Below are 144,179 nucleotides of genomic sequence, written 5' to 3'. Positions count from 1 at the left end.
ACACACAACTCCTCCACGTTTTGAAGGATCAAAACCTAGGAAAAGACAATGCTATGCAAGCAGAGACGTCATCACCGGTCTAGCTCATCAGAGGAGTGAACGCATGGTCCCCCGAGCAGATACCCCACCGCCAGTGGCTACATCACATACGAATGCGTCAGCAGCACACGATGAAAAAGGCTGTCCATAGCAGCTATATAAGCTGGTCTAGGTACTTATAAACACTTTTCGATCCCGAGCGTACGTCTGTGCTCCTTGGAAGCATGGCACGCGCAATGCTCGTTCTAGCAATGTAACATCCACGAAGCCCAATATTCCTCTTGGGCACTGGAACTGCCTCAATGATCTTTACTGTTCTAATAACAACCCGAGTATTGAAGCAAAATTTAAACAGCTTTTAAACAGCTGTTTAAACAGAAAGTTTAAACAGCTTTAAAAGTACACAGCAAAGTCTTCATCTCTAATGGTGACAAGGAATTCTTGCTAGAATGCTAACCACACATCCCGGTGGTCGGTATGAGGTATAACCAATTGACAGTGACAACAAGAAGAACAATTCAACAGGCAGTACACTTTCTTCTGATTTTTAACATGCCGCGATTGCACCTGGTTGTATTGACGGATGCGGAATATTGCACGAGATAAACACCGCGAGGAGAGGCGCTAAAACGCTTTTTTTGCAAGAAGGGTCAATCAATGGATGGTCCTACATATTCATTGTAGCGAAAGGGTCCGGCAAAAATGCAAGAAACTCTACCTTGGGAGGCAGTGATGGTTTCGAGAAAAGCCTTCTCATGCTAACGAAACACCTTCGCGACCAACGAATGACTGCGGGAAAGCTGTCACTTATTCTGTGTAAAGTTAAAGGCTCCAACTCATAATAACGGCTTGAGGGGCAAGTTGGTGCAACATCGTATTCAGATATGTGGCGCAAATAAACACAAACACAGGAAGTACCTTTGCAAGACAAACAGAACCACCTTTGCAGGCTGCGAGGTTCGAAACTAGGTTTGGGCCCACTGCGGAGGAGGGGCGCGCAGCGGGGTTTACGGAGCTTGTCCCAAACGCACACCCCTGGAAAAGCCGAGCGCCAGGCCGGGGGACGCTTGTACCCATTTTTACCGGTGGGTGTCCGGCGGTGGGTTTCGAACTAACCACCTCCCGCAGCCGAGACGGGCGCTCTAACCACTAGGCCACGGCTGCGGTGTGCGGTGCGCGTGTGCTGTGTATCTTCTCCTGTGTTTGTGTTTATTTGCGCCACATATCTGAATACGATGCTCCAACTCATGAATGGCCGCTTCTCCACCTTCACTGCAAGGCCAGTACGGAAGACACTGCCCAGGCGCGTACTTGGAATATCCTGATCAGCTTTGATGGGTTGACGCAATATCGCCTACCGCCGGCAGTGTTTCTGAGTCGCAGCAGTCGCAGCAGTGCTTCCGACCTAATAGTGGCACCTTCATCTTCGAGCTTTCCGACCGTAGTTTATCAGACACCACCTGGTAATGCACCGAGTGAGTATGTACGGTTGTGCGGCTTTTGCTGTGCCCTCACACTCAGTTCAAGATCATCAAGAGAGCGTCATTGCGGTGAGCGCGCAAGGCTTTGCTGAAAAACGTATATGAGGAAGCCGCACAAATACGAATTAATCAAACGCATACACCACGTCCTAAAGGACACATCACAGTTTCTGCCACAAAATTTAACACCTGACACGTTCAGAACGCACTGCAAAATGCCACCAATAAATAAGCTAGCAGGTTTAGCATTTACCTATGGCGAACTGAAAAAATCAAATGCGAGCTAAATGACAGTATTTTGTAAAATCGCTTTTCGATAAGAAACTTTGTGATTTATACAGCCAGGTGAAGAAATAAGTATCATTTACGGCTATTTCATTGCCTAGGTCACATTTTTGTGCATTGCCACAGAACGTAAGCGGGGTTAGACAAATATGACAGGTGATTTTGCAACGGAACATTTATGGGCAATAATTATCCACTGCTTTTATATGTAAGTTTGTTGTTTAATGTTTTATGCGAGACCTTTGCGCTTATATGCGTAGTCATCTATTACTTTATGGCATTTTCTTTGATTATATACATAGCGAGTTTTTCTCAATTTCTTTTCCGAGTGCTGATGCTTATCGAAGATTGATATGTGGTAGGAATTATAAGGCCAAGCTTTGGGCTTACGTTTTGTTCAGAAGTTTCCTACATCGTTTCTGTATTACTAAATTCCATGTCTTAGGTTTATACTTTCGCCAAATGAGCTCGTTCCGCAGGCCCGGAGTGAGTTCTTGCATGTTCCTTTTTGCTGCATCTGCAATTGCACTTTATGATATTGTTTTAGTTTTGTATATTGTTGCTTTAGTTTTTCCTGTGAACCAATTGTGTATCTGTTTGTTACGTTGTTCAATTGGCTTTGTTTTATAACCCTACTGCTAGCCGCTACCAAGTGAACAAGGGCTGTGTTTTTGTGTCCAGCAGCTTTTTCTGTGCCTTCGTTGTCTGTAACTTTATAAGGAATCAATAAATAAATTTCATTTTATGTGAGTTGTACTTCATAAACGCTGCTCAAGACATTTTCGTTCCGTTGCCAGTCTTTCGGAACAGCTTGCGCACTGCCCAAACTAGCTGAGGACTTCTGAGCTACATAGAGAACTTCGTATTCAATATAGGGCGACAGTTTTACAAGCCGTTCGACGGAGATTAAAATGACGAGTTTCCGACATTGTGTCAATTTATATTGCTTGTTTTACTCTACGACTTTCTTTACTCTTTTGGTGGTATAGATTTGAGGATAAATACATAATGTAGACGCTTACGAAGTGGTTTTAATACTTGCGTTTTTGCCTGTTTCTTGGAACTGGCTCAGCAGTGTCTTTCCACGTTTAATATATTTTATTCATTGTTGTTGACTTATTAATTTTTGCAAGGTCGGAATTTAAGCGCAAATATTTATTCTACTTTGCTGGTGATTTTGCAGTAGACGCAGGATTGTGGAGAAAGTCTTTTCGGGTTTCAAAAGGTCAGTTCTTGCTTCAATCGTTGCTTTCGGCATTGCAGAATTAAAAAGGTCAGGTCAAGTGCGTTAACAGTTGCTACTTATATTTGGGGATGCATATTTAGTCATTTAGCATCGTCAGCATGACATTAGAAATTGTTGACGAAACTTGACGGCCGCTAGCTATCTTAGTATAGCACAAAATGCAGCTATAGGCAGTGAATGCCAGCTCAGTGAGGAAAAAATCTCTTTTCATCATCGGCGTGCTCTTTTGAAACAGCTAGTCAAAAATCGACGTTTTGCTTTGCTTTCCTGAAAATATGATTTCCTCATTGCCACTTTTACTCGTGAGCTGTTTGGTTGAAGTTGAATCAGTGGTTTTCATGTTTTGATTCCGGTTACCAAACCTCTATTTCCGGTGACACGTCAGATTTATTTTATTGGTGTCTGTTATAATCTTCCTAAAGTGTTATAATTAAGTTGTTTTAGGATCAAATATTTACATTAAAGGTTTAATTACGCACTTTTAAAGCCCTTGAGGCTCTAGCGTACTGTACTGACAGTATTTGGGGTGCTGTATTAGGTCATGGGTGGATCTCGTCGAAATAAGTGGTCGTCTCTATGCAGACATTTAATTCTCCGGCCAGCGTCTGCTTTGCCTCTTTTGGGCAGGTTTATGCGGCACCTAATTGTGAATATGCAATATTTGCGGTTGGCCGTCGTTTAAATAGCTTTTTCCGCAGCATGAAGTTGCATCGATTAAAGGTTAAGGAACAACCTGGGAAATCTAGTTATTCGAATGACGGCCTTCAAGATTGAAAGCGGTAGCTCGCCAAAAATATAGGCGCATGCTGGCACGTATCGTTTTAGCCCTGGAGCAGGAGCAGCTTCGTGTAGATTGGATGGCATATCTATTGCTTTTGTTTCGTCAATCATCAACCGTTCAATTTTTATACTGTCCTGTCATACTGCCTCCCCTCTATTCCCACCAATCACCCGAACTGTGCATGACAACCCTAAGTTCACCTCGTGCAAGAGAAGACCATATGTGGTCCTTTCTGCGTGACTGTTGTTCTGATGTGCATGTAATGTATAAAAATCTGGTTAACGAATACTCTTTGCAGGCTGAAAATGTTTTACGGCACTTCATTTATATAGGATCCGGCTCATTACTTCAGAAGCATCAGAGCTACGTCGTAGCCCAAAACACCTTTTTTGTCATTCGCGTATACGTACATGTTTTTTTTTACTTTTTATTATCTGTATTTATTGAGGTTTTTATAAGTGAATCAAATTGTATTTGAAAATAAGCGCTCACCAAGAGTCTCTGATAAAAGTTATTATAGAATTACAACATCAATCCATTCCTTAGTTGTTGACAACTGCCAAAGCGAAGCCTACTCATCACCGGGCCAGTTGTTTTCCGTCCAAACGCTGCGTCACACCGGTCCTTGCACAATTTTCTAGCATGAAATTGTAAAATTGGTCGGAAAGGTTTTTTTCCTGATGTGCCACTATCACTCTAGTTATCCGTGCCTTGACACCATGCGGTCAAGTTCAATTGTAAATTATTTCGCATGTATTGTTAAGTCCCATTGTTTATTTGATAGTGCACCGAAGCTTTTTTTGAACAATTCGACGTTGCGTTTCTGATTTATAATTAAAAGAACCGTGATTGTGCGTAGTTGTCCGTATGTTTCCTGCGTAGCAGCGCGACAATCATTCCACATCGCAGCGTAATATCGGCAGAATTCATTGAGACAAAGAAATTGGATGGAATTACATTTTTTCGCAGGTTACGTAAACATTGCCAGGTATAGACGTAAATATCAATTTTTGCGGTTGTATGTAATTACACAAATTTAAATCCCTTCCTTTTTGAGAAGAGCACCTATCGCTAGCTGCGTTGATGACTTCGGCGCACAATTGCTCGGTCCAGATTTCTTTTTTTTTTATTTATGTTCAAGGATGCTTTCCACCAGGGACAGTTGCACGTTTTTTGCTCTTATACTCTCTCCCTGGTTAACCACTTGCTGAACTGCTCTTCTTTTTGTAGCGAAAGCTACACTACGCTGTGTTATCACGCCCTCGGCGTAGCCCCGTGTTATCGTGGAAAACGAAGAAGATGACGAACAAGGGGAATATGAGAAAGAATAGAAAGAAAAAGAGGAAGAAGAAGAAAAAATGTAGGAAAAGAAAAAGGACAAAAAGAAGAAGAAAAATAAGAAAGAAAAGCGGAAAATGAAAAAGAGGTAATAGAAGACAGATAACTCTGTAGTTGGTAGAGGCGAACGACAACAGGGGGTTGATAGGACAGAAGGTTCGTTCGAACGTTGGGACGGCGGTGAGCCGGGAGTTCGGCGTAGAGATGATGCTATACCACTAGAAGTCTTCTACACCCGAATGAGAAGGGTCTACGACGAAAGCAAGGGTTGCTCATACGTGAAGCGGTTCCCCTTTGGCGTAAGTAAGGCTGAAGTGACGGAGTAAAATACTATGAGCAAAAGCCATGTCTTTACTTTGTAGCTGAACCTAGGTGTAGACATGCCGATTGCTTTCGCGTAACTCTATGTTTAGCCACAAGCTAAACGACACTACGTTTTTGTTCGATCAGTATTAATGCATCGCTGACCTCACGATCTGCCTTCCACCTACAAAGAGCCATCCTAACAAGTGGTTGCTTCACATAGTCACTTATCTCCATCCCTATTTCCTCATACATGAGCAGAGTTTCTATGTTTGTAGCTTTATATTCCCTGTTAATGTCGGCTACTTCAAAAACTGGAGAAAACTACCACAGCTCGAGGCGCTCGGCTAAAGTATTTAACAGTTCTACTTGCTAACGCTGAATTTTGATGGTCTATATCAGAGGGAAAGCCAAGCACTCACTACTTATTGCGCTTCGAGTCTCGAGCTGCTTTCTTTCTCGTTCAACAAGTTATTGTCACTTGTCGCCGCTTCAGGTGGAACAAATGGTCACCTGTTGTTGTGACATGCTGGCTCATATACCATCGTCAGTTACGAGTTCCCGTCGGACTGGGACTAGCTCCAAGAAAGATATATATGGACTGGCGGCGGGAACGATATTGCGCAATTAAGATAACCAAAACGCGCACATTCACCTGCCTTGTATAAATCCTGCCGCAAGTGTCGAATGATTCCATGGAAGAAGGGTAAGTACACATCAGGGTTAGTGGCACAATATATAAATCCACAAGAACACTGGGGACACACCACAAAGGGCGACATCTCTCCCAGAAAATGATTTCGGTGAGTACTGTGCACTTTTCGTACCAAACTAAAAAAACCGAAAACAAGATTTCAAACTTTTTAGAGACTGAAGTGTATTTTATTTAAAAATCACTGTTAAATGTATCAAGGAAAATTCTCGGTGCCGTATAGAAGGAGTTTGAGTTTGCAGAATTGCGCAATGATATTTTCAGTCTTGCTAGTTCTAAGCGAAAGGTGCGCAGCAATCATCGAAGTAATTTTCAATTAGAGTATCGCCACATGCGACTTGCCTCTAGTGCCCTTGTTTTGAATCAGTGGTGTATGCGGAGGTCTTTGGCATTCTCAAGCAGTGTGCGACTCCTTTTCCACGCTGAATTGCCCCGTTACGGGCACCTCAGCGGTTTGTAAAATGAAAGATTGGGAAAAGAAAGATTGCGAGTGTTCGTGGTAGCGATTTGCATTTTATATCACTCACCGCGGTGTGTACTTACTATTTTTTATGTACTGACTGACAGTAGTTATAGGTGCAGAGACTTCAGTTTGCATACTATGGAGTCCATACAGCTGAAACCCTGACGTTTTAGAATGTACCAATGAAGTTCCATAATACAACATTTTGGGCGAGTTGGTTACATACATTCCTTATTACAGCGCAAAGACGGCACGGAACAAGAGGAGGGCACGACAGCGCTGCCAACTAAGTTTTATTCGAGACCAGTAGGGTTTTTATACCGCCTGGCCTTAAACGCTGTGTACCGGCCAGATATGCGGTCCTCATGTATATGCAAGGTGTTCATGTAAGTGTTCAGGGTTTTAGGGCAGTTAGAGACGTAGCGGTTCTTTCTGGTTTCGGGAAGGAACCTCATGTCTACGGTTATTCATTACTCGGGCAGGGTCACTACGCTGCAGCAGCTCTTTATATATGGTCTGTAATTGTCAGCTCTTTTGACAGGAAATACAGCTACTGCAGTCTTCAAAAGCCACTGTGGCTGCGGCACGACGGTTAGGCATCAGGGTGACTTTATTCGGTCCATGTCGAATCCGCTTCCGTTAGCTGGGTACTCGTTGTCTCCTTAGTTTCTAGGTCTGTCAAGCGTCGTACGTTGTGCAGAGAACGATGCCGTTAACACCGCCAATAATCCTCTTTATTTTACCAACGTCCTTGAGATCATTTCTCTCAATTGCGTCGCAATGTTGCTGATCTATTCGTAACTTAAGAGGAGCTACGAGACACTCCAGTATCAATGCCAATACTGGGAGTACGCTACTTGCATTTGGTGATCTAGTAGTTGATTTTAGCTAGTGCCCATGGGAGAGTCTGACATATGTTGCGAATATCTTGCTATTTTAGTTCATGGTTTCGCCTTAGCGTTGCTTTTTACAATGTAGAATGAGACTACACCACGTACCCGAGTGATGGAGGATGCGGTTATCTGTGGTAGCTAGTGTCATTATTGCAGGTATTCATTACATAAAGCCGTTTGAAGTTACTTCTCCTTCACTGCACAATATCTGAATTATTTCTTACAGCCACAACACACGAGAATTTTTGAAACTCCTCTGGGCCACAATAGGGCATCAACGCAAGTACTGTTGTCAAGATGGACGTAACCTTGACAGATAGGGTTCGCAGTGTAGCCGCTAAATGCATTCCTGCATTAAAAAGTGCAAAAACACTGTTTGGCATAATTTTAAGTGGCGGTTTTGCATTCAAATAGTTTTGTAAATACTTCGCGTTTAGAGAATTGCATACAATTGGAGGTACATTTTGGTTCAAATCCCTACAAGAAACTAGAATTTTACTAGATGATGGCTGCTAAATATTAAGTGAATGTTTAATACATCCCTTTAAACATTTGACAAAAGACTAAACGATTGAAATTTTATTCCTAAAAACGAAACATCTGGCGCTGTATGGAGAATTAATTCAATCCATGGAGCTCTGCCACATGGGTATCTGTAATGTAAGCAGACGTCTCAATCACCGCTTCGGTGGCTTGACTTCTGGCGTCAGTGTTTCTATGGCAGTCAGTAAGGCGTAAGAAAGATTGCTGCTCGGCTGTGACGAATTTAGGAGTGCATTCACACTAAACGTGGAGGGCAGAGCCCCGGACACGATATTGCAAATACTAACGGGATTCTGCGACCCCGTGAATAAAATCTAACGTGAGAATCGCTGCCACAAGTTCACACCCTCTCAATCTGAATTCAATTGGGGGGAAATTTCACTAAGTGAGTTAAAATCCCGGATATGACGATAGTAGCTGATTTTGTCTTCTGCGTGGTACTTTCAAATACTGTGTCAAAGTTCGCCGTTCTTTGTTGATGCTAACTTGGATTGCATAGCATGTAGGCACTTGTACTGATACACTTCTTTAATTGCATTTAAATAAACTTAAGTCCTATGAGCTTTCGATTTTGAATTTATTACAAGTCAGGTGTCGTTCTTACTCGCCGAAATATTTATAGAAGGCTTAGTTTCATTCTTGCAATAAGGATTTACTTTCTGTTCCGCGGTAACGTTTTCGAGTGTTACAGTACGGCCTGTTGGTTCAGTGCCTTGATGCTTGGCTACAGTCATGGAACTTTTCTATAGTACGCATAGTTCTTCTGTAGGGTGTACTGTCTATGTAATTGTGCCAATCGGTTATGGAGTAGGTGGCGTAGGGCTAATCGGTGCAGTTTATTATTGATAGAAGCTGCAGCCAAACTGCTCTTAGAAAACTAAGCGATTTTCTGACATATTTTATGGTTCCGGATCATCAGTTCTAGAACTTTGTTGTCGAGCAAAGTTCCAATGCCTTAAATTATGGTATAACTGACAATATGTTTACCAATTTTCATGTACGGTGGCAGATCTGGTAACATTCGATTCAAAGCGTAATTTGAACGTTCACCTAGACACCTGGCTAGTTGTGGATGGTTATCTGTCTACTCTTACAACATGCTTATGAAGTTCCAGATTTGAAGGGTTTCTATTAATATGCATGCTTACAGCGGGAGCATCGTATTGCAGAAAATTCATGCCGAGAAGGAGCTTTTTTAGCACAGCTGTAAAGCGGCGAAAGTGACAGGGAAAGTAAAACCGTGGATCTCTGTGTGGCAAGTGCACACAACAATCGGCATCATCACATGGCCACCGGCATTGCGCATAATTGGTTCATACCAAGTCGTCGGAACCTCACTGATTGTATTTGCTAGCTAGCTCTTCATGACAGAAACATTGCCGCCGGTATACACTAGTGCGTTCTTGTCAAAATTTTCTGCGGTTAGAGACATTTTATCGGATACTTGAGTTCCAAGAACATCGATAAGTTCACAGGACCTGGTGGTAGTCGCTCGGGCTGTCCCGTCAAATCGTTGAGTGGAAGCTGTTCAATATAAGCAGTAGCGGAAGCCTCACCCGCAGAGGTCGGCGTGTTACGATTCCCGGCGAGAGGACGTACCTCTAAACATTTCCCACAGTAGGAGTGCAGTACACTGGGTGAAGAATAGCGCCTCGGGGATGACGATTGCGATTGCCTTGCGGTTACGTCGGGGGCGTCTCATGAACAGCCAGGTCATTCTTAATGTCATTGGGTCTTTATACAAGGCAGGCTTCATGCTTGTTCAGTGGCAATCCTCTGAAACCTATCATGCATGTATGGGCAATAGCAAAAAATATGGCCAGGCTCCCTGCAGTGACAACAGAGCGGCAGTCTTTTGGGCGTATGAGAAAAAGCTCCGGTAGCGGAGCTGATCGGGGCTGCACCGCTCGCCGCATTTCATCTTGTGTGATGTCCCCATTAGAAGAAATCAATGCAGATGGAGCATTAAAGTGGAGATGTTGCAGCTATTCACGGACAATGATGTTCCTCCCTGGCTGCTGGGACGGGAGTGGTGTGGTGTGGAGCCACTACGCTTGCTTGATGGCCGTATTAGGTACCACGTTCTTGCACTGAACGTTCTATGCTTGCAGCTTCTTTGGCGAACTCAGCGACAATTTGTGGAAATACCGCACATGAGGCTAGCCATCAGCAGTTCCTTCACCCCCCTCGTGAAGTACCGTACCTTCTTTGCCTCAGGCATAGTAGAGTCGGCCAGATTCAAAACTTCGCGTCATGCCATCGACAAACATAACCACGCTCTCATTTCACTGCTGAGACCTCGAACGAATGGGAATATCCGCGCTTCCCTTTCGCAAGCTCGAGCTGAGTGTTGCGAGTAATACACGGCGAGAAACTGCTTAGTTGGAGAAGGACGCCTCGTGGTTCTCAAACCGCATTTTGTCCTTGTCTTCCAGCACAACTTACATTTTCATCTGTCTCCGCTCGTAGTCATGTTATTTGAACGTGGCCACACGGTTAAAAATGGCCAACCAGGCTTTTATATCCTCTACCCTGCCACTGTGAAATTATGGCTGTGATCTAGGTGCGATAAGAACGAACAGGGGGGGGGGGGGGGGTGTCGCTGGAGTATTTACTTGACTGGCGGTTCGTTATGTATTTCTTGAGTCGCACCGGAGTGGTTAGTGTCTCAAAATTTGGCGGGAGGCCTCGACGTCTTCGTGGTAAATGTACAGCATCCATCAGACATACCACGAATGATGGAACGTGTGGCCTGGACTGCCGTCAGCCCCGCGAAGAGATAGTCAACGGGTGCGAGATAATGCTCTTGGTATTTGTACTGCGGCTGACGATAGCTTGTGCCCAAATCGATTCTGACTGCTTTGTCGCTTGTTGCCCATCGCCACACCGATAGCGTGCTCGTCATAGGAGCGTTTTCTGAACTTTATGCTCGCCGATCCGGCTTCCACGCCGGGCACGCTTTTCGTAGTTTTCTTATCGCAGGAACCAGAAATAGCGCGCTAAGTTGCCGCGATTCGCTCCCCTGTCGTGTTTGGCCCGAATCTTGCGGACATATTTATAAGAAGGACGTCGGTTTAAAATTATTTCCACGTAAGGTAGCTGGTATTCTGTCCTACCACGGACGTCAAAAACAACCGGCAGGGCAGAAACTAGCTATTGCAGCCAGTAAAGTTTGGCAGCGAGTAAATCCATGCATTACATTATGTCAATTATTTATTATTTACCACTCTTCCAGATCGTTTGTCATTTACTTTTGCAGAACAATTTACCTCGGTGTCCTGCTTTTTTCTATCCTGCTCTGGAAATTATACATTCAGACGTGGTGTGGCAAAAAAGTTACCGTTTCCTAAGCACGAAAACGTATGTATACAATTATTGCGAATAGTAATGCGATGCTATAATAGATAAAACCGCAAACTTAAGACTGAGAAATATAAACACGCTTTTAAAGATAACCAAGAACACATTTGCTCTCAGTGCAAAGTGCCTAGGGATAAATTCCTAAGGAGTCTACTGCCCTCTGCTACAGGCTACTGAACTTTGAAATATTCTAAGAGGTTTTTAGTTCCATCGCACCATCATTAACGGACTATCTTTATATCAAATTTAGACAATGATTTATTACCACTTTTAGAATATGAGCCGTAAAGTTCCATAGTCAAACAGGCTATTAGCGTCATCGTAGTACAGAAGTCTAGATTGATTCTGGCTACCCGTGGTTTGTAAACGAGAGCTGCGTTTGCAAATGTACGGGCTAGAAGAAAAAACGACTTGAAACGATGCCCAATTTGTATGGAATTCGCTGCGGGAGAAAAGCAAGTGTTCAGATCCGCAGAATCATACATTAAACAACCCACACAGTGATGGTGAGGAGGCGTGAAGCGAACACAAAGCATATGATGCTTCTGTTCATTCAAAAATAACAAAAAGAACCAGCATAGGAGTGTGAGCAGTAAAACCGCTTTAATTAGGGTGACAGGCAAAGAACACAATGTTAGCGGATGGGTCCTGACCTTAGTGTCGTGTAAAACCATGCGTTTAGGCATCATTTTCTGAAAATGCCTCGAAGAGTGCCCAAATATGAGCGTGCTGAAATAGTGCATATGGCTCATACGGTGAGCCAAAATGAAATAGCCGCAAGAGTGCGGCGGTCCGGTTTTACGGCCGACCGCGTGATTTTGGCGTTTAAGGACGAATGGAGGTTAGAAGACGCTCCGCGTGGCTCTCTGGAGCACGCAACAAACACTGAAGATCTTTCGATTATCGCGGCTCCATTTGATGATCCACTCCTCACGGTGCAAGAAATATGCCACGAGCTCGGCTGACACGACACTGGCAAAACTATTCTCAAAAGGCTTCATGATGTTTGAATCCAAAGCCACACAGCGTCGGCGAACCAGCGACTTCACTCGCTGTACCGCCGCCAGCGGCTGGAGTTTGGAGTTCGTAGAGGCCCTCGAAGGGTCGACACCAAAAGACTGGTGCTACGTCGCGTTCTGGGTTGAATCCACGTTCAGTAGATAGTGAGACGAGCGCCTGAGTGTTTGGCGCTCTGAAATCTGTCGGTATGCTTTTGATGTGTATGTCTATACCAGTTATTGAACGGGAAAAATGATCGCTTTCGTTTTTTTTAATAGAAGGAAAAGCATATCTTTGACCTGCGGTCGTGGATGCCGTGAGCTACCAGTGCTTGGGATACATACACACAATAATAAAGGCAGGATAACAGTGAAGGCATACATAGAGATCCTGGAGAATGTTTTCGTGCCTTATGTGCTGGATATGGGCCGTTTCGGGAAGGCTTCTGGTTTCAACTTAATCGCACTCCAATACACAAGGCTCGAGAGGCGGAAGCCGTCTTGGGCAACAGTAGCGTAAGCAGGTGCAGTGGCCAAACCACAGCTGCAACCTCAACATCATTGAAAATGTTTGGGGCATGATGAAAGCAAGGACCTCCAGACGTTTAGGCAGCTGTTCCACCATTTCGTACCTGCTCTGGTATGCCATTCAAGAGGAGTGCCAGCTTCTGGAGGCGGGCATAGAGCTGGTCAACGCGCTTTATCAATGACTGCCAAAGCGCATGAAGGCCTTGAAGTCTTCTCGTGGTGGAGGCACTTGCTTATATATAGTTTCATAAAGTGCTTGTTTCTTCCTGGTTTTATTTTCTGCTTTGTCTAGCCAGTGACAAGAGTGTCTACCCTTTTCCTTCGCATGCTAAGAAGCCGGAATAATCTCACTTTGACAAGGGGGAGAGTGCGTACGGGCGTATACGTAAACGTGTAAATAATTAAAAGAGAAAGGCTGAAGAATACGAATGTAAAAAACTATTTCCTGAAATAAAATAATCATTTGGATTATCCAAAATGACAAACCTATATTGCATAAGAATCTTTCATCTTCACTATTGTTCGAAGTTTCAGCACCAGCATTTGAACCAAACTCTCAAGAGGCGCTTGCTGCGGTAGCTTAGCGCGCATGTTTTGTTTCCCGCGATAGAAAAAGTGAAAAGAGCATTGCCGAGGTATGGGAGACTGCATCGGCGAGCAAAAAGCGCCGCAATGCCCCAGTAACGACCGCGCTGTCCACGCGACGATCAGGTATAAGGAAAAAAGCAGTCAAAGCGAGCTGCGCACAAGCTACCGTCAGCGGACGTAAATATACCAAGAACATTATCTCGCACCGATGACTACGCTTCATTGCGCTGACGGCAGTCCTGGACACGCATTCCGTCATTCGTATTCAGTATGTGGGTGCCTTTACATGGGTCTAGGAAATGTCACCGATCAATGTTGCAAGGAGCAGAACAACCCAGCTGGTATTCTAATGAGGTGAAGCTAAAGAGAGATGTAGAAGACTCACGTCCACGTGCCAATTATGATTCGGCAACATCGTGGTGCCACAAGAGGGACAGCGGTGAAGCAACATTTAATATGGTCCTTCTAAATAAGTGTCATCTTCAAAATATACTTTTTGAGCATTCTTTAATATCTCAGTTTTGCAACTCAGCTCAGAATGACCAGTGCTGCAGGACTGTAAACTCATAGGCTGATGTCTTTCTGTGCCGTCTTGCATAATAGCTCCAACGTGCGCATAGAAACTGAGAAATTCCATCTTGTGTGTTAACACCAACGTCCGCATGGCAAGTGAGGACTGATATTTTTTTTTTTTTTTATGAATCGCTAATATTTCCTGAGCAATAGCACTCTTCCCGCAAGGCATCTGAAATGCGGCCTAGATGGATGCTCATCAGCAACGCACCTTGGTAACATATATCTTTCCGTGCCTCCCAAAACGTTTGAGTTGAAAAATACCAAGCTGCCCTTTCCTTTGATTTCATTGTTGAAGTAAACAACCTCTGAGATATATCTCCAGCTTATGTAACACGAAGCGCATCCGAGCTCACAAGGCGATGTCGCTTGCTTATTTCGATTCTCGCTATGATTGGACTTAACTTTGTCCGGTCTTTCGGCTTCATAAAACGCAAAACTACTTCTAAAACTCTGAAAGAGCTTAATGTGATCAAGCTTTCAAAGACTTAGGCATGACATATGTTCAAAACTTCAATTAGAGAACTTAGAAGTTGAAATGTTTCGAAGCGGCCATGTACGATAGAATATACGCCGAGTTTACCTGCATACTTGCAGATACATCAGACAAGGACCGCTTGAATATGCATACATGCACACGTTTACCCAGAAAACTTGCTACATTCTGCGTAGAGACCCAAATTTTGTGAACTGCAGTAACAACGCAAATCGATAAATATATACTTTTCGATTTCTCTTTTCGACATCCTCAACTGTGTATTCACAAACGGGATGAATAAAGGAAGCAGCCCTAATACTTCAGCGTTTATACAACATTACTCTCTCCTAAGCCTAATAAAACAGATTAACATATATACATAGTAAATTTTGCTCTGTGTTCAAATGTTCAACTAAAAAGAGGAATTATGTTCTATATAGGTCCCTATAGGTGCAAAACCCCAAATATTTCGCCATTTTAAGACTGTAATTCGGAGTTACGGCTATACATTTTTTCTTGCCTTTCTTGACCAAAAAGCGCGAACGTAACAATAGCCACAACTATGCCGCTTACTTAAAACCACGGAGTTTACTGCTTCGATGCACACACTTATATCCCCGTACAGTAACAAACAACCACTAATATTGTGAAAAATCAAGATGAGAAAAGATATTCCAATAAGATTATCGTCTACCATGAAGCAGTATTTTTCTAAATGCCTCTGCGTGATTGCTGACCACTTCAAATTCCTCAAATTGTGGTTGACCATGAGAATATTCCTCGCAGTTGACTGCAGTATGCCACTCACACAGTTTTGAGGTCTTGCTTATGTTAGCGCAAACTGTCATTTATGCGCCTATCCGTCTGCCCAATAGAAAAAATGAACTTTTTATTATGTGAAAGAAAGCACCCTCTATTATTATGATTCAAAAATAGTTTCTTGTTACATCGAAGACGTACCCGGCTGCTTATTCCGGCAAATTGTTCGGAGCGGAAAACACTACTTTTTTTGTGCGTGGTTGTGATTATTTTAATTCATGCGATAACTTGTTTTTATACAGAAAATGCCGAACATCAGCTAATTTCCGCTCCCTTTTTTATTTGCAGGCGCACAGACTAGTTATTTTGACCGCTTTTGTACTTTTTTTTGTGATAAATAAGATCAACAATAGGAAGGGTACCTATTTTCTTTATCTATACCTCAATTTTTCGAAGCTAGATTTCACACTGTGTGAATTGCTTTTCCTGAAAGCGTTTGTAAAGCACATACTGATTATGATGTTCTTCAGCAGGTCTCAATATGCCGTAAAGTAGGAAAGAGCTTGTCCAATTTTTTTCTCCCTTAGGACTCAGGAAGTCATTCACCAAGGCCATCGTTTTGATTAGAGCAATGATGTTATGTGCTGACTGCTACTGAAAAATCGCTGAAATCATTCACGCAGAAAATATCGCAGAAAGCATCTACGCAAAAAAATCACAGAAAGCTTTTACAGACGACTGGAAAACGTCCAGTCCAGCAATGGTCTAGGCGCTCCTAGACGACGGACCGCTGTCAGCAATAATTGTGAGCATTTTTAGTGAAAAGTAGCCGCTCTAAAAGTGTCTGATTGCAGAAGGCTTGGAGATCCTACCGTTATGAGAACACTTAAACGCTGATCAGATTTCACTAACCCATGCACACAGTCATTGTCGGCGTCCATATCCGTCCTCGACTGGCGCCCGGGCCGTTTCTGGTAAGGACGTCTTCACGGCTATGTGTAGATAGCTTGTTGCGTTGCATGTCCAATATGCTGACTACGACAGTCCAGCATATTGCATCACTACTTTGATCATGACGAAAGTGTCATCATTAAACTTCTCCAGTTTACTCAAAATCTTCATCAAGTATCGCTTGTCTAACGGGCGGTCCAGTTTCCTCAACACAGCAAAGAAACTGGGGTGCATGCTCAAGTCAATCCCCTCCTTTGGCCTGTTATATGTAAACTTAACCCGTCACATCTTAAAAATGAAGGGTTGCCAATTACCTCCGGTAACTGGTTCACCAACAAGTTCATGTGCGCCCGACACAACTAGTAGTCTCATAGTCTCGTTACGTTCAAGACAGACCCTTAAATTACACACTTAAAACGAATCCACCAAAACCGGAGTAAATAGTTTGCCTCTAGCACTGCTTTATAACTACGTTCAATTTAGAGTGCAAAATGTTGATAAAATGTTACCCCAACAAAAACCAACAGATTCGGTCATTGCGAGAGTGCATTTGGTGTAGATGTTACTCTGAAAAACAAAGTAGTTACTGCCTGCAATGGGACCTGATAGGGGGCAGATTTTCACTTCGAAATATGCAAAGCGCATATGGTCGGTATTGGGAGCAGGTGCTCAATGCAAAAAATGCCCTTATTTGCGGTTAATATGAGATGCTTTTACGGCGCCCTTTACTAATGCTATTAAGTTACATTCAGAATTGAAATAATGAGCGTGCACCACCGCGTATCACGGTTTATTTCTGCCGGGTAGGAGGCACGCTGTGCATGGTAGCGGATTCGTGCAAATACAGCGCCACGATCTCGCCAGACTGAAGCCCTGAAACAGGTAAACTGGACCTAAATGGATCTACGTCTAGAGTTTTTAAAGGACTCTAAACCATATCAGTGAGGCGATAGGCACATCGCGAGGCGTGTCTTGCTGCAATATGCTCTCAGCTTAATAATTTGCCAAATAGGTCCAGTCATTTATTTGTGGCCGTTGAAAAATTGCTGACTTTCTTCGCATTGAACTGAAAGCTGAAACATATTTATGGTCATCGTTGCCACCGCGCAAACAATTTATCCATGATCACAACAGTCAGAGGATCAAAGGCCTAACTTTGCAAAGGAGAAAGAAGACAGCAGTTCAGAAAATTGGGTGATCAGCTCTTTCCGCAGTCAATCCAAAAGAATTGCAGAAAAGGACGACTTGTATTTTTCAGTGGAAAATATGTTATAACAGAACACAAGCCTGATTGCTCTAATAGGTCACCGAAGGTTAAGCTGGATCACATCATTAAATAACAGAAGTTTCAAAGCTGTGTTGCGGGGGCTGTCGGCATCTTATAATTTCTACCGGTATATATACCTTTTTTTCCACGAGAAGAAATGTTTTAAATTAGTGGTAAAATATGAAGCTCTTTGTCACTTTTCTTGACACTTTCTTTAAACATTTCTATATCAAAATTGAATATTAAACATTTGCCACTACATCATTTAGCGCATAATATCTTTACTCGTTTAAATGCAAGCTTTTACTTCACCCTACTCGTGTTAAGTATTGTCCACGCAAGGAGCCATGAATTATGAACTGATAGTGGTATTCAAATCGCAGATGGTCGCAGTGGGACCAAAACCTAATGTTTTCATTTATGCTGCTTTGCATTCTGAAGAGTACATTTGAAACTTTGGCCTCTCTATTAATAAAAAAAAAAAAAAACCTCAGTGGAGCGAGCATTTTGCTAACTGTTGAATAATTGTATTTCCAGTCAGAAATAAAGCAACAGCGATTGCTCTAGTACATACTGGAGAAACCTCCTACACTCGTATTTATGTCTGAGAACTATTGGATCCAACATTTATTACCAACTACTTGAAAGATAATTCACAGCCTGCTACTGTTTTATTCGCCTTTCAGATGCGGACGTTTGGGCGAAGACAAGGAGATTGGGCACATTGCTATAACACCAACTGCTGCAAATTTTTATTGCGTTCCAAAATCAAAGGCTGTATTATAGCCGACTGAGCCCAATGGAATGCCTTCGAAGAAGATTTTAGCTATGTATGCAGCATATTCTTGATTTTGAGGTTACAATAGGGGCGAGGTGATTCTTTTTCACATGTTTCGACATTCCCTCTAGAACGTCGGTTGGATGAAAAGGATCACGAAATTTCTGTATGCAAGCGCTGTCGATTAGGCGCTCTCAACCGCATCGCCGCGCCTCCTTATCGCCGTCTTAGCGCCCGACTCAAAGAGCTTCTAGAATGAGGGAGAAGGTATAGCCATTAGTGCATGAATCGTGCTGCACAGACTCCGTCTTTCTCACATCGTGTTAATGAGAAGGCTAAGCGTCCGGACCACGGCTTCCAACATACTCTAGGAGCGCGACTCTAGCACTCTCTAGCGGGACTGAGGAGAGCAGCATAACTTCTCTAGTGCTGCGGCGTTTTGTTTTATCCCAGTACCATTTCTTCCTTCTTGAAACATTGGACGTGGTTATTTGGGAACGCACCGCGCTGCGACCTCTCGCTCTAGATGAGGCTCCGGCGTCTATCTCTACGCCCCCGCTGCTACATCCTCCTCACTACAGTAGCAGTACGGAATGTAGGGTACGGAAGCATGCAGAGGACCACGAATATTCATCAGTAGAGCCCTTTGGTTTACAAGGCCCGTGGTAAATTGCGACTCCGTGCCATTTGAGTGCTTCTTAAGCGAGTTTGTGGTCACAGGTCGGTCATGAAGTCCCCGTTTCACCTGATCCAAGTGATGGCCAACGGTTTCCCCAGTAGCGTCATCTGCCGTTAACACCTGTGCTCCTAGTGGTTTCCCTATCGCGGTAGGATTCCCGGGCTCTCCGTGTTCAAAATTATGCGTCCATACTACATCAACCTTCTGCAAGAGGCCGGGTACATAATATAGTCTAGCTATGTTGAACAGGGGCGAGGGGTACACTAGTGTTTTGCAATCTAGTACGCGGCTGGAATCTCACCAGGTGCATTGCCAGTGTAGATTCCCATGTCAGCGGGATGTTTGTAGCTATATTAGAATTCTGAATATGCGCGTTTGCAAAGAGTGTTGCTGGTTTTTATTTAAACGTGTTTCACACTCCGAAATTGTATAGGTGCTGTTGGTACAATTCGGCGTGTATAGTCGCAGCCTTTTTCCGTCTGAGAAGGTTGACTAAAGTTATTCCGGTTAACCAAGGATCATTTTCATAAAATATGGTTTATGGTATGTCAAGGTGCTGAGCATTGCGCGCAAATCCTCGATAGTTGAAACTGCAGGTGCGGCGTTCAGTCGGTATGAGCCTCCACCGCTATAAGCAACATGCATCCTTCAGTAGGACCGGCAAAATTAACGTGAAGATTTTAACAATATCGAAAAGATCTAGGCCAGGGTACCAATTCCTGTCTGCTCGGCATAGGCGTCACCTTCAGGAAAATATGACAAAATTTACAAGCCGCTCTATGTCAAGCCAAAATACTGAACACGTTAATGCTTTTCTACACACCTATTCCCTGATGCGAGTCGTTTAAAAGGTATACCATTGCCGCTTTTGTCTGGATGGGCATCGCTACGCGGTGGCCTCAGAACACGAGCCTGTATTGGCAGTCAGCTTGTCTATTATGTTAAAGTGACTGCAATCTGTGTTTTATCTCGCCTGGTACTGTATCCTGCCCCTTCTATTTGCGCACCTGGGTAACTAGCCTTCTTAAGTCAGGATTGGAAGATATTGGGCCGGAATCAGCAAATCGTTGAGGTAATTCGTAACAGCATACTGCGAAAAGTCGACTTTTTTGTGCCTTTGGCTTTGTCGATGTTGTTACCGGAAGCCAGCTGAGCGCTTCGGCTGGTATGATCGCCTTGCTCTCCTTATGCTGGTACTGTGTATCAGGACTAAGCGCTAGATGGAACACATAGGCATCTCAGGCGCGATCTTCTTAACATTTCAGAGGCCTACGAGGCCTCCCCATACCTCATCATCTCAAAATGTAAGTACAACAATCCCCAAAGCGGCGCATTCCTTTTTTAACAGTGAAGGTCGGCTTAGCTTGTGGATGAGTATTGCACCGACAGCCGATCGCACGTAAAAACCTCCAGCACATATCATGCGACAGGGCGCCGCCTATTTCAACTGACAAATCGAAGCAACCAAAAAGCAGTAGCTTATCACCGCATAATGGCCCAGCAACTTTGATTGTTTGATTACCGCGTTTACCACAATGACATTTGGCATTCATGGGTGGAAGATTTTACAGCGCCGCAATCAGAGAGGAAGCGGTATTGAGCAGAGTTCAGCTGTGGACTTCAAAGATTAAATCAATGTTTTCTGCTTTGGCTGCACATCGTGAGTGCGTATCCGGTAAAGCAGGATGTCTACTTCAGGCTGTCACAATTTGGCCTTGGATCGGCGTGAACGCTGTGGACTCTTGATAGGCTCCAGAACGTGCATGCGGAGAAAGCACACCACGTGCATGTGTGCTGTCTAAAGGTGACTGACATGACGGGAAGAAATAAATGGTGAAAACACGCGAGTGACACTCGACAACTCAGACCGGAGTGACACATGTACACCACTCACCATTGACGACAACGAGGGGCGCAACTGCGATATTCACCACTCTCCCATTTTCCTTGAACCAATTATTATTATTATTATTAGAATCAACAGTCGTCGATGAATTTTAGCTCTTTCCCGCACGTTCCTGCGTATCGCAGTAATCAGTAACCAGTAATGTATTCCCTGGCGTCGCAGTTGTTCCTAGTAACCACCTCCTCTGCCAAAAAAAGAAGCATCAAAGAAAGGGGTGCATGACTTGATTGGCCCTGTAAAAGAGAAATTATTTGGTACATCTGAAAAAGAATGATACCATAGGATAGACCATCAAAGATAGGTGTGCAAGTGACAAAATGGTTCATGTGATTAATAAGATATAATTTAGAGCTAATAACAATTATAATTGGTTCACAGAAAAGAAAAGGCGCAAAACCTGTCATACCAGATCTGTGGACTCCTGACCCGCGCCGTAAAGGAAGGGAAGTTGATAAGAGTGTAAGTAGAATGAGTCAAAAGGTGCCATAGCGAAGGGCCCTATAGTAATTTTGACCACCTGGGGATCTTCCTCTAACGTCGCACAGCACACTGACGCCTCTTCGTTTGGCTCCATCAAAAGGTAAATAGAGCCAATAAGGTGGTTTACAGGCAAGAAAAGGTCCATTATCTGTCACTCGTGGAAGAGAAATATTTTTGAAAATAACAGTTGTCACTAATTGTACATGCATGTCCTACTCAAATTCTTTGCCTGAATCTATCGAAAAGCTGTCACAGCTGATAAGTTGCGCTCAAATTTTGCCTTAGAAAATAATGTAAGTATCGACAATTTTGTTATTTCCGTTAACAACCACGTTGTAGACGCACACAGACTATGACTTCACTCAGAACACGTACATGTCACAGCCTAATATTGTAGTTCGCATATACAATTGTGCTCTTTACAAAGTATACATCATAATGTGTCGTTTTATTGTAAATGCATTGCAAACGATATATGTTCGTCAACTTGGTACACCCAATATTGAGTTCTAGGTCTCAGCAAAGTCCCAAAAGCATTGGTGCTGGCTTTGCAGGGCCAGACATTGGCTAGATTTCCTGAAATCTCTCGACTTTGAGGCATGAATGTCTACGCCCCGTTTCACAGCCGCAATACTACACGGTGTACCCAAAGGTTTAGGATACCTCATAGCAGGTTATTGTCAACTATGATCTTAATTTTTATTACTTTTCTGTGTTGCTCCTGTTTCCTCATCAACTCAACTTAAGCTTTTTAACATTTGGGTAGTTATTGCCATGCACAGTGAAACTACCTAAGTATTCTTGTTCATTGCTTAAACTGAATTTATTTATTGCTTGAGTACTATAAGGTTTCGGCATGCAATGTGGGAATCATTGCAGGTCTGAAGTAGATTAACAGTTATGAACTATTACCGCCGTTGCAAGACATAATTTCGAAGAAGGCTTTCTTTTATGCTTCCGTTTTGGAACTTCATGGCCATATTTTTTATTCCTTTGCCTTATTACTCAATCCAGTAAAGGCATCATTTAGTGATTAATTTCCTTAAGGTTATTACTTCTATAAGCTAGCTGTTTGTGGCACACATTTCAGTGCGCCGCACACAGCGTTCAATGCCTTTCCGCCCTCTTACTTATCCTTACTTTCACAATATCAGAGGCTCAAGAAGTTATTTTCCTTCATTTATTTTGATGAAGCCTCGATGAAAAATTAATTATTTTTTACCTTAGCCAACATTTGATTCCTTAAGTCCGCGAGTATTTATCTCTGCAACGTGATGTACACACACTATACGTAAAAATTGGTTTAAAGCAGGGCAAATGTAGACGTCTCAGTATCCTTCTCTGTATTTTGCTCATAGCTTACATGATAAAACCAGTGTCACGTATGTGTTTGCAGTGACGTCCTTCTTCAGGAGCTCGCCGCTTTCGGTTATTGATGGATTAAAAAAAAGATAAGACTTTCATGTGTGTCATGAGGAAATTCGCTTTTTTTTTTATCTGGAGGGCCTTGGGTGCTAACAATGGGCTTAACAATAAAAAAAAGTCATTTTTCGCGGAACTTTAGAAAATTTATTTCTTTAACGCACTTTGTTGGCCAAGCTTGAATCGTTCTTAGCGTTTAGTACTACAGCAACCTGTAAAAGCATGCACAATATTTCAGATGAAATGTAATAAAACCTGTCCTCAAACTCCAGTATTTTTAGCACTGAAGTGGCCCATACCATATGCAAAAATTCTTATAATGTTCAATTTATGAAGTCACATTAAAGAATAACGCATGTGAAATATAACACAATATGCGTAATTACATAGTGTATTGCGAATAATTCAAAAATTTGTTTCGGCAGATCAGTGCTTGCCACTGGAAGCTTCAAATAGTCACCACAGCAACAGAAATAATTTTGTCCCCAAATGTATCTTGACAAACGCCGTTCGTATAATTGCTAGCACTCCCAATTGTTTTTCGAACGAATGAAGGTGGCCGCTATTGTAACCATGCGCGTTTCCCGCGGAATGATTCTGTGTAATTAATATTCAGAAAAATGAGAAAACAATTGAATTGTATGAAAATGATTGATTTCTGATAGTACCGAAGAGACAACCTTCGTACAGCGCGTCTTACTTGTCAAAACAATACACCGCAAGATCTACAAAATAACACATAACACAATACTCAACTGCCAATGCGACAATTTTCATGCGCTCACTACGGCGGCTTCTGAGCTGCGGACAACTGAGCTTATCTTTGCAGCTTTTGTGAGGTAAACTTGTGTGGCTGTTGACGCGCGGCTTTCCAGCGCATTTTCAACATCCGCTGGCACTTATCTCAGAGTAACCAGAAATGAAAGGTTTAGTTTCTGGTTTTTGAGGCGTAATGTGCTAAAGCGACTCAGGCTATAAGAGACAGGTTGGGGTGAACTTCGGAAATCAAGCCATCTTGGGTTCTTGTAAAGTTCACTGTCATCGCAAGAGAACACGACCGACTTGCTTTTCGGCCGCAATTGTAAAGCGGCTGCTATAGCCACTATTCGAAGCGCACCCTTGGAGACAGACATCGATCGCCTTAACAACTGCGCCACCGTAGCGGTATCAATAAAAAGCTGTCCCACTAAACCTGCTAAATAAAAGTTCCGTAGTGTGTACAAGTGAAGGGTACAAGGAGGAGGGTATGATGCATTCAACAACGCTCGCTATTTAAGACAGTATTTTCGTTGTAATTATGAATGCTGCAAAGAGAAAGATAAATTTTTTATGAAGTTGGGGGACCCTATTAGAGGCCGAAAGTGAAAGCCATCTGAGTGACTTTTGCTGAAGCATCTATCTTTAATTAGAATTGTTCGAACTATCCAAACATCAGAAACACTCAGTACAAAGTAAGTTGGCTTTTCTGCAAAACATTATTGGCAAACTTGTGTCAGTGAGCACATTACCATCGCCTTAAGCCGCTTTTCTTGGTTGCCAAATAAAATGTAATAGCATGCGGGGCATAGACGAGAGATGAAGGCTATTTTCAAAAAATATGAGCACGAAGCCTATGCGATTTCAAGGGCGTATTTTTGCCGTTCAGTGTTGCGAGCTGCTCTTTCGTGTAAAAAAAAAATATAAAACTGGCCACATCTTCGGCGTTGTCAGCTTGCTATTATAGCTATGGTTGTGGAGCTGGAAAAATAACAGTTGAGTGTTTTATTCTTGTCACCAACACCGCTCTGTTATGTGCGCATTCTACATTTTCCAGAACAACCGCAGCGATGCTATTCTTGTAGTATTTATAGGCTATATTTGTAACGGGTAAAAATCTCCCCACGTGCTTCTGCCTTCTAAAGATATACTTGTTCTTGCATTGCACCAGCTGCGCCCGCCACTTGAGCTATAGGCTAAAAATAAACCATAAAAGAGGCAATGGAAAGATGCATATTGCTGGCAGCAGCTTTTCAGAGTAGAGGAAAATTTGTTTTGAAAGTAATACAATAAAATTGTTTGCTCCAATTATAAAAGCCCACTTTAGACAATAATTGTGATTTACAAAGTCTGAGAGTATACCTACAGAAACCCCTCTTACTTTACATCTGACGTAGAAACCTTATGCACACTTTTTTTTTTATTATCTAGCGAGGAACTGACCAAAGTGTAGATTAAAAACAGTTACTCGCGCGAAGCAATTGTGCTGCTCTCAAGCACCATTTTAATGAACAAAACAAACGAAAAAACCGATTGCATGGCCCCATTTCAGCCTGAGGCTTAAATGTTGGCGATGTGCGCTTCCTGTCAGCAGTTTGTCGCTCATGAATGTCGAAGTGATAGCAAGCGCGCCGCACTTTTGTCATGAAATCGGTGCACACCTGCGTTCAATTAGCACAGTGCAAAAGAAGCGCGCGCTTGGCGTCGCGTAGAGCGTTCCAGCAGATTGAAGGAACGTCTCCTTTTCCGCACAAGGAGAACTCGTAGCCTTGCGCGCATCGGCGATAGCCCCTCCTCATCACTCGGCGGCGATGATGACTCACACGGGAGAAATAACAGCTGTTTGTCTCCGTAACGTTCGGCCGAAGATGACCAATGACGACGCGGATCTCGTCGGTAGGAAGAGTGAACGCTTATATAGTGAAAGTCGCTTGTATGTGCGTGCCTGCATTGGTGCGTTGTAACAAACTGTAGCGGCGCATCCTACTTATTGAGGTCGCCTCACATCGGCTAACTAGCCAGTGTTGGAGAGTGTTAGTGTTAGAGTTACCCATTTTTAGGCAGCGAGTGTTCCAGTGTTAAAGCAGAAAGCTGGGCTAGTTGATGCTTAGTGCTCGTCCTGTCGTTTTCTATGTTTGTGTCTTTGTTACATGCGCTTGTCCTTATAATTAATAATGTTGCAGTGTCACTGGTCGGCTCCAGGGGTCACCCTGCTGCTAGGCAAGCGCATTAATCTTCAAGGAAGCGGCCCTCAGTACAGCGGGGCGACATTATGACTCTTCAAACATCGGCGTCCAACAGTGCCTGGCGAACAATTAGGTGTTTATTTGATCAATCTGTCTTGTTATTTGTTCATTGTTTTAAAGCCTCTGAGCTCTTAATATCCTATTTAGTCCCACACTTTGCATTGTTCTTCTCTCATCCTCTTGCCTGTGTATTTTAAGTGTTATTGTGAATTCCTCTGTATCGTATCGCTGTATACAGTTCGTTTTGCTCGTTAAATTTCACTGTGACCCTTACTCCAGACTGAACCGGCAACACATGGACTTCAAACTACCACCCCCTTCTGTTACTAAATGTAGCTGACTTGCGGCTGAGCTAATCACGCAAACTGAGGGCATCTCCTTTTAGTTCTAAACAGCTACCCCAGACACTTTAAGGGTATCTGGAAGTGTGCGCAACACAAGTGGCGCACCATAAATAAACTATAATTATTAAAGAAGGACAACTTCGCAGCGGCGATCGACACCAAAACCTAATAGAAAGTATATATATATATATATATATATATATATATATATATATATATATATATATATATATATATATATATATATATATATATATATATATATATATATATATATATACACATACATACATATAGTAAGATTATTTGGCACTTGTAAGCCGAACAAGCAAATATTGTCGCGTAAAACGGTTTGGCTGACGCAGGCGAATAAACCATCGTCGAACTATACGCCTACCGCTGCACTGGCCTGCAGATTTAAGGCAGCACTTTAAATCGCCGGACAGGTTATTTTTATATTTTCTAGATTTTCATGTTTAGTAAAAGAAAACGTGCACTTGGGGGTTATGGTCATAAAAATTGTAGCCACTCCCGCAACGTAGCAACTTCCAAGTCAATATGCGTTATTAATTTAGGTAAATAATGTCAGCTAAAAATTGCGAATACAAATTTTTTCTTGGTACTCAATGCAGATGGGGGACATATAACTTGTTTCCTTCGTCTGCATTTTAAATTTTATTTTTTTAGCCCGCTGAATTAAATATGCTAGGACACAGTATATGTGTAACATAGTAGCACCATAATTAAGTCTATGTAAGATATTATCCAATGAATGCAATATTGAACTGCAGCAAAGATAACACTGACGATCCATATGGTAATCGTCCTATTGACTCTTTTATAAAGCTTTAAAATCTTTGGTTCTGAGAATACAGGATGAAAGGTGATATTTTTCGTAATTTTCTAGGAAGACTGAGAGAGCCAGCGTGTTTGTGAGCGATGTGCTGTCCGTGAATTTCCTGATGACCACAGTCAAGAGATGGCTAATAACAGCACAGAAATGCGATGACGGGTACGAAGAGTAAGGGAAAGAGACTTCTACTAAGCATAGAGGCTGAAAGCCGATGTAAATTGATTTGAAAACAGTGGCCAATAAAATAGGCACTTAAAATATGTTTTTTGAAGCGGAGCCGTTCATTTAGGCTTTTTGTATAACGGTTGCTTTTCGCCTTCCAGAACTTCGAGTATGTTTCATCAATGCTACAAAGCTAGTGCCCTTTTGAAACAAAAGGTATGGATCTAGAAATGCATTCGCAGCAGCAATGTCGGGACTACAAACGTTGCCTGGGTAAAGCACGGGCCGTGGATGTGTACACCCCAGTCAGACGTCAGACTGGCCAAGTAGGCTATATTCGTTAGTCCAAGGTCTATTGCCAAAGGTCATTCGTTTCAAGGCTATTGAAAACCCTCGTACTCAGTTCGAGCTTGAGGGCCTACGTCGGCCGGGTGAGTTTGAATTGTGCATATTGGCAAGGCCAAACTCAGGCCGACCATAGGCTTGCCACTTTTGCTTGGCTTCTCGTAAAGATTCACTAGGAAATTGAATCTCCTTGTGGGGTCATTCTATTTCTTTATTTCCAGGTAAGACCGCATCAATTGCAATTATAGCAATTGTGTTGCTTTTATAGATGCAGCGATGAAAAAAATGCAATAACAATATATATGAGCAGGCTTGATTAGGTCATATATTTCCTGTCTCTTACACAACTGAAATAGAATATTGTACCACATAAAGGTACCAATGACAATACTTGTACCAACGTTCTCTTCACATAATGTTGAAAGGTGGACATTTTAAATCAGGGATTGAGGTTGGAGGGGCGGCAGTATGAAACAAATGACAACCCAGCCAACGACTTGGGAGAACAAAGCGGCAGCGCGCATGGCTGCGCAGCCTTTTTTCGAATGCAGTAAACACTGGTTAATTCGGCCCTGAGGAAAAATGTTCGAATTATCGAATAGGAATAAAGACTCTTGAAAGCCATTCACGCGACAGCAATTTTACATAATGAACTCAAATATGGTATTGCATGCAATTCAGATGCAAGCTACAAAACAAAAATTCGTGCTAGGTTCGAAAAATGCTTTCTGTTGCGCACGCTGTCGGGAATGCACAACAAATCTCCAGCGTTACATGTACCAACCTATTATCCATTTGACAGTGCAATGCCCGAGCGGTAATGCCTCTTTACAAATTGCCCATTTTTGCTATTGGACCGACACCTAAATGGTGTATAATCCCCATACACGCACAATGCATTCCCATATTCGAGGAGCAGATGTAGCGGCATATAACAAAAAATGTATGAGTAGCCATTAGAATGATGTGACGCCAACTGGAAAGAAAGGAAAATGACCAGTAGCGCGCGCTGCAGCATGTGAAATTGTTTTACTGGTCACACTGCAGTCAACAAAATGTTCTCGCCAAATACAGTAAAATTGAAGACTGATAGGTGGGTGGTGGTGAGCGGTTAGGTGGAAAGATAGCCGATCTGCCTGAACGGTGGGCGGCAAGCCCACTTCCGCCGACCGTGGACAGAATCGCGGACCGTACGCAATCGAAATGGACACATATTTAAGCAACATAACCACAACCAACCCACGCCTGAAAGGAGGCTGAGCCAACAATTTCCATTTGTCTTTCAGCCTACCCCAATTCGCTGCATGCAGGGGCCAGCTCATGTCTACAAAACTCAGAAGAGGAAGCAAACCCAACCCCATAATGCTCTTCAAAACGGTAAAAACGCAGATCACTTCGTGATGTTATTCTTTCAGTACTTTGTAATTGTATGGCTGTAGGATTGAACAAAAAATAATTGTAGCTGTGAATGTAAGCTGGGTAAATCTAGATGGCTTTGATGATTATAAGTATTTATATATTTGATTTAAGGAAAGTAACTAGTTTTGTTTAGGTTGCATGAATAATTAGGCCAAAAATGGTTGACCTAGTATAAGCAACCAGTAAGTGAACATTGACAATAACAAAAACAGACTCTGTAGTCAGCTGTTATTAAGGGAGCGTGGAAGGAAAATAGCCCCAATGATACTAAATAGTTTCCTTGACTTCAAATTAAACATATACTTTTAACGATTTCTTTATGTGCAATATTATTCAAGTTTACTAAATATTAACTCTTAAGGAACCTTCACCTAGAACGTCGAGTGTTCTCTGAACAATTACTTTTCACGTACTACCGAACGCGCCATCGATTCTACTCCTCGAATAAAGACGCCAGCGCGGCAGTAGGTTGCAAGCTGCATCGGGTGTGACAACAGTTCAAGTATTGCAGTGCTCTACCAGTTGGACTGCTGCAGCCGACCAGCTCGCCACATAACCCATTTGAGACAATTGGCATCGCCTAGCTTGGTCCGTTTCCCATGTGAATAACCGGCCACCGCTGGATAATTGTATGCGTCGACTACTGTCCAATATATGTAGAGACAGCTGCTCACATTCCTAACAAAGCAGGAGACCTTTCCTCATTTCTTGCTGCTCTCAGCTATTTTTGCCATGGCGCCGCTCGAGTCATCATCAGTGACCGTGTGCTTCAATCCAGTGCCGATGTCGTAGAAGAGTAACTCCGATTATGTCATTGTGACCATCGGCGCTCTACGTCCTATCATCCGCAGACAAATGGTCTGACAGAGCGAATAAATGGCACCTTGAAGAACATATTGGCTATGTACAGGGTGATCCACTCTTAGCGTGAACATGCAAGTATGTGACCACACTCATCAAAGTGCAGTGCATCTGTCCTGGCCGTGAATAAAAGTTAATTGACACATGATGCAAAGCCCCCCTTCCATATCATCCTGCAAGCACACCACTTTGCTTTATTGTGCGGCCATGGTAAAAGTATGAGCGCTCTAAAGAGTGCGGCTACATACTCGTACGTTCACCTTAAAGTAGACCTTTCTGCACGTTAACGCTGACCACAAGAATTAGGACCCAGTGCTGCGTTTTGTCACTTAAGCGTACAATATCCCCCGCATGAGACAAGCGAGTTTTCACCGTTCTTTTGTATCTACGCGCTTTCGCCGTGCACTTTTCTGAACCCAATTATGCACTTTGCGTACATCCTGATACATCTGTTCTGGACACTTTATGCCGTGAAGATGAAGCGCGCTTACATGCTCGCCCAAGAACCTTCAGCATGCAAGATCGAACCAAGGCAAGCTATGATAACGGCTGAATCATGGTCACAATGACTCCGAAGAACACGTTTGGCTCTGGACCCGTTTGCGCCGGCGAGGACACTACCAGAAATTTCCCTGCATGCACTCTGGTCCCTTCATTATCATCGAGCGCATAAGTGCTAATAATTACGTTGTGTCTAAATTTACTTCGAGTTATTGCCGGAGCTGCCAGCGCCAGGTCGTCCGCGTCGCCCCCATAAAGCCTTGCCGTCGGCCTCCTGATAAATGTATTTGCTCGAGGACGAGCTTGAACTGAAGCAGCGGAAGTGACATGTGAGGTACACGCGATTAGCATACGCTACATCGTTGAGGCCAAAGGCCCCAGCCATGCCAAACAGCTGGCGGAATCGTCAAACAGAAGCCGAATTTGTCCATTGCCGAGTTTATCAAGCGCTTTAGGGAGTTAAAATAGAAGCTGCAGCAGTGACTGCGGCTAATACAAATGGCTAACCTTCATGAAACTTGGGTTAGGGTAATGTAATTGCAGATTTTTTTCACGATTTATTTTCTCTTTATCCCTCTTTTAAACTGAGCACGTGTCTTTCGTCTTTTCTACTTCCATCGAATTTCACAGTTGACATGCACCTGTCGTAAGTCATTTTCCTTTACAGTTAATAATTTTCTTCTATATAAGTAAGCATTCGCCTTTTTAAGGAGAGCACATAAGTTTGGTATGTTTGCAAAAACGTCTTGGCAAAACGTGGAAGCCCAAAGTGGAAGGAAAACATCGAAGCAAAATGGGACCAAAGTAACGGGGTATAAGATGTCGCATGAAGATGAGCCTGGCATTCATGAATGTATATGTGATAACATGTGGCATATAAATGACATTTAATGCCTCGTAATTTCTTGTAAGTCAATATAGCTTAGTAATGAGTCATATCCATTTTTCATAAGTTTTTCAGATTGGACACCCAATGTACTTGATTATGGAGTCCATTACTTGTATATGCCAATCAGTCATGACCTTGACTAATGTCTAGTCAAGGCTCTAAAGGGCTGAGTCATTAACCTGCAACGTGTTGACTCATGACACTGTAAACTGCTGAGTCAAACCTCTGAAATATGCTGGTTCATGACACTAAAAAATTGCGGAGTCATTACGCTATAGTAGATATTAATGTGCAGCCAACGACAATATTTAGCGTATTTCTCCAATCCATAACTCTGCACTGCGCCAAATGTTTTATTACTGCCATTCACCCTTTTCTTCTGAAATTCAACCCATCTTTTGTTGGATTGCATTTCTCATTATCTGAGCCTGTGGCTCTTAACTCATTATCGTCCTTGCAGCGACTTGGTTGTTTATTATTTTGGGTTTGAGGTATGGGAATTTCTGCATTTCTGAAATGAACGCCAGCTGCTATTTAGCGCCTTTGACGCGTCGTTGCTTCATCATGTGTCAGCGTGTTTTCCACCAAAGAAATGCACATGTTAATGCTCTCCCAGAAAATGAGGTCGAGGCTTATGGAAAAAAACGGCTCGAATGACGGCAACTAAAAAAAATATATTAAAATTAGGTTAGTACAAGATGACGCGAAAAATGTACCTGGGATATTGAAGGTCATTTGATAATACTTTTAGCCGTCAACGTACTGTGGGAAGGTCGAAAAACATAGCATCGCTAAAGTTCTATTCGACAGCGCCAAGGTATAAAAAAATTCTGGGTGCTACAATTTATTTGTTAGACTGGTAAAATCAGAACAAAGCTATGTTTTAAGCTGCTTTATGACATGTGGGCAAGACATCGTTGAGCGAAAATTATTTCACTCTCCCCCCATCCACCAACATCGCCTTCTGCGTTTGATACTAGTGTTCTTGTAGAGACGTTCGCAGCAGTTAGCTTTTGAAACATCTTCAGCAAACAGAGAGTAAGCAATAGGAAAGCGACAAGCTCTCCTGTTTCTCGGTCACACTGGTTCCGATCGGCGGAAATTTATTCCGAACCCCGTAGCCTGCACGATTGTTCTAAATATCGTAGATATTTGTAAAATTATAGAAGACAGAAAAAAATCCTCCGTGCATCCTAAAAATTCCGTCATGTTCTATATTCTTTTTTGAAAATATTCATTAGTAGCTGCTACCAGTATGCTTCAAGCACAGCCACATTGCTAAAAAGAAAAGTTGCACGTTTTTTATAATCGCAATGAAATTGAAGAAGTTTTCTTGTAACGTAGTTCGAGCAAGCTCAATTTGATATTTCAGAATGGCCTAACTAGTGCCGAGCTAACAGGTTCTTCTTTAAGCGCCTATTATAACTTCCAGACAAAATATGGCCTGAATGAATAACAGTGTCACAGAAATGTTTTTGCAAATGGTGTAAGGTCTCAATAAGTAGCAAAGTCTGCTTTCAAAGTTTTACGGACGCGTTCTTCATGCTGTACATGACTATATAAATGGCGGGTGGCGAATTAAAGGCAATGTTAGACAAGTTTCGAACATTGATATGCTTTTAAGATTCGGTTGATAGATTTCACCCAAGCGGAAAATTACAAGCGATGTTTTCCTTCAGAAATGTGTCCTGCGCTCTCAAGAACTCGTTTATAAATGCAATCTGTGTGTGTTTCTGAAAATAAATGTAAGACACTGATAAAGTTAAAACGTTTTGATATTTATACCGCGGATATATATTTCTCGAACATTTTTGGCATATTCTAAATGTTCTGACTATTGCAAAATTAGCAGCAGATTGCACTTTTAGCATAGAGTTGAATGACAGCTTAATCGATGCAGCTGCTTTCTTCCTAATATACTTACGAGACTGCCGCAAGATTAACTATATTTTAAGAGTGCATATGCACCCTTTAACCTTTCCATACAGAACTATACATACAAAACCGAGATGTATTCAGCTATGAGAGGTACTTCATTGTTAGAAATGTGGCTCTAGGTGATTATTACAAATAGTGCACTTTTTCCTCTAAGCAAAGGATGAAACCAACTAGCCTAAATAGGTAGGCGAGTAACTGGAACGTTACTCCGATAGCAAATATTAACAAAGTAAAAAGCGATAAAAATGTTAGTTCAATTCTAAGGCAATTATTGCATGCTCTGCGACAAGACTACGGCGAAATTCACATCAGTTGCATTAAAGAGGATAGTTACAACCTTAAGCAAAGATCTAGTAGGAAACGCGAAAACATTGCTGCGGCTGCATCATATTACAGAGGCTTGCGAAGTATTTCTATGCCTAAGCTGAGCGCATCAGTGTAATATGGGGAGGCAGTTGCTGTAGACTACCTGATAATAAGGTTGAGCAGGACCACCGAGGAAAATGAGAAATGATATTTATAGGAGAATTTTACACTCCGCAAAACCCACATCTATGCTCATTTATCCCGAACTCAAGGCAACCAACCACAAACGCAATAAAGTTGCATGCTTACAAGCAAAAGTAAAGGCTTGTAAAGAAATTCGTTCTTATTTCAGGCGATGCTAAACGTGTAGGGTCTGTGTCAAATGTCACAAAAAGCCACAGATGTGTCGCATCACGGATTCTTGCAGGGCGTACGAGGAAACAGCGAGTGAAGTCACAACTCGTTAGATCAAGCACAAGAAAACCATAGTGACCGAGGAGGCAGGTAAAACGTGAACAAAGTAAAGGAAGCACTGGAAAAAAGCTGATCAACAATGAAATTGAAAAGGTCGGAATGTAGAAGACAACAATGTTTAGCACGATGCGGTAAGTACTTGCGCGGATCGATTTCTGGGTGACACTCCTATCAGAACCCAGGTAAGATAGGCCATCGACGTCACTTGGACAAGCAGGCATGAGTGACCCAGTAGAGCGGAGGAGAGCGACTAAAGAGCTGCAGAACTACCTGTTAGAATAGAAAACCTTTGCATGATATTGTACCAGAAGCTTTTTTCCGGTACACTCCACCTTCGTCGTGGTTATTCGGCTATGCGAAGCGAACAATGTGATCGCCAAATTACAGCTCACAATCCCTGCTCTCGACCACCCAAGTAGACGATGTGGCTCGTCTTAAAGGGGCCCAAAACAGCCTTAGCGATACAGTTTCCCTATGCCTAGTATGTGAAAGAATGTCGATGTAAGATAACCTTCCCGCAAAAATTTTTTAAATGCGGCATTTGGAAGCAGAGTTATTTGCAATCAAATTTTGAATATCTGCGCCTTCGCGGCTTTCCTCCTCTTTTCATTTTTTTAGCACGCGCAAAGGCTGACCCTCCTCCAAGGCCTCGCCCACTGACACGTCACAACTGACGCATCTGCGCTTTTACTTTTTTTGCTTAGCGCCGCACGCCGCAACTTCCGTTTTGGCGCGCTTGCTTGCCGACGCGCCGCCGGGGGCCTCTTGTCGTCTGCTTCATCGTCATCGCCCTTCGGCACGAACTCGCGAAAGTTTTGTTGCCACGATATACATCCCTAGCGTTGACCTCACCTTCGATTTTGTGTTACGTCGTGTGCGCGACGGGTGCAGAACAGTTCTGGGCTAGACTGGTCACTCTCTTGAGTTCGCGAAGGCAGTTATCGAAGCGCTGAATTGTTGTTGACGGGACATGAGCGGGAGGTTGTTACAGTGTGCAGTCCCTGGCTGCGAAGGTATTGCTAGTGACGGCAGGAAAAACATTCTGCATCAAGTGCTTCAAAACGCCAACCTCCGGAAACAGTGGCTACAGATCATCGGATAGCCAGCATCGGTGATGAGAGCGTTTATCTACGTTTGCTTTACCCGGATATGTGGTTCGCGATTTGGGGATCCCAACAAGACTGAGTCTGCATGATGGAGCGGTACCAGCGCTGTTTCTTCCAACCCTGCCGGTAAGTGTAAAATGAAAAGATTGTGATAATATTAGCTTTAGACGCGTTATCACAGTACAGAGTGGATTGTTTGTTTTTTTTTTTTTAACTCAGGCGATCTTGCTCGGCGTTGTGGCATGCATATAGCAAGATTTGTCATGATCACTGTGAACTACACTGCTCAAAATAAACCAGTGGCGAGCTTACTATGAGATTTTATTATTTTTTAATGTTATGCTAGTCGACCCCACGCACCAATGCACAAATATAAGCCGTATACTATCATCGTCGGTGTTTAGCAGCGGATTCTTCAACGGCGTGTACTTGTGGGGGTCGAGTCCCATCTCGGTACTCATTCGCCGAAGTCGCTTTTCAAGCTCGGGGTCCATAATATCCGTACCGCAGCAAGGGCATGAGATGTTAGCGAAAGACTAGAAATTCAGAATCGAGATCGCAGAGAGCGGTCTTCCGGGCGTTGCGGAGGGAAACTCTCTCGTGCACCTTGCCCGAACCTTGAAACCCCCGTGTTTAGGTTCCTCTTGCTTTTGACTATATGATGCTCCTTCGTGAAAGATAACGATCGATTGTAAAGAAAAAAAAAAAAAGGAAGGGGATGAGGAGAAGGGGACTGCGTAGTTGTGCGCTGTGGTGTAGTTTGTCAGCCGCGGTTCGGCGTCAGCTGACTGCAACGGCGAACACGCGCGCCGACAGGAAGTAAACAAACTCTGTTCGGTGCCCGATTATTATCGCAGCATGACTCCCGCCCTGTAGCTTTTTTTTTTCTTTTTCTTTTTTTAACGCCGTGTGGTGTTTGTACAGAGCGCACCCTGAAATGTCGCGCGGATGGAGCCGCGTCCAAGTTTACCAACCGAGGCGGCCAGGAATTAGAAACACGTGAAAACCGAGATGGGCGTTGATAAAAAGAAAGTCAGGAATGAAGAGATGGAAACAGAAAAAAAAAGTGCCAAGAGGCTTTACCCTTCAGCAGGAGGGGGGGGGGGGGTCGCGAATGAAACGTTATCACTCGCGTGAACTGGCTTAGTCGCTCAAAGTTGTGGCTCTTTATCCCTAAGCGATCAGCTGCCGATCGGGAGTGTAAGAGTTGGTTTTGACAGGAGCATAGACAGGAGTTATATACACAACTAGATTTTTCCTGCGGAAAGGGGGGGGGGGGGGATTAACCACAACAAGGGAAGAGGCTCCTTGCTCCTTGAGCCATTTGCTCCAAATGGCTCACCGACAGCAATAAGAGCAAGAGCCTTCTCCGGTTCCTAACGGAAAATAATTTTCACGGGTTCTTATAATATGCCTTATGGCAAGCTTGCGTAATAAAAAAAGAAAAAACAGCGCGCGCATGCAGTAGTGCAACGATCGAGTGACACATTCGGCACAATGTTACAAGTGGCTCACAAATGCACATTTATTTTTGTCCCAGCTTTTCCAGGAACAGCGGGTGCAGATCATCAGCCAGCTGGATGGAATGGAAGTGGACCTCGCAGGAGATGGGCGTTGCGACTCCCCGGGCTACAGCGCCAAGTACTGCACGTACAACGTTGTTATCATTCAGACTGACCATATTCTACAATGGGAACAGGTAAGAATAGTAGAGGTAAGGCAATGCTGCGATATGAAAATTGGCAAGCTGCAATTCATATTAACTGTGTGAAGTCAGCTGCAGTGCCCAATAGTGCGAGCAGGGGGCCTGGCCTCAACTTAACGAGTCTCAGTGCAGTCTTTAACAAAAGGCGACAATTTCTGCATATTATTAGAAATTATTTTCAGCCTCACCAAGAGTGCCCTTGGCAAGTGCTGCTTGCATGTCTATACATAAAAAGAATCAAATTAATCATTATATAATACAAACAATTGAATTACAAAACGTTTTATCGTTGCAAACCATTGGTGAAGAGGTACATTTGCTGACATATATTATTATGTAATGAGTTTTTAATTTCTCCTACAGACCACCACCCAGCTATCTGGACATATTGCAAGAGCAGCAAATCGCCCATACAGCACTACTTTGATGCTTGGTGCATTACTAAAGATGCATGCAGTTGCTTGCTTTAATAATTAGGGCAAATACATGGTAATAACAATATTCTATACTGCATTTAAGAAGTTGGAAGCTGTGAGCAGGTCAAAGGGCTGTGAAGCAATAGAACCATGGATCCAGACAATCACAAGTCTATGTTGCTGCCCTGGGCCAGGGTAATGGTGACCTGATCATCAGCATGTAGCAGCCTGTTGAACCACATATGCGATAAGCGTGATGGCCATGATAGACCATACATCAAATGCCTGCATTAGCTCCTTGCAAACAGGCAATGGATGAGCAAAGGTAATCAGTTTTGCATAGTTTTTTTTTTGTAAAGTTTTCACTTTGATGTTGTTTGGAAGGTGCACGGCTCACACTTGTGGCATTTGTCAACCAATGATAAATTTAAGAGATAGGTAATGCAAATAGAACTTCACAGAAAAAACTTTGTATACATTCGCACATAACAGGAAGTTCACATATGACATAGCTGAGAAAGAAACCCCTAATGAAGTGAAGAAACAGAATAATGTAAATGTGAGTGCTGAGACTGCAAGATATTTTAATACTGAGGCAGCTTGGTTATATATGCTAGTATGGAACACAAATACAATGGGATTTTCCATACTGTCCTATACTGACAATTTTAAAGAAGACAAAGTGTAGCATGTTTGCTCGACAACATCTCTTAGATTTCTTTTCACCGTAATATAGTAGTACAAGACCTGGGGTGTTTTTAAGAATATGATGCTAAAACTGTTTTCAGCTGCAATGCAGCAGCTGTAAGCAGGTTCAGCATCTACGATTGACTAGAACACACACCAACACTGCAACTCATCAGCCAAATATTTATATATTTTTTTATGTATATATTTTTAACAGATTCAGGTGCTTTCAAGAAGCTGAACTCCATTCTGAAGAACTCCCAGTTTTTGATTGACACTCGACAACTGTCTCCCAAAGCCCAAACATCTTCCCTTGAATCTTTTCACAACTTTGTCATCAAGTTTGCTCCCAAATCAATTGCATACTCGGATGGTGGGATGCAAGTAAGGTTTGTTGAATGAAAGAGAAGACTAAGACATTATTTTTCCCTCCAGTGTGACTATGTAGTCCAACTTTTCTGCATGGCATGTGCAAACAATAAGTCCTTGCATGAAGCTTTTAATGTATGTACATAATATTGTCATTATAAAAGGAACAGAGACCATAGGAAATAGAACACAGTGCGAAAAAGAAGACCAGAAATTCATATCATTTGCTCCATTTCCTTTTGCTCGTTTTGGTTCTTCAACTTGCTAAGCAGCCCATTGGAACTTGCAACTAAGCAGATTGCTTTTAGTTCGTGCTATGGAATAGCCCTGGAGAGCTGAAAAATTGCTTTGTGACCAATTTCAAGCACCTCAAAACAGTCATTCTCATGGTCTAGTGCTGAGGTTTAGAGAAAAAAAATTCAAAGGTTTTTTTTTTGTTTTTTTTTTTAATGTGAGGAGGGGGAAGCTGCTGTGTTACTGGACGCATTTGGCGCCTTCTTTTTATGGAAGTTGGGCTTGACTTCAGTCTTCTTAGTGCAGTGCTTGATCTGGAGCTCTCATGTTATCAGGCCAGGTAAATTGAGACCCTACAATTGCGATTCACAGGAGTCGACCCTGACATCTGCCAAAAAAAGTGCCCTCCAGGTAACTCAATCCCAACTTCTGCATAAAGTAGGCACTCAATGCACCTTATGAGCCAGCTGCCACAATCCTTCCATCCTGATAGTAAATACACTGCTGTAAAATTAGCTGAACTTATCTTGTGTCTTTCTTTTCGAAACTTGGAACACTTCCATGTCAAAGGTAGTTATCATACATTTGGAGGAGACTGCAGTGCACACTTCTGACATTCAAGGATGCTTCATATAATATGGTAAAAACATATTTGGTAGAATGGTAGCACTAGCCATTCTGTAATCCCCTTCCGTGGAAAAAGTGAGACAGGAGGCTATAGACATACTGCACAGGCTACCAAGGGTCCTCATTGAAAGTCATTGCTGTTATATTAGAATAGGCAGATGGGATGAGATAAAGAACAGTGCACCAGGAATACATACAGACAAAAATGACATGAGCTGAGACACTGCAATGACACAAAGTTGGGGGCGAGCATGGAGGGCTGGCTGGAAAAACACCTCGTCTCTCTTTTGTGCTCCTCATCTTAGTGCAGTCCCAAGACAAAGGTAGTTTTTAAAGAACTGGAAGTTATCAGCGCAAGTTTCCGACCCCTCTAGAACCATCTCGAATGTCCCAAAGCTAATGTATTGAAACTGAAAGAATGCTCAAGGTTCACTTGATCACTTGGACTAATGATGATCGCTAGAATACCACAGAGGGAGAACACGGGTGATCCACGATATGAAGTTGTATAGCCCATGTCATACATTCATTTTTTTGCTTGAAGATCATTGCATCACATTTTTAATTTGATATAAAGGCGCTGGATATAGAAGCTAAAACAAAAGCAATCTCTGCTGCAGTGATTTGAATATAATGCATAATGGTTTCTTATAGTAGCCTCTACTTGGTATAATTTTGCTAGTAGGCAACAAGAAACACATTTTTTTCCAAAATATGAGAAATTCATTCATATTTACCTTCTTTTTAGGTCACATCTGGCTGTTATTCACTTCAATGAAAATTCTTCTAAGCTCCAGGCACAGAAAAAGAAAGGAGAGGACGGCTGGAAAGTGAAAATGGCAAAATCAAGAAAATGACATTTCAGTGCCGCTTCAGTGAAAATGGAGCATACTTTTTGTAAGTTAAAACTTTGTTTTACTTATATTATTACACAAAAAAACTAAGTGAACTGTTGTAATCACGATGGCTATTTCGCGCAGCGTACGTCCAGAGGCTCCTCCAGGATGCGGAGAAATGGTCTCAGGGCTCTTCACACAGAGACACAGCTGCAAGCATAGCTTCAGAGCGCCACCTTATGATTGATGCCTATGAAAGACCGTCAAAAGAAGTAATTGCTGCACACAGGCACAGATTTGTGCTTCATCATTACTATTTAATTGCAAAGCACAACTGTCAGTATACTTAACCCAAATGCTCAACAGACTGGCATCAACGAGGCACAGCATTGGCCGCTGGAGCCAAAACAATTGTTTCAATATGTTTGCTGCGACTAACAATAACTGGAGCGCAGTTTCATATGACTTTTTTTGTCATAGTGAGTGCAGTCTTGTACCCATGTCTATGTGTTTCGCTTCTGGCTGCGGCCAAGCAAACGTGCACACAAAGCATGTTGCTGTTTGCTTATCGCGGCAACTCCACATGGTGTGTGACCCGCTCGCAGGCCCTTCAAGTATTGCATCAAAGCTGCCACCTGAAACAAAAAGTAGGAAAGACAGAGCAACTGTGGGTTCAGGGTGTGTGTAAAGCTAGATAGCGAATAATTATGCCGATCAGAGTTGTTCAGCTTCTTGAGGTCAAGCTGGAAGTAAATGGAAGTAATTAAAGTGAGCCGACTTCACAAGTGACCATGTCACATCTCTCTTTTCACAGGCTCGCTGTTCCGCATCCGTTAAGGTCCACAGTTTACAAGACAACAGTGTAATTGCGCTATTATTATGTGGGCGATATAATAATGTGTTCTTAGCGATAATTTATACTGCTGAGCGACTAAGAAAGCACAACACTTCGCTGCGGAGAGAAGTTTTTTTTTTTTTTTTTTTTTTTTTAATAACGTCAATTGTTTACCCTCAGGACATAATGGAATATGCTCTAGGACTTATCTAGAGAAATTCTGTAGGCCTTCTCTCGAAATAAAGTTGTTTTCTTTGTTTCTTCGGTGCCTCCTCATCACTGCACGTCATGTGAAACCTTTCAAGGGGCAGATACAGCATGCGAATGCTAATACGTGTTTACCGCGGCGTCTTGTATCTCACCGGCCTAACCGATCAGTAGTTTGTGGTGAAACTGCACACGGAGCTTTGATATTGCGGTAACTTTTATTTACTCGCAGTAAGTTAGGTAAGGGTACTTAATTCGCTGCTGCTGCGTACAATGCGAACCCGCAATCTGCGCCAGTATCGGGGGCCGAAAGCTGCCAACGCCAGCACATGATACCACGGGTTCGCGCATCGCGCACGGCCAAGCCAGGTAGGTACAGTTGTCTTAGCTAATTTACTATAAGGCAAAGGTTTATAACCTACAAACTTACTACGAGACAAAAGGCAACCTCCGTGAGTAGTTTCACGCAATCAAGTCAACGGTTAAGACGGTAGGATTTTAATAGCCGCCACAGTAATGATGCATCACAACAATGACTAACTCATTGCACCTGTGAAACCGTCGCTTATCTGTGCGCTATGTTCAAGCTAGTAAACACATTACTTACCAGCGTATGTTGTCACCTTGACTTGATCCGAGGTGCGTATTTTGGTTTGGTGGACACAGGAACGGAGCAGCGGTTGCCTCCGAAATTTTGCTGCACTACGTAAGGCGCAGTGGATTGGGGCCCGACATTTAAAGCACCGACTTAATGTTGTAAACCTGTAAGCCGACTTCGAAGTTCATTTCGCATGGGCGACACAAGAAACGAGAACATTCACAGGCGGAAAGTGCCCCGCAAGTACACTGCAAGGAACTGAAACGAGATCGCCGCTCGCGACCGCGCCGCGATTGCCGTGGTGCCTGCGTGAAGGGCAAAGATGCGCGCGTGCTCGCGCGAGACCGGAAGTGCAGGAAAAAAAAGCTTTGAAAAAATGTTTCTGTCTACAAAACATCCTAATTTTCTTTCCTGATAATTAAATGTTAAGCGTATTTCGATTTTTCTGGCATAAGCGATAGTTTAATGGCTGTGTGACGTCGCAAAGAAGCAGACCAATAGTCATTCGAAAACGCATGCACGTAGCAGCGTTGCACAGAGAAGGAGGAGGACTGGCAAAAGTCGAAGGAAAGAACGCGCCAACTTTCGAATGGGATTGTGGGACCTGCACTGCGCGTAGACGTGTATTATTGCGTTCAAATGTGTATCGCAGCATAATCTAGCGACTGAGATAGTTTGTGAGGAGTGCTCGGGAGGTGTTTGTGGGCCCCTTTAAGCGCTGCCTGCGTCGTACAACCTGACCTGCTCGAGGACGCGGTCCGTTTGTAACACCAGATGGTGAAAGCCATCATCGGCTCTCACCATCTGTGAATAAATGCACCCTTTAGGAAACAATATCATCAAAAGAATAAGGAAGCCTCGGAAAAATTTTGCACTCTACACGAAAATACAATATAAAAATAAAATGAACCATTCATTTGTAATAATTCGCGGTATAAATGAACTTGTCCAATATAAAAATATCGAAATCCAGTTATCACTGAAATAAATAAGGTGAAACGTCATTACATAAGTAGCTATTTAAACGGGTTTCTAACAACGCAAGGAAAATGTGGAACGAAGTTAGAAGCCTAACGGGAAAGAATGTACAAGAAACAAGTGACTGTAACATGAAATGAGTGCAGTTTTGGTCTTACGGAATCAGTTGGTGCATTAAATGACCATCTTATAATCTGCGGAAGTTATTTTGTGCAGTGATCATTAAGGCCCACGTGCATCTGTTTTACAAAATACTACCGTCGCTAACACAATAATATTGTTCCCAAATTCGCCAGATGAAGTAAAGATAATAATAGATCAACTGAAACAAACTGTGCCGCTGGACTTGACGATAGTAATGCTGTTCCCATAAAGCATGTATCCGACAACATTCCACTATCTTCAGCTTACATTATCAATCGCATGGTTGAATCAGGAGTGTTCCCTGATAAACATGAAATAGCCATAGTGCGTCCAATCAATAAATGAGGAAGTGATAATTCTCTAAATAACTACAGACCCATATCTGGGTTTCCAATCTTTGCGGAAGTGTTTGAAACTATTATAAATGAATGGATAACAAGTTTTGTTCACAAATATATTATTTATTTATTTTTTTAGAATACACCTGAATTGTCCCAGGTGTACTCCATGAGAGATAGCGGCATAAAATCAAAGTTATACATTAGTTATCAAACAAAAATATTTTCTCCAAGAACGTTTTGAAAGATTGCGAATTGGAGTGGAGCACGGCTTGAGGGGGAAGAGCATTCCAGTCTTTCACAGTCTAGATGAAAAATGAAAAAAAAGATGCGCAGTAGTGTGGACAGATGGCAGGTAAACACTTTTGTTTTGGCTGACACGTTGCGAAGTCCGGTGAGAGGGCATAATGACGGAGTTGGATAGCTGTGAATGATAAACCTTATGAAGAAGCCAAAGTCGAAAATTTTTACTTCGGTTAACGAGAAGTGGTAGGTTAGCTTGAGCCTTTAGATTAAATACAGTAGTGAAGTATCTGTATTTGGAATAATCAAAGATGATGCCTAGGTTTTGTACTGATTCGAGACTGTTAGCAAGGTATTATTGGTGTGGGTCCCAAATAGCGCATGCGTATTCTAATTTTGGTCGAATAATGAATGCTGCTCAGTATGGATTTCAAAACCACATCATCTGAGCATGCACTACTAAACCATCATCATCATCAGCTTGACTATACCCACTGCAGGGCGAAGGCCTATCCCATATTTCTCCACTTAACCCGGTACTGAAATATTAGAAAATATTGAAAAGCGTTTGTATACAATAGGTCTGTATTTAGATGTCAGAAAAGCTTTCCGCTGCTTTAATCATGATGCTCTTTCTAAGGTTTACAGCTATGGAATGCGTGGCAATGCCACAACCTCTTAAAGAATTATCTGAGTAATAGATATCAGTATGTATCTTCTAATAGTCATTCGTCACCAAGATTAAAAATAGTAAACGGTGCTGCACAAGGATCAATATTCGGACCTTTATTATTTAACCTATCTATTAGTGATCTTTCCTTTATATTTTCCACACCCCAAATCATTATATATGCAGACGCTACAAACATATTCTTCTCGAATACATCATTATCAGTCTAAGAAGAAGACATCAACGATTACCGAAGCGATCTCTCTCATTAGTTTAACACAAATAGGCTGCAACTAAACGTTAATAAAACAGAATATGCTATATTTAAGCCAATACACAAGCCACTCTGTAATCATATTACAATCATGTTCAGCCGCAAAAGATTACACGAGGTAAAAGACAAAAAATTCTTAGGCGTTTGTTTTTGAAAGGCCTTGTCATGAAATTCACATGTCCAAAAACAAGTTCTAGAATTAGGTAGAGCTGTCGGATGCATATATTGAATTAGTGAACTAATTCCTCTGTGGTTGAAAAAAACATTGTAAACCACATTTGTCCTTTCTAAAGTATCATACTGTGCACTAGTATGGGGAACAACTACAGCGAGCAATTATAACCTGTTGTTAGTATTACAAAAAAGATATTAGGAATATCTGAGAACTATCATGGTAAGCGACGCGATCTTTTTACTGAGCATCTATTTATTAAACATTAAAAACTTCCAGCTACACAGATATACTACTAAAATTATTGCACCACATAAAGAACAGGAAGCTATACCTAATCACTTTAGGTCAAGCTACGTCTGAGTACTCACTGCGCAAAGAGCAAAAAAGAATACGAGTTACTAAAATTAACTACTGCCGACATACCTCAAAATTTCATCACCGCATTTATTAAACATCGTGTCTGGTAAACTCATTTTTAAAACCCCATATTTAAATAATATGCCAAATTATATTTGATAAACCACGCCATCTCTTTTTCTTAAACGTGCCATCCGCCATGAGTGTATTCAGTAATCTATACCTATAGGTATATTTAATATTTTCTGTGCAACATGAAATATCATGATGTTTATTTTTTATATGTATGTACGTATACATGTACATGTTTGTTTATTTATTATTTTTGTATGCCACTATGTACGTTTGAATGTATATGAGTAATATACATGGATCTATATGTATTTTGATAGTAATTAATCACCCTGTGCTCAAATTGTATGAAACGGGAACATTACTAATCCAAGTTTGTACACATTTACTGTAAATAACTATATTGCATTTTAGCATTACTTCGATGATGTATTTACTCCTGAAATTGCTACCAGAGGCAGGAGCCTCTGTCAGGTTTGTCCCTTTAGCTCCGGCTCCACTTTCACTTAGAAAGGAATTGAATAAAGAAAGAAACAATCGAAGCAACTCGAACGTAAACGCTTGCGTGCGGTATGTTCTGAAGTGGTTCGCAAGACTGGCATATTGATCAATTTAGTTTAGCAAAAGCGTATGCTCTGCATTTTTGATGCTATTTTCTCTCTATCTTTTATTGGTTTAAGCCTCTGATATCTATACATTTGTGCGGGCTTAGTATAGTTTACAATAGTAATTTTGTGTAAATGTAATTTTTGGTTAAGGCGCCGCTGAAAATTATATCAAAGGTTTTCGACAAGAACTGTTTAAAGCAAATTCTCGCAGATGCAAGGGTGAAAGGATGGAAAATAATCGAAAGCCACTATATCAGCATGCCGTCTTTTTAAAGCACGTAAATTTCAAAATATGTTTTGTGCGCTGTACAAATCATTGCTTCTGCCAACGTCCTGATGCACTAGAAGGCAAAGTTGGCCGCTGTCTGGTGGTTGGCTACGTCCAGTGCTCTTCTGCAGGATGCTCCTGTGCTGCTCAATCCATCTGAGCCACTCGAATGAACGCAAGACTATAGTTTGTGCATGTCCCCGTGCGCTCCAATCAACACTGGAACTACAAAGCTATACACTATCCCTGTGTCCGCCGTTCAATCCACATTCTTTTGTTCTGGCGTTTTGGGGCAGCGCAAAGCTTGCCTTTAGGGCCATGGCCGATCAAGATGCCGACGACTAGCTATCTAACAGCATTGTTGACTTCTGTAATCGCATCAACTCGGTAAAGCCGAAAGAGAATAAGATCCATCACATCCTTTAAGGCATCGGTGGCGACGCTTTTGAGGTGTTGCTAGCGAAAATGTCTACCACCGTGAATGAACTTGTAACGCTTTACCAGAACTACGACAAGCTATACGAGATACAATCCGCAGTGGCGGTGGGCAGTTCTACAGCTTCTGAAGACTGTTGAATAAACATATCGACACTTTTGTTAACTAAGAGGTGCACGACAACTGTCGCTTTTTCTCCAGTTTCAAGGCTCAGGCAGCCTCATTTCTCGAGTGGCTCCATATTCGCCCGCTATCTTAAGCCACGGCATGCAAGAGCATGTCACTGAGGTCTCGCAGTCCAACTCCGTGATTCCGTGTGTGACCGCACCTCTTAGCTACACACAGGTAACCACTAGACCGCCACTCTCATCTCATCTACAGCTGGTCCATACATGCATGCCCTGGCCTTCCATGCATCAGTGTAGGCTGAACGTTCATTCCAAGCCCGTCCCTCAAGGGTTCGTCAACACCCTACAAAACCTTTGCGTACTGCCAAGAACCATTCTATTTGCTATGGCTGTTCAACCGGAGTGAAGATTGCTGGAAAACGTATCAACAACCTTTCATATGCGCATGATACCACTTTAATGGCAGAAAGTGAAGTGGAACTCAAGAGACTTCTGATGCGCGTACAAGAAGAGAGTGAGAAGTTTGGGCTTAAACTGAACATTAAAAAGACAAAGATCATGGCGTCTTGCCCTATCAAGTCCTTGAGCATCAAGGGACAAGAAGTGGAAGCTGTGCAAGATTTTCTTTTCTTGGGCTCGAAGATTACCTCGGAAGGAGACGGCAGCCATGAAATTAGGAGACGCCTGCTTCTGAGAAAGAGAGCAATGGTTAGCCTTGACCGCCTAGTAAAGAGCAGATACATTAGTCTGCCAACCAAGATCCGTATAACTCGTGCTATGGTCTTTCCAGTTGTGATGTATGGATTTGAGAGCTGGACTATGAAAAAGGCTGACCGCCGAAGAATTGACGCGTTTGAATTGTGGTGCTGGCGAAGACTCTTGAGAGTTCCTTGGACTGCCAGAAGATCAAATCAGTCGATATTGTCGACCATAAACCCTGACTGCTCATTGGAGGGTCAAATTCTAAAGTTAAAGCTCAGCTACTTTGGTCATCTGATGAGAAGAGAGGAGTCGCTAGAGAAAGATTTGATATTGGGAAAGGTTGAGGGTCGCCGGAGAAAGGGTAGGCAGCGAACGCGATGGTAGATGGCATGCTCGAGGCACTGCAGATGAAGTTATGTGATATTAGGAAGATAGTGAGAGACCGGAAAGCGTGGCGCGACATGGTCCGTACAGTCACGAAGAGTCGGACACGACTGAACGCCTGAACTGAACTGACTCAACCGGGTCATGTTGCACAACTTTACCACCACCACTATTCTGCTTCTTGGCCTCATATGGGATCATACCAGTATGACACCAATCCACGCTCGTAGACCGGGTCATGCTGCACACCTTTGCCACCACCACCATCCTGCTTCTCTGCCTGATATGCGATCATATCCGTATGACACTGATCCACGCTCGCAGATTGAGTGAGTGAGTGCGTAAACTTTATTAAATGCTTAAGGGTTTTTTTATCTCCGCCTCTTCAGCTGATGATTCCGCCTGGTACTCACTTTGTCCCAAAATCATCACTCCACCCCAATTGCCGATAACAGTCTCCTCGTTGCCGATCTCCATCGCCTATGCTTCGCCTTCGCCAATAAGGAAAACTGACAGCCGCCGTTCCGGGACTAGAACTGATTTTTTTTTTTCGAATTCACAAGTCCGTTGATTTGTCTGTTAAAGGTGCTGCCGTTCTTGTTCTCACTGACGCTGGCGCTTGTCGTTTCTGTTATCATAGAAGCTGCCGACATCAGTGATCAGTGAAGCTGCTGACATTTCAAGGTGACTCACTCCGCTTTCCAACTTTTCACTCCGCAACGCTACATCTGACCACCTTCAAATGGCCTGACTAAACATATTAACCGTACTCTTAGTAACATCTGGCCATATATGGCAACGCCAAGATTTCGAATCTGGGCTTGGGTCTTCCCTTCGTCACCTAAGCATATAGGACCACACGCAAATCACCACTGCATTTTCCGCCTTTTTTCTCCTTTACAAGCGCGAGCCAGCCTGCACTATAGATACAGTTATTCCCCACCGGCCTGATGTTTCCTATTCGACGCCACTCTGCGACATCGCCACGTGCGAAGAGGTTTTTCAGCTCACTTGCTCGCTTAGAATGAAAAACCAGTGGCAACAATAACATCGCCGTGATACCGGTGGGGCTTCGTCATATCTCCCCAATACTGGTGTAGACTTGGCTATTTCCACAACACCTTGACTTTCAAAGAAACTGCTTGATCGGTATCACGTTCCATGCTGAATTCTTCAGCAAATATCTTCCATCAATTACCTAGTTGAATCCGTTGCGTCCTCTGGGGCCTTGCGTCGTCCTGGCCGCGAAACAGTCAATGTCAACCGACAGATGCCCTACTACGACCCCTCTGTGCATTCTGGTCTTAGTCGCCAGGGTGGTTCCTTTTCTTCTAGAGGACCAACTGTTCCGGGTTAACCGTCATCAACTCAGCCAATAACATGCACCAGCGTGTTGGTGTGTCCGAAAAAAATGAAGTTGGCTGCTGTTTCGGTCTTTGGCCATGCATAGCTCTCCGCTTGATGATTCTATTGAGCTGACCAGTTCATCTGAACTCGCTGAATAAACGCAGTACTGCATGTGCCAGCTTATGCATCTAGCTTCGTTTAGATCGGAATAACTTCGTTCTCACTTATAATTGTTGATTCATCTACAGTCGCCTATAGTTCTGACAGCTCACCGTACTGGTTAGCTCGGTTGGGGAAGGATCTATGTCGGAGAGGCGACATGCGGCTTTTAAAATGATATCACTGCTAAGTATTTTATTATCAATTCTCTGTGTAAGCTGTATAGGTTTTGTTCTTATCTACCTCGTTATGATTAAATGGATAGCGGAATGTCAATTACGTGTTAGAAATTTGTTCCACCTAGAGGCAATATAGCGAGCATTTGACGAACACAGCTGTCGTTTCGAATCAAAGATGAACAGACTCTAGACAAAAGGTGTGACTAACTGCCTGCCCCAAAAATCGGACACTTTCGAGAATTTCTACAAGAAAATTTTTCAACTTTAACTCATCTCATATGAAAGAATAAGATACTGTCTTTATTTGGACGTCTTCCAGTGTTTCGTCAGCTTATTTGCAGAAACATAAGCACCTGATTTCGCAAACAAGTTTTTTACAGAACACATTGCATCTTTTAAAGTGGAATTAGACTAGTAACCGGAAACTGAGGCGAATCAATAAATAGGTTCACAGAGGTATTAAAAATATTCGAAGCAATAATTCGGTTTGCATTAAAATGAAGCAGAACGTTTTTTTTTTGTTGTTGCATTTTCAATTATATGACGAGAGCTAAGGTAAAACTTTAAAGCAGACTCCTGCTGCTCATTGAGAGCTAATACCTTTAGCAATAATGGGCTCACTACAGTATATTCACTTTGCATATTTACTGAAAGATATAAAAGGTGAGACAAACAAGACTAGCAGGCCCAGTTGCTGGGCCAACTTGCATGAAATGTGGGGTTTCTGTGATCAAACTCCGTATCAATAGAACATATTAAAAGTTACAAACATGAAATGTGAGGTTTCTGTGATCGAACGCCGTATCGAAAGAACATATTAAAAGTTAGAAAACTTGTGAATAACATGAAAGCTTCCCTTCAAACTAAATCAAAGTGCTTGGTGGATATTGAGAATAGTTATAGTTTACCTGTTATCAAAATGGGAATAAGATCTATGTTGCTAATTTTGAAATGCAAAAACTGTTCTTTTTCTACACTCAAAGATTACTTGTAGCAGTCCAAATTGTTGTAGAGTAAAATTTATTTTAAATATATTTTTTGTCGGATGAAATCTAAGAGAGTCACAAGGAAGCTGTCATTTCATTTCCAGTACACCCTGCAGTCATTAGATGACTCAAAAGCAAATTGCTTGGAGTGCCGCGGCAAGAACATGAACCCGACATTCGAACATTACGGAGGAGAGGCGATGCTCAGTAATGTCTTGCCGGCTCATACTTATCAAGCGCTGCAAAACGATGTGCTTTCTATTCCCTTAAAGGACATCACCCAGAAAATATGTGGTAGGCGATATTCTTTTAATGGATTGTGGTTGTCGCATCAACGGTTGGGCACTCAACAACAATGGAGGCAGATTCGAATCCCTGCCGCGGCCGCAGAATTTCGGCGGAGACGAAACACTAGGCTTCATACCGAGTGTTCTGCGATATCAATGGAGGGTAATGAACCCAATGTAAAGAAAATCTCCGCAAACCTCTAGTACCGCGGCCTTCGTAGCCTGAGTCACTTAGGCACATTAAAAGACATATATCAAACCCCTTTTGAAGCTTTGCATCCGCTAACTTGTACATCTGAAAGCATTCCTGGTTTTTCAATGCCCCCGAATTATATTTATCTGATGAAATAATAATCAGATGGCCTCCAAGATTTATTTGTAACTTTAGCTTTTCTGAACTTTTTAATTATTTTTATCCATAGGTTCTCAGCGCATTGCAATGAAAGACTCGACAGAAACATTCCGGGAAGTTAGGAGTGTGAAGCCCTGTATTTTCTTCTTCTTCAGTTGTCAGAACGTGCCTATGGAGTCAGCGGCCGAATAGCTGTCATACACATAAAGGCTTGTACCCTTTTTCTTGTACTGAAGAAAAATAAATAATAATTCCCTGAAGTCGTTTTGCGCTGCTTCTTAACATGCTGGTGCAACGCGCAGTATTCGAGAACTTGTCACTTTATTTTTAACCACCATGTCGAAAATACAACACCATACCATTGTACTTGCTGGAATCTGTGTATGCGCGGCGTGTTCGCTATTTAATGGAGTGTTTAAATACGAATGTCGAAAGCCCTTCAAAACCGGTCTCTAGAAGAACCACGATGGCTGCTTTCGCGTGGCTGATTTTGTTCGCACATGCAATCAGTGCGTTTGGAGCCAAAACTGACTCTACCTGCATCAAAGATGAAACGGCTGGAGACCACATAAATGGCTACAAGGTAAGCGGTTTTCCGGCTGCATGTCTACCACTTTATGCATGCATATCATTGGTAGCCCTTATTATTTCGCACTCATTTTACTGAGCGTTTCATGTTGACAACTTGCAGTGCTCGCGTCTACATAAAGGTTAATTTTAAGAGCGACTGCAGTAGTTTACACTATAAGCCATCTACTGTAAAAAAAAAAACATTCAGCGTTTACGTGTGTTCCAAAAAAATTTGTAGACATTATATTTATCTCGCAGGTCAAATAATAATTGGGTCAGTGACAAGTCTCATCTTGTCTAGCGTTCATGTCATCTGCAATCGCACACTCGAACACGCGCCTAGGAACGCCACGCGACAGGAGCGATGGCGTAGCATCGAAACGCACACTTGTAGGAGAAAGTGTGGCAGATACTTTGCCTTTCGACCAGAAGTTTCAATTGTCTACCATTCCTGCCATTTGCAATCCCACACTCGAATGCGCACCAAGGAACGCCACGCGACAGCCGCCGCAAAAGCGGGACACACTTTGTCCACGACAGCATGAGCCATTAAAGGCTTTTTCCTCAAAAGAAATCGATAAAGGCATTCTGATCCTTACAAACAAATAGCGCGAGGCCGGTCCATGTGCTATAATCAGAGTCGTAAGGTCGCATGTGGGAAAGTTGAGAACAATAAACTTCGCCGCATTTCTTTCTCCTAGTGAAACTCGTTGCAATATTCCAAAATAAACAGAGAACCGTGAACACCACATATTAGGAAGTTTAAACATCACTTACCCTTTACAGCGCGTACGTAACACGGTTTAGAATGTAGAAATATTACGATTTCCGGGCGCGGAAATCCATATAAAGTAACAAACGGGGCGTTTGTTACTTTATAGTCTTGTTGTCCAATGTGGTACAGGCATTTATATGGCTCTAAATACAGACCAACTTTTCGTTTAGTCGGTTACAGCGAATTGGCGTCAAGTCTTAGACTTTGTCTCTCGGCTTATATTCATGGACGCGTCGTCCTTGTAAGTTGTAGCGTCGGCTGCTGGTGCGTTCCTTGGCTTTCACGCGCAGGCGAGCGAGACGTCGGTTTTCCTCTACGCACTGAAGGTAGGCAGCCACTTTGACACTGCCCTAGTGTGTAGCATGACGAAGCATTGCTTAGTGTGTGATTGCAGGTTTCCTGCGATACATAGTTGGATAGGGAGGACCGATCTGGTGCTCTCCTAGACGGCGTTCTTGTAGGCAGATCACGTACTGTAGCATAGTACCGCAGTTCTCGCGTTCAGCACCTACGTACATGGCAATCATATCGGGGAGGGTCTCGTTCAGTCAAAAGACATGACACAGAGAACAGAAGCAAATAAGACGACACTAGACAAGCAAATGAAATTTTATTGAAGGAAAGAAGATAACGAAGACTCACATTGAGAAGTTCGCTGTGAATACCCAGAGCAGTGAAAGTAGAGAAACCTAGCAAAGTCGTGGTCTTACTATCGAGTTATCTAAAAAAGCGAATTCCTTTATGATTGTTAGGAGAACGCTTAGCCACACACATGTCCTTAGCTTTGGCGATGTAAAATACCTCAAATATCTCCCGACAAACTTGTTTTCCACATCCATAAACTACAGTAGTGTCGCTGAAATGAGGGGTGCAAAGAGATGGGTCATCCTCTTATTTACGTTCCTGAGATTGCACGTACAGTGTAATATTAGAGTTCGCCTTCCCTCCTAGAGGTTTACACTGCTTCGTGAGGCGCACATTAAGACATCTGCCTGTCTGCCCGTTAGTAGCATCGCCAAAATCGCCAACCTTGTTGAATGGTAGTATTGTACTACACCAGTGGCTTGTATGACTGTAACTCAAGATGGAGTTCGTCAGTTCTACTGTAAATGTGTTTCTCCTGTCCATGATAACCACTTCTGGGGCGCCATGTCACAGAAAAATTTGTTCGGTGAAAAACTAAGCGAGTTCTGCTGCAGAACCATTAGGAGATGCTTTTTTCTTCGTTGTAGGCAGTCATCTAATCGGTGGCCACGGTGACCCACTTCTTGCGCGTTTCAGAATAAATGCGCGTTTCAGAATACCGATCATGATGAAACAAAATGCTCAAGATTGGTCCACACGCTAGAGTCACACTGGTAAGGCTGCATGCTGGCGGCTGTTAAAAACAATAAAGGCTCGCGGCAAAATGAATGCGGCAATTTTCGGCAGCCTTCAGTTTCAGCTCGGCGAAGAAAGCTCTAAAAAGTGTCCAAAAGTGACTAGAACAACCTGGTTCAACGTGTAAGAAGATCTGACTAGCTGCAATCATTCGACACATATGAATGACAGAGAAAGTGATAAAGTTCTGCCTCGGCTGAATTAAACGAGTGACACAACACACACATAATTATTTCGCACGCTGCAATTGCAATGAAAAGGATGCATTCCGGTGGGTGCTTAAGATAAGAAATGTATATTTAAATGGTTCGCAGCATTACTGCCCTCTTAAAAGCATCGCCTAATTTGTCCAAAATAATAGCAAAGAAGCATAAACAATATCAGTATTGTTGGATTGTTAAAACATTTATTTGAGACAAAACGTTTTTTGGGGGCAACAATATCAGTAGAAAATTTTATCTTGAATAGTTCGTCAGCGCGCGTAATATGGTTTAAGGCGTAACAGATGCACGATTTTAGGACGAAATAACTTCTTACACCAGGTATCCGACGCGTGGAAAGAATTCGCATGGCTGAAAGTACAGGCGTAACAACGTTTCCCTGAGGCCCCGACGGCGAATTGGTGTCTTAGTTTGCGCTATGTGTCCTAGCTTCCACTCTGGATCGCGTTATCGTAAGGTGCAGCATTGGACTTAAAAGGTTAGTGGTTTTTACTCGATAGCAAGGCAGGCCATCGAGCTTACTCTGGCGGGTGAAAGCAGGCCGGCTCATTGACGCTGTTTTCTTTCACCTGCGGCAGCTTCACTACTAGGCTTGTAGCCTAGTAGTGATGCAATGTCGCGTGTAAGACAATGTGTCGCGTGTGCAATGTCGCGTGTAAACTATTTTTTGTAAGTTTGTGTCCGCATGGGTGGGGTGAATGAAATGAGATTGCGTGTGTGTATAGCGGGCGCCTGGTGCCTTCTTTTTTCCCGAGCGTTTCCTCAGAACCGTTACAGCTCTTTAGATATTTTTATTGCGTAGCATTGATATTATAGGCAGCGGGAAAGAGAAGTTGACATCAAACATTCAGGTCGGGGTTGATATAATAGAATGCGGAACAGCATCATTGTCAAAATACTTGTGGTCCGACCGGACGATAATACTTCTCTGTTATTCTTCAAGACACTGATCAAAGCAAGCAAGGCGCTGGAGGGGTCCCTGAGTGGCGATAACGAGCACATGTCATTTGCCATGACGTCCGATTCCCCGAGGCACAAGCAATGACTAAACTAGCGAAGTGCCCACAAAATGAGCAAGGACATTTTTTCCAGTCATCGTTTACTTGTTGCCCGCTCTTGTGAAAGCTCCACCGGGGTAGGCTAAGATGTAATCATCATCACAAACTTAAGGTTCATCTAGGAGAGCGCCAAGACTGACACCATTGTGCTGCTCCGTGAAAGCGTTGGAGGAAATGGCGCATTACCGGCGGGGAGGTGAAAATGCTGGCATGCTGGTGCGAGCTTTGAGACTGTTATCAAAATCTCGAAGACTGTTATTAAATTCATTTTAAATGGCCACTCTGCATTCGTCCTCAGGTTAATAACAATTTTCTCGTTTCGGGTTTTGATGCATTCGCATGTGACAAAAGTAAGCTGGGTTTTCGATATAGCTTATATATGGGTCTGCGTGGTGCTTTGGAGGTTCGCGCAAATGGCGATTTTTAAGCGTGTGTTGCAGGTTTTTCAGCTTAGTTAGGTCCGCTTCCTGGCTCCGGCGAAAAATCTAGTTAAGTAGTATGATATAAAAAACAAGATTGCTGAATTTAGCATTTAACCCATTTGTTAATTGTAATCATACGCTCGTAGGGTGCAATCTAGGCTACGAAATCCTTATTATTGGTGCCGCCGTAGACGGTGAGGCCGTGTTGGCGTGCGCGTCTGCACATTGACAGGCCCTGAGGCTGCTAAAACGTGGCATGGCATGGGCATATCAGGGGTCCTTGTCGCTGGCAATTCAGGAGTGCGAAGTTCGAGGCTGTTCTTACGCTTATATATACCACGCTGGTCATTGAAGTCTAAGCGGAAGGGGGCATTTATTTGCAGGAGTGGAAGGCAGCAGACAATATGGGCATACAGTAATGTTCAAAGCAAGCCAAGTACTGCCGGCCAAGTACTGCTCGGCTTTCTTCCCTAATCCCACATGGCTGCCACTGTGGGTTTATTTAAAGCAAATGTTTTCTACTCCTTTTACTTTTTATGGTGATGTATCGTGAGAAAACTTTGCTCATAATTAAAATTTTTACGTACTATAGTTGTAAAATTTGAACATATTTGTTTTCCGAGATTTTTTATTTCCAGCATCGGTTTTCAATCCAATAGTTTGTTGTTTTCAACTCTAGTAATTTTTTTGACTATGGATAAGGATTCAGGTTTATCGCATTCATATAAAATGGAATTTTTGCCAGAACATTATATCGAGTCACTTAAAGTTTAGTCATGGAATTCCATAGGCATGAATAGAGGGATTCGTTCTCGGGTTTCATAATTTTTGAAATTTGGGTAAACATCGGGCGTTATTTTTAGGCTTGATAACAGGGAGAAAATCTGGTTTTTCTTAAAAACACTCAAACTTCAAGGGGTAAAGTTTAAAAATAATAATTTATGCGATTTCTGCTAGTCGGTGGGAAACTATTATGGTTAAAGTTTTAGTTGCTTTCAAGAAAGTATTTAATCATTCGGCGTTTCTGTCGTAATCATTGCTCTCAGTGATGTGCAACGGTCACTTTATGGACAAGAAACATTTTGTTCACGTGAGCTGGCAGTCATTAACAGATATAATCATCTGCATGCGCCACATTTCGGTTGCCATCTTAGACTTGTCTGGTCTCTGGAGGTATATTAGCTGGGAGAACGCTCGCTCAACGTCACAGCTGCTATTACCTTAGACACAACATTATCAATGCTGCCTTTGCAAGCCAGGACTAGTGCACAGTTGCGTCGTTCCAATCGTCTATCAGTTCAACACCCATTTGTGGGCCTTGCTTTCAGCAAGTACTGGTTAAACGCCTCGGAAAGCGAGCCCACATCGCCTATCATGAAAATAAGAGAGCTAGGTAGTCACCACACGAGTGACTCAGCAGCCGCTTTGGGAATGGATTAAGTAGAGCGCCCAGTTTATACATTATCAACTGTTTTTCTTCTTTGTCTGAGACGTTCGGTTTCGGAGTGCAGCCCCATTTTTGGGAGATCTACGCGCAAAACTCTTGAAAAGTTTTAATAATGTGGCACGCCTCTTAGTTAATGTAGACAAAACGCGCTTTGCTCTGTAACTTTTTTCTATCATTGCAGGAAATTCGTTGACAGTTTAATGTAGCGTAGCTTTTACGAGGTGTTCGAAGCTTGGCATCAGAAGATGTCAGCTTTCAAGCATTTTCTGGACATGTAAATAAGTCTCGAAAGCATCTCTCATTAGTGCTGCATTCACATAAAGAGCCTCTTTATCAGAAAGTATCGCTCGAATACCTTCTGCTTTGGTACATCTCATACGAGCTTTCAACACGTTTCTCGGGCACAGTTCCATAAACGGAAAAAATATTTTATCCGATTTTTAACAACATGTTCGGTGTGCAAACACCAGACAAAATCAGGTTTTACCCAAAAGTGAAGAAACCTACGCATAAAGGATTGGCTATAGCACAAATCCCGACAGCCATTATTTAGCGCTTGGAAATTTAAAGTTTTTCTTAAAACCTTCTGAACATGAAGCATTGTTTGGTCGGTCACTGAAGGAGAATGTAAATGTACAAGCAGCAGAGAAAAAATCTTTCTGCTCTTTGTTGCGAAAGAAAATGTACTTGATTGCTAGATGCAGTAGATCATGAAGCATGGGATGAAGCTCCAGGCCAAGCAGGAACATTTTAAATGCCCAGCGGACAAAAAAGCATTTTCCTCTACTCAACTCGAAGTCTGTTTTCCTGCTGGAAGCAATCTACTAATAATGGAGAATGTTTCGGGTCTCTGGCACTACTGCGAAAAATTACCGGTTTACAGAGGCCACTAATTTTATCTCAGACTATCATTCCAGGGTTTTGTGTCAAAGCAAAATGCAGAATAAGCTTTTCGATGGGTAAAATAATGAGTGCAACTTATTCAAAGAATATATCATCATCATCATCATCAGCCTGACTATACCCACTGCAGGGCGAGTGCCTCTTCCATATCTCTCCAATTAACCCGGTTCTGTGCTAACTGCATCCACTTGACCCCTGCGAACTTCTTAACCTCATCCGCACACCTAACTTTATGCCGCCCCTGCTACGCTTCCGTTCCCTTGGAATTCAGTTTGTTATCCAAAGCGACCATCGGTTATCCTCTGTTAGCCCTACATTTCCTGCCCATGTCCATTTCTTTTCTTGATTTCCGCTAGAATGTCAGTAACTTGAGTTACTTTAAAACAGTTGCTTGGGCAAGTTGGTAACTCATTACTTCATTGACCTATTCTGCGCGCTGCCTATCTCTTAATGTTACCCCTGACATTTTTCGTTCCGTAGCCCTCTCCATTGACCACAGCTTAAGCAGAACCTTCTTGGTTACCATAGGTGAGTACAAGTAAGATGCAACGGTTGTATACTTTCCTCTTGAGCGATACCGGTAAGCTGGTAGTCGTAATCAGCGAGTGCTTGCTGAATGCGCTGCATCCAAATCTTATTCTTCTTATCATTTCTTTTTCATGATCCGGATGTGCGGTTACTACCTCACCTAAGTAGACATATTCGCCTACTACTTCCAGTGCTTCGGTATCAATTGTAAACTGCTGTTCCTTCCCGAGGCTGTTGAACATTACCTCAGTCTTCTGCATATTTATTTTCAAGCCTACCTTTCTACTTTTCGTGTCCAGGTCACCAATCATTTTTTTGCAGTTCAGCTCCTGAATTACTGAGGAGAGCAATGTCATCAGCAAATCGCACATTACTTCATCAACCCTTATACCTAACGTCTCCCATTCCAAGTCTCTGAATACTTCCACTAAGCAAGCTGTGAATAGTACTGGGGTGATCGTGTGTCCATGCCTAACACCTTTCTTTATGGGAAATTTGTTACTTTCTTTATGCAGAACTATGGTTGCTGTGCAGCCACTATATATATCTTCCAGTACTCTCATGTATGCCTCTTCTACGCCCTGATTTCGCAATGCCAGCTTCACCGCCAAGGTTTCTACTGAATCAAATGCTTTTTCACAATCAATAAATGCTCTGTTATATATAAGGGCCGGTTAAATTCTGAACATTTTCTATCATCTGGTTTATGGTACAGATATGATCGATAGTAGAGTACCGTGTCCGATACCCTGCTTGATCCTTTGCTTGAGTGCAGTCTAAGGTTATCCTAATTCCTTCAGCGATTACCTTAGTACATACCTTATACGTAGCAGACAGTAAACTGATTGGTCTGTAATTTGTATCGTCCTTAGTGTCCCCTTTCTGTTGAATGAGGATAATGTTTGCGTTCTTCCATGGTTCCGGTACCATCGATGACACCAGGCATTGCGTATAAAGGGGAGCCAGTTTTTCCTAGCATAATAGCCTCCCCCACCCCCCCTCGGTCCTTCAGTAAATCTGTAGATTATTGATCCTCTCCTGCTGCTTTCCCCTTTTTCATAGTTTTCTTTCCTTTCTTAACCTCGTCCTTCGTCACTGGTGGAACGTCTGATTATTTTTCCCTACCGCCAATCTCGTTACGGTCCTGACTACTTCAGCTACTGTAGAGAGCAGTATAAAACTCCGCGGCTACTTCGACTATCTTGATCGTATTCGTGATGACGTGGCCCGTCCTGTCATTTAGTGCATACATCTGATTTTTGCCTGTGCCTAATTTCTCCTTCACCGCTTTAAGGCTTCCCCCGTCCTTTACATCATGCTCAATTTTCTCCTGCTATACTTCTTTGTATTGGCCACTTTGCGCTAATTAATTAGCTTTGATGGCTCTGCCAATTCTATCTGGTCTGTTTGATTGGAAGCTTTCATACTTTTGCGTTTCTTAATGAAGTCTTTCGTCTCCTTAGACAGTTTACCGGTATTCTCTCTAACTATCCTACCACCTACATCTACAGCGCACTCAGTAATGATATCTCTGAAATTATTGTTTATTGCTTCTAGGGTAATGCCGCCATCCTTGGTTAGAGCGGAGTAGCTATTCTGTAGCGAGATGCCGAACTCTTCTGCCCTTCCCCTAATTCGTTGGTGGACTTCTTTTTTAATTATCTGCACCGTCCCTTCTTCAGATTTAGGCTAATTCGGGACCTCATCATCCTGTGGTGACTGCACCGCACTTTCCCAACCACATCTACATCTTGCGTAATAGCTGGGGCTGAACACAGTACGAAGTCAATTTCATTTTTAGTTTCCCCGTCAGGACTTTTCCATGTCCATTTCCGGTTCTTCCGTTTGCTGAAAAAGGTATTTATGATTCTTAAGTTATTGCGCTCTGCAAACTCAACTAGTAACCCCCCCCCCCCCCCCCCCTGCGATTTCTAGAACCAATGCCATATTCACCTGCTACCTGGTCTCCTGCCTGCTTTTTTCCTACCTTGGCATTCAAGTCAACCATTAGTACAGTATACTGCATTTTTACTTTCCTCATTGCAGATTCTACATCTTCGTAGAAGCTTTCAATTGCCTGGTATTCGTAACTACTCTGTAGGGGAATAGGCCTGTACAACGTTCTGTTTATACGGCTTATTACGATGCCTGCCACCCTGTCTATAATACTATAGAATTCATCTATATTACCTGCTATATACTTATTGACAAGGAATCCTACTCCTAGTTGTCGCCTCTCTGGTAAACCTCGATAATACAGTACGTGCTCATCCTTCAATACAATATATGCCTCATTTGGCATCCTAACTTCACGTAGCCCTATGACATCCCATTTCATGTCCTCTAGGTCCTCTAACAGCACGGCTAAACTAGCTTCACTAGCTAGGGTTCTAGCGTTAAACGTTGCCAAAGCCAGTTTTCAATGGCGGCCTGTCCAGCGGAGCCTCAAAAAATACAATGCTGTAGCACATTACGTAATGTAGCTGTTCACGAGTCTTCTTCAGTATTCATAGAACATTTTAGAAGATGAAGGCTTATATTAGAGAAAAAAAATGACCAGAATGACACGTTGCACAAAACGAACATATATCGTTAAGCTTTCCAAAACCTATTCGCGTTGAGCAACACAGCTTCAATTATTTTTTATTCCTTTAAGCTTTTAGAAAATGGAACCACATTCCGTTTGGCCAAGACAACCTTCGCAGATCTCAGTAGCACTGCCCTTCGTTGTGTGACTGCCACAACAGTTGAGAAAGATGACAGCACTCTACAGCTTACCGAAGAGGTGCATTACCAGGTGCTGCCAGCCAATGAATGGTAAGTTGGCCTGCAATTATATTTTTCTTAATAAGCGCTTTAATGTAGAGCATTTTTTGTTAAACAAACGGAACTGCAGCGCAATTATCTGACAAGGCGTGCATTCACTGCCTAATTTACCGGAGGCATGCAAACATAACATTACTACACTCTGTTATGCTTGATAGCATTGTCTTCATGCTTAGTTGCATATTTGAATGACATGTTAAAATGCAGCAGCAGAAGAAAGAAGCGAGAACGAAATATCGTTCTTGAGTTTAAGTTTTTCCACAGCACACCCTGTCAAGCACCGTCAATCTTATTTTCTTAATAAAGAAATTTTCTGTATATATATATCGGCTCTAAAAGGTAAGAAAAAAAATTTAAGCTCCACAAACAGTTTAATAGAAAGAATAGTGTAAAAAAAAATTCCAAGCATATAATGAAAGCGAGATCCCCTTTGCCTACAGCCGCTTGGCTTTGCGTCATTCTACCCTGCACTGAGCCATGTCTTCCTGCCCGCTCGTGTTGTAACCAAAAATGCCAACTTATTTAGCCAAGTATGCCCAATAGCCCTTTATTCACACGCCCTTTGCTAGCGCATTCGTACCATACTCTTTAGTACTTAGTTACTAGGGGACCAGATGAAAAGGGATGAAACTTAAATCTAGGGGTCAGTCACCCAAATGAAACGGCCGAATCGGCTCAGACACGAAAGCGCAACAAATACATCCTCGCCCTTCTTCCTTGAGTCATCGATGTATGGCAGAATATAGATGTCATTTGTCTATTTGCCTATTTGTTCAATTTCCGGTTGTCCACAGAGAACCAGAGGGTGCCGTCGTTCTTTACAAAGATGACTGGTGAAGGCCACAAAATTTGGGAAAGTTACAAAACACAATCAAGTGTCTCCGGAACTTGCCTTTGGATTACTTCCTGTTTGATAGACAAGATAACATATGTCCGATACAGCGAGCGTCGTGATAGGTTATGATACGATGTTGGTAATCAGCGTTTGATGAACCTTCTATCAAGCATCAAATTAGTACTCGAAATCTAAAAAATGTCTTCTCAGGCTTGCTGCTTTTGCTGAGAGACGTGGCAGTGGCTGTTAACGTTGCCAAGTGTTGGTACATAAGTTTCAAATGACGCAGATGCCAAACAGACGGGACAGCTGGCTACAGCGTCAGTAGAAGTAGTAGCAGCTCCTGGGAACAAGTTCTGGAGGCCATTAGAAAAGCTGTGACCAAGAAGTGAAGCCCCGCTGTTGTGAAGCTGCAGCAGGCGGTAAACTTCATTGACCTAGCAGAAGTTAATGCTGCCCTTCTACTTCTGCGTAGCCGGCGCGCAAGTCATCACAGGTAACTGCAGCTGGGACACTACTTCCTGATTGCAAAAAGACTGTCTTCACAGTAACGTGGAATGCGGCATTGCGGAAAGTGCTTGTTCAAGGTTGCCCGATAATGTACAGTACGCCCGAAGAATATCAACGCCGAGGACAAGATCATGGAAATAGTCACCCAGAAAGACGCAACTGACGCCGAACGTGTATTAGTCACCTGCGCGCGAACTATGCTCATCCCCTTTGTGGTAATTCGATTACTGCCGAATGTTCAGAGTTGAACACAGCTTCAAGCAGTATGCAGGCAGTAAGCATTGTAGTAGCCATACGGCCACTGAAAATCGAAAACTGGGCGCTGTGTCCCCTAATTCACTGATGGTGGTTTTCGGTCTAAAGTAACATAGATTTCTAAAAACGCGGTTGCCTTTCCTAGACGATAGTACCAGCTCTTGTCGCTCGGATACTATAGCGGTGACTACGGGAGGTTTTGAACGCTGTGACTACCAGCGGCCTCACCTCACATCACTAGCCTACACCTTAACAGTATGGAACCAGCAATACAGTTTACCTGTGAAGAAGAAGTCAATGGCCGCCTCCCATTACAGGATGTACTGGTCTCCCGTGAACCGTCAGGACTAAACTTCAACGCATACTGAAACCCAACGCACACCGGCCACTACCTTCATATCACTTCTGTTCACCGTGTTTCCCAAAAGCATTCCGTGGTTGCCTCGCTCCTCCGTCGAAACGAAAGAATATGCACAGAAAGAGGAGATAGGTGTGCTGACAACTTGCGCATACGCCATGATTTTTCTGTTTGCGGCTATCCTAGACATTTTATTGACTCAGTGGAACGACAGCTTGCACGCCCTGCGCTGCATCGGACCCCAGGCACCCGAAAGCGGGCACCGATTCCATATGTCCTAGGCGTTAGTGAAACGCTGGCCCGCATACTGCGTCGCTACGACAAGCGACTGCGCATGTGCCAGCCCACAAGCTCAGGGGAGAATTGTAGCAAGTGAAGGACCTACTCATAAAGGAAACGTTCCCAGGTGTCGTATACGAAATCCCATGTGCCGACGGCGCAGCTGTGTACATTGGCGAGTCAGGTGATTTTGAAAGAAGATTGCGCGATCATCAAAACGACGTGAGGAAACAGCGGGTGGCTTCGAACGCGCTGGGCGAACATTCGGTATCTGCCAAACACAATATTGACTGAGCACAGGCACGTGTGACAGCGAAAGAAAGGAACAGAGCATCACGGCTCTATCTTGAGTCGCTGATCATTCAGACTACAGCAGATACGCTAAACCGTAATCATGGTAATCTGCCCCATGTATACGCAAGATGTCTGGGTTCTGTGATGCGCCGTATTTAAGGCAACGGTTCTCCGTTTCGCCTCATTCTGAACAAGGCTCCCGTGTGGGAGCCGAAACGTCATTCCATCTTTCTTCTTTTGGTCGGTGTCGTTTATTTTTCGTCACGTTTCGTCAATACCACGGCAGTGGCTAGACAATCAGCCCCTCTCCGCTCCCGAGGGTCCTTGAGAGATGACGAAAGGCACCTTGGCTAATGGGATTGGCACAGAGGCTCAGAAGGAGTGGAGAAAGCTGCTTCGTCAGATACATTTCAATAACTCGGGCTGTAGGCCAGACAGCGGAGGAGAGGAGTCGATGCCGGAGCCCCGAAGAAAGATGAGTTCACTCGAGCGATTACTGTAAAGATGACTATATATAACATAGTTTTCGACAGCGTAATTACGGAAAACGGTGGTCAGGGCAGTGCCAAACATCACCTTTGAATCTGGATGTGGAGCTTTCTTCGTAATACTGCACTTATTGCGCCGAGGTCAGCAGGAATATTAGCGGCGGGCAAATAGGTGGCGGTGAAGGGAGCGACGGATGCTGCAGATCTTCCACATGTATGGGATAGCTATAGGCTTTCGGCAGCGGTGGTCGGCACGTCGACTGGCGAAAAAGGGTTCATGAAGATCACCTGTTGCAGCTCACCTCACAAGTATTAGTATAAGTAGAAGCTGGAGACAGCTGCGACGGGCTACAGAGCATGCTAGGTTCTTAACGCACTATGCAGGGAGGTGGCCAGTTCGAAACCCACCGCCGGACACCCACCGGTAAATCGGGTACAAGCGTGCCCCGTCCCGGGGCCGGGCTCTCTCAGGGGTGTGCGTTTGGAAGAGGCTCTGCTAACCCTGCTGTGCTCCTTAGAGGGCTTAAAGTTTTGAACAACTAATGACCTGCAAAGGTCGCGTTCTCACAGGTCAGGTAGGGCTAAAAGAAAAAAAAAGGGGCCACATAATGGGCTGTTGCCGCGCAAGGCGGACTTATTGTTGTCCGATGGCGGAACTAATCACTGCCACATCGGCGCAGCTATTTGGGCCGTGACCCCTTTTCCCAAGCATTTCAACCCAGAAGAGCCGAGCACCAGGCCGGGGGAAAGCTTGTACCCATTTAAAAACCAGTGGGTAACCGGCGGCACCACGGATCGAACCCGGTACCTCCCGATTGCGAGGCGGAATCTCTACCACAAGGCCACCGCTTCGGTCCAAGGCTACAGGGTTACAGCGCCCATCTCGGCTGCGGGAGGTGGTTAGTTCGAAACCCACCGCCGGACACCCACCGGTAAAAATGAGTACAAGCGTCCCCCGGCCTGGCGCTCGGCTTTTCCAGGGGTGTGCGTTTGGGAGAAGCTCCGTAAACCCCGCTGCGCGCCCCTCCTACGCAGTGGGCCCAAACCCAGTTTCGAACCTCGCAGCCTGCAAAGGTGGTTCTGTTTGTCTTGCAAAGGTACTTCCTTTGACCCTCACCTGAAGTGCTCCCTTAGAGCCTCAGCTGCAGCAGTCCTAAAAAAAAAACAAAAAAGGGCCACATAATGGGTTGTTGCCGCGCAAGGCGGACTTATTGTTGTCCGATGGCGGAACGAATCACTGCCACATCGGAGCAACTATTTGGGTCGTGACCCTTTTTCCTAAGCATTTCACCCCAGAAGAGCCGTGCACCAGGCCGGGGAAAGCTTGTACCCATTTAAAAACCGGTGGGTAACCGGCGGCACCAGGGATCGAACCCGGTACCTCCCGAATGCGAGGACTGCTGCAGCTGAGGCTCTAAGGGAGCACTTCAGGTGAGGGTCAAAGGAAGTACCTTCGCAAGACAAACAGAACCGCCTTTTCAGGCTGCGAGGTTCTGAACTGGGTTTGGGCCCACTGCGGAGGAGGGGCGCGCAGCGGGGTTTACGGAGCTTCTCCCAAACGCACACCCCTGGAAAAGCCGAGCGCCAGGCCGGGGGACGCTTGTACCCATTTTTACCGGTGGGTGTCTGGTGGTGGGTTTCGAACTAACCACCTCCCGCAGCCGAGACGGGCGCTTGTTTATACCTGACGCGAACAGTCAGCATGCCGCTCAAAATACGGATGTGATCGATTGGTGAGAAGGTAGGTTGTGAATCATGGAACGTTGTTGCAGTGCCCTTTCCGCTTAGAAAATACGGATGTGATCGATTGGTGAGAAGGTAGGTTGTGAATCATGGAACGTTGTTGCAGTGCCCTTTCCGCTTAGAGACTTCGGCAAGCTATCAAAATTCCGCCCAAAATTTCCGGAAACATCTGGCAAAGGACGACGCTGAGATGCGCACAAGATTGACGGAGAGCTACCCTTTCAGGCTGGTTTCTGCGTTGGGGTATACCTCGAGTAGTGGAAAACAAAATTTTCGTCATCATTACGTGGAAATTTGCTCACGGTTCTCAAACTATGTACGAGCGACATACTTGAGACTAAAATCAACGTTTTGTAGTTTAACAGCCTCGTTTCACTGGCTAAGTGCCGCAACACGGTAAAATTGAAGGAACTAGCTCTCTACCCGATATAGTGCACGTGAAAAAACTTCAGTAATCGTGAGTTCTGCAAAGTGTAGTTATTGACCGACGCGACGTCGGCGACTTGTTGAATAGGAAAACCGGATCTCATGGTGGTAGCTAAGGACGCATTCCAGGTATCCTGTGGAGCCATTAATGCAAGTGCACTGGGGTGTCTAGTGTTACTGAGCTGGTACAACGTCTTCCAGGTGGTGCCGCTTGTTTAAACGGCCCTTTGCCCGGCGCCTCTACCAAGTGTCGACTACTCGGCGACTTGATGACCACATAGGAATGCAAGAAACTTTTATCCAGGGCCTCACCAAAGATCGAATCGCAAAAGCGGGAGAAATGTGAAGCTCTTGCAACAGTTCATGATTTGTTTTTGAGTCACGAGCTACGTGGCAATACTAGGTGGCAATATGCAGTGGCCTAGTCCTCAGGAAGGTGCACATAGCCACACATAACATAAGTAGGCGACTGGCAAGTTGAAAGATGATACCGTCTATCTTACCAGCTCTACCAGTTTGGACTATGGTATACAACGAGCAAGCGTTCTAAATTCTCAGTATTGAAACCAAAAACCTCCGCATTTGGCGCGAAACTTTCTGTACTGAAGTTGCGAAAGCCAATCGGGGTGGCGCAGTGGTAAGACGCCCGACTACTGTGCCGGAGTTCCCGGGTTCGAACCCGACCTCGGCGGCTGCGTTTCGATGGAGGCGAAACGAAGTGGAGTCCGTGTTCTGTGAGATGTCCGCGCACATTAAAGATCCCCAGGTGGTCGAAATTACTCCGTAGCCCTCCACTATGGCTCCCCTTTCTCTCTTTCTACTTCCACTCCCCCTTCCTCCCTTCTCTTACGGCGCGGTTCAGGTGTCCACAGAGCAAGTGTGACAGATACTGCGCCTTTCCCTTCCTGTGAACCAACCAACCTATTTTTGCGAGAGCGTGCGTAGCAGCAGAGGTATATTGGTGATGTGGTGACATGGTTGAGACGACGTTGTGAACCTTTCAACTGCATTAACCAGCCCTGCTCCGCGGCTCTCAAGAAACGGCACAAAATTACAGGTATTGAGCTTGGCAGGTTTCAGATATTCTATTGCAGAGATCATCACATTGTTTTCACTGTCGTCAGTCTATTGGTCGCTTGGTCTCTTTAATATCAGAGGTTCTTCACTGGTCCCACGACCCGCCTGGCAGTTGTTTAGTGGCATATCAGCTGCTTATGGCCATGTTTTGCAACTGCAATGAGTGAAACGCTTCTGATGTGAAGAATCTTCTCCACTTGTACTTATATGCTCAGAGAAAGGTAACCCGATGTCGCTCCACATCCTAAATACACCGACGCATTGTTTGTTCAGGGTCATTTATTTTGCCCCCGTCGAAGCACGTATACGGTTTCGATGCTTCGGATACCTCAAGGGCCAAACCTTTGCTCCGATGCATCCGCACTCCAAATTGTCGGTGTATTACCTCGTCAGTTATACTTGCAGCTAGCCTTGTAATGCAGTACAATACGGTTGTCATCTTCACCAGCTTACGTAAGTGTTCAAAAATTATAAAACCCAATATTATGCTGCGATTTGGTACTATGGACGTGCAGCTAAATATAGAGGCTGGTTTTATCGACCGCATGCAATATCAAGAGGAAAAAGGAGCTTGGACGCGACAGTCTAAGATAGCAAATATCCTGACATAACTAGAGATTTCATAAGCCCTGCTCCTGGGGAATTCGTTTTGATGTATCAAATAAAATGATAGATGCGGTTCCTTGTAGTGTTGTGGACTACGTCTATCGGCATAGAAGGGACGCGACTAACGGCAGTAGTGCAGAAACGGCGCTTTCGGGTGACGACTTCGGTGCGCTGTGAAATGTAAACTGTCAACCATAGTATGCAAACCATATTGTTACTAAGTGGAAAGGCGAAAAAAACAGGAGAACAGGGGACAAAGAGGAGATGTTTGGTGACCGTGAGATTACGTTTAATGAATATGTTCCTAGCTAGAATGTTCCTGCCCGCGCCAATGCCCGCTTCTTCTTCCTTGCTCATCAGTAACATGACCCGGGGCTACCGAGCGATTGTCCCGATCGTGAACGAGGAAGTTTACCGATGTTGACGAATCCATAGCATGATGATGGGTGTGTCTCGATGATTGAAGAAGAGGAAAAAGCAAGAACAAAATGGCTTGCCGACACGATGATTCCCGATGAACCTTTGCCCAGGACACTCCCGGGCCACAGACTACCACCACTCGATGGCGGAGACCAAGGCACGCAACGCATGGCATAGGCTGGGGAGGATGTCTTCTAGTGTAGCGGTGTCTTGGGTGGTGGGGTCTTTATTCGGCACATATAGTGAGTGGGGTCCCATATGGTCTTTCAGGTCTCTTGGTATGTCTTGTGGTCATGTGTGGCGTCTCGGGTCAGTCTCTCCTTTGTCGTGTCTTGTGGTCGGGGCGGGGGGGGGGGGGGGCGGCAGGCTGGGAACAGCTATGCGATGCCTCCTAACCTTCAGCCGATGACGCAAGAAGTCGCAGGGCGCCGAAGCTTCAGACCAAGATTGGTGATGATGAAGTACCCCAAACCTCCACCAAAGGTTATAAAGCAGCAGATGACTAATGAATATATTAGCGGGCCTAGCGTGAGCGCTCTTGCCCGCGTCACTGCGTGGGCTTCTTCCTTGCTCGTCCATAACAATATTATCACCTAGAGAAGAATGGTTAAGTGCAAAGGAATTTTTCGATGACATCACAAAGTCGAAGTTTTTGTTGCGCAATGTATAGCGCAACAGCGGCCATGCAGTTTGTCGCAAGATACTGCGGTAAAGCTGGCAGAGCCCGCATAGCAAAGTGATGCAGTAATGGTGTGAAATGCAGTTGTCACGTCATATTCTTCATTACGAACTAGATATCACGTCGAGTTATAAAAAACTGCCATATCTTTCTTGTGGCTGGAAGAACGAAAATGTAATGATGCGTATGCATGGGATAACATATTCTAATGAATAATGCTGCCGAACTTAAGAACGGTGTATTCATCACACACGTGAGCCTTCGCCGGATTTTTGCCTTCTGGCGCAGCTGCCAAATTCGAAAGAAGGTACTATTTCACATGAACAGCGCAGCACAGCAAAGTAGGTGCGTAAGTTCTTCGAAACAGGTCGCAAGAGAGGAGGAAAAGCATTAAAATTGCAGAGAACAATTTCTTGCATAAGGTCTCTGCGCGTTTTGTTTGCTAAACTGCTGCACATCGGATTCTGTTCGGTGCGCAAAGGCGAATAATACTGGCTTCGATGTTATCTGTGGGACGAAACTAAGCGCTATTTCATCGTCTCCAGTGCTCAAAATAACGTTATCCAGCTGTACCAAATACTTTCATATGCTGCCCGAAGAAATACTAGATTTCTACAATCAACATTTTTGTAAGATTGCAAATGGTCTTGGTTATAAACACCACACATTTAATGACCCGAGGGCGGTAGCCTTTGTTACAGCAACAAATTACTAAAACAGAATTTTGAACTTTGCTTTAGTGCAATGAGAAAAACGAAAGTAATATTTATACGATACCTTATAAATGCCCAGTATACCTGAAAATTCGAAGAGACAACTTTGCTAAAAATATTTGTCCCCGTGGTTTACGTCAATTTATAAAAACGAAATGTGAGAAGAGTGCCTAATACAAGCCACAGGAGCAAATTATCAGGCAGAACAACTGCTGGGCACTCAACGACTACCACAGATAATGGCACAGAGGGATACAAAATTCAAAAAACCGTTCCATGTGTTTTACTGGAGACCGGTAAGGCGAGTGAGATGTGCCGAGTGCGTCATTTCTATGAAGAAACTTAAAAGGAGCCCATTGTAGGCGACTCCTGGTCAATGTCTTTCGCACGCAATGAGTCTATATCGAGCGCGGCCATACTACGCATTACGACCCATTACTCAATAGGCGTTCCGTTATAAGCGACATCATCTTCATGATGGTCACATCACCAGTCACCACTGACTGCCTGTGAATTCCTTTGGGTATACGGCTCAAAATGTCTACTAGTATAAATGGTAGTGGCGGATATATAAGGCATCTGCTTTGCAGTTAGCCGGCTACTAAGATAAAACAGCTGAATGCATTCATTGCAATCTAAATTTACTAATTATATTTGAACTATGTTTTGTGAGGCGATAGCACGCCGCAGTAAACTGTGGGATTCTGTTCCTCTTCTAGGCATTCATTTCGACAAAGCTTCCAATTTTCCTGTGGAAGTGAGGGATACGACACAATGACCAGCATTGGAAACAGTAGTAAGAACACTTATTTTATTTTGTTTCATGCTTCTGTCCTCACATAGTAAATAAAAATGGGTAGAACAACAGAGAACGTCTAAACTACAGTCTTTTTGTACCCTGCCTTATTTTCTGCTTCCATAGAGCTGCTCCTTCACCTATTTCCGCCTCTATTTTAAAGTGGCGTTTACACTTATCCAAAGCTATAAGTTGTTTTCTTTCACCAAATAGCTGCACATTGTGCACGAATAAATAAGCAGTAAATAAACTAAAAAAAAGAAACCAAAGCGATATCAGTTGCTCATGCTGCATATGCACACGCAACAATCCTCCGTCGTTGCATTTCATTTTAGCTGCATGTCTCTCTTACAGCTAGGTCATATATCGGAGCACCATGTGTGCCGACTCAAATACAAATGTTAGCAAGGATATACAGTAAAGTACACACAATACTTTCTTCCTCAACGCGTTTGTAAAAGAACGACGATCTTGAACAGAACACCGAGACAGTGTGATTAAGAGAATCTGTTAAATAACAAAAACTTTATATTTCTAAAGAACAATACTGGAAGATAAAAACGCGAAAATACTTCTGTCAATATTCTTGGTTTGCTCTCGGCCACATTGGTGAGAACGAATAGGTATACTCTCACTCTCGTCAACTTCGGCACTCGGTTTGCCGATGCCGTGGTTCTGCCTAAGATATATTCAGCAATCGTGGCAGAAGCCATGGCGAATATTTTGAAGGGTAGGTTTGGTTTTGTTCCTAAGGCTTGGCGCACCGAAGCGTTTCAGGCTAGAGAGAAGCCTTATTATAGGACTCCAAAAATTTGCACTCCTGGAGATCTTTAACACTCCCTGACATCGCACAGCACATGGGCGCCAAGCTTTTCGCCTCCATCGAAACGCGGCTGCCGGGGCCGGGATTTGATCCCCCTTCTTAGTGAAAAGTAGTACAGTGCCGTAACCACTCCGCCACCCCGGCGGGACTGTTTTGATAGATAGGTTTTTTGAGTGAAATGATCTAATGATCTCCTGGCAGTGAAACAACTCAGCACGACTTCTTACCACTCCATGTACAATGGGTTAGTGGAGAAGTTTGACGGCACATTCAAACAGATGCCGTAGAAGCTTTATAAGGAGAAACCCAAACCTTCACTCTATTCATCGCTCCCCTGCTGTTCGTCTACAGGAAGGTACCATGTGAGAGTTTTGGGTTTTCTTCATTTCAGTTAATTTGTGGCCTACACGTGCGAGAACTGCTCGCCGTCCTCAGATAGCTCTGAACAAGACAAGATCTGTGAAAGGATGAGAAGACAGTATATGGTTGCGTGCTTGACCAAACAGAGCGTGTGCATGCAGCACATCATGTCTGGTGTGTGCTCAATAGTCTAAGAAGATATTAGGAGCGGAGCTGTAAGAAACGGCATTTGCATGTAGGCGATCGAGCCCTTATTCTTTTACCGAGTAGGCATAATAAAGTCCTATTGCAGTTTAAATGTTTTTTTATGGTTTCTGAAGAAGAACGAGATAGATTATTGTATCGACTTGGCCACGCTAAGAAACTGTGTCATATTAATATGCCTGAAAGATACGAAGAGCGTCCACCCCAAAAGTCTGTGGCAGTCGCCATACTCCTCATAACTCAATAAGATTACCCTGAGGAATATTAGCCTGCTCTTTCAATGGATTGAAGGTATTGAAAGGTATTGAAACAGTACTGGTCTAAACTTTATCGATCTGGAGAAGAAGACAGATACGTAGAAAGCGGTCTGAAAAGGTAGGCGCTGAATGCAGGAGCCGTTTGTAAAATGCTGTAGAATGATGCCCAAACAGCTCTGCTCTCCAGACATCATATAGTAGCGCGAACAAAAACACACACAAGACAGGGTACAGGACGAGCGCTAACTGCCAACTGTTTATTGGAAGGAAAGAGGAACGTATATTTAAACCCTCGGCCACTCAGGTGTTCGTAGCCCCAATCGCACTCACCCCACCCGGTTTTAAAATTCATCAATGACAAGCCTAGGCATGTGTGAATAAACACAACAAGGAAGCGATAAATAAACGATACAGATCTTAACAACAGTCAGACGTAGCAAAGCAGTGTGAAGAATTGAAGACTTGCTTCAAGTGCTGGAAGGGGCAATATTTTTCGACAAAAAGAAGGAGCGAGTGAAAGGGAGATACACGGGGCTTATAATATACAGAAAGTTTGGCAAACATGCTTAATAAGCACATCGTCAAAAAATAATTGGGCTCTTTAGAATGTCACGTGTAGATATTGCGAAGGGTATTTTATGGCTTTTTTGGTTAACATGTTGTGGCTTTCATGGTCATGTGCAGCTGTTTACAATGAACCATTTTTACGTGCATTTCCTTTTTATTCCTGGTTTGTCAGCGATATGGATGTCCTTTAGATCATATTGACACTGGTTTTTGTTGCAACATTCTAAAATTGATTCAATGTTTTATATCTGTTTTTATCTGGTATACAGTGGTGTATGAAAGTTGTGTCTTCAGCAATAAACTAAGTGGGTAGTAGGGACTCTCTCTGTCCCTCTTTGTTCCTGTTGTCGTGTCCTCTCACCATTCCGTTGTTTAGCATAAAGCAATTAGCCCAGCAGCAAGTACTTCTACAATGGATTAAAATAATAGTATGAATTGGCTGTTGACGCTAATACAGAGGACAGGCCACATCTCCTGAGCTCCTGAGCACAGTAATTTAGGTTTGGTACCTGCTGCTGAATCCCTAGTTATCGCAAAACAAAACAAAATATTTATAATGAGGTCACATAAGTATAGCTATCTGAGCTTACTGCCAGCTCGTTGTGAAACGGGGTTTGCCGTTACGATTCACGTGGACATCAAGAACAACCTCCAGCCCAAAAAGCACAATTATCGTGATCATATACTTCACCGCCAGAGGCTGTATTTTTGTCGTGCTTTTATTTGGGTTGTTTCCCGTTTGCTACTTATATGATGTATGCACGTATACAGCAAGTCAGGAAACATTTCAAATTCAGAAGTTCAGTTTTTAGTACGGCGTAGTATTGGGGGGAATACGTTCACCGATCATCGTGTTGACTTAAGAAAACAAATTCCCCACTTCTCGATTCTTAGCTGTGCCTCCGGCAAGTTATAAATTTCTGTGGGCGGAAGCCAACTGCACTGTCATTACATACCTTGAAGTTGATGATGCCAAGAAAGGTAAGTCATTCAACATTACGAGTTTTTTAAATGCATTTTTTAATTATCGTGCACATGATTAGCGCATCCCTGGCACAGATGGATTTGGGTAAATTCAATGCTTCGAAAATGACAGCAAGGTGATCGTAATTCTTAGGTGTAGCACTTGCATGAAATATAACAATAATAAGGGTTTTGTAGAATATATATTAACAACATAATTTTCCCGACGAAACGAAATTAGTTTATTTTCGACCTAGAAATTCCCGAGTATATGGAACTTGCTATAGATATCTCCCCTTAGAGACCTTGAAGCGACCAACAGCACCCATTTTGAAAAAGCGACAGCATACGTTGCAAGCGCACTAAGACATATTAGAAGCAAAGGTCAATATAGCGTTACAATATAGCGTTAAAATACAATAATGTCGATCATAATCGAGAACTTGAAGAGAGATCAATCATACCTAAACGACATTGTAAGGCTAATAGAAAACAAACAAATAAACGCTAACACTAATTGTAGAACATTATTAGCTCGCCAATAAAATAGATATACAGTTGTATTACACTCATGGATATATTACAGTACTCCTGGAGTCTGCATGTATCAAAGCTAAACGTATTTGATATATGTTCGTAGAGAGCACAAAGCTCCTTGTATGTAGAGGAAAATAGGTCAAATTTGTACCATTCATTCACATTTAGCAAAGATGGACAGAAATAATAAAGCCCTTCTTTTGTCACATTTAGGCGAGGAGCATAACGAACCAGGTGCTTGAGATTCGTGCAAGAATCTGCAAGAAGAATGATGAGGAGGAAGACGAGGTTTTGGGATCAGAACGCGCGGTAGAGTCGCGGCGCCATGTTGCGACCATCGACAGCTAGGCATTCAACGCAATCAAAGGCAGCCTCGTGTCTGTCCTCCTTCTTCTATGAAACCCGGAGGGTAATGCGAGCTCCTCCATCGATCACTCCTGAAATTTGCAAGAAGCCAACGACGCTCCAGGGAAATACCAGGAGCTTCACCAGCAAACCTCTCGGAGAGAGATGAAGAGGGCTTCAGCATCAAAAGGAAGCGCATCATTCATCGCGCTTTTCACACCCGAATGTGCCATGAGGCCTGTAAACTGCTTGAATCGAACATTGGAAAAAAATTATCCATTATTTTGAAACGCTGCTATTTCTAAACAAAATCAAAGAAAAACATTACCATCCATGCTCCTCCGTGAAGATTTTCACACCAACTAAACTCCAATCCTGTAACGCACCAAAGCTTTAGTTTAGCATGACCTCTTATCGATAAGAGAGGAAGAGTCAGTTCTCATGAATCCCCATGTAGTTAACTGTTAATCTGTATATCATGATTTCAATGTAGTGTTTTATAAGTAAATTATTACTTGCAAATGAAAAACTAAACTGAAGGAGACGCGCGTTGACGGAATACACAACACATTTTGCTGTCGCGGAGACATTACCTTCATTGACATATATATTAAAGACCTGTTTTCAAGAAAATCCAGTATTTGCTTCATAGCAGAGAAATCACGAGTATCGCATATGCAGTGGAAGTTCAAAGTTTACGTAACCGGGCACATATTGTTGCGCGGATCAGGTGACGTCGCGAAACCAAATTATATGCTTTAGTGTCCTGAAGCTATGAGCTCGGCCAGCCCCTTTAATCTAGGAATGTGAGATGTGGATCACGCAATCCAGAACAGTTCATCTTCAAGCCGGACATACCATTTCTAAGCCCCCAATCCATCTCCTTATGGCTTCGGGTAGACGGGGCTGAATAGGTTGCCAACCGATAGAACCTACGACTTCCCTTGGACAAAGCATCGGCCAACAACACAAACGTGTGAAGACCATAAAGCGTTAGAATCCAGAGCCCAAACTACATTCTTATAAACACAAAGCAACGGGAAAAATACAAGCAAGAAGACGGGAAAAGCAGTGCACCACACATGTTACACACAGACAATTGTTTTCGCTCTGCTTCACTATGATTATCTACAGCACCAACCCCCGGTCAAGTGAACACCATCGTGATATTAAACTCGGCAAATATTATCGGTTTCAAGTTTGTCAGTAAGGCATCCACGGGGAGACCACAGTGGTACCTCAGATGATGACGGTGGCTCGAAGCAGCAGAGTGTGTGCGCCGAAATAGAGTTTCTTATAGACCATAAAATGATAATTCGGCAGTCAATGCCGGTAGCAGGTACAACTTAAAAATTAGACAAATCGACGGGGGCTGTCGTATTAGTATTGTAATGAGGTCTACGGTGGAACTGGTCAGATTTGTGCCATTTGGTTGGGTGTTTGACGTGGCAGTAACTGCTATCATAATCAAAACCGTGAAGCAGGATGCCATCCTAAGGAGGAAATCAGCAACATCGGAAGTACAGCTGGACTGGTCAGCTCGCGTTATAGCGTACCGCGTTGTGTAATCATTGGCGACCGCAATCCTACTGTTTGAACACGTCGATGTCGAAAAAGACATTTGAGGTCAAGACCAACGAGTGAAATAGGGTCAGAAGAAATTTTTTTTTGCTGAAGATGATCCATAGGCTAAAGCTGCAGCTTTGTTAGATTCTGGCACAGGTCAGAAGCTGCAACGTAGAGGCGAACAGAGCAAAAAAAAGCTTGGCCTAGACACAAACGATTGGTTCCTGTGAAGCAATAAATATTATTAAAGTAGCCTAAACAGAGGCTTTTAAATCCGGACCACCGCCTTCCCATCTACGTGGTCTACGAAATAATACCTCTGTCACACGAGCAGATTTAATGTCATTCGAATCGAATGTCATTCGATGCATCGAATGTCATTCGGTTTCTTTCGGTGCTACACGGTAAAATATAATGTCATTCGCAAATGGTAGCAATTAAGATCAGCTACAAAAAATGCTGCACTTAAGGAGCATCAGTGCGCATAAAAGGCGTTTGAAATCACTATGTAACATTTTAAAGCTGATCAAAACATTTCTGTACGATAATTCAAGCGAAAACATTACTTTTGGCTGTGCTGTAGCACTTTAGCCATAAAAATCCAAGCCAAGTTTCGAGTCACCCAGAAATCCGAAATATGTAAACAAACAATATGGCTGAACACAGCGGAGAGCGGCGGATACACAGTGCGGAGACGCACGGAGACACGTAGAGCATGCAATTGGCGTCCAAACTGTGAGGCACTCAGTCAAAACTTTAAATAGTTCCGAGATAAACATACGGGGAGATGCGGTTACCAAGGAACACAGAGCCCAAAATGATCGTGAGTCGCTGCCATTACTGGACCACTGCTGTGACCGAGAGTAATGCCGTTCCGCGAGAGTCTGCAGTGCTAATAATTTTACACCTAAATTAACAGGTTTTAAAACAAAATTTTAGAAATATAGTTTTTAAATTTCAATGTGCGCAGAATATGTTGTTGCGTTACTTGTTTCTGCTGCGTATCTGGCGTCAAGAGTACACATTCGGTTCGCGATCGAATGCGAATGAGTTCCCCAAACTCATTCGATGAAGAATGTCATTCGAACCTAATGACATTAAATTTTCTCGTAGCATGGGAATAATGACATTAGATGCTAATGTCATTCGATACGAATGACATTAAATTTGCTCGTGTGACAGGGGTATAAGTAAGACATAACCGTGAGCACATAAGATTGTAGAGCGACATCAAATCGATCACTAAAGAAAAATTGTGTCATATTTTTTAGAAAATACTTTTTTCCGTAGGTTTGAAAACCTGTATAGTGTTATTGTGTAGCCACTCAGCTGGGGTAGGATGGATGTTATTCTGTATTACAATTACTTCCTAATATAAAAATCCTACACCCACCTCCCTCCTTTTAATAGGAAATATCTCCTAAATTCCCCACAGTGATTTCAATCCAGGAAGAATCGCCTTTACAGTGCGTGCAGCTCACTCGTGCATAGCGAGTGCGACTACTGTCTACTGCTATCCCCTTTGGTTATGTCTCGTGATCCAATAAAATCGCGTTCGTCTAAGCATGGGAACTCTCGTGCCATGTCGCAGAAATATTGGGCTGTAAAATAAAGAAGTTATGTGGTAGTGAAATTCCTGTTTCGCAACTCTCTAAATTCAGATATCTTATTATTACAATATTTTTAATCCGAACATCGACCCCTTGTCTTTCAGAAGAACCTAGGCCTCAAGCACGAGACTCCGATCAAGTCAGCCCAAAAATCAAGCGTGACTGTATGCTTTGGGTGAAAGGTGCTTCGAACACACCAAGTGAAGATTGTGAACGGCATTTCAATCAACTTTGCAATGAGTTCACCAAACAAAGCTTCAGCATTACGGAATGCACCCCGCCAAATCCTATAGAGGAAAAAACCCCAACTTCGGAAAAAGTTAAGCTACCAACGGAGGAAAGCTTGAAAGTCGGAGCTAATTGAGGTTACTATGTTATTCAGGCGCGCAAGCTTCATGACTATTCTATTTCTGCGAAATAAAAATGCGCGTGTTTCGAAATAAAATTTTGTTTGAAAAATGTTATATTATAAAATGTGATGAAACCTTTAGGAATATCAGCATTAACCAGGAAGAGCTGGCCGACAACTTCCGTGGCCACGTCCCTCCCGACTTGTGGCCTCATAGTTATCCAGAGTAAAATTCACTCTATGGTTATGTCTGGAGCGTCGTTGAGAGAAAGGGCAACAAAAGGCCACATAATACAAAACACTCTGTGAAGGGTGCCATTGCTGACCCCGTGGCCAGCATCTCTAAGGACTACCTGATTCGTGCATGCAGCCGTTTCCGAAGCCGAATTGCATCGTGTAATGCTGCAGGTGGCAGATTCATAGAGTAATTGTGAAAATAAGCAGAAAGATAAGTATTTCGCAAAGTTCGCGGCATTACTCTCCCTTTAAAAAGGATGGTCTCGATGCTTACAAAATAAACACAGAAAAGTAAACAAAATATTGTGGAAGAAGGCTAGGTCAAGATGGCGAGGTCGTGGCGGCAAGGACAGCGAAGCCTTGTCTAGCGTTTTAATCCGATCACCAATCCAGGCACGCGCCGGAGCCGGCGCCGCGGGACGATGATGATGGTATGTACAAATGAAAGAAGATGATGATGGCATGTACAAATGAAAGAAGGTCCACAGAAGGCTCACACAATCTGCCCGGGGGGTCGGAAGCGGCCAGCCTGGCCGCTCCTAACTAACCGATGTACCGCGGCGCACAAACGGTTTCAAGCGAGAAACATGAACAATTTCAGTTCCACGCTGGCGTCGATCGGCTGGGGGATCAACAGGCGTGACTTTGTAGTTAACTGGAGAAGTTTGGCTGATGATCTTGTAGGGACCAAGGTAGCGGTGGTGGAATTTGTCACTGAGGCCAGGGGTGCGCAGTGGAGTATAAAGCAGTACTTCGTCACCGGAACGATAAGAGACCGCGCGATGCGTAGAATCGTAGCGACTCTTGCGGTCTTCCTGGCACGCTGCTGTGTTGAGGCGGGCAAGATGACGGCATCTGGCCACACGAGATAAGAACTGGGTAGGTACCGATGTGGAGTAGTCGGGCGTAGAGAAGAAGGAAGCGTCGTGAATTGTAGTGGGAGGACGGCCATAAACGAGGAAAAATGGAGAATAACCGGTAGTCCGCTGTACTGCTGTGTTGTAGGCGAAAGTGACGAATGGTAGAATAGTGTCCCAATTACGATGATCAGGTGTGATGTACATGGAGATCATATTAGATAAGGTGCGGTGAAATCGCTCAGTCAGCCCGTTAGTCTGGGGATGGTAGCTCGAGGTTGTCTTATGAAGGGTGGATGACGCGTAAAGAACTTCGGCAACGACTGTCGATAAGAAGGCCGTCCCGCTGTCATTTAGGAGCACCTGAGGAGCGCCATGACGCAATACAATTGACCGCGAAAAGAAATTTGCTACTTCTTGAGCGGAACCGGTCGGTACAGGGGCTGTCTCAGCGTAGCGTGTAAGGTGGTCGACAGCTGTTATAATCCAATAGTTACCCCCATCGGAGAGAGGTAGGCGACCATATAAATCGATGCCGACTACGTCGAATGGCGTGGCGGGACCGGCAACAGGTTGTAGAAGGCCAGCGGGTGAAGAAGTCGGCCGTTTGCGACGTTGGTATAGAGGGCAGGATGCGACGTATTTGGCAACGCTGGAAGATAGGCCAGGCCAAAAGAATCGTTTTTTCACGCGATCGTAGGTTTTGTCAACACGAAGGTGACCTGCAGTAGCGTGATCGTGGAGAGCCGCCAGTATACGTGGGCGAAGCACACGCGGCACGACTGGGATCCAGCGAGTTCCATCACGGCAATACACGAAGCGGAGTAGGATGCCATCTTCGAGCTTGAAATTGCGAAGTTGTCTGCGAAGCCGAGCATTGGGTGAGTCCGAAGCGCCAATAAGGCGGTCGATGATGGGACGGCAGTAGGCATCGGCTAATTGCGGTGAGCGGAGAGCGTGTTTGTTCTCAGAGTCGTCAAATGAAACTGTTGTGATATACGTCGGGGAAAGAGACGGTCGGCTGTGGTCATAGGTGGAAATGCATTGGGAAGAAAAACAGCAAGCCGATTCCGAAAGTGGACAGCGAGAAAGAGCGTCGGCGTCTTGGTGTTGGCGACCCGATTTATAAGTGACGTGGAAATTGTATCCTTGCAGGCGTAGAATCCAACGGCCAAGTCGGCCTGTCAAATTTTTGAGCGAAGACAACCAGCAAAGAGCATGGTGATCTGTCACAACAGTGAAGTGCCGACCGTATAGGTAAGGGCGAAACTTTTGGACAGCCCAGACGACGGCAAGGCACTCCTGCTCGGTAACAGTGTAGTTTCTCTCAGCTGGAGTCATAGTCCGACTGGCGAAGGCAATCACTTTCTCACGCGAAGTTGCATCGCGCTGCAGAAGTACAGCGCCAAGACCGAGACCACTGGCATCAGTGTGCAGGATGGTTGGAGCGCTGTCACTGAAGTGGCCAAGAACAGGGTCTGATGTGAGGGCGTGCTTCAGGTTATTAAAAGCAGCTTCGCACTGTTCAGTCCACACGAAAGGGCTGCGTGCTTTAAGTAGCTGATGAAGTGGAGCAGCAATACTTGCAAAATGCTTTATAAAACGCCGGAAATAAGACGCCAGGCCGAGAAAACTGCGCAATTCTGTAGTCCGTTGTGGACGAGCAAATTTCAAGACAGCGATGACTTTTTCAGGGTCTGGACGAATTCCGTCATGGCTGACTAGATGTCCCAATATTTTAATTTCCTTCTGTGCAAAGTGGCACTTCTTGGTGTTGAGCTGAAGGCCCGCTGAAGCGAGACACGTGAGGACCTCATTCAGGCACGTGAGATGGTCGTTAAAAGTTGACGAAAAGATGACAATGTCATCCAAGTAACATAAACAGGTTCTCCATTTTAGGCCACGAAGCACAGTATCGATCATCCTTTCAAATGTTGCTGGTGCATTACAAAGTCCGAAAGGCATAACATTAAATTCGTAAAGGCCATCGGGAGTTGCGAAAGCGGTTTTTTCTTTATCGTCCTCGTGCATAGGTATTTGCCAATAACCTGAGCGGAGGTCCAAGGTCGAGAAATATTCGGCGCCTTGGAGAGAGTCAAGGGCGTTATCAATTCTTGGCATTGGGTATACATCTTTGCGAGTAATTTTGTTGAGTGCGCGGTAATCAACACAAAAGCGTACCGAGCCGTCCTTTTTTAACTATCACTACTGGGGAGGACCATGGACTTGTCGAGGGACGAATAATATTGCGATGGAGCATGTCATTTACATTTTCTTCAATTACTTTTCGTTCTGAGGGGGAAACCCAATAAGGCCGTCAGGGAACGATAGAGTTACCTTCAGTAATGATGTGATGGTGCGCAACACTAGTCTGTCCCAGTGGTGGGGAAGTGGCATCAAAAATGACTTGGTATTCTCGAAGCAATGTCAGCAGTTCTTGGCGTAGGTTCGGCGTGAGGTTAGGATTAATAGTCTTTGTGAGAATAGAAAGAGAGACGTCTGTCGAAACACAGTGCTGAGGCTGAGGGGTGGTGAGCACCATCAAGGACAAAGGTTGAACATCCACCATGCAGGGGAGAGAAGTTCCTTTTCGGAGCACGAGGGAGTCACGTGAAGTGTTAGTGGCCGCTACTGTCGCTGAGCCATTGCAGAACCTCACAAGACTAGACGGGAAGGCGATACCGCGTGCAAGATGACGATAAGATGGTGCTATGAGTACGTCCCCGTCAGCGATGTGGTCAGAAACAACGGTAAGCAGTTTTTCCACTGAGGAGGCAGAACAGTATCAGCGGCGGCAACGAGGGGATGAGGTCGTTCGGAAACTTCAAATGAAAAATCGCTGTCTGTCATATGGATAACACGGTCGCCGCAAGAAATTAACGCCGAAGCGGTAGACAAAAAATCCCATCCAAAATCATCAGATGCGCACATGGTGAGAGCACAGCAAACTGCATATGATGGCGGACGCCGTCAATAACAACTCGTACGGTGCACTTTGCTAAAGGGCGCAAAGGGACGTCATTGGCTCCACGGAGTTCAGGCCCATCATATGGTGTCGTAACTTTTCGCAAACGGTAGCATAAATCAGCGTGAATGACAGAAATTGCAGTCCCTGTATCAATCAATGCTTCGACCGGTAATCCTTCAGCGAAAACAGAAATCACATTATAAGGGCGATCTGGAGGACTTTTGGTAAGTTCGCAGACTGCAGTTTCTCCGGAAACTGCAACGCTTAGTTTTCCGGATGGCGGACAGGGAGAGTTGTTTCAGGTCGGAGAGGGGAAACTGAGCGGCGGTATGGGGATAGGGACCGACGTCGGGATGCATGGGTTCCACGAGGCTCAGACGAGGATTCTGGAGGTGGGGATTATCTTCGAGGTTGGCTGGAAATAGGTCGTCGCTGATACTATGAGGGTACGTCACTTTCGAAGGCGTCATAACCACGCCGCTCGTTCTGAATACGTCGACGGCAGAAGCGGGATATATGTCCTCGTATTCCACAGCAGTAGCACACTGGGCGAGAGGGGCGCCAGGGTGCGTAATAGGGTGGCGTAGGCTGAGCCGTCGTCACGGCATTGATGTGATTGTAGGGCGATGCCAGTTGGGGCGGCGGAACAAAAGGAGGGGGTGATGCTGCGACATGCGCGTAAGTCGATGCTGGGCGGGGTGCAGGAGGGTCGGACGCCATAGGTCGCGTGATTGTTGCCAGCTCATCTTTAATGATGTTGCGGATACCGGCGTCATTAGAAGCTACGGAAGAATGATCGCACCCGTGTCGACAGACAGGCTTGAGGGCTTGGAGCTCCTCCCGGATGATGGCTCGAATCAGTGCGCGTAGATCCAGGTCAGCATAGGTCGGGCCAGTAGCAATGCCGGGCTGCAATCGGGAGGACTGCAGCTGGTCGATGCGTTGGCAGGTCGCAATAATGGCGTCAACAGTAGAAGGATTCTGGGCAATCAGGGTATTATAAGCCACAGAATTAATTCCTTTTAAGATGTGGTGTACGCGTTCAGGTTCCGGCATGGTGGGACTAACACGCCGGCAGAGTGCAAGTATGGCCTCCATGTAAGACGCGTACGACTCATCGGGACCTTGGAGGCGAGAGGCGAGCTCGTTCTTCGCGACCTCAGTCCGAACTGCTGGGTCGGCGAAATATTGGCGGAACTGCTGCTTGAATGTTGTCCAGTTAGTGGTGTGATGTTCGCGGTTAGTAAAACAGGTTCTGGCGACCTCAATGAGGTAGAAAGAAACATTAAGAAATTTTAGAGCATCGTCCCACCGGTTGTAGTTACTGCAGCGTTCATAGGTGTCCAGCCAGTCATCGACGTCTTCGTCGCGACGACCAGCGAACAGCGGCGGGTCGCGTTGTCGTGTGGGCACAGTCGTAGGGGGTGGTGCAGCCGAGGTGGAGGGTCCTGCCGATTCGTGGGCGCTCTCGGTAGACATAACGATGGTGGCAGGCGGTAAACAGCGACCGGAACGTAGCTCCAGCGAGAGGCAGGGCACAAAACAGCAAGGGGATCAATTCTCACCTCGACCACTTGTGGAAGAAGACTAGGTCAAGACGGCGAGGTCGTGGCGGCAAGGACAGCGAAGCCTTGTCTAGCGTTGTAATCTGATCACCAACCCAGGCACGCGCCGGAGCCGGCGCCGCGGGGCGATGATGATGGTATGTACAAATGAAAGAAGATTATGGCATGTACAAATGAAAGACGGTCCACAGAAGGCCCACAATATGAGAAAAATAACTTAACTAGAGAATTTAGACCGCGCAATAAGGTATTAGGCGCACAATAAAGACGATTTCTGACAGCGCTCGCCGTCGCTAGAATTACGTCGTGACGTCGGGACTGACCTCGGTTTCAAGATGTACGATGCGTTGTAAGACTTTGTATGGACCGACGTATCACCGCAAGAGCATTTCAAACAGTCAGCGGGGGCGTATCGCCGTCCAAGCCCAAACTTCGTGTTTCTGCCTGTACACTGCGTCGTGTCGTCGCAAGTTCTAGCGTCGAGCATCAGTGCGTTGTTGCTCTTTTCGGCGCCACAGGGCAAGCCAGCGGGCTTATACTGCTGTCACACGGGCACGGCTGAATTCCTTTTAACTCCCTTCAACCAAGGTAGTCTTTATCTCAATGGAGATACGCACCGTGTCACACGGCAGTCATTTAGGAAAGGAAGTTTAAGGAAGTTCCTAGCGTAAGGAGTTCCAATCATCTCCCTCGAGCAGGTAAAGGGAGTACTCTGGTTCCCCGTGAGCTTTAGTGCAGGTTTTAAAAGAAGCACTTAAGCATTAATTTTGCGTTTTTAACTAATTTTGATACTGTAGCACAACGAGCATGGAAAAAAGGAAATGCGCTAATATCTAAGCATACACGCAAGAATTTTGCAAGCACATTGTGGCCAGCAGAAAGGACAAACCCACTATGCTAGTAAAAGTACCAGCGCATTCCTTTCATATGAATGAAGGTACATTTATATTTTAAATTCAATTCAAATTGTTGAAAGGAAAGCAGATAAAAATTAATTTAGATGTTTCTAACTTGATTATTTTATATGCATGCACGAAACGAACAGCGCCTAATGGGACCCTGACGGCGTCTTTGAGGAACTCGTTCTTAGCCGTGTGACACGGCGACAACTCCTTTGGGGCTGAACTCCCTGCGTGGTCCTTTATGGAAAAGAAGTTCGAGGGAGTTGGGACTTGCCCGTGTGACAGAAGTATTACTCTGCACACTGAGGTAGCCGTCAACGTTCAGGTTCTCCTGGTCGGTTACGTGTGGCAAGATTGCGTCGAGCGTCATTGTATACTCCCTGCCGTACACAAGCCTGAACGGAGTCCCTCTGGTCGTCTCCGGGGCGGCCGTCTTATATGCGAAGATCACGTAGGACAGAATGGCATCCCAGGTCTTGTTTTCAGTATCCGCAGACATAGCAATCATGTCGCAATCGTTTTGTTTAGACGCTCCGTAAAACCATTTGTCGCGGGATGTTACGTCGTTCTACGCGGTGGTTTTGTATGACTATAGGTGAAAATGAATTGCGTCACCTTTCCAGTAAAAGCAACTATCCTGTCCAGGCGTAGAATCCAACGGCCAAGTCGGCCTGTCAAATTTTTGAGCGAAGATAACCAGCAAAGAGCATGGTGATCGGTCACAACTGTGAAGTGCCGACCGTATAGGTAAGGGCGAAACTTTTGGACAGCCCAGACGACGGCAAGACACTCCTGCTCGGTAATAGTGTAGTTTTTCTGAGCTGGAGTCATAGTCCGACTGGCGACCCAGTCGAAAAAAACTACAGAACTGTGTCAGAAATATGACAAAATATCCTGTAGTTCTGTCGTAACCATCAGATTTTTTTGTAGTTCTGTAGTACTTTTATGTAGTTCTGTAGTTTTTCTGTAGTATATTTCTGTTGTCTGTAGTTCTGTAGTACTTTTCTGTTGTAACTACAGAAATTTGTGATGTTACTACAGAATGTTCTGTTGTCACAACAGGTTTCCCGTCAAAAACCGCACAGAAATTCTGTCGTAACATCAGGAAAGTTTCTGTAGGTTTTTCCGACTGGGGAAGGCAATCACTTTCTCACGCGAAGTTGCATCGCGCTGCAGAAGTACAGCGCCAAGACCGAGACCACTGGCATTAGTGTGCAGGATGGTTGGAGCGCTGTCACTGAAGTGGCCAAGAACAGGGTCTGGTGTGAGGGCGTGCTTCAGGTTATTAAAAGCAGCTTCGCACTGTTCAGTCCACACAAAAGGGCTGCGTGCTTTAAGTAGTTGATGAAGTGGAGCAGCAATGCTTGCAAAATGCTTTATAAAACGCCGGAAATAAGACGCCAGGCCGAGAAAACTGCGCAATTCTGTAGTCAGTTGTGGACGAGCAAATTTCAAGACAGCGATGACTTTTTCAGGGTCTGGACGAATTCCGTCATGGCTGACTAGATGTCCCAATATTTTAATTTCCTTCTGTGCAAAGTGGCACTTCTTGGTGTTGAGCTGAAGGCCCGCTGAAGCGAGACACGTGAGGACCTCATTCAGGCGCGTGAGATGGTCGTTAAAAGTTGACGAAAAGATGACAATGTCATCCAAGTAACATAAACAGGTTCTCCATTTTAGGCCACGAAGCACAGTATCGATCATCCTTTCAAATGTCGCTGGTGCATTACAAAGTCCGAAAGGCATAACATTAAATTCGTAAAGGCCATCGGGAGTTGCGAAAGCGGTTTTTTCTTTATCGTCCTCGTGCATAGGTATTTGCCAATAACCTGAGCGGAGGTCCAAGGTCGAGAAATATTCGGCGCCTTGGAGAGAGTCAAGGGCGTTATCAATTCTTGGCATTGGGTATACATGTTTGCGAGTAATTTTGTTGAGTGCGCGGTAATCAACACAAAAGCGTACCGAGCCGTCCTTTTTTTTAACTAACACTACAGGGGAGGACCATGGACTTGTCGAGGGACGAATAATATTGCGATGGAGCATGTCATTTACATTTTCTTCAATTACTTTTCGTTCTGAGAGGGAAACCCAATAAGGCCGTCAGCGAACGATAGAGTTACCTTCAGTAATGATGTGATGGTGCGCAACACTAGTCCGTCCCAGTGGTGGGGAAGTGGCATCAAAAATGGCTTGGTGTTCTGGAAGCAATGTCAGCAGTTCTTAGCGTTGGTTCGGCGTGAGGATAGGATTAATAGTCTTTGTGAGAACAGAAAGAGAGACGTCTGTCGAAACACAGTTCTGAGGCTGAGGGGTGGTGAGCACCATCAAGGACAAAGGTTGAACATCCACCATGCAGGGGAGAGAAGTTCCTTTTCGGAGCACGAGGGAGTCACGTGAAGTGTTAGTGGCCGCTACTGTCGCTGAGCCGTTGCAGAACCTCACAAGACTAGACGGGAAGGCGATACCGCGTGCAAGATGACGATAAGATGGTGCTATGAGTACGTCCCCGTCAGCGATGCGGTCAGAAACAACGGTAAGCAGTTTTTCCAATGAGGAGGCAGAACAGTATCAGCGGCGGCAACGAGGGGATGATGTCGTTCGGAAACTTCAAATGAAAAATCGCTGTCTGTCATATGGATAACACGGTCGCCGCAAGAAATTAACGCCGAAGCGGTTGACAAAAAATCCCATCCAAAAATCATCAGATGCGCACATGGTGAGAGCACAGCAAACTGCACATGATGGCGGACGCCGTCAATAACAACTCGTACGGTGCACTTTGCTAAAGGGCGCAAAGGGACGTCATTGGCTCCACGGAGTTCAGGCCCATCATATGGTGTCGTAACTTTTCGCAAATGGTAGCACAAATCAGCGTGAATGACAGAAATTGCAGCCCCTGTATCAATCAATGCTTCGACCGGTAATCCTTCAGCGAAAACAGAAATCACATTATAAGGGCGATCTGAAAGACTTTTGGTAAGTTCGCAGACTGCAGTTTGACCTCCGGAAACTGCAACGCTTAGTTTTCCGGATGGCGGACAGGGAGAGTTGTTGCGGGTCGGAGAGGGAAAACTGAGCGGCGGTATGGGGATAGGGACCGACGTCGGGATGCATGGGTTCCACGAGGCTCAGACGAGGATTCTGGAGGTGGGGATGATCTTCGAGGTTGGCTGGAGATAGGTCCTCGCTGATAATATGAGGGTACGTCACTTTCGAAGGCGTCATAACCACGCCGCTCGTTCTGAATACGTCGACGGCAGAAGCGGGATATATGTCCTCGTATTCCACAGTAGTAGCACACTGGGCGAGAGGGTCACCAGGGTGCGTAATAGGGTGGCGTAGGCTGAGCCATCGTCACGGCATTGATGTGATTGTAGGGCGATGCCAGCTGGGGCGGCGGAACAAAAGGAGGGGGTGATGCTGCGACATGCGCGTAAGTCGATGCTGGGCGGGGTGCAGGAGTGTCGGACGCCATAGGTCGCGTGATTGTTGCAAGCTCATCTTTAATGATGTTGCGGATACCGGCGTCATTAGAAGGTACGGAAGAATGATCGCACCCGTGTCGACAGACAGGCTTGAGGGCTAGGAGCTCCTCCCGGATGATGGCTCGAATCAGTGCGCGTAGATCCAGGTCAGCATAGGTCGGGCCAGTAGCAATGCCGGGCTGCGATCGGGAGGACTGCAGCTGGTCGATGCGTTGGCAGGTCGCAATAATGGCGTCAACAGTAGAAGGATTCTGGGCAATCAGGGTATTATAAGCCACAGAATTAATTCCTTTTAAGATGTGGTGTACGCGTTCAGGTTCCGGCATGGTGGGACTAACACGCCGGCAGAGTGCAAGTATGGCCTCCATGTAAGACGCGTACGACTCATCGGGACCTTGGAGGCGAGAGGCGAGCTTGTTCTTCGCGACCTCATTCCGAACTGCTGGGTCGGCGAAATATTGGCGGAACTGCTGCTTGAATGTTGTCCAGTTAGTGGTGTGAGGTTCGCGGTTAATAAAACAGGTTCTGGCGACCTCAATGAGGTAGAAAGAAACATTAAGAAATTTTAGAGCATCGTCCCACCGGTTGTAGTTACTGCAGCGTTCATAGGTGTCCAGCCAGTCATCGACGTCTTCGTCGCGACGACCAGCGAACAGCGGCGGGTCGCGTTGTCGTGTGGGCACAGTCGGAGGGGGTGGTGCAGCCGAGGTAGAGGGTCCTGCCGATTCGTGGGCGCTCTCGGTAGACATAACGATGGTGGCAGGCGGTAAACAGCGACCGGAACGTAGCTCCAGCGAGAGGCAGGGCACAAAATAGCAAAGGGATCAATTCTCACCTCCACCACTTGTGGAAGAAGACTAGGTCAAGACGGAGAGGTCGTGGCGGCAAGGACAGCGAAGCCTTGTCTAGCGTTGTAATCCGATCACCAACCTAGGCACGCGCCGGAGCCGGCGCCGCGGGGCGATGATGATGGTATGTACAAATGAAAGAAGATGATTATGGCATGTACAAATGAAAGGTCCACAGAAGGCTCACAATATGAGAAAAATAACTTAACTAGAGCGTTTAGACCGCGTAATAAGGTATTAGGCGCACAATAAAGACGATTTCTGACAGCGCTCGCCGTCGCTAGAATTACGTCGTGACGTCGGGACTGACCTCGGTTTCAAGATGTACGATGGGTTGTAAGACTTTGTATGGTCCGACGTATCACCGCAAGAGCATTTCAAACAGTCAGCGGGGGCGTATCGCCGTCCAAGCCCAAACTTCGTGTTTCTGCCTGTTCGCGGTATGGAAATAGTCCTGAACTGGCACTGGAATCCCCAGGTACTGCCTTCACCTGTTAAACCCCGTAAAATATAAGCACTGCGCATTCGGTTAACCTAGCCTTTTATTCGCCGGACCGAGCCCGATCCACGCCCGCCACTATAGTTTTAACATGCTCAGTCGGCCTTTCGGGTAAGGATATCCTGTTCACTGCTATTAACCAGATATCTCATTCTTGAAGACAGAGCACAAGGAACAAGTCGGCCAGATAGATCCTTCAGTTATAACAGAGCAGAACGTGTGATTGTCCATGACATCAAGTGGTCGGCTGCAGAAGTAATGAAATTTCTGAAGTATCCAGACAATGATCGAGCCCTCTTTTGCGGTCGTTTTAGGTGGTGCCCGCTGTTGTGAGTTCAAATGGTGTATGCGATTATTTATTCATCACCTGAGGCTTCACGTCAATTGAGCACATAGCAATGGCGACGCCCCTGGCAGTGTTGCGCTCCCCCTAGAAGTGTTGGACAAAATTGCGCATACAGGTGGAGATATAAAAACGCTGTCAGTGTGGTGACAACTTTCAAACAGAGCGATAACATCCGTGATATTTCGAATGTTCTGACCAAATCACTCCAAAACCACGCCTTCAATTCACTTTAGGTCAAGAATAATGTTCTCGTTCTCGAGCATTGATACCTTTACATACGGCATGCAAAATAGCTTTCCGATATCTGTTATAGATGACTCTCCGTGGCGCTACGCAGGTTCGCGCAAATATTGTTCAGCTCGGAGTGACCGAACAGATCCATGAAGCGTGTGTTGCTAGTTTTTCTGTTTAGGTAGGCCCTTTGATGGTTTGAGCACGGAATTTTAAAAGAGCAAAATGAGGAAAAGCGTTGCTGGGGTTCACACTTTCACAATCGCGGTCATTGTTGACGCTGCAGACGGGTGGGCCAGGCTGGAATGCGGACCTGCGCAATCAAAAGCACTGAGGCTGCTGAAAGTTTGTCAGGCTTTGTCATATCAAAGGGCCATGTCGCTGACAACTTGCCAGTGCGATGTTATTCGTATTTAAGGTTTTAGATACCACACCCACCAACCAGTTCTAAGAGAAAAGGGGCGGGGGGGGGGGGGCGTCTAGTTTCCCGATTTCAAGATAGGAACGAATAAGGGCTCACAGCGCACGATGCCCAACAAGCTACGCACTGTGGGCTTGTTTCTCCGCCTTCCCCACTAGCTCACGGAGCTGCTAATGAGTCTGTTTTGATTGTTTTGATATACAGGTTATATTTTTATGCTTTTTTTTGCCGAGCAAAACTTTTTGCTCTTCTTTTCAAACTTTGGGTAACTATATTTTTTACATTTGGTTGGTTGGTTTGCGGGGTTTAACGTCCCAAAGCAGCTCAGGCTATGAGAGACGCCGTAGTGGAGGACTCCGGAAATTTCGACCACCTGTGGTTCTTTAACGTGCACTGACATCGCACAGCACACGGGTGCCTTGCTTCTCGCCTCTTCTCGCCTTCTCGCCTTTTACATTTGGGAATGTTCAGTTTGCCAAATATTTGTTACAGCAACATGTCTTGAACCGAAGCTCGTCAGGTACAAACTGTAGTAAATTTGCTTTTTTCGAGTCATAATACGCAGTTTTAGCCGTTAACAATGTATTTTTTGCACATTTGATCGGATCAATTAAAACGTTTAGTAATGAAATTCTCTACGTCGAAATATTTGGTATTCGTGCATATTCCAAATGTCTCTGTAAAGTGCTCTTGGGATATTTAAAAACACTTTTCTGAAAGGTGCTGAACATTGCACATGATTTGTTTATTCATTCAAGGGGAATGTATTTGTAAACGAAGCAGGAAAAGTGATTTTCCCGCACTCTTTGTAGCGAAAGAAAATATAGTTTGTTTCATCCTATTAGGCACTGCAGACCGTGAAGCACTGAATGGAGCTCCATGCCATAACCAAACAGTTTAGATACCCTACTGACAGCGAGTAATTCTCCTTTTGTCAACATGACTCTGATTACCTGCTGGATGCAATCTCCACTGAAGCCAGAAAATTACCAGGTCTTTAGGCACTGCGGCGAATGAGTACCAGTCTGTACGGGCCATTACTTTTCGCTGTGGCTGAACATCCCAGGGTTTTGTCTGTGAGCAGAACACAAAAAATCAATTTCATTACGTTATAATAGTGCAGCTCTTCCTTGGAATAGGGCTCCATAATATATTACATAATGTAGCTGTTCGAGTGTCTTCTGTATTCACAGAACGCTTCAGACGCATGAAGGCATATCATGAAGGCTGATATTCAGTCGCCAGGTTACCACTTCACTGGACATTATGCTGCCCATTAACCCTGACAGTGAGACTATACTTGACGTCAACATCGGCAATTATAATTAGCACGCGGATGAAGCGCGGAAACGCGGCAGGCAACGAATCCACCATCGGCAGCTGCTCGAAGCTGACCGCTACAACCTAGGACGCCGCTTTATTACCTACACCACAGGCGAATAGGTGTAGGTCTGGACGCCCGTTCATTCCAGTGGGCTGTTCAAAGCAGTCCCATGCTTTACTTCCGCCCTTACCGTGATTGTGCGCAGCCTCAGCGACATTACACAGCAAGTTGCACAAGCCTCACCTGCCCGCTCATTGCACAGCGGTAAGCTCAGCGACGTTGTGTACCTTGTGCGAATGAAACGCTATTACGAGCAACCTCTCGACTAACATTCAGGCTGAATATATTCCATTACATATTCTCAGATTCGAGGTTTACCCTTGTACACATTTTTTCTCCGCTCTTCTATCTGGCGGTAACAACGCATCTGGGTGAAGCTGCAAACTAGGGGGACTCGCACGTGTGATGGGTGTACAACACTACAGACACTATTCGGTAGAAGTATAGGGATTACAGGGTGGACCAACTCTTGGTACAGTGGCTGAACCGCTAAAGTCTTTTTCCGCACTTCAGAACTTGTACAGTCCTGTAGAGCTATTACAATATTAAAGAAAAATGTTTGTCCAGAATGACATATAGTTCACGAACAGCATAAAGTGCGAAGTTTTCACGCAACCTCTTTGAATCGAATACTCCTAACCTCTAATTTTGCTCCTTTCAGCTTTTACAGAAAGGAATTACGTTTCGTCTGGCCATGACAACCTTTGCAACTCTCAGCAGCCCTACCCTTCGTTGTGTCACTGCTAAAACGACTGAAAAAGATGACAGCCGTCTTGAAGTTACCGAAGAAGTGCAATACCAGATGCAGCCAGGCAATTTATGGTAAGTTGTCATAATATTTAGATTTATATATTGTGCGCTGTAGTGTAGAGAATTTCGTGCAACAAATAGAACTTCTTGCACAATTATTCGATAAGGTGTACATTACCAGTCAGCTTTCCCTGAGGCATACGGCGACTGTAGTCTTTTACACTTGGGAGCGTGGTCTTCATTCCGCATACTTGAAAGATATGCATTGCATTGGGCTGTGCAAAAAAATTAATAGGCACAATGCCTTAAGAAGGAGCAATTTTATAACATATTAAACGAGATCGCCTGTGCCTACAGCTCCTTGGCTAAGCGTCCTTCTACTCTACTACGGTGTCATGTCTCGCTACCGGCTCGTACTGCAACACTGTTCTCTTCTTCCCTCTGGATTTGCCCAGAGGAAATGATAGAGGCGGCACAGATACAAAAGCCCGAGACACAGCAGTGCTTCAATTACAGCTAAACTTCATAAAAGGAAACACTCACAGCACTATCAAATGGACACTCGCAATTAGGCACACAGGACAGGCGCTGACTCCTACTTCTTTTTCGCAACAACACCAAATTGAAACGTCTTCAAAACCCAATGCTCCTACACCCAACGCAACTAGCTCAGCAATTAGGTTTACCAGCAAAACGTTGTTCGTAGGCCTGTTGGTATTCCTTTTGCGAGTGGCAGCTGTTGGTGCCGTTGCTAAAGGATGGTTCGTCAATTTCGGCTGCAGCAGATGAAAGACTGACGGCAAGATCAGCAGCATTGTTAGCGAAAGGGGTAGAAGTTTCTAGGAACAAGTACAGGTGCTCAATCAAAAACTGGAGAGAAGAGTGTAGCCCGGCCAATATGAAGTATTAGTATGCTGCTAACAACTTGGTTGCCTTGAGCAAGCTGGAATTATTGGTTTCTCTTTGCTACTGCGTTATATGCACGCAAGTAATCATAAATAACTTTAATCAGAATCGTCTTCGCTGCAGCAGTGAGACGCTCATGACAGAAATGCGAAGTGCGGCAGTGAAGGGCCGCTGCTCTCTGGGCCGCCGGATAACTGTACCATACTCTCGAAGAAAGTCAATACCGAGGACAAGATCACGGCATTGCTCACCCAAAATGACGCAACCGATGGCGAACTTGTATTCCTTTACCTGCACACGAGCCATACACATTTGCTCCCATGGAGCCGTGAGGGGACGTTGGGCAGCGTCTTGAGAACTGGGAGCCATAATGACGATCAGAAAGAATGAAGAACGCTGCTCGGTCAGATAGTCTTTCGTAACTTGGACCATCGGCCATACCGGGAAAATGGAGTCTGTAACATAATAGGAGAACACTCGGACCGATAGAATGGACTAGGCTACGCACATTTAATACACCCTAAGTGACACAAACACTAGCACACAAAACTAACAAAACAACACAAAGTGCGAAGACTACTAATGCGCTCTACCTGGGAAGACAAGTCTACTAGCATTCGGCGTTTTTGCTCGTGGTTTTGGGGCAGATGAAGCGTTGTGCATGGGTTCAGTCAGTGGAATCCAGGTAGCAGGCACCGAGGGGGCGTACGAATTGATCAGGCTGCGTTCGTGAAGGCGTCGTTGCCGTTGTCGTGCGAGCTCTAGGCACAAGTGCCCGCGGAGGTGACGCTAGCGATGTTGGCGTTGTGGGCACCACCTGAATGGGCGGCAACAGCTCCGGAGGCACCCCTGACCATTGCAGGTGGTTGCTACAGCCGTTTACTCTCCGCATCGGGCTCAGGAATGGGCAGGAATTCTAGGGTGCGACACAGCAGAAATTGAGATCACGGGAGCAGTATACGGCATTGCTGTCTTTCAGCCGAAGTGTCCCTGACCCGCTGGAGACCCCGCTTCTCTATTGTACCCCCGGGCCACTCTGTCCCAGGCACTTTCACAGCCTTTATTCTTGGGTTAATGCATGTCATGCTTATCGTCACCCTCGTCGTCTTCTCCAACCTTTTTTAAGTTTACACTTCATTTTCAATCTTCCTATAATACACAGCAAGGACCCCCCTCTCAAGAATTTTTTTACTTAAAAGCTGCTCACATCATCCCCGTCCTCAAGCCTTCGATCCAACCGACTATTTTCTGGGGCAATTCCGGACAAAGCACGCAGCACACCGCATATGTCAAGCACACGCTGAAATCACTCCACTGACACCGCACACCAAAAAGCATTTACGGATGTCCACAAAAACCCTCCTTTGCATGAGAACACAACAAAAACACCCATCCCAGCCAACCTGTTCACAAAAGTTGTTTAGTTGGCTTTACTTATGAAGCTCTTTTCTATTCAGATCCTTTTTCCGAGCGAACAAAACATTTAACGTCACTCTTCACTCTGGACATCTACATAGAACTCTTGAGTGATTCTACACACAGTTTTCTGAACACCCTGGTCTCCGGCCGTAATGGTGCCATGTCCATATTTTTCGGTGACACCGGCTGTGGGGCCCGCCTTCCCGAGAGAGATATTGCCGCAACATTTTTTAATGTTTATTTGTTCTTTTCCGGCAGTTCCCGGCATGCGGCCTTATCACTATGATTCTAGCACACAGAATGATTCTTGTATTTTTGTTCATGATCATTGTAGCGACACGCTGCTATATCGTTTCCTTTTTCGCAGAAGATGTTTTTATATGTATCTGGAAAGATGAAAAGATCCCTGCAACGTTCATGTGTTTCTAAAATTTTCAAGGGTATGGTAGTCCCCACTACCTGTTTTACTCGATCTTTTCTACCCCTCCTAAATCTTGCGCTGACGCGCGAAACGGGCATACTTTGTTCGACAACCACCGATCAATACTGTTGCTATCGCCGCCGCAGAATCGCTTAGTTTTCTGCGGGCGCAAGTCGGCCAAATAAATAGTTTCTTTAGTGCACTCCCTGACTCTTCATTTGTATCTTCGACCTTGTCACTACCATGCGACATCTGGTGGAGGTGCTGAGTATCGGCTTACCCTTAAGTGAAAACAGCAGCATCGTTCCTGTAGCACTGGAGGACCAGTCTGCCGATCACAGAGCCAGCCGCCGAATTCAAGGGCTCTATTACGAACACGTTTGCCTTCTTAAGCCCATTCGACCGCACAAGAAGGCCCCAACATTGGCAATGGCCATGTCTAGTGCACCGGTTGTCTGCGTGCAGACCCGGGAGCCCCCCCATTTTCCGAGGACCGCCTACAGAAGATTCGGAAGACTTTATGGAGCTTTTTTGCCGCGTGGCAGCATTCAATGGCTGAAACAACGCTACAAAACTCAGGCAAGTGCACTTGGATTTCCAGGAACTTGCATGAACCTGGTTCGAAAATAATGAGACTTCTTTGAAGGATTGGGAGATAATCAAAGCTGTGCTTTTGACGACCTTCGCATGTTCCGCCAGAAAAAAAAATAGTCGAGGCTTTCCTCCAATAAAGAATTCAGCTCCAAAATGAGTCTGTCCTAGTTTGCATCGAGGAAATGAAGCACCTATTCCAGCGAGCTAACCAAGCATGACAGAGGAGGAGCAGGCGAAACAGCTAATGAAAAAAGTGGAGGCATCAGGTTTTTCATTCCTTGACAGGAATCTGCCCGACAAAAGAGGCGTCGTCTTTAGAGAGGCCTATCATGGTCCCGCATGCGCCAATGCATTGGACCACTTGAAGCAGTCTGTAAAATCCCCTAAGCCTGATTACCTACAAGCGTAGACAGCTTGCGACACCTTATCCGCGAGGTCGTTAGGGAAGAGCTGTGCTGGCAGCTGTCATCATTCCAACAATCTCAAGTACATACACATGCGCACGTCGTCTGTCAAGACCTGCTGTAGATGCTTGGGGATCCTACCTTGACGGATATAATGAAGCATCATGAAGCACCAATGTACGCCACTGCCGCATGCAATCCTGCACCCAGACCGGCCCACCAAGCCAATAAGCCATTCTGGTCTGCGATGTGCGACGCCTAGAGGACTGTGAAAAAGGACCCATTTTCCACTGCGGTGAGGCAGGCCACATCCTACGCCACTGCTCATAGAGATGCATCGGCCTGCGTGGTTTCGCCATCAACTCCCCACGGCTCCGTCCTGGCGAACGACTACGTGAAATTGACGACTCCTTGCGCAGGGCAAAGTTCGCGTCGTCAAGCCGCCCATCCCGCTCTACGTCGCCGTGCCGCTCACGATTTGCATCGCAGGGCCATAGTTATGTCCAAGAAGGGTCTCCTAGCCTCCGTAGGGAAACATAGAGGCAGCAAACTTTGGAGATGAGGCTGCCCAACGGCAAAAAATGGAACATCCTTCACCGCAGACCACAAGAGACGACGACACTATTTTACGACGACTCATTCTTTGAAGCCTACCTCGACGATGACGCCCACATGGTTTAAAATGACACAACACGACATACCATAACAAAACAACATCGACGACAAAGAGCCAGACTTCAAGTCGACACCGCTGCCCAGCAAAGTAAAAACGATGTGCCTCGGTTTTGACCCCAGTAAACGACGGAACCGAGATCAGACACGAAGGCCCACGTGTAATGCGAGGATGCAAGCAAGCGACCTTGAAGTTTCTATTGACGGTCGCGCAGTCACTGCCCTAGAAGACACCGGACCGGACTATTCAGACATTGGCGCGCTGTTTGCCTTCCAGCTCAGGAACGTTACGACCGCTTGGGATGGCCCGCTAATTGGCTTCGCTGGTGGTAACCTCATTACTCCATCGGGGCGATGCACTGCAAGAATTACCGTATATGGGCGTAGTTAGCCCACGAACGGCCTGGTTGTACAGATGTGTTCGCACGATGCGATTTTGGGCATGAACTTCCTAAATAAACATATGGCGATCATCGACCTACGATCCAAGCTCATCAAGCTCTAGGCGGAAAAAGCCATACCAGCCATACCATGACCGCGATGAAACATGTCGCTGTAATCGTGCGTGGCACCGCGATCAAGTGTCGTAGTTTGCGTACGTAGTGCAGACATCGGCACGGCTGATGGCAGGTTGCTCTTCGACACATTTGTTCTTGGATCAAAGTCTCGGGGTCGCAAAAGGCATCGCTAACTTCCGGGGAGGACAAGCTCAATGGGCTGGTAACAAACTTCAAGAGGGTTAACAGCTGAGTTAGTTAGTTTTCGGATATCTAAATTATTTTTAGCGCTACGGGGACCCAACACAAGAAAGAGGATAAAAAGAGGAGCGCCTGTGTTGTCCTTTGTCTTGTGTTGTGTCCCAGTTGCGGTAAGAAACTTCACAGAAGAATACCGGCATCTCAACAAGGGCACGACGATTGCTTTTCTAGACGAATTGGCAGGCATACTATATGTATTCCCCGTCTGCGACTAATTTCTGGAAAATGCGCGTTACCAAGTTTGTCAGCCTACAGTTGACATCAACCTGGCACCACCCCACAGCAGAAAATACCTTATTCGGAGTCTCCTGTAAAGCTACTGGTAGTGTTTCTCGTCAGCGTCGAAGGTGCGACAAACACCACTTACCAAGCAATGTATTCGAACGGACTAACACGCTCGACCTCTGCACCGGAGCCCCTACCGCACATCTACATGAGACGCCAAGCCATCTGCGAGCAAGTCGAGTACATGCTTTGTGATGACGTCATCTAGCTATCAGAGGCCTTTGGGGACACCAGTCGTGTTAGTGAAGGAAGACGGGACATTTCGTTTCTGCGTCTCTCATCACCGCCTAAACAGTATGACAAAGAAGGACGTCTGGTCTCCTCCGCGCACCGACGACACATTCGAACATGTGAGCTCTCAAATGCTAGACAGTTCTCATCGATGGACGTAAAGAGCGGCTACTGGCAAATCGAGCTCGATGAAAGCGATCGCGAGAAGACCACGTTCATCACATCAGACGGCTTCTTCCGGTTTAAGGTAATGCAATTCGGCCTCTGCTCCGCACCCGCCACGTTCCAGCGAGTAATGGACACAGTACTGGCTGGCTTGAAGTGGCATATTTGCCTGATGTACTTAGACGATGTCGTTGGTTTCTCTGATTTTGAAGACCACCTGCGAAGACTTCCCACACAGCGCGACGGAATCAAATCGTTAGGGCTAATGCTGAAAGTAAAAAAGTGCCACTTCGCTTACAAGGAGCAATTGTCCCTGGGCCAAATCGTAAGCAAAGACGTTGTTCGTCCACACTCAAAGAAAACAACAGTGATCGCACAGTTTCCACAGCCCCCGGAAAAGAGAGCTGTGCGCTTACTATTCGGGCCATGCACGTATTACCGACGATTCGTTCTACAGAGGAAAAAGAACGCGCAGTAAGAATAATGTCGCAGGCAAAATTACACACATCGCGCCGTGAAAATAAAATCTCTTCAGTTCCTAATTGAACCTGTACTTATCTGAATTTTTACGGCTGATGGCATTGTGTTCCAAAGAGAGAACGATGTGAAATATAGTTTGCTTTCCGTAATTAGTTCGCACTTTAGGTAAAATACTAGGTAGGTAACACTAGGCGCCAATATGCAGAGACATAGACCTCATGAATCGGAATATTGCTGCGCATAATACAAGGAGGCGACTTGTCAGTCAAAATATTTTATCATGTGTGTCACCACCGCTACCAGTCTGTACATGAGCACCCAACGTAACCACGTCACAACTTCACAGTGTTCAAACCAAATACCTTCAAATTTTGTGCGAACCTTTCTCTATGGAAGCTGTGCAAGCAAAAACTTGCGGGAGCAATCGAATCACTGGGGTTAGATATTCAAGGGCTCTATAGGTGACGTAGGGAAAGTTTCAACTGTATTAACTAAAACTACTCCGCGTCTCACAAGAAAAAGTAAAAATGAAAGAGATTGAAGGATAACAAATTTCAGATGTATTGAAGAGGTCATTGTACAGTTTCCCCAATCGAGATTCTCTTAAATATCAGGGGCTCATCACTCGCCAAGCGCCTCACCTGATGAGTTGCTTGGTGGTATGCCATCTTCCCATGCCCATTTTCTGCTACTACAATCGATGCAATCTTCAAAGGTAGCAGCCGTGAAAATAGCAATCTTCTTGACACAACTGGCCCGCTTCAAAAGTACTCCAGCAGTCTTTTGCATATCTCTACATGGAATAAATGATTGAATTAGGTACTTGTTAAAGTGCTGTGGACTAAAACCATTGTCATAGAAAGGCAGCGAATTTCGCCTGCAACAGGAGGGAAAAAAATACAGCTGATACAGCGTTTTCTTGTGGCAGCTCCAGCGCGTCGGTTTCTCCTTCGTCGTGATGCGGAGGAGAAACCATATTTTTGGGAACAAAAGGTGTTATTCCGGAACGATATTTTTTGCCAATATAGCTGAGAATTGAGCTTTTGTTGCATCGGGTGATACAGCGCAGAGCCTAATTGCTCATGACGCATAGTGGAGTCTGAATAGCGACAATGCAGATGGCTAGCTCGTTGGATATGACTGTCAAGGTCGAGAACGCGAAGAAAGCGTCGCATGGCGTGTGTATGGTATACAAAATGCGAAAGATTAATGCTAATGCCCTCAAGAAAGCACTATATTGATCTCTCAGTCACTCTCTTTAGGGGTTTGGCCTTCTTTCGCAGCTAACGTAATTCGAAGGAACGTAATATTTGACTTGCAGTCGACAGCAAGTTCGTGCTCCATTTAAAGGTGTCAAAAATGGGGACAAAGGGAGACGAGCAAATATATCACAGAGCAATTTCTTGAGTATACACTGGCGCGTTTTATTGCTGGAAACTGCGGCACTTAAAAAATCTATTTGGAGTGCAAAAGTTGAAGAAATCTGTGTTCTTTATTTTGTAAGACGCGCTTCTAAGCGCTGTGTACTCGTCCCCAGGTTTTAGAAAAATGCGCCATATGGAAACTTTACCCAGCTTTACAAAATAGTTTCATAATGTTCAAGAATATACTCGATTTATATAAATGAAAATACTTTTTTACAACGTAAATGGTCAGCATTCTAAAGATCACACATTCAACGAACTCAGAGAGCATAACAATTGAAAAATAACAAAACTACAGAATAGAAAACTGAGTACTTTGCTTTAGTGCAAAATGTAGAGCGGAATTATAATTTGTACTTCATCTGTCCAAACGCCGGCCACTACTTATCCTTTGTACCAGTCTTTTCAAAATGCAACTTTGGTTGTATTGTGTTTCCCCAGGCATGTGTTTAAAGACAAAAAAAAACATCTGAAAACATGGAATAGCATAACAATTCACATTTACCACAAATATTCTCGTAGTTCAATTGCTATCCATGTTATTATGGCCGCAGCTAGGCGCTTAACGGCTGCGCAGAAATAGCAACGAACCAGTCCATGCATTTCTGGAATTCTAGTGCGTAATTTCTATCCGTATTTTGTCGACGAGGCAAACGGCACACTACTGCTGCATCGACGAGGTCCGTCGTTAAGAAAACGTCATCGTGGAAGTCTCCTGCCTCAATAAGTGCGGTGCAAACGCATGTATTTTAATGTTACTAGGAGCAGCACGCTATAGAAAACGGAGGAGTGGACTGAATACAAAATTTAATTCCAAGGATACATGGTGACTGTCTCGCATACGTACTAACGGTTTTGGTCATGTGTTTCTATCTGCTTCAAAGAAACGGGTAGGGCGCGGGCAACGTGCATAATGTTTTGTGCAATGAGGAGTCACAAAACTGAATTTTACTGTGTGTTTTTAGCATTGTTCCTCAGTAATTCCTGAATGCTGACGCTGCAGTCCTGTCTTGACTACATACGGAGTCATTCTGCCTCTTTCATTCGAACGCGCAGAGGTAGGAGCAGGAAGGAGATTGTGTAGAAGGAGGAAAGTGGTCATGCGGATAACGCAGCGAGACAGTGGAGGCAGTCAAATGAAGGGGCTTCAGAGGGGTCCCACAGTAAGTTGCTCGTGATCGATGCCAATATGATGGCTTTCCTTCATATGCAATGAATTACTGTCGCGCCCGGCCATATCCCGTAGTACACCCCAGCATGCAATCAGATTATCATCAATCGCGACATCATTTTTGTGATGATCATACCACTAGCCAGCACCGCCCGGCAGTGAATTCCTTTGGTATGTGGCTATAATGGTCTGGTATGATAAATGATAGTTGTGAAATTTAAGTCCTCTTCTTTGCAGTCACTCCGCTACTAAGTTACCAGTGTCTTATATGCATTGGGTACAACCGAAACTTAGTAATTTTGGTTGTATGATTATTAGTGCGGCGAGAGTACACAACCGTAAATTGTGGGATTCTCTTTCTCTTCTAGGCATTCATTTCGACAAAGCTTTCAATTTAAATGTGGAAGTGAGGGATACGACATAATGACCAGCGTTGGAAACAGTAGTAAGAATCCGTATTTTATCATGTTCAGCGCTTCTCTCCTCGTAAAATAGATAAAAATTATATAACAGCTATTGAAACAGTACTTCTGCTCTGCAGTAGTTCCTACTTCCAGGAAGCTCCGCCTTCACACATTTTTGACCCAGTTTTAGAGATTCTATTTACTCACATACAAAACTATAATTTAATATCGTCACTCAAAGGCGATGCACTGGCCCACAATATATAAGCTCCTCTGAAAGCAGCGCAAAACAGAAGACGAAAAGGAACAAGAGACGACACGAGCTTACTGTTCTATCCGTCGAAAACAATAAAACTCAGCTGACATCATTGCTCATGAGGCATTTGTACATGCAAGCAAACCGCTGCATATAGAGGTGGAACTTAATATATAAGTGTTTAGTTCCGCGTTTTTTAAAAGCCAGTAACATGGTCATATATGGAAACAACATGCGTGCTCCTGGAATACAGAGCGGTTGAAAGCAGATCCAGATAAAGACAGAAATCGATTTTCTTCCTCAACGTGCTTTTAAGGAGTACTGTCCTGTGCAGATCATCGGAAATACGTTTGATAAAGGAAAGCTCATAACGAACGAAATAAAATGTATTTCTAAAAATGCCCTATTTTAAAATTGTGGAAGGTAATAACACTAAGCTACTTCTGTTTGACTGTCTATACAGTGTTTACTAAACTCATGAAAACAAAAAATATAGCAGTTCGTATAATAGGTGCATTGTTATCGACTGTAGTTCAAACACTAGCTGATATTTTTAGGCCATATACAGGACACAGATTACATTACACTTTCTAAATATGAAATGTTCACCTAGTATAAAATATTTCTAATGCCAGCGGTTCCAAACAAATGCGCCACATGAGTTTCTCTACTTTTAACTTGGAAAATAAGCCTCTATATAGCCGATTAATGAAATGTTTGCTTCGGAGTGGCTCATGTGTTTTACAGGACGCGTGCTCAACTCCTGCCGAAAAACCCCCAACGCTATCCAACCACACTTCGAAAAGAGACTTTCAAGGCCGAATCTGAAAAGCGCCGGCGAAAACATAATGTCGGATTCGGCAACGCTGACACTCATAGACATAACACGTCTGTTTGTCGGAAGATGACACCTTTATGCTGTGCTGCAAACTGCATGGTTCATTCAAAGAAGAGTCGTTCAACTTAGCTGAAATATTGATAGATGCTTTTTAGGACTCTATGTGGCATATCAAGATTTTATTGGCTCAATGCTAAGGCTGATATTGTGATTGGTTGTCTGCTTGATTATTAAGCAGCGATTAGTTTATTATCAAACACAAGCAGCAGTGTGTACCCACATAATTTCTAGAGCCGGTCTCTAAGATTGAACACTTGGGGTGATGTGATTTGTACTGGTGCGGATGCATTATCTGATGCAGGAGAGGTAAAAACTTCATTTAACAACAATTGAGTCAGACGCTACGCCCTATAGTACAGGATCCATCTGGCTGTTCCCTCTAGCTTGGCATGCTCTACTAGTCGAAGCTGATCAGTGGGTTGCGTGGTCAGAAGGATCACTTCCCAGAAGGAGGGGTGGGGTTTTTATTGAGAGGAAGGAAAACATGCTGTCGGATTTGACAGTACTGGCAGATGCTCGTAAAATGTCGGAGCTTCCTTCGTGGATTTGCATTCTGGTGTCAGTCGTGCTACACGAAAACAGAGACTTCGTGTGAACGACGTCAAGAAGACAGGAATAGGACGCTCTATTTGGCGCACCTATATGGTTGAAACGACGGAGGGATACAAACGTACGGGTATTTAAAGTGAGATAATTAGAGTCGCCCTTATCACGTTTACTCGCAAAGTAAAGCTTGAACGTTCTCCTAATTGCTTACAGGTATGCTCGCGCTTCTATAAACTTCATCATCATCATGGGCCGACCTATTTCCACTGCAGGGCAAAGGCAGCTCCCATATTCTTTCAATTAACGCGATCCTGTGCTAGCTGCATCCACTTGATCCCTGTGAACTTCTTATGCTCATCTCCCTCCTTAACTATGGTGCTTCTATGGCGCCCCCTAAATTGCTTTCGCCATACGCAGCACTCAATCAATTCTGCGTCCTGCACGTCAAATAACTAAATATTTTATCCTGCTCATAATCGTAGTGTGTCAACCTCTGAACACGAAACCCTGATGATGTGCTTTCAAAAAGAACCACATATACAAAGGGACCGTACTGTTATAGAAAGCAAGGGCAACGGCCCCCAACCAAAGTTTTATGAGTGACTAACATTTTACAAGGTGAATATTTCTCTATAGTGCAAGGAATACTATAATATATCACATAAAATCACTGCATGTGTCCTATGCGCGTCTTTATCATCATATTCCCCCAAATTTACCCAAATGCTGGTCAAATGCCTCTTCTATATTCCTGAATTGAGTGCGATCTTGTGACCGCTTCCTAGGTCTTGATCCCCACATTCTTACCAAAACGATGCACGCACGTAACATTCACATCCCCCTCCCACTGCTCTGGGAACCTACCCTTTGAATACAGTCTAGACACAAGAAATAGACACATCGAGGAACATAATTGGCAGCAGTGCGAAACATAATTTTGCATTAATGCAGCTAAACAGCGTTAGCTGCTCTCTTGCAATATCGTTTTTTTCTAAAGACCGCATCCGCAATGCATTCATGCTAGCGAATCATATTAAAGTGTAAGAAATGTATGCCACTGCAGCTGCATAAATGCGCTTAATTGCGCAAACAACACTTTATTGTAAAGCATAGTAATGATCTCTGGAAGTAGAATTCGACAGACGGAGCCATTTCGTTTATTATTGCTACATTAAGTTCCAATCAATGTCAGTAGGCTCTGATTAAAGAAGTTGTTCTGTCCACAGGGTGGCTGTGCCTTTGATGTAAGAATTGCGCGAGCTTCACAGCTATAGCGAAGGTTACTATATTTTTTCGCTTAGTTTATAGGGTAATTGTTCCAATCTTATTTCCGCTGCAGCTCTACGCCACATGGTATCAGTGCCATCACCAGCTCTTCCGCCATGTCATTCTGTCTCCGCATCCGCAATAGGACCTGGTCAGTGGATAGTACTTCTTGTAAGCAAGCGATGGTTAGTTAATTAAAGATTGTGTGCTTTGTCCAACATTCTTCATTATTGGCATTATATTTTGCGCACAAGTCCATGTAACTACACGGCCACCGTGGGTGTCCTTCAGTGCTTTCACACAAGCTCATGTACAAACTTGTTCCGCAGTGCCTACATGCTTTTTGCTTTCCATTTAGTCAAATATTTTCTCTCAGCCCATGTAATCTGTTACAAGTGTCGGTTATATATACGAAGGATTTTTCTATAAGTTTATTGATAAGCGGATAAAATTAGTTGAACAGCACATTTTGCAAATATATGCCTCCTATTGCCTGATATCACAGGTTACTTGATTTTTTGGCGATTACTTCAGTAAGTGCCTCGTGAGTAACAAAATGATAAAATGATCACCTGTTGCGCCTCTAGGGGAAGCGGAACCAACTGGGTGCATCGCTCGAGGAGGAGGGGGGGGGGGAGCGTGCGGCGGGTGAAAGCTGGACGGACATTGCCAGGAGGAATGGCAACCAGTTGCTCTGCGAAAAGTGAAAATGCGTTTGGTGCCTGTCGATCAGGCAAAGAGCCCTTGATCACTAAGGGCTGAATAAAAAACGGAGACTGGAATGCAAACACGTTGGCAAGGACGTTTATCAAAGTTCTTGTTACAAATTAAAAGATAACAAATAATGTTTTTATTGCTACTATAAGTTAAAGGGATGTCACAAGCGTAGCAAACATAAAACGTATGCAAGGCCTATCACCAGCTCTTTTATAGGCCTCGATCCGTTCTTTCTCCAACATGCGATGGTTATTGTGAAATACAACACAGTTCGATACATCAATTTCCTTGTGTGCCGTCAGTACGCATTGGCAACGTTTGAGTCCGGATTTAGGGTAAAGCGTGCACCCTGTCGTGCACCATTTCGACGGAATGAAGACGTCGGAAGAGAAGTGTACAAGATGATGCAAAGAAAAATTTTCGCCTACATATGTCTATCACTGTTCCGGGTTGGTGAAGGGCTCTGCCTGGCACTGATTGAAAGCTCTTGAATGCCTTGTAATAGGGCGTTTATTGACGCTCAGATGGAGAGCTGTGAGCAGAGGACTTTGCAACGGCGAGCCCAGCGTACTTCTTCTTTGTCTTCGTCGCACAACGCACTGGTTCATGTCGATGGCTGTGTGCTGACTATCACATTACATTTTCCCCCCGGGTAAAAAAAAGGAGCCATCCTGGCGACTCATGGCGCGGAAAGCACAGCGGGGTCATAGAATGGCTTCAATCTGTTCACGTGAACTGTTTCACGACCACGGCGACGCAAGTCCGCAGAGGGCGTGACGGGCTCAACTACGTAGTTGACTGCAGATGTTTGCTGGAGGACCCTATATGGCCCGTGGTAGCGAGCAACAGACTTCTTTGAAAGGCCATGGGTTGTGGAGGGCACCCAGAGCCACACCAGAGAGTTCGGGAGATATGACGAAGCTTCGCCGGTATCACGGAGGTATTTTTGTTGCCACTGATTTTCTGCTGTGAGAGAGCGGGCGAGCTGACGGCATTCTTCTGCGTACGTGACGGCATCGGATAGCGGGGAAGATTCGGAAACGTCAGGGCGGTAGGGAAAAAGTGTGTCCGTAGTACAGGGTGGCTCGCGCCCGTAAAGGAGAAAGAATGGAGAGAATCCAGTAGTGGCCTGTGTCGCGGTGTTATATGCGTAAGTAACAAACGGTAGAACTTGGTCCCAATTGGAATGGTCGGTGTTCACGTACATAGCCAGCATGTCACCGAGAGTGCGGTTGAAACGTTCTGTCAGTCCATTCGTCTGAGGGTGGTACGAGGTAGCGGTGCGGTGTATGATGCGGCATTCTTTCAGGAGAGCCTCAAGAGCGTCTGATAAGAAAACGCGTCCGCGGTCACTGAGCAGTTCGCGAGGGGCACCATGGCGAAGGACCAGGTTTTTCAGAATAAAGGCAGCCACTTCGCGTGCGGAAGCAGAGGGCAATGATGATGTCTCAGTGTAGCGGGTCAGATGATCCACTGCCACGATAATCCAGCGGTTGCCAGCTGAAGTTGTAGGAAGGGGACCGTATAGATCTATGCCGACACGATCAAACGGACGGGCAGGACAGGGCAACGGCTGCAACGAAGCAGGAGACTTGAGAGGAGTTTTTCGGCGTTGGCAAGACTGGCAAGAGCGGACAAAATGGCGGACAAAGCGGTACATTCCACGCCAGAAGAAGCGTAGACGCAAGCGTGTGTAGGTTTTCAACACTCCGCCGTGGGCGCACTGCGGATCAGTATGGAAAGCAGCACAAATTTCGGCGCGGAGATGACGGGGGATGACTAAAAGCCATTTCCTTCCGTCGTGAAGATAATTGCGGCGATAGAGCAGCCCGTCACGAATTGAAAATTGGTGAGCTTGGCGGGCAAGCGCCCTAGACAAACGACCTGGAGAGTGACTTGAAAGTCCAGAAGTGTAGATATCCATGGGTCGCGCCGCTGTTCCGTGGCCATGTCGATAGTGGCAAGCGAAGACAAATCGTAGGCGCAGACCTCATCAGACAACGAAGAGGGAGGCAGCGGTGAGCGCGAAAGAGCGTCCGCGTCAGTATGCTTGAGGCCTGAGCGATATATGACACGAATGTCATACTCTTGGAGGCGAAGAGCCCAGCGAGCAAGGCGGCCGGACGGGTCCTTGAGGGACGCCAGCCAGCACAGAGCGTGATGATCAGTGACCACATAGAATGGTCGGCCATAGACATACGGACGGAATTTGCCGATGGCCCAAAAAATGGCCAAGCATTCTCTTTCCGTAACAGAATAATTGGACTCTGCCTTGGTCAAGGTGCGGCTTGCGTACGCCACCACATAGTCTCGAATACCAGGTTTGCGTTGGGTGAGAACGGCGCCTATCCCAATACCGCTAGCGTCAGTGTGAATCTCAGTTGGCGCATTCGGGTCGAAGTGGCGGAGGATGGGAGGCGGAACCAAAAGACGGCGTAAAGTGTTGAAGGCGTCATCACAAGCAGGTGTCCATGCGGAAAGGTCGGAGCTACCGGAGAGGAGCTGGATGAGAGGAGCAATAATAGAGGCGAAATTTAAGATGAAGCGGCGAAAGTAGGAGCACAGGCCGATGAAACTTCGTAGCTGCTTCAGTGATTTCGGGCGTGGGAATTCGGCAACTGCAAGAAGTTTGGTGGGATCGGGAAGAATGCCATCCTTAGAAACGACATGACCTAGAATAGTTAGTCGGCGAGCAGCAAAGCGGCACTTCTTCAGATTCAGTTGGAGGCCGGCGGTGGCGAGACAAGTGAAAACGTCCTTCAGTCGGAGCAGGTGGGATTGAAAATCGGTAGAAAAGACTACGATATCATCGAGATAGCAAAGACAGGTTCGCCACTTGAATCCGCGAAGCACAGTGTCCATGAGGCGTTCAAATGTGGCCGGGGCGTTGCAAAGCCCAAAGGGCACGACGTTGAATTCATATAATCCATCTGGTGTGATGAAGGCAGTTTTAGAGCGGTCAGCGTCATCCATTGGCACCTGCCAGTAGCCAGATCGTAAATCCAACGAGGAGAAAAACTCGGCGCCCTGCAAGCAGTCCAGTGCGTCATCGATGCGTGGCAGAGGATAGACGTCCTTGCGCGTGACCTTGTTGAGCCGGCGGTAGTCGACACAAAACCGGAAGGAGTCATCTTTCTTAGGTACCAACACAACTGGAGACGCCCAGGGACTGTGGGATGGCCGAATGACACCACGACGGAGCATGTCGTCTACATGATCAGCAATTACTTGGCGCTCCGAAGCCGACACGCGATAGGGGCGCTGGCGCAAAGGTGCGGTTTTACCGGTGTCGATGGTGTGCTCTACGACAGACGTGCGGCCCAAGTGAGTTTGAGGAAGGTCGAATGAAGAAGCGAAGTTCTGCAAGAGGGCGACAAGTTGATCACGTTGCGCAAGTGGAAGATCAGCATCAATAGCATGTTGGAAAACGTCGGAGGGCGTCGAAGCGGTCGCAACATCGTAAGAGCACAGACTAACTTCGAAGGAGGGGGTTGAGTCAGCAAGAGTGGTGATATGACCGGGATCAAGCTCTTCAAGACGTCCAATGCATTCGCCACGGAGCAGAACTGCTGGGCAAGAAAATGGGTTCGAGGCGTAAAGTGCACTCTTGCCGTCTTGAATTTCGAGAACTGCGAACGGAAAAAGGAGGTAGGGATGACGGGAGGCGGCTTCGGAAGGTGTAAAAATCGCAGTCAAAGGAGTTACCCACTCACAAGACAGTTGTACGAGGGCAGCAGAAAACGGAGGAATGTCGGTGTCATGGGCGACGAGAAGTTTTGCAGTGCGGGGAGGGGTATCGCAAAAGGGGGCATCATAGAGGGGGGCCAAGGCAATTTGCGCACGAGCACAGTCAATAACGGCCTGATGAGTCGATAGAAAATCGTATCCGAGGATGATATCATGCGAGCAGTTCGGCAGAACAATAAACTCGATGGGGTACAAGACGTCTTGAATGAGCACACGGGCTGTGCAAGATGCGGTGGGGTGAATGTGCTGTGATGAGGCGGTGCGGAGCGAAAAGTCGGAAATCGGAGTGGTCACTTTGCGAATTCGACGGCAGAGTGCTTCACTGATGACGGAGACGGCTGCACCGGTATCGACGAGAGCGAGAACTGTGGCGCCTTCTACAGAAACTTTGATAGCATTAGCGGGACGACGCGGAGGACTTGAGGAATTCGAAACAAGCGCAGTTCTTGCCCCCGGAACTGCGACTGTTAGTTTCCCTCAACGGTGCTGGTAGGACGTCGCAGCATTGGAGAAAGCTGATCGACGAGTGGCATAGGTTTGGCGATCTTGTGAGACAAATTGAGAACCGGGCGGAATCATTTGCGAGCGTGAGTCGGTATCGTACGGGTAAAGTCGAATGTCAGGCTGTGAAGGTTGGAGGCGCTGGCGACAAAGGCGTGCAACGTGGCCCGGCCGACCGCAGGCATAGCAAATCGGAAGGTTGTCCGTAGTACGCCAAGGTTTCATAGGATGTGGGCGGAACCTTGAGGGCGGGGCTTGGAACGAAGGCTCAGCATGCGGCGGTGAACGGTAGGCAGGGACCTGCACGTAGGAGCCAGACGTGGGCGAAGGTGGTGGCCTAGCCGTTACTTGGGCATACGTGAGAGGTGCCGTCACAGGCGGCAGCACGGGGTTCGACGGCAAAACATCAGCGACGTGTTCTTGCACGGCACGGCGTATAGTAGGGGCCAAAGATGGAGCCAGTTCAGGAACGAGGCGGCCCGAGTCTTGAAAATGGGGAAGGAGTGAGAGTTGACGTGCGACCTCTTCACGAATAAAATCTTTGATCTGTTGATTCAGCGGGCTCCCTTCAGAAGTTGGCGAACCACCCAGGGCTAATGCGGATACGCCTTCGTCGCACACACTGGAGCGGCGCCTAGAAGCGCGCCGCTTGCGGAGCTCGTCGTAGCTCTGGCAAAGCTTGACGATTTCACTAACGCTGGTGGGATCTTTCGCTACCAGCATCTGGAAGGCGTCCTCAGTAATGCCCTCGAGGATGTAGCGGATTTTGTTCGCTTCCGGCATGGCCGGGTCGACTCGTTTGCAGAGATCAACGATGTCTTCTATGTAGCTGGTAAAGGTCTCATCAGCGCGCTGAACACGATTGTGTAAACGTTGTTCGGCACGAAGCTTACGCACTGCCGGGCGGCCGAACACTTCCGCGAAATTCTTTTTAAACGTCGACCAAGATGACAGGTCAGCCTCATGGTTGCGAAACCAGAGGTTCGCCACGTCCGTCAGATAGAATATGACGTTACTGAGCTTGTATGAGTCATCCCACTTGTTGTAGCTGCTTACTCTTTCATACGATGACAGCCAGTCGTCGACATCTTGATCGGCCGTGCCACTGAAGATGCAAGGGTCACGCTGGCGCACGACGCCAGAACACACGATCGTGGGTGGAACGGCCGGCAGCGTCGAAGTGGACTCGTCTTGCATGGCGGTCGTAGAGGGCAGTGTACGGCTTCGCAATTCCAGTTTGGATGGGATCGTTTCCGGCACCTCCGCCAATTGTAATAGGGCGTTTATTGACGCTCAGATGGAGAGCTGTGAGCAGAGGACTTTGCAACGGCGAGCCCAGCGTACTTCTTCTTTGTCTTCGTCGCACAACGCACTGGTGCATGTCGATGGCTGTGTGCTGACTATCACATTACAGCCTGTAAAACTGAGTCAGCTGAAAGAGATTCTCTCGCTGACCTGAGATTTAAGAACGCGCTCACAGCAACCGCACTCCAAGCATCAATCCAGGGAGTCCAAAGGCCAAAGCTGCAGCATAATAAGGACTTCCAGTAGTGACATGTAAGAGGTGCTATCACATTTGAAAATGTCACGTATTGACCATGAGGTGTGATGGCCAGCTCACACGACAGCCTTAACATAAGCGGTGTACTACATCATAGAATGTGCTCGAAAGGCACGCATCGCCTCATACGTAAATCAGGTACGCAGCGACTGGAAGCCTGAGTTTCGCGCTGGCTACGTTGCGGATGCTTCGCTCGCACACCTGATTGGAGAGAACGAGCATCAATATTATGCTGAGGCGCCATGATAACCTTCGAAGAACCTGCTGCAAGAATGCCCACATCTCGAGTAGAACCACAGACGTTGTGAAAACGAATACACAGAAATTCGGCAATTTTGTACCGTAATCCTTGACCACGATTCCTACCTGCCATTCATGATACATGTTTTTACTTCTATAAATTCCCTGCTAAGGATCTTATCCTCTCAAAAAAATTTTGACAATGCGGATACTCAGTCCTGCTCCATTCATTGCCACAAACCACGAAATGCTAGGCACGCCTGATGATACGCTCTTTGTTTGCATTAGCAACAGTTATTGTTCCCCATATGAGCTGCGGCGCCCAAGGATCCGCCTCTTAAACCTATAAAAGTATTTTGCTACTCTAATATGCCACACAAAAATTAGTGTGGTACCGCTGTATGCAAGTGGCAGGAGCCACTCAGCTGATGCATTTCAGGCTCGGGAATTGAATGCCTCTTGCAGTTGCAGCCATTAGCGACATTAGAGCGTCACTGGGGCATTCACTCAACCGGGTGTCAGTATTCGACGCTTGGGAATGGCGTCGTCGAATACTTCTGGAAGGTATCTTCATGCGGTATGCGTACGCCCTGTAATTACAGTTATTTTCGAGCAGTCCTTGCCCTTGCAAGGCAAGTAGCAGTGGATCTACATTAGCCTAGCACCATCTGCTTTGTTGATACTGAGCCAGCGCAGAGATGCACGCAACGCTCCTGAGCGGCAAGCGCTAGCTCCGAGAATTGATGAGGTAAGGTGTAGAGCGGGACCTGGATTTGTGCAGCGTGAATTATCTCATATTTTCACATATATGCCCTGTGTTGCTGAACGTTCAAGAAGACGACCAGCAACAGTGAGGCAGAAAGAAGATGAAGCTGTAGCAATGGTAGTTGGTGCTAATAGAAGGTTGGCACTTGCCAGAACATTCACACAATTAAGTCATAAGCAGTTGTGTCTCCAGACCTAACCTTCTTGCCACGTATCATTTTGATGGAGGTGAACAAAGATCCATGTGCGCACAGATTACCCCCTTACACTGCAAAAAGCTGGGTTTGCGCAGTGACCACCAACTACCTGGCCTCACAGCGATGTTAACTATGGCCTCTATGACCTCCGAGGCAGCCCCTACCACCGCGGCAACTTCGGCTCAGCCAGTAGAGCTCACGACAATCCGCCATCCTCCCATCTTTAATGGCGAAGACAAGACAGAGGTTGACGATTGGCTGGATGAGTAGGAGCTCTGCAGCAGGAACAATCACTGGGGCGCGACCAACATGGTGGCCAACATCATTTTGTGGGAACAGCTTGCAAGTGGTTTAAAAATAACGATGAAGAGCTGGTGACGTGGGAAAGCTGTAAGCAAACGCTTCAAGACTAGTTCAGGGAGCCCTGGGTGGGCTCTCGCAGCAAAAAAAGAACATTCTTCTCGTCCCCAATTCCTCACGGATGCCTACCTTGCCCACATTCAAGAGGCGCTGTGTTGTGCTGCAGGGTGAACAGCTCCATTCCACGATGGAAAGTGACAAGGTAGGGCATATCCTGAAGGGTATCGCGAATGTTGCGTTCAACGTCCTGTTCTGCATGGATTGCTCTTCCGTCGACTCGGTGCTTCAAGTCTGTCGAAAATTCCAGCAGGCTAAACAACGATGCCTCGTATATAACTTAGAGAGCCTTCCAAACAGGGCAGCTACATCATCCCGCAAAGATCCGGCCCCTTTGCTACATCCTTCTTATCCAACGAACATGACACGGATCACCCGGAGAGAATTCGAGGCCTTAGCTCCTACACCATTTACGTCTCCGCTGCCCGACATCGTGGCCATGATACAGGCCGTATTTGGCCAAGAACTTGCCAAAGTCGCCCACGCAATCATCGCACCCTGCTCCTCTAGTGGCGGCTGCTATCGCCAGCTAGGCTTCCCCACGTCGATAGGTTAGTCATAATCCTGCATAGGGGCGCCCCTCAGACGACAGGCCAATTTGCTTCACTTGCTGTGGAGCCGGCCACACTTCGCGGTACTACCGTAGCCGTACCTTCATCACCCCTCTATCGTATCACAACGGCGACAGTCAATACCACTATGGACCTCGACGCTTCCTTGCCAAACCAGAGGAGCCTCGTCCCGCCTATGATGGGCCTGAGTACTTTCTTTCTCAATAAGATGAGCCTCGCAACCAAACTGTGCCCCTGCCCGTAACTCCAGTCGATATCCGTCCCCATAGGCTCGTCGATCCCGTTCACCGGTATCTCGTCGCAGCTTCTCCCCGTCGTACGCCGGCATCTACAAGGAAAACTAGCGAGTGCAGCACCCGTGAGGGACGCTGCCTTAACGACCCGGACTGTAACTTTGGCGGAAATTAGGCAATATAGAGCTTTTGCCACATTGGGCAGAAAAGGATATTCACAGAAAACTTGAGAGCCAAAAGTTAAAATATGCACGAACTTTCACTGCTTGCGTTGACTGAACCACGAGCCTGAATGCGTTACGAATTTGCTGCGTTTTTTAAGCAAAATTCTTCAGTTCTGCAAGAAGGTAAACATCGCGAATTTATCGTCCCAGTGAAGTGCAGCTGCGATAGGTGCATAAATATAAATTTTCGAGCGAAGCTTGACAGCGCAAAGCACGAGAGACGAGATGGTAGGAAATTGAAAAACAGGCTATCGCTACCACTTACTCTGGGAAAAATGCATTTATTGGTACGCTAGGCATGGCGTTTGGATATTGCGTCCCTCCCTCGCAACAAGTTTCGGTGACCCTTGTAATGCCACAGCAGATCGCGTGGTGTGTTTTCACATCCTTGACATTGATTTGGAACGAAAAATGGTAGGGGTAACATTAAGAGATAGGAAGCGTGCAGAGTGGGTGAGAGAAATAACTCAAATTACTGACATTCTAGTGGAAATCAAGAAGAATGAATGGGCATGGGCAGGACATGTAGTGCGAAGAGATGATAACCGATGGTCGCTTAGGGTAACAAACTGGATTCCAAGGGATGGAAAGCGTAGCAGGGGGCGGCAGAAAGTTAAGTGGGTGGATGAGGTTAAGACGTTCGCAGGGGTCAAGTGGATACAGCTAGCACAGAACCGGGTTATTTGGAGAAATATGGAAGAGGCCTTCGCCCTGCAGTGGGTATAGTCAGGCTGATGATGATGATGATGATGACATTCATTTTCTTTTGCTATAACATGATGCTGGCGCTTTTCCACTATTTTGCCGGTCTTCAGGTAATTTAGCCGTATCAATCCCTCCATGATGTTTTAAAAAGCAGCAGATACCAGACCTTACCCAGCTGCTTTCAAACTTTTCATTGCTGTTAGGGCCTTGTCTATGTTTTTGTACGCTTCCGAGGGACGATATTTGCTAGCATTAATGTCACTCTCACATTTACTGTCTCGTGTCTACTCGATAAAACGCTCAATAGCACCACAAATACTATGCCACAAGAGACAGAAATAGTAACATTCATTGACTGTTGTTGGCAATACAGAGGGCAGAACACTTCCGAACTTCTGACTACAGTATTTTGGGCTAACCTAGCAGCGGCTTAATCTATTGTAACCGCCATAACAAGAAAAACTAGAGTAAGTTCACATAAATATAGTTATGTGAGCTTACTGCCAGCCCGCTGTTAAACGGATTTTGCAGTTACGATCGCTTGTGCGGCGAAAACATATCTGACCCAAGAAACACAATAACTGTAAGCAAGTAATTCACCGTAAGTGGCTGCATTCTTCTCAGTTTTGCTACTTATATATGTTGAAAAAATTGGTGGATATATTAATATAGCAAGGTGTTCAACATTTCAAATTTAGGAATTTAGGTTTGGAATATACATCCTTGGACTGACTGAAATGTGTTCGCCGATTGTCATGTTGATGCAATAAAACTAATTTCTCATTTCAACAATCAACAGCTGTGCCTCCAGCAGGTTATAGATTTCTGTGGGCGGAAAAGGAGTGCACTGTAATTACATATTTTAAAGTTGATGTTCCCAAAGGAGGTAAGTCAAACCACATTACCGCGCCTTCAAATGCATTCTTTCTCCTATTTTGAAGGACCGCCTGCTTATAGCATCCCTGGCACAGAGGTATTTGAGTGGATTAAATGCTTCGAAGATAACAGCAATAAGATTGTAGCTTCTTGGTGTGGAACTCGCCTAGTTTATTAAGAAATGTAACCGTTCGTAAAATTATGTAACGTAATATAGTTTCAAGTCAATTGAAATCAGTGTATTTGCTTTGTAAAATCTTCTGGATGGAAGGAATTTGTAAGGAAAAGCTGCTTTTGGACAGCCTGACAAGCCTTCAGACCCCGCTTTCACAGCGGCAGCATCCGTTGCTAGTGCACTCACATATATACGAAAGATAACTTAATACTGCGTTACAATACCGAAATGGGAGTCATAATCGAAAAATTCAAAGGAAAGGAATCATAATTTTTAAATATAGTGAGCAAAGGAAAAAGAAAAGACAAAAAGCTACTCACATTCTTGCTCACAGCAATACATTCTAAACTCACAAAAAAAACGATACTTGTACTACGCTTATAGATATAGTACAGTACTTGCGGAGTTCGTGGGTAGCAAAACTAAAGGTATTATTTGAAGGCATGTTCACAGAGAGTACAAAGCTCCTTGTATGTGCAAGAAAAGAAAATGCAAGACCATTCATAACGCATTATTGAATATTGAGGCAAATATCAGAGCCCTTCTTTTACCAGATTTAGGCGAGAAATTCGGGAGTCAGTTCTCGTTATGTATTATTTTGTACTGGTACTATCGTTTTTGCATTTTGCCGATCCTACAGAAATTGTTGATAATATATCTAGTTTGATTTTAATGTCAGGCGTGAGCGACATTTTTTAGGATTGAGGATTTTTAATATTCTACAGTCAACAAATGCTACGCACTGGGCTCTGCATAAGGAGATTTGTATATACGAAGTGTGTAATTTTCCCATCAGGTCAATCATCTATAGGGCTAAACGTGGTGCCGTTCTCCCCAAAAGTGGAAATAGTCAAGATAGGAAGAAAGCAGTCCGGTATATGCCAACAGCTTCATCTGTACAAGAAGGAGGGTTTCCATGCAGCCAAGTTGGTCATTCCAGGGACGGTGATGTTACCGCGCGGCCTCTTTTTGATAGCCCTGAATCAGTTATCTCTGCTCGCAGCGCGGATGACCCTAGTGGAGCAGAGGTTGAATATGAGAGTAAATTATCGAATATTTTCATTATTACGGGAGATTTGAAGGTAAGATTACCTCAAAAGAGAAAACACTCGAAATGAGAGATTAGTTTCCCCAAACCCATTCGTAATATGTTTCGACCCTATGGGCGTTTTTGCCGGCGTATTTTGCCCATGCCATGAACCGCTTCGTGTATGCATTCACGATTGAAGGCCAGAAAATAATAGTTGCTCAACATTGTTGCACCGCAACAGCGCAAAGCTCTGCAATGTAAAAATGAAAAAAGTCTAGAGGGCACTTTGGACCACCCAAGTGAGATGAGGCGAAAGCCATTATAGCACTGTGGACGACCGCTATATCCCTCTATCTCCTCTATCTCTCTTTATCTACCATAACTGTCCCCCTCTCATCTTTCACTTACGCCTTCTTATTTTCCCTTATGGCGTGGTACAAAGTTGTGACCTATACTGTGCCTTTTATATCCTGTAAATAATTTCAAACACCGCTAAAGCCTGCTGTACTAACGGCTCTTTGACATGTGGCTCTACTTCTGTTAGCTCTGCGGTGGTGGTGGTGACAAACGTTTATTGAATCAAATAGGGGTAGATGTATGCATCGACCGGATCTATGAACATCCAGCCCTTAAAAATACTGGGTGGGGTCCCTAGTACGGGACCCCAGTGGCGTCGGCCGCTGCCCGGGCGCGCTCGACCAAGGCCTTTTGTGCCTGCAGGTCATAGCAACCGAGCAGGGTCGCCTCCCAGTCCTCCCGAGTGGGATTGGGGTGAGGAGGAATAGCTGGGTTGGATGGGCAAGCCCACACCAGGTGGTAGATGTCCGAAGACTTCTCCGCACAGTGCGGACAACTGCCCGTGAAGGAGGGATTAAAATGTTTTAGTGCTGCCGGGCACAGCAGAGTGTTGGTATAAAGACGGAGTAGAAGCCGCTCCTCCGTCTTAGACCTTTACTTGGGCGAGGGTAAAGGCTATGACAAGATTGAAAATAAAGAACAATGTCTTTAAAAGAATACCCGGGTTCGAATTCGAGATCTTGATCTAGGGGGTCGAGATGGGAAGCCCGGAAAGAGAGCGCGCGGGCGGCGGCGTCGGCTGCCTCATTCCCCTCGAGACCCATATGAGCAGGAGCCCATACTATTTTCCGGTAAGCGGGGTCCCCGGTGTAGGTGCAATTTTGAAGTAGTCGGTAGGCTAGGTATGGCGCCTAGCCTTGCTCGACGTTCCGACAGGCCCCTCGCTAGTCGGAGATAATTGTTTTAGAATCAGTGTGGGTAGCTGCCAGCGCAATGGCGACCTCCTCCGCGTGGGTTATGTCACGGGCGCGAAATGTAAGCCCGTTAACCGTTTTAGACTGGTGGACCACTGCGGCCGTGTACCATCCCCCATGGTGGGGGCTGGAGGCGTCCACGTAGTAAATGCCGGGTTTCGACCCATAATGGCGGCCCAAGGCTTCCGCCCTCGCCAGGCGCCGGCCATTGTGGTCTTCACGTGTCATGTTTTTAGGAAGAGGGCGTACGTGGAGGGCGCATCTCCACTCGAAAGGGAGGCGTACACGATCTTACATAAGGGTGGTATGTTGGATGTGTAGCCGGGCAAGAAGGCGGCGACCCGACAGTGTCTTAGAAAGACGTGTGTATTGGTTGGTTAAGTGAGCCTCTCGGATTTCCCAGAACGTATTCACCATGCCCAGGCCCAGTAGACGCTGGTTGGAGGTGTTCACGGGGGATCGAGGGCTCTTTTAAAAATTCTGCGCAGGACGACTTCGAGTGCATCCTCGTCTTGTTTCCGAAGGTGGAGGTAAGGAGTCGAATACAAGATTCGACTGGTCACGAATGCATGCGCCAGCCGGAAGGCGTCTTTGCACCTTAGTCCCCCACGTTTGTTAGAAACCCGGCGGACCATGCAGCCCACCTGGTCCCCCACCTTACGGAGTTTCGCCAAGGTAGTGTCCGACCGTCTATGTTGATGAATGAAGAGCCCCAGTACTTGGACGACTTCTGTGCGTTCAGGAATTGATCCTGTCTCTAAAAAGAGCTAAATTTTGGCCGTACACTTTGGTGAGGGGCGTATGTGTACAAATTCAGATTTTTGAGGGGAGCATTGAAGGCCGCAGCGGCGAGCATAACGGTCCATTATGGTTGCCGCTTGCTGCAGGTTGGCCTCAATATCTCCAAGAGAACCTTGCGTGGCCCACAGGGCGATGTCATCGGCATACAGCGCATGCTGCACACCAGCGACAGCACCCAACTGGGCCGGCAGGTGCATCATAGCCAGATTGAATAAGAGAGGAGACAGCACTGCACCCTGTGGTGTTCCTCTGGTTCCAAGTTGGAACGGGCCATGTTCGGTGTCCTGGATTTTAATGTAGGATTGGCGATCTGTCAAAAATTGCCGAATGTATCTGAACGCGTTGCGTCCGTAACCGGTTTGTGAAAGATGAGTGAGTATTACCTCATGAGTAACATTGTCGAAAAATCCTTTCAAGTCTAAGGCGAGTATGACCCTGTCGTTGTGAGGGCATTCGACCGGGTCAAGAACGTCCCGATTAAGGTGTAGCAAAACATCCTCTGCGGACCTGTACGGGCGAAATTCGAACATGGAGTCTGCGAAGATGTGTTGATTTTCCATGAACTCGGACAACCTGTCACGCACCATCGTCTCCATTAGTTTGCCCGCAGATGAGGTTAGAGAGATGGGTCGAAGGTTGTCCGTGTTGATAGCCTTGTCAGCTTTTGGAATGAAAGTGACCAGAGCAGTCTTCCAATCGATGGGGAGTGGCGCGTCCCCAAGCCAAATTGAATTGATGTAATCCAATAAGGATTGGTAGTCCGGGTCGGGTAAGTTAGCTAGTAATTGACTGTAATTTTGTCCCGACCAGGGGCTGGGCCACGTTTCATTTTCGCCAGGGCCGCCCACAGATCGTGGAGCTGGAACGGCTGACCCAGCTCAGCGTTTTTCGAACCTGTATAAGAGTGCGCCGGTCTGCGGGGGTCCTGGGTAGTGCACAAGTACTGGTCCCGCAACTTGTGCGCTAGTGCGCTAGCTGAGTTGTGTTGCCCTGAAAGCTGTGTATGGCACGTTGTAAATGTTTCTGAGTTTCTGTGTGTGTCTGCGTTGGGTCGATAAGAGCGTGGAAGAGCCGCCAGGTGTTCCTGCTGGACATCTCCCGCGCCGCCGTGTTGCAACGATCCACCCAGTTGGCGTCTGTGAGCTGGGCCGCATACTCGGCCGCCTGCTGGGTGAGCTCGGAAATTCGAGCCTTAAGTTTGCAGTTATGCTTTTTTCGGCGCCACCGGCGAACAAGGCAATGCCTCGCGGCGTTCAAGGGCGCGGCAAATGAAAGACGTCGGAGAAAAGGCGCTTCATAATTCCTTTTGTCTAGCATGAGAATGATAGCGCGATTCCGCCAGTGACAGATACTACGCCTTTCTTTTCCTGTAAACAAATTATATAACGCCGATGAACTTTGATGCATTCAATGAAATTCTGGTTGTGTTTGACAATTAGCGCGCAATATGCCGTCACGACAAGCCATGACGTCCCCAAGCGATACGTCCATCTGGCGGAAGAGGCACCAAAAAGCCAAGGGCTGCCTGCCAGCCTCTAATCTGTGGGCGCATGACTCCCCCTCTTCCACGGCGCGAGTGCCGGGGGAGGCGAAGAGAACGCCCATTTTCGATGTAAATAAAAGTTGTGCATCCAAATGCGTATACAAAGCTGACCCCCCCCCCCCCCCCCCGGCGTCCAATTCAGGCCTCCGTGCGGCGCCTTTAATTTGGCGCTTCTTCGAACGCCGCACCACACAGCAAACAAAAACAGACCCAGACATCTGTGAGGTATTAGTGGAGCAGGGATCGGCGGCGTTAGAAATTGATTTACCGGATAGAAACGGCGCAGTATCTGTACCCGGAAGAAGAGATTTAAACTGATTTATTTATAGGAAGGGAAAGACGCGGTAACTGTCTCATTTGTTTTCTGTGGACACCGCAACCGCGCCGTACGGGAAGGGAGGAAGATGGGAGTGAAAGTGGAAAGAGAGAACGAGGAGCCGTAGTGGAAGGCTACGGAGTAATTTCGACCACCTGGTGATCTTTAACGTGCGCTGACATCTCACAGCACACGGACGCCTCTTCGTTTCGCCTCCATCGAAACGCAGCCGCCGAGGTCGGGTTCGAACCCGGGTACTCCGGCACAGTAGTCGGGCGTCTTACCACTCCACCACCCCGGCGGGGCATGTACCACACCGTAAAAGAAGTGAGGAAGGTGGCAGTGGAAGAAGAGAGGGACATAGAGGTGTCCTAATGAAGGGCTACGATCCACCGCACAATAACGTATATCGCCTCATCGCATTTTAGTGGCCTAAAGTGGCCTTTAGAATTTTGTTCACTGCGTGCAGCTATTTGTTCTAGGTAGCCCTCCAGCTTTAATTTATTTAAAGAATCGTTAGAATAATAAAATAGCGTAAAATATTGTTTGTAGTGTCGGCATGCTATCCATATGCATTCCACAATATAGCAATTTGATCTAGGTGAATTTCACAGTTGTATTATCACATATCCCCACTGGTGCACAATGGATCTGATTAAACGCACACAATTGTTGATAAATTTTACCTCTTTACTTGAGAGAGAGAGAGGGCACCCGCCCAAGCGGAGAACTCTGTGAACAAAGGGGTCGACCGACTAGCCCGAGGTCTAACAAACCGGGCGGGTGGCTCAGCGGATCCAGAGGCCTTCGCCGAAGCCCCCTTAACTTTTGCCGAAATCACTAACCTGCACAGAGAGACGAGACGACGCTTCCCGCCTCGCCAATCTTGTTGTCATGGGCACCCCGGTTGCCGACGTGGCAGATCGCCTCATTGCCGAATTTCAACTTGCCTCTCCGAAAGGCTCCATTGCCATGCGGGGCCATCTTAAGCAAACCGACAATGTTTCTAAAGGTGTCATCACCGTAGCGAGCTGCGAGACCACTGCGTCCCTGCAACAAAAAATTCAATGGCGAGCCGGAGAGATCGTCGACATCTGGAAATACGGCACCTCCAACGCGGCCCAGCTCACCTTCGCCGGGAAGACTGTGCCTCGGTATGTGCATTACAACTCAGAAATTGCCCTGGTCCGGGCATACAAAAGAACAATTCCAGCATGTGTGAAGTGCGGCACAGTTGGACACCGGGCGGACACATGTCCCAACCCGAATGGTGAAAACTGCGGCCTGTGTGGCCAAAAAGTGCCGGCAGTGGAGGGGGTGCGGGCTCCTCACGACTGTCAGCCGAAATGTGCAACATGTGGGTTCGGGCACCCAACAAACTCTCCTGAGTGCGCGAGGAAATTCCGCTCGCCCTCTACGGCCAAGCGCTCGGGGCCTGCAGCAACACGGCATTCTGGCGGGAAGCCAAAACACTCCGGCGCCACAAGCAAAGACATCGCAAAACGTCAGACCAACATCAGAGCGAAAAAGCAGCAAGAATCCCCTGACGGAGGTGGCGCCAAGGGACAAACGCCTCCGCCACCACCGAATGGGGGAAAAGGCCACAAAGCCCATACTAACAAGATGGATGGCACAGCTGACGCTTGGCCCCATGCCGTGAAAAATGACAAACAGGTGAGTGGCATGGGTGGGGTTGCCTCCTGTCCTCCCCCTCCCTCCCATTCTCACGTTGATATCGGGCTCCAAAAACAGATGGCAGCCATCCGGTCCCAAAATGAGATGCTGGTTACCAAAATTCAAGCTTTAGAAAGCAGATTGGCTTCTAATCCTCCCTGCCCTCCTAGCCCGGCGAATATGGAGAGCGAGCCGGTGGCATCATCACCAGCCTTCCCGGCGGTCCTTGCTGAGATCGAGGCCCGCCTGACTATGAAACTGACCTTAATGATCAGTGCAGCAATGGAGCAGGTCCTGACCAAGGTCATGGAGACTGTTCCGGCTATGATTTCAAAACATGTCAGTGAAAATGCCCGCCTTCTCCGACGATCGGGACCCCTTCGGGTTGTGTCCTCTCGACTTCCCAAAACAAGCCGTCGAGTCATAGACTCGGACTCCGAGGAAGCTGCCCCTCACCCGGGGACCGAGCTCCATGCCCAGCCTTTGGGTGCTGGCTCTGAGGTATTCGCTCCCTCCAAACTTATATTTAATCCTAATGATGGCGGCGCCCCCTAAAAGTAGGCGCTTTCCACCTTCAAACTCGGCTTCCCGATTTACAATAACACAGTGGAACTGCAGAGGTTTCCGTGCTCGCTGTAAGCGGGCCAACTTCCGTCTTTACCTCGCAACTTTTGAATGCTTACCAGCCGTGGTAGCCCTCCAAGAACTAGGGATGGGCGCCGCACTCACAAGCTGTACGACATTCCAACAAGACCCCTCGACTTGTCTTTGTGTCCACAAAAATTATACAGCTAATCTTGTAGACCTCGTCCTCCAAATTGTATATTCCTACGTGACGGTGACTCTCCTCCCTCTCCGCAAGCAGGACCCACCACTTCCCATTCTCAATGTATACTGTCCTCCTAAACTGCAACACATTTCTTTTGCAGACCTCTTCAGCCGAGCGCTGAGAGTCGCAGGTCGAGACCCCCTCCTGATTGTAGGCGACTTTAACGCCCCCAGTCGGCTTTGGGGCTACCACCGTGAAGAAAAGCGAGGGCGCAGGTTGGCGGAGCTTGCGTCCACGCTGGGCCTCACTCTTCACACTGACCCCGACCACCCAACCCGACTTGGTAACTCCGTGACAAGGGGCACCTGTCCGGACCTCACCTTTACTTATAACATTCAACATGCAGACTGGGTCAACACCGAGGAAACCATCGGCAGCGACCACTGCATTATCAATACCACAATCAGAACTCGTATACTCTCTAAACCCAGAACACAAGCCCATCTCCCAGATTGGACGTAATTCAGACAAAATTTCGACAAAACATCCATTACAGAGCAAGGGTACACCTCATGGTCCCAGCATTTGGTTTCACACCTTCGCTCCACCGAAACTCAGATTCAGCTTTCAGTGGTGGTATTGGATGTGGACAACTACCTACTCCACCTCTGGGAAGCTCGGCACTCCCTCGTCCGCTGATGGCGCCGGCAGAAACATAACAGTAACCTTAAAGCTCGAATTGCCGAGCTCACCCAGCGAGCGGCTGAGTATGCGGCCCAGCTCGCCGACTCTAACTGGGTGGATAGGTGCAACACGGCAGCGCGTCAAATGTCCAGCCGTAACACATGGCGCCTCTTTCGCGCCCTCATTGATCCAACTCAGACCCGTAGAGAAACACAAAAACATCTTCAGCGTGTAATCCACACCTTCTCTGGTAATACTATACAACTCGCGCACAAACTCAGGGACCGATATTTGCGCAACATACAGGACACCCGTGGGCAGGCGTACTCTTATGCAGGCTCTGAGAATGCTGAGCTTGAGCAGCCGTTTAAGCTCCACGACTTACGGGCAGCCCTGGGCAAAATGAAACGTGGTACTGCACCTGGCCGGGACAAAATCACTGTTAAATTACTAGCTAACCTTCCCGACTCAGCTTATACAACTTTATTGGACTACATCAATGCAATATGGCGAGGAGATACGCCACTCCCCATTGATTGGAAAACCGCTGTGGTCACATTCATACCAAAGGCCGACAAAGCAATAACCACGGACAACCTTCGCCCCATCTCTCTTACCTCTTGTGTGGGCAAACTTATGGAGACGATGGTGCGGGACCGGTTGTCTGAGTACCTTGAGACACAACATGTCTTCGCGGACACCATGTACGGATTTCGCCCACACCGATCCGCACAGGTTGTCTTGCTTCAACTACATCGGGAAGTCCTTGACCCCCTCGGGTGCCCTCATAACGACAGGGTCGTACTCGCCCTGGATCCTAAGGGGGCTTTCGACAATGTAACGCATGATATTATTCTCACTCATTTAAGTCAAACCAACTGTGGCCACCGTGCCTTCCAATATATCCGCCAATTCCTCACAGACCGCCAATTTCACATCCGCATTCAGGATAACGAACACGGCCCCTTCCCCCTAGGTACCAGGGGAACACCGCAGGGCGCAGTGCTTTCCCCCTTCTAATCAATTTGGCCATGATGCGCCTGCCGGGCGAGCTGGGTGCTGTCGAGGGCGTGCAGCATGCTCTGTACGCCGACGACATCACCCTGTGGGTTACACAGGGCTCACTTGGACACATTGAGGCCAGCCTGCAGCAGGCGGCGACTATAGTAGACCGCTATGCTAGCCGCTGCGGCCTTCAATGCTCCCCACAGAAATCGGAATTTGTGCACATCCGCCCCTCTCCAAAATGCACTACTAAAATTCAACTTACTCTTCAATCAGGTCCAATTCCAGAAACAGAAGAAGTCCCAGTACTGGGGCTCTTCATTCACCAACACCGCAAGCCAGACACCACATTGGCTAAACTCCGCAAGGTGGGGGACCAGGTGGGCCGCATGGTCCGCCGGGTTTCCAATAAACGTGGGGGGTTACGAAGCAAGGATGCCCTGCGGCTGGCAAACGCCTTCGTAACCAGTCGAATCCTTTATTAGACTCCATATATCCACCTGCGGAAGCAAGATGAGGATGTTCTCGAGGTCATTCTCCGCAAAATCATTAAGCGGGCCCTCGATAATCCGGTGAATACCTCAAACCAGCGCCTCATGGCGCTGGGAATGGTGAACACCTTCAGGGAATTGAGGGAAGCGCACCTCACAAATCAATATACGCGTTTGTCGCAGACGCAGTCGGGCCGCCGCCTTCTTTCCCGGCTCCACATCAAACATACGACACTTATGAAAGAACGGGCACGCATTCCAGCGCCGTGGAGATGCGCCCTCCGCGTACGCCCTCTTCCCGCCAAAATGGCACGCCAAGACCATGATGCCAGACGCCTGGCGCGGGCGGAAGCCCTGGCACGCCATTATGGTTCTAAACCCGGCGTTTTTTATGTGGACGCCTCTGGCCCGCACCAGGGGGGGGGGTGGTACACGGCCGCAGTCGTCCACGAGGCGAAAACAGTCAACGGTCTTAGCTTCAGGGCCCGCAACATAACTCATGCGGAGGAGGTCGCCAAAGCATTGGCTGCTTCCCACTCTGACTCGAAATATATAATTTCCGACTCGCGAGGGGCCTGTCGGAATGTCGAACAGGGCTGGACATCTTATCTAGCCTACCGAATACTTCAACATAGCTCCTACATTGGGGACCCCGCTACCCGATATATTGTTTGGGCTCCTGCTCATCAGGGGCTGGCTAGAGACGAGGCTGCAGACGCCGCAGCCCGCGCACTCTCTTTCCGGGAAGTTTCCTCCTCCTCCCTCTCCGACCAAGACGCTTATCCTAATCCGGCTTATACATTCAAAGATATCGTAAATTACTACCAATCTAGCCACAGCCTTTACCCCCGCCCATGTAAAGGCCTTTCAGAGGCGGATGAGCGGCTCTTACTCCGCCTCTATACCAACACACTGCTGTGCCCGGAAGCTCTAAAACACTTCGACCCTGCTTTCTCTGGCAGCTGCCCGCACTCTGGGGTGGTGTCTTCGGACATCTACCACATGGTGTGGGCCTGCCCCTCAAATCCGGCTATCCCCCCTCACCCCAACCCAAGCCGGGAGGACTGGGAGGTGACCCTGCTCGGCTGCTCCGACCTGAAGGCCCAACGGGCCTTTGTCGGGCGAGCCCGAGCGGCAGCAGACGCCACTGGGGTCCCGAACTAGGGACCTCCACCTAGTGTTTGCGAGGGTTGGCCCCTTCAGGGTCAGCTCACGCATAACCTCCTGTATTTGTCCTAAATAAATGTTTTCTACCACCACCACCTGACCTTGCCAGAGGGCAGGCCACAATGCTGCCTAAGCTTCAAACAAATTCTATTCTCAGTTATTCGAGATTGGCACTGATTACGGACGGGGACTGCGACCCTATTTGCCCCAGTTGCGACTGTGCAGTAACGGCTACATTGGCACACACACTTTGGGGATGTAGGGAAAGACTACCCGCTCACACTTTACGGCAGCTCCCTCCGAGGAGAGCTGAGACCAACTTCTTACATGCTCAGACAAGAAGACGCAGCTGGCGCTTGTCTCGTGGACCCAAAGCGTCGCCCTCGCTTGGGGGTCATGCCAACGCCAAGATGCCTTAATGATTACTCTTCTGGCAATAAAAGTTTCTCTCTCTCTTCACTTGATAAGGTGCATTCATTTGCTATTGACACACATTGAGCACCGATTCTAAAAGTTGTTTTTTATTAATCAAATCGCAAACCATAGCACACATTGCCTCTTCAACGGCATCATACGTCAACATGCTTGTGCAGCTAACTGCTATCTACTCGCTATATGAGCAGCGAGAAATATCTGTCCATAATGACCACTCACGTTCATGCCACAAAAAAGTCAAATAACCGGAAAACAGGTTGCAAGTGTTTGTTGCGCTTTATTGCGGAATGTTTGATACATGCTTCAATATTGATGGAGTTGGGAGCGCATGAGAACTGGCGATTCCAAGCAGTGATTTCGCTAACGACTCTCTATAACGCCGAAAGCCTTCAAGCTAGCTCTCATCGTGGCCGGGAGAGGCTATCGCCAGAGGCTGTCAGACTTTCCAGTTTATGGGTAAGCTGAACCAAGCACTCACAGCACTCACAGATTATGACTAAGTGCTTACCGGTATCGCTAAAGAGGAAATTATATAACAGTTGCATCTTACCTGTACTTACCTATGGGGCTGAAACGTGGAGGCTAACCGAGAGAGTTCTACTTAAGTTGAGGACAACCCAGAGGGCTATGGAACGAAAAATGGTAGGGGTAACATTAAGAGATAGGAAGCGTGCAGAGTGGGTCAGAGAAATAACTCAGGTTACCGACATTCTAGTGGAATTTAAGAAGAAATGGGCATGGGCAGTACATGTAGTGCGAAGAGAGGATAACCGATGGTCGCTTAGGGTAACAAACTGGATTTCAAGGGAAGGAAAGCGTAGCAAGGGGCGGCAGAAAGTTAGGTGGGCGGATGAGGTTAAGAAGTTCGCAGGGTCAAGTGGATGCAGCTAGCACAGAACCGGGTTAAGTGGAGAAATATGGAAGAGGCCTTCGCCCTGCAGTGCGTATAGTCAGGCTTATGATGGTGATGATGATGATGATGAACCAAGCACAACAATTTTGTCACACCTAGTCACTAACATGTACTAATAATAAATAACTAATCACTCACGAAGAGTCGGACACGACTGAACGACTGAACTAACTAGCTCTGATTAGTTATTGCTTATGACTAAGTAGTCATGAGTAATGACAGATGACTGACTATGAAGTCATCAACTGGTGACGTCAGCGACCGCGACGTCATTACCGGATATAACATCATTATGACGTCAAATCCGGACATGTCTAATAACCGGAAGTGCTAATGGTGTCACATCCGGTAATTACGTCAGGAATAGGGACGATATCGCGAGGCAATTTTAAGGGCTTGGATCTGGCTTTGAATTTGAATTATTGCTCCTAGAATTTTGGTCATAAAATATTATAATTTACCTTCGATTTTGACTTCTAATCTTTTCTAGTGCCACCAATAGAGCAGCGTCTTCCTCTTTGCATTTCATTGGTGGCGGTCTAGCCGATTCTGTAATCTTTTCCTCCTCCGTCGCCGAAGGCTGCGTGCAAGTCGCAGCCCTAGGGGCCAGGGCGATTGGTTTCGATACTAATTTCGGTGGCGTTCCATAGAGGGGAGGGGGACTCACTTGCCCTTTTGGTCTATGCAACTCTTGAGTGAGCTTATTAATGATATATTTAAGCTCCCCATCTTGGTTTCTTAATTTATAGATCTCCTCGTCCTTGTTATTGTTTGACTGGGACACCCCACTCCAAAAGCTTACAATTTCACGTTCCCTGCTTGGGCTCAGCTTCTTAGGCTCCGGGTTTTCCGGGTCCCTGGAACTCGATCTCCCGCTGTGTCTGGATCCGGAGCGCCTCCTGGGGCGGGAGTTCAACAGGCCGCGCTGCTGTCACCCTTCGGTGGTGTTCTCCAGCCTCGGGAATTCGACTGGAGCGAAAATCCTTGCTTTCACATTTGACCTTGGAACGCCCACGGTGATTCTCCTCGACGGTCGCTCCGACTTAGATGCTGCTTCTGAAATTCCTGCTGCTACATGTTGATATTTCGTTCCCACTGCCTCTTCTTCACGTCGTGAAAAACGCGCTACAGTTCTCAATATTTTCGTTACCGAGCGGGTGTCTTTCTTTTCCCGCACAGCTTGCACTTGCACTCACATAGACGTTTTTTTGGTGGTTGCTTCATGTCACAGTCAAGGCATTTCATATTTTCGAGGTCCGGACAGACGTCTTCGCGCTGTCGCAGTCGGCCATAGGCGTTGAAAACTACAAATGTCTTGCGGTAGAGAAGAGCGCTGCACCACGGGCGTGAGTCTAACCCACCGCGGCACATCTTTGTCTTCGAACAGTATTAAAACTGTCAGCGAGTTGCTTCCAAATCTTCGCACCTCTAATACTGGAGGATTCCCATAGATTTGTAGTGTTTTCAAAATACCGTCATCCGAGAAGACTAGACTTTCCCATAGTCCTTAGACATAGCGATGTACATAAATAGTCATTTCGATTTTTCCCTTTCAAACACGAGGAGATTCAGGTCGGCATATTTTTTCTTCCTCTCTGCGCGGACGGTGGCGACAACAATGGAATGTTGCTTCCAATTGAATGAGATTACATCCTCTCCGGTAGCGCCTGGGCTAACGCTAGCCGCCATAATTATTACTTCAGCCAAATACGGACTTCCCTATTTCATCAAGCGTACGAGACCGCCACACGGCCTCATGAATTTCTTTGGCGCAATCTGTAATTCGGGCAAATTGCCCTTCCACCGACTTTCTCGCCATCTTCCTCCCTGAGAGCTTTTCGGCAGCTCGCTGTCGTTCTATATTATGTGCCGCGTTGTTAACTAGTGGGGGCCGCTTTCCCTTTCATCTTGCTAACGTACCACTGTCCCGGCATGTTCGAATCTTATTGATCGATCTCCGTACATTCTACGGTATCTGTCATGACTAAGTCAGTCTCCGAACGGAGCCTCCGTCGCCGGTGGCGTCTCGCCGCTAGGCCTAAGCTCAGGCTTAGCTCACGGCGTGGCTCGTTGAACAGTTCAAAGTCCCAAAACTCGTAACAAAAACGCGAGTCCACCTTAGAAGAATTGATATAATCGGTGTCCGTTTGTCGAATGCTGTTGACTTCAACAAAAATCCAAAATCCGTCTAATCCAACTTTCTCTCGAGCGGTCGTAGTCGATGGATCCCATCGAACTCACATCCGCTATGTGCGAAGTCGGCGGAGGAATTCTCGTATATGCGTGAATCGCCTGGTGACGTTAACGCTAGTCCTGATCCTTACTCCTAAAAAGGGAGTAAATACTCGCCATATGTTTCAACCGAGGGTTAAGCAATGGGAACTATTTTGGGAGAAGCGATAGAAAGCTGCCACACAGAGGATTACGTACATAAAAAAATTGACGGAGGCCCTGATTCGTCACGTTGGTGAGGCAAAGAAGTCTCTTCAAGGGAACGATGCCCCTGAGATAGTTGATAGCAAACAGTTTCACGTGTGGGAGGCAAAACATGGCATGGAGTGCAGACTAAAGAAGCAAAAATGGAACCGTAATCTTAGAAGAAGTATAGGTACACATAACAAAGAAATTGAAAATTATGATGTCAAATTCTGCGAACTGACTTTGTGCCGCAAATGCGACGAGATGGAAGGGGGCGAAATCCTTCCAGAACATGCGGTCTGCTGAGACACCTATTAGATCCTACGAACTCAAAATCTCAATCGGGAATTAGACTATCAAAAGAAAGGCGCGCGTTTAAGCGTACAGACGCGGAATTTACGGACACACTAATCAACATGTACATATATTGGGCATACTCATAGTACCCGCTCCTAGAGTACGACGGAGCTCCCAACGAAGAGCTCGACGCACCCATAACTGAGGCGGAGATCAAGGCAAATATATTGGGACTAAAAACAATATCCGTCCAGGCTCCTGACGGGATCACTAACAAAGGTTTATGAAACCTAGATGATTACTCCATCAGTGCTCTTACTGATAATATGCAAGGAATTTGACTAAAGGTTACCTGCCTCAGCTGTGGAAGTCGCCAAACGTAATTCTAATCCCAAATCCAGGCAGACCCCGAAAACTGGAAAGTCTAAGATATATTTTATAACCTCATGCACGGGAAAACTGATGGAGCACGTAGTTCAAACCAGACTGAAGTGATTTATGAATAAAAACGACCTGTGGCTGTACGAAATGGTTGGCTTCTGACCGGGCTTGTGCACGCAGGACGAGATGCTCCGGCTCAAACACGACATAATCAACTCACGTTCTAGAGACGCCAAAGTTATTCTCGGCCTGGATTCGACAAAAGTGTTTGATAAAGTTAAGAAGAAATGGACATGGGCAGGACATGTAGTGCGAAGAGAGGATAACCGATGGTCGCTTGGGGTAACAAACTGGATTCCAAGGGAAGGAAAGCGTAGCAGGGGGAGGCAGAAAGTTAGGTGGGCGGATGAGATTAAGAAGTTCGCAGGGGTCAAGTGGATGCAGCTAGCACAGAACCGGGTTAAGTGGAGAAATATGGGAGAGGCCTTCTCCCTGCAGTGGGTATAATCAGGCTGATGATGATGACGATGATGATGATGAAAGTTAAACACGAAATGATTATCCGCGGTCTCAAAAATCGGGGCAGGTTAACTAACATACGAGGACATCAAGGAACTTTTGTTAGACAGAACTGCCTGCATGATGTTTCAAGACATTTAGTGCCCCAGAGTGAAGTTAGGGAGGTGGGGCATGCCGCAAGGCTTGGTTCTCTCCCCGTTGCTTTTCAATGTGGTGATGAGGGGCCTCCCAGAAGCTTTGAGGAGCATAAAGGGGCTAAATTTTAGTGTATACGGGGATGACATTAATCTCTTGCATAACAAGGATAGCGATGCGATCATTGAGAAGCGCCTTCAGGCGACGCCGGATACTGTCGCGGACTATTCTGCCAGTAGGGTTCTATTACGATCGCGCAAAAATCTGAAGTATTCATCTATAAACCAAAGTCACTCCGATGCAAGCACAGCTGTGATCTTGACATTAAAGTAGAACGGAAATGAGTTCCAATTGTAGATCAATTCAGAAACTTAGGACTTTTCATTCAGGAGAATGGTTATAATGATGGGGCAGTCAAAAAACTAGAGGGATTCGCCACCCAAGCCATTGGGAGATTTATAAGGGTCGCGATGAAAAGGCGGGGACTGAAGTAACGAAGCTTGCTTAACTAACAGAAGCATACGTAATAAGCCGCGTGAACTATGCCACGTCGTTCTTAAATATCAGGTCGGAGGAGGAGAGGAGATTAGAATCTTTAATTCGACGGAGCATAAATAGGGCCAAGGGCTTACCAATTACCACACCTGCTGTGAATATGCTTTTGATGGGAGAGCACAATACCTGCAAAGAATGAGCAGAGGCTATAAAAATTTCGCAGCTGGAAAGATTAAGTCTAACGACTGCGGGCAGAACTATATTCGAAACGGTAGACCTGCATCCAAATAGGAAACTACGAGAAAAATCAAGCGTCCCGCCGGACTGTCCAGAAACTATAATCATTCTCCGTTCTCTCGTAACATACATACATACATACATACATACATACATACATACATACATACATACATACATACATACATACATACATACATACATACATACATACATACATACATACATACATACATACATACATACATACATACATACATACATACATACATACATACATACATACATACATACATACATACATACATACATACATACATACATACATACATACATACATACATACAGGACAGATACACTAATCCGATGCTTCGATTCGATAGACAGCAAGTTGGTTGCGTACGTGGAAGCGGCAAGTGAAAAGTCGGGTCGGCGGTCGCCTCGGTGGACGACGGCTGTGGAGCGCCGGTATCGGCCGCCACTATTAGAATCCGCAACACGGAAAAGGCTGAACAAATTGCAATAGCGCTCGCTTGCCTCAGAACGCAAGCCTATTCATAATTAGCGATCGCGAAACGGATGTCTGAAATTTTGTAAAGGGTAGGGTCTCGCCGGAAGCAGCAAGGATTCTGGCCAGTAGACGACTAAACCGAAACATCAGCCTAATTTGGACCCCTGCACACGCGTCCGTTGCAGGCAACGAAGCGCCCAAAGAGTTAGCCCGAGCTGTCTACTTCCGGGTAACTGTGGAGCCGCCCGGAATATGGACGAGCGTCTGAGAACTGATACGGTGATTCTCGAAAATACAGGTTTGCAGGCGACTCGTGCCACCAACTGGATAAACGTGTAGACAATAGGGTAGCAGTCGCTTGTCGACGCCTGCGAGCTGGGAATTTCATAAACCCAGTCTGAGCATATTTTGTCCAGATGAACGACAGAAAAAATGATAAATGCAAGCACTGGGAATGCGTTGGCTTCTCAGGTGCTAAAGCCAATATCGATTGTAGAGAAGCCTGGGAAGACCTGTTGCGGAGCGAGGTTCACGCTCCACAACAACAATCCATTCGCCTGGCGGAAGAATACGCGAAGAACCAAGACCTCTTTGCCTGCTTCTGATTGTGGAGGTCCTGGTTCCCGTCCGTTAGGCCTGCGTGCCGGGGGCGGGGAATAGGGGCCGTCCTTATCTGGTGGAAGGATAAATTTTTTTTTCACATCACATCACGTATATAGGAAGCTAACTCAGCCGGGCGTTCAATCCGGGCGTCCGTGCGGCTCTTTCATTTGGCGCTTATTCTCGAACCCCGCACAACAGAACATACAGAAATAGACGCTGTACAACAGACACCAGAGGCATTTCAAATTGGTTTACAGCAATGAAAAGGTTAGTATCTGCCACAATATTCCGCGGACACATTAACCGAGCTGTAGAGGAAAGGGGGAAGGTGTCAGTGAAAAGGAAAGAGGTGCCGCAGTAGAAGTCTTCGGACTACTTCGCAATAGACGCTTCTCGATTCATCGCAACTTTAGTAGTCAAAAGTGTCATTGCAATTTTTGTTTCTGAAGACACTCCCTTGTTTCGTAACGAATGTTGTTTTAGGAAGTACATCAATTATCATGTCTTGGGTTTGAGTCTATATTTATTTAGTTGTTCAGTTATTGGTGGCCAAGTGCAAAGTGCATGTGCTTGAACACGTTCGAACAATTCTTGTGTGTAGTAGCTATAAACTCTTGTAAAGCTATGTCAGCGTCATGGTATCAAAGTTTCGAGATATGCCTTCCACATGTGTGTAAAGCGTTGAACATGATTTCCAATTCCTGGTATGTGCTCAGTTCTCCTGTTCATCTCATGTAATACGGTACAGTGTTGCACGTGTTCTACATGGTTTCCCAAGCATGTGACTAGTAACGAACAGCAGGTTTTGTTTATAAAGTGCAATCCTAGTAGCCCTAACTGGAGCTTAGTTTCACGACAAACCTGATCTAATGCTTGCTCTTAAAGTTTTTTCTGGTCATGAATATTACATTTTGTGCTTCTTTGAAGGAAAGTAATGAATTGCTTGCAGTTATAATAATGAATGTAAGCAACTGATGACGTTCCTACACGCTACCACATTCACGCTACAGAGTACTACAGGCTGCTAGTCCTAAATGAAAATCAACCACAACATAAACAATAAAAATGCCTAAACTGTCTGCTCTATAGGTAATTCATGTTCCTCGCTAGGCATTTCTACAATTCTCCCAGATAGTCAAATCCAGCAGAAACTCTAGATTCCATGTATGCTTACCAATAAACATTTATTTCGAACCTGTAATGCAACAAACCTCAACATTGGACCATTATTTATAACAGAGAACGAGACACAGCTGCTTTTAAAACCGGAAAATTTCCCGCAAAACATGCATCGACATCAGAAGCAGCCCCGCTTTAAAGACGTACGCTATATAGCAGCGACGCTATTATTGTCTTCTCACCATGTCGGGAGGCCGCCGTGCCACCGATAGGAGACTGAAAGAACGAATAATTCCGGTAAACTTAGCTACCTTTTGTGGCACATGACTGACTTCTTCATCTCATGAGAAACTAAATTAAAATACTCTCCATAAACGTTGAAAACAGTCTACAATTTCCGCTACATGGCTATTGAAAACAATCTTTCCATTTGATGGAATATACATAGGTTTCTCGAAAATTGTGCCTGTTTTCTTTTCATGTTCTGCATGGAATTATCTGTTATTCAGTAATATGATGATGTCAGTGTAGGGCTACGTACATTAATTATTTCATGCGAATATAACCCTGAATAAACAGAAACATTGTCAGTATTTATGACATTTTGCAGATTAAAGATCCCCAGGTGGTCCACTGCGGCTCCACTTTCTTTCCACTTTCACTTCCCCCTTTCTCCCTTCTCTTACGGCGCAGTTGAGGTGTACACAGAAACAAGTGGGACAGATACTTGGCCTTTCCCTTGCTGTGAACCAATTATATTATTATTATTGTTGTTGTTGTTGTTATTATTATTATTACTATTTTGCAGCAGTAGATACCTTACTACACTGTGATATACGAGGAGTTATTTTCAAGACATTTCGGTGTTCTATTTATAATCAGGAGCATCCAATTGCCAGAAGTAGCCCGGTACATACTGCTTGATGAATCAGGTGGCGTCCCAGCACCAAATGATATGGCTGATTCTCCAGATGCTGTGAATTCGTGCAACCTCTGAGATCATCATCGCTCCCTCATAGACTATGAGTTCGCCCTACCTTTCCTTATTTATTCTTTACCTTTATTTTGAATCGATTTAGTTTTTTCACATAATACATTAAGCACTGAGGAAACAAGGAAAGTGACAGAAAAGAGTAGGAATAAAATATACCACAAAGAAACAAGCAAGTGGTTACACATCATTAGAGTTTTACGAATGGAAATATGGTAAATAGGCAGTAGAGCTAAGTCTCCAGGAGCAAAAGAATTACAGTCGACCGTCATATAGGCCGAAACGGCACAGCCAGCCATGCATTTGTTCGCCAAAGCGAGGTGCTGTCTTTTTTTCCTCGAGGGGCAACAGGTTGGCGCCATTTGGCCGCCGGAAGAATGCGCTCACGGCCTTCCGCCCAGACTGGTAGTGCAGCTTCAACTGAAGGCCAGCATCACGGGGGGGCGGGCGCCACGGAGAGCCTCAGAGTACGAACAAGTTTTGTTGCCAGTATCAGGCAGAAGATCGCAGCACTCGACTGTGGTCCCAAATACACCAGCTAAAGATGGTCCAAACTAGCCATCTCTCATGACCATTCGGCAACAATATCGGAGTTTTCGGGGTGCTCTATTGCTGTAAAATCAGCGATCGCAGGCCGGGATAGGCAAGCAGGGGTTAAGTGGCGTGATTGGGCTGAACCAATATCTTTCGCGGCAGCATGGGCGAGGTTGAAAAGGCCGAATGTTGATGGCAGTCCACACGAGGCTTTAAGTACTATCGCGGCTTGGTTGATAGCTGGGGATGGCTCCGGGAAGATACAGGGGAGTTTTGTAGACCATCCTTCTTGCAGCATTGCAAGCAGTTTGCGGGAAGGACAGCTTGCTTGTAGGATATCTGAGACATGGAATGGGATCATTGTAGATGGAGAATATCGCAGAAATTGGTGATTCCCTAATGAAATCTCCGTACTAAGTAGCTTAGAAGTATAAGGTAATGTTGAACAGCCTTGGAAATGAGCAACTGTTTGAAACAGGTAGCGAAGCATTGAAAGTGTCTAGAATCGGAAGTAAGGCAGATCAGGATCATGATAGGAAAGAACTCAGAAAACAAAGTTTGGGTCGAGTGCATTTCCAATGTATTTGCACATTATGACTAGCACATTACCGGTATTTCTCCAGAGAAAAGTACATAGCAGTTAAATGTGAAAAGGGCTAGCATCTACAGGACTGAAACGTGGAGGCTAACGAAAAGGGATTGAATTAGGTTGAGAACGATGCAGAGACCCCAGGATCAGAAAATGGCAGTTGTAATGTTAAGCCATAGGAAGCGTACAGAGTGGGTTAGAGAAATAAATTAGGTTATTGATATTCCAGTCGAAGTCGTGAATAATAAATGAACATGACCAGAACATGTAGTGCGGGGAGAGGCTACCGGATCATTCAGAGTAGCCAATTTGATTCCAATAGAAGGAAACCGTAGCAAGGAGCGGCAGAACATTAGGTGAATGAATGAGTTTAAGAAGTGCGCAGGTTTCAAGTGGACGCAGCTAGCTTTAGACCGATTTAATTGGAGAAATTGTGAGGAGCTTTTGCGCTGGAGGGGGTATATTCCGACTAATGATAATGATGACTGTAGGTACACCCGACGGAGTGCACTTAAACACACGAGCGCAAGGGTGCGTGCCAACCCTGCAGGGGCAAGTGAGTCTAATAGCCTCGCAGCCTTCAGATTTCCCTGAAAGCAATCCTATATGACGTCCTTCAAAAAAATAGCACGTAGTGGTTTGGCAATGCTTGCTGCCGAGAATGTGGTAGAGGAAAGCAGGCAAGATGGACTCACTTTGACGTCCGTGGTCGGCAGTCACAATGCCAAGACAACCAAATTATGACACTCACGCCGAAAGCAAAACGCCAGAAAGTCTCAGGATCATATCACCGATAACAGTAGCCTCTGTCCGGCATGTGAAATGGTTGATCATGTTGCGTCTGTAACACACAGCTAAACTATCTAGGTTGTCAAGAGGAACATGTCCGCACCAGCCTTGGCATCAAAGGAGATCATTGTCACTTGGCAGGAAAGATGCACTGCGAGGACCGCGCACATCACCGTTAAGACAGGAGGAGAGGTAGCACTTGGTTAAGAGGCGCTATGTCGCTGTAATGCCTTAGTGATAGATTCCATATAGAAAGTGAAAAATTGTGCAATTAATTTGCTGCAAAAAAGGCCGTTAACGTTTTCCTGAGATAGCATCATGAGGCCTCAGGTGAGCATGGGTGAGGACTTACCCGCTGAAGGAGAGAACGGGGGAAGGAGAGCCACTCTACCGAATATATCACAAATATTCGATTAGAGGTAGCACAATTGAGCCTCTTTGGACACCTGTAGTAGAATCCAAGGGCGCGAGCCTCTTTTCCTGCCAGTTGGTAAACCAGTTGGCATTATAGATGACCAACTGATAGCATGCACTTCCTCCAGCACATCTACACATCACAGACAGATGACACTACAGATGACAGTATATAAACTGGCTGAGTGTGCAGACCTGAGTGGATTTAGATTTTCCCTTGAAAATGCAATACCTGTAACTTCCTCAATAAAACTAAGTCTACAGATCGATCCTACGCTACGCCTGCATCACATCACGCTGCCAGTGAAACACTACAAATAATAAAGTTTTGCATATGACAAAATAGTATATAGATGGATTTATTGAAAGGAAAAGGCACAGAGATTGGCCGGAATAATTCAAATCTCGCCTGCTACTCTGCACTGGGGAAGGGGAAGGAGAGAAGAAAGAATGTCATGATGGGTGACGATGTAGGAGAAGGCATATGAGAGAGAAAGAGAGAGAAGGCAGAGAGGTTAACCAGGAAAGCTTCCGGTTTGCTACCCTGCACTGGGGAAGGGGAGTGAGGAGTTTAAAGGAGAAAGATAGAAGAGAATGGTAGGAAAGGTAAGGCGGCGAGGAGCACAGTCATAGTTTCTCAATCAAGCTTGTGTATCTCATAAAACACATAAGTGCTTTGAAGGCTTTGCCGTTAGACGCCTTCTGTGGCCATGGGCCGAGGATTTTCTCCTCTGTGAAAGGACGGCTGTCAAGATGGTCCAGAGCCGAACGCAGCGCATACGTTTCGCTTGAAATGCAGGGCACTCGCAAAGGAGATGCTGTGTGGTCTCTTCGCAGCCGCATCTTTCACAGTTAGGGCTATCCGCCATTCTCATCACATAAGCGTATTTTTTGGTGAATGCAACACCGAGCCACATACGGCACATCAGTGTTGTTTCGCGCCGCCCTTTGTTAGGGGGAACACGAAGGCGCAGCCCAGGGTCTAGTTCCCTGAGGCGTCGATTGGAAAATTCTCCTTTGTTCCAGGCTGAAAGCGTTAGCTCCGCCGCTAAGGAACGAAGTCGACAAGCTGCGTCAACTCTAGATATAGGAATGTTCACTGTAGTTCCGTCGTTGTGTGCAGAACGGGCAACTTGGTCTGCCTGGTGGTTTCCCTCAATACCGCAATGTCCAGGTAGCCACTGGAAAATTATATCATAACCTTTTGATGTATCAAGGCATAGTAAATACATATATAGACACAGTAGCTTGTTTTACAAGCGCGAATCAAGTCCGCTGGCGCACAAAATGGCAAAGAGCACGCACTGCCTGGACACCCTTCCCCTTGGTCCGCCAAGCGCCCAGCAGCAGTTCCTCCGACAGAGGCCTCTTGTCTAAACGCTTCATGGAAGCGACTAGCACACTTATTTCGTGCGCATACGCTGGGCACACCAATATTATACGGTCCACTGTCTCTGGGGTGCCACAAGTTGAACATTCCGGCGAGTCCATCTGTCCAATTAAATATAAGTACTTGTGCGTGAAAGACATGTTTAAACGAAGTCTATGTAGTAAGCATGCCTGATGGCGCGGAATATCACGCTGAACATAAAATTTTAATGTTTGATCGAGCCTTCTTAGACGCATGTGTCGGGCGTCTGGCTGGGCCAGGTTAGCTGCTGTAGCATTCGTCTACAACTCGTAAGAAGGCACGTAGTGTCTGCTCTTGAAAAAGGCACAGCTCTTTGGGGGCTATTGATGAGTGCACTTTTCGCTTCAACATCGGCCTGTTCATTCCCATGGAGCCCGAATTGGGCAGGGATCCATTGAAACATTATCCTGTGGCCTTGCCGCTGGGCAGATGGGAAGAGCTCCATAATGTTTAGTGCCAGGGACTGATAGGCAGTAGGGCGTAAGAAGTTTTCCAAAATTTGTAATGCAGTCTTTGAGTCCGCGAATATACACCATTTTCAAGGTTGTTCCCCACATATGTAGCGAATAGATTCCCGAATGGCAACACGTTCAGCAGCGGTTGATGTAGAGGTATGTCCCAAAAGGAAATGAGAGTCGTTTTCTGAGTTGGTATGACCACAGCAGCAGCGGATGAATGCGCTGACACAGATCCATCGGTGTATACGTGAATATAATTAGGATATTCTAACTAGATGTGCGCCAGAGTACGTTGTTTGAGTCCACTAATTGGCACCACTGATTTCTTTAGTATCCCGGTAACACGAAGGTGCACCAAAGGTTTATCCATCGTCCATGGTGGTTGGGCGGGACGATATGGGAGGGCATATACTGTCGGTACTGGCGATTGAAGGGAGCGGAGTGCACTTGTAAAACTGCGGTCCGGCCTCCCATCCAGAATCTTGATGAGTAGGTGAAAACTGTGTCTTGTAAGTGCTCGTAAATATACACGAAGTGGTTCGTGTGACAAGTATATGGATATTGGGCGAGCATATGCCTCTTCAATTGTGCCTTTGTTAGAGGTGCATCTAGGCAGTCCAAAGCATATTTTCAGTGCCTGCGATTGTACGCTCTCTAAAGTTCGCAAGCATAAAATGTTCATAGAGACAACAGGAAGACTGTACCGGATGTATCCAACAAACAGTCCCGTAAAGCCGTATTAAGGAGCGCTCAGTTGGACTCCATTTGATGCCAGCTATGTAACGAAGTTCATGGCAAAAATTAATTAGCCTTCTCTTCACCATAGTAATATGTTTCGACCAAAATACTCGGTGGTCAATGATACTCCCAAGAATCTGTGCCTGGAGACGTATGGTATTACGACTCCATGAAGGGTAATCGGGTAGCGGATGACACATTTTCCCGTAAACACAATCACTGCACACTTTTCTGCCAATAAGAATAAACCTTGACGCCGTAAGTACGTCGATGTTGATGACACAGCTCGTTGCAATCTCGCATGTAGTTGTGGGCGCGTCGAACCAGAGGCCCAGATGCAGATGTCGTCAGCATATGCACTTATGTGGATGTAAGTTGGCAGTTCACTCACCAGGCCAATTAGGCCTGGCGAGTGAGGCAACATTAAATAAAGTTGGGCTGAGGACTCCTCCCTGTGGAACTCCATGACCGACCTGAAAGCGGGTTGTATATCCTTCAGGTGTAGTCATGTAAACAGAGCGGCCACTGAGATAGCTTAAAATCTACAAGTACAGCCGGCCACCAACTCCCACGTCGTCAAGTGCATCAAGAATAGCATCATGACGTATGTTGTCGTAAGCTCCATTTATATCTAAAAACGACAGCCGCTACTAGTCGACGTTGACGCTATTCGTGTTCTACTGTCGCCACAAGGTCGATGACGCTGTCAATGGAAGAGCGTTCGCGGCGAAATCCAGTCATTATATTCGGATAAAGATCATTACTCTCTAGATACCACTCCAGTCTTGTCAGCACCATTCGCTTCATAACCTTTCCAACTAGGGCAACTGGCAGGTATGAGGTAAGTTTGAGAGGAGACTTTACAGGCTTCAAAAGAGGGACCAGGCCGCTATTCTTCCAGTGTTCAGGAACAGTACTGGAAGCCCATATATCACTGAAATGAATAAGTAGTGCAGTTCTATCATCCTTGCCTAGGTTTGATAAGGTTGTATAAGTAATCCCGTCAGGACCAGGTGCAGATGAATGCCGACAAGAAGCAAGAGCGGCGTCTAATTCAGCAATTGTAAAGGGTACGTCGTATTGATCATTCGGCGAAGGTGGCGCAAAAACCTCTGAAATTGGTAACTGTGCCTGGTTTGTGCCCACAACCATTTTACAAAAATCTTCAGCTACGTCAACTTCATTGCGGTGTTGATAAAAGGCCAGGGCACGAAATGGGTGCCTTTCTCGCGGAGTTGAGCGCAAGCTTCTCGCAACATGCCAGATACGTGACAGGGGCTTACGGGGATCCAGTGATAAGCAGAACTGCCGCTAACGTTGTCGTCCAAACCCCTACAGGGGGCGTAGAAAGCGCCCCCTGTAGAGGTTGGCGAGAAAGCGCGAGATATTGCGCGGATTTCGTTCTTCTGTACTTCCTTTCAGCTTGCCGACGGATTACGCGAAGCCGCTGGAATTACACGTCGATGCTGGACACTGACATCGGCACACAAACATAGCGAGTGTTCTCACATAAAGAGGAAGTAATAAGGCCCTCTATTTGAGATGGTGACTGGAGGCCCACGCTGGCAATCTCCACCGATGCCCTAAAGGCGGGCCAGTCTGTGTATTGCACACGAGGCGAAGTGGCAGGTGCAAACCACTTGATGCATACGCACGTTGGTATGTGATCACTCCCATGTGTTTCCACATCACTACACCAAGAAACACAGGGATGGAGGCTTCTGGAAACAAACGCCCCATCCAAGCAGCTGCTGTAGGTTGTTCCGCATAGAAACGTCGGTGAGCCGTCGTTTATATTGACGAGATCTTTCGTATGCATAACGTCTGCCAGGTCTCTTCCTCGATTGCTAATTATGGCACTACCCCACTAAGGATGGTGAGTATTAAAGTCCCCCCACAAATATACGAGGAGCTGTACAACACTGGATTGTTGAAAATAGATATGACTTGTCGAAGCCATCTCTCGGTGGAATATAGGCGCCAATTACAGAACATACTCGTCCTTTCAGGGTTTATGTCAAAAAATGTAGTGGTTCGTGCTGTGGTGCTGTAGAGCATGGCGGACGTGCGCCATGTCTTGACGTATACACACAAGGACTTTGCTTGTTTCGTCTGCTTCTCGAGACCACAGCAGAACATATCCAGAAAGGCGGAAAGCAGCCGGCCTGTTGAGCTCACAGATCACAATCACGGGAAAGCGGTACTTCTGTACCCGCTGTCGGAAGTCACTCAGCCGACCACACAGGCCTCGGGCATTCCATTGCATTACTACACTGCGGCGCAAGTGCATCGTCACAGAGGTGGCGTTAGTTTGTTGCGCCATTGTGAATTATTGCAATGCCGCCAAGAGCGGCTCAAATGCGTCCAAAAACTGAACAGCAAACTTTGCTGTTTGCGTGTTGATGCATGAGAGCAGCACCCGCATTGAACGAACCAGCGGTTTCAGCATTTCTTTCACCTGCTGGCTGTCGGGGTTGTGGGAATTTTCAGCACGTGTGGCAACTAAACTGGGATGAGGCCTGGCGATGGCCTTTGATGGCAGAGCAGGCCACTCAACATCAGAGGCGGCAGGTAATACAACAGCTTCTGTCTAATCCTTGGACTGTGACATTGCCTGTGACATTACTGCAAGAGTATCCTTAACGGGATTAGACTCAATCTGTAGTGGTACCTGAGATGACGTTAACTTCGAAGTTGACTTATCCAGGCTAGGCTTGCCTTCCGATTCCTTGTGCCGGCGTCGGGAACGGTGCATGCGACGAGGAATAGACGCAGTCGCTTCTTGATAAGTTGAGTTGTCTCGCACCATCTTCTTTAGTATACGTCTTTCGTTCCTAATTTTAGGACAGTCCTTAGCCGTCGCTTCATGGGCACCCGAGCAGTTCGCAGACACTCGATAGCCTCCGTCTGGCATGTGTCATGAGGATGCGTACCGCCGCATCGACGGTAGGATACCTCGTTCCGACAAACGGCACTCACATGTCCGATCTTGTGGCATTTGTGGCACTGAACAAGTCTTGGAACATACATCCGAACTGGGTATCTCGCATAGCCCACTTTAACGTGGGATGGGAGGGATTCAGTTTCAAAGACTAATTTAACTCATTTGAGCGGCCGAAACGATGAACATCCCCAATGCGCGCCGTAGATTTGATCAGCGTGCAGAGATCGCTTTCACTTATCTCGGGCTCAACGTCGGTGATTACACCTGCAGCAGTCTTTTTCCCATGTGCAAGAAAGGAACGGACCGGCATGTTGCCAAGCGCACCAATTCCTTTCAGCTTGTCCACTGTAGCCTGGGATTTGACGTCCACGGTCAGGACATTCTTCCAGGAATTAATTCTGACTTAGCCAACTTCACCGGGAACCAGCTGGTCAAAAAGCTGGGTCAGGTGCTGTCTGTTTATAACATTCATATTCGCCGTTGCCGTTGTTGGTACGAACGCTACGGAAAAGATCCCTTGCTTTTCAGCATTCTTCTTTAGTGTCTCACTCATTACTGCTGTTCGGCGCAGCTTCCTTTTCAGGCGGAGCGACTGTACAGGCGTGTAGCTGCTGTCAGAATCCATCTCAGTCACTGTGGAGTCATCTGCCGAGTCTGGAAGCTCCACGTCCGCGACGTTGAGGTGAGCCGTTGAGTACGCCGCAGCATGTTCGATGGTGGCGGGTGGGTGCAGGGGTCGTGCGCCCGCCATCTCGAAGGATGACGAGATCACAAATAGCTCACAGCGATAGAAAATCCAGAAAAAATGAAGAGCGCTAACTTCAGACGTTCGGAAACCTTCACTTCTTCTTTCCTCTGCATATGACAAAAACCCTGCGTTTCTACCCTATAAAAGCAATCTCAAAGTGACCACAACCTGAGCCCTTATTGTT

General features: G+C 45.6%; 2 protein-coding genes and 1 long non-coding RNA gene across 3 annotated transcripts; all 3 read left to right on the top strand.

Moving 5' to 3' along the window:
* The first annotated feature begins 51,165 nt into the window (after nt 1-51,165).
* On the top strand, nt 51,166-77,857 carry LOC146176715 (uncharacterized). The gene is made up of 5 exons (XM_084581368.1): nt 51,166-51,235; nt 60,613-60,773; nt 70,185-70,261; nt 73,367-73,453; nt 77,598-77,857. The coding sequence occupies exons 3-5, from the start codon at nt 70,240-70,242 to the stop codon at nt 77,855-77,857; spliced, it is 369 nt and encodes a 122-aa protein (XP_084437494.1). The 5' UTR covers nt 51,166-51,235; nt 60,613-60,773; nt 70,185-70,239.
* A 14,393-nt stretch (nt 77,858-92,250) lies between these two features.
* LOC146176714 (uncharacterized) lies at nt 92,251-115,400 on the top strand. The gene is made up of 3 exons (XR_014701204.1): nt 92,251-92,407; nt 101,634-101,710; nt 115,314-115,400. It is a non-coding gene; the product is annotated as an uncharacterized LOC146176714 (long non-coding RNA).
* A 9,326-nt stretch (nt 115,401-124,726) lies between these two features.
* On the top strand, nt 124,727-126,313 carry LOC146176713 (uncharacterized). The gene has a single exon (XM_084581031.1). It carries the CDS (start codon nt 125,255-125,257, stop codon nt 126,311-126,313), a length of 1,059 nt encoding a protein of 352 aa, XP_084437157.1. The 5' UTR covers nt 124,727-125,254.
* Nucleotides 126,314-144,179: the final 17,866 nt, after the last annotated feature.

The sequence above is a fragment of the Amblyomma maculatum genome, chromosome 10 (genome assembly GCF_055883805.1).
Source record: "Amblyomma maculatum isolate TAMU_Amacu chromosome 10, ASM5588380v1, whole genome shotgun sequence".
In the NCBI taxonomy this organism is placed as follows: Eukaryota; Metazoa; Arthropoda; class Arachnida; order Ixodida; family Ixodidae; genus Amblyomma; species Amblyomma maculatum.
Note: the sequence above shows the minus strand (reverse complement) of the source record. Positions and strands in the feature narration are given on the sequence as shown.

Excerpts from the sequence above, each read along its gene's own strand:
- LOC146176715 (XM_084581368.1), top strand. The coding sequence starts at position 70,240 with ATGACCAGCATTGGAAACAGTA. Across the intron at positions 70,262-73,366 it reads GACCAGCATTGGAAACAGTA|CTGTGCCTCCGGCAAGTTAT; the intron begins GTAAGAACACTT and ends CTCGATTCTTAG. Across the intron at positions 73,454-77,597 it reads AGTTGATGATGCCAAGAAAG|AAGAACCTAGGCCTCAAGCA; the intron begins GTAAGTCATTCA and ends CTTGTCTTTCAG.
- LOC146176713 (XM_084581031.1), top strand. The coding sequence starts at position 125,255 with ATGGCGCTGGGAATGGTGAACACCTTCAGGGAATTGAGGGAAGCGCAC.